The sequence below is a fragment of the Lepidochelys kempii genome, chromosome 13 (assembly GCF_965140265.1).
Source record: "Lepidochelys kempii isolate rLepKem1 chromosome 13, rLepKem1.hap2, whole genome shotgun sequence".
NCBI classification, from domain to species: Eukaryota; Metazoa; Chordata; order Testudines; family Cheloniidae; genus Lepidochelys; species Lepidochelys kempii.
Genome location: NC_133268.1, coordinates 28,008,611 through 28,151,299, shown reverse-complemented (window position 1 = coordinate 28,151,299; position 142,689 = coordinate 28,008,611). Strand labels below are relative to the sequence as shown.

At 50.3% G+C, this 142,689-nt stretch overlaps 3 protein-coding genes and 1 non-coding gene across 6 annotated transcripts in view; 2 read left to right on the top strand and 2 right to left on the bottom strand.

Annotated features, from left to right (window-relative positions):
* Nucleotides 1-5,082, bottom strand: part of LOC140897363 (interleukin-17D-like) — a 7,146-nt gene extending 2,064 nt beyond the window's left edge. Inside the window, exons 1-2 of the mRNA XM_073309907.1 lie at nucleotides 4,817-5,082; nucleotides 1-210 (exon numbers count right to left, since the gene is read on the bottom strand). The exon at nucleotides 1-210 is cut by the window's left edge and continues 38 nt beyond it. Coding sequence (XP_073166008.1) covers nucleotides 1-210; nucleotides 4,817-4,828 — 222 coding nt within the window. The 5' untranslated portion in view covers nucleotides 4,829-5,082. The remainder of the gene's footprint in view (nucleotides 211-4,816) is intronic.
* A 26,697-nt stretch (nucleotides 5,083-31,779) lies between these two features.
* On the bottom strand, nucleotides 31,780-137,252 carry NECAB3 (N-terminal EF-hand calcium binding protein 3). Of its 3 annotated transcripts, none has more exons than XM_073309904.1 (13): nucleotides 136,863-137,251; nucleotides 114,191-114,215; nucleotides 108,786-108,894; nucleotides 83,252-83,277; nucleotides 82,633-82,730; nucleotides 50,360-50,496; nucleotides 48,414-48,535; nucleotides 47,381-47,460; nucleotides 46,598-46,651; nucleotides 45,448-45,563; nucleotides 42,233-42,310; nucleotides 41,635-41,726; nucleotides 31,780-38,463 (listed from the first exon to the last, which is right to left on the bottom strand). In XM_073309904.1, exons 1-13 carry the CDS (start codon nucleotides 136,971-136,973, stop codon nucleotides 38,345-38,347), a joined length of 1,167 nt encoding a protein of 388 aa, XP_073166005.1. In that variant the 5' UTR covers nucleotides 136,974-137,251; the 3' UTR covers nucleotides 31,780-38,344. The 3 variants fall into 3 exon arrangements, with proteins under 3 accessions (XP_073166005.1, XP_073166006.1, XP_073166007.1); XM_073309906.1 differs by having other exon boundaries at nucleotides 38,375-38,639; XM_073309905.1 differs by lacking the exon at nucleotides 42,233-42,310 and having other exon boundaries at nucleotides 136,863-137,252.
* ACTL10 (actin like 10) lies at nucleotides 61,531-62,649 on the top strand. The gene has a single exon (XM_073309355.1). It carries the CDS (start codon nucleotides 61,531-61,533, stop codon nucleotides 62,647-62,649), a length of 1,119 nt encoding a protein of 372 aa, XP_073165456.1.
* Nucleotides 92,168-92,261, top strand: TRNAI-UAU (transfer RNA isoleucine (anticodon UAU)). The gene is made up of 2 exons: nucleotides 92,168-92,205; nucleotides 92,226-92,261. It is a non-coding gene; the product is annotated as a tRNA-Ile (tRNA).
* Nucleotides 137,253-142,689: the final 5,437 nt, after the last annotated feature.

Genomic DNA, 142,689 nt, shown 5'->3' with positions numbered 1-142,689 from the left:
GGACGAGGTCTGGCTGACATTCACAGGGCACGACTTCAGGTCCTGGTCAGGTAAAACATCCTCCATTTGAGCCAATAAGCTAACTCCAGGAGCAAGAAGGCGGCTGAGCATGGATTCCAGCTCTGCATCGGAGGGCTCCCGGCAGGGAATGTGGGTACCGAACAGCTGACAAAAGGCAAAGCCCAGCAGAATTTGGGCAGCCACTTCCACCTGTGGAACAAACACGGGGAAAGTGACTTTGCTTGGAGAAGCTCCCAGGGATCTGGGGGGCTGAGCAGATAGGAGGTGTCTATTGTACCACCTGAAGGAGCTTTCCATTCCTCGCTGTTTAGGGGTCTTGGAGGAGCTCGGCCATAGAGCTGAGTGAGTTCAGTACCTAAGTAATGGGGGCTATTGCTCCTAAGCCACTTAGGCACTTTTGAAAGTGTTACCCCTACTGAGCTGCAGTGAAGAGGCCTGGAGGGACAGGAAGGAGTGGGTTGCCTTGGCCAGGTCTCTGCTAAGATGGGACATGCTCTTCTGAGCGGGCAGAGAGAGAAGTGGGTGTTCTTTGCCCCCACGCTGCCATCTGCAAATGTGGCCTGTAGTCCTCCTCAGATCATTGTTAAACACATTTAATAGCCCGGGCCCCATGCAGAACCTAGAGGCGCCCGCTCCCAACCTTGGGCCACGCTGACAGCTGGCCGGGTACTCCTGCTCTGGGCTCGGTCCCCATGGCAGACGTGGGGGTGGCTTTACACACGGTAGCTAACTCGTGGTGGCTGGCTGGCTGCCATGATTTTTTTCAGTTTCCCTGACCTTTCCAATGGGCCTCATGGCATTTCATTTGCCTAATGAAACCAGGCAGGTTTCGCCTGGTGGTAGGTTTGTCTCCGGAAGCTCCTCACGGCTCTGGCCGATCTGACCCGACTTGGCAAGTTACAGGCCCGGGCAGTGTCGGCTGGGAGAGAACCCTCGTGGGAAGGGGGGGCGGGTGCTTCTGGTCCCCCAGGGACCTGACCACGTCAAGGTGCTGACCAAAATAAAAAGTAATTGGGGGAGCCGGGGGGAGGGGGGATGAACCCGTTTTACGTAAACCTTAAACAAGTGTCAGGGGGGCGGTTAGGCAAAGATCCCCACGTGGGCCAGGCACTGTGTGTGGTGACTATCAGCCGTAGGAGAGCTTGTGCGACACCACCACCTGGATCAATGCGCCCTTTCCAGTGCGAATGGCACAAGTAGCAATAAAGGGGGGCAGATGAGCTGTGCTCGGGAGTGGGATTTTCCTTAGCTAAATACGAGTGTCTCAGCCTTTTGTTTCAGAGTAGCTGCAGTGAATCTTTAAGGCAGGGTGGGGGACGTGCTGAGTCTCCAGAGAGGCCCCTTTGCCTGAGCACAGAAGGGGGTTTCCTCCTTTAATACAGGCCCAGAGAGCAGATCAGATAGCACTCAGGGGGGAGTTGCTGCAGGGCATTTCCTTATTGCAGTGCCTTGGGCTGCTCTGGCTCTGAATGGAATTTGCATGTCCAAAGTGTATTTCCTGGAGTGGGAACAGGTTGCAGCTGGCTGGGCAGTTGCATCAATTTCTCTAACCCTGCCCTCTGGGTCCAGTCCTGCCCTCTGTTTAAGCCAATGTGAGTTTTGCATTGACGTCTATTGGAGCAGGATTGGGCACTTCAGGTTTTACAGGCAGGGGGTGGGGTGGGGTAGGAGGCAAATGAACGCGCTCGGTTTGGCTAGTGCCCAAGGGATATTGAGAATGTAACTTGTAGTGGTTCAAGGGCTGCAGTAGGGGGATGAAAGGGAGGGAGGGTCCGTGCATCCTCCCCTACCTGGGCTAGTTGCAAGTTGCCCCTCCAATAAGAAGCCGGGTGGTCCAGTAGCGAGGGGACTAGGTCTCAGGAGATGTGGGTTCTAGTCCCGGCTTTGCCAGTGGCCTGCTGGGGAACCTTGGGCAAGTCCCTTCCATGCCACGTGTCTCCGGGGGCTGTTGATCCTGCCCTCCTTTGAGAGCTCCGGGTGCCGGGGCTCTGCAGAGCAAGGTATTATGAAGAGGGTATTAGCCACAGTCCCTGCACTGCTCAGGAAGCTGAGGGAGGAGTGCGTGCCATCTTCCTTCCTCTCGGTGCAGGATCTCCACAGGGCTCTGTTCTCTTCTGGACAAGCTGTCCATTGACAGTAGCAGGAGTCACATGCTTGTGGAGAGGACAAGAGCCCTGTCGGTAATTCCCAGCCTTCTCTGGCTGAGCTGGTCCTTGAGGGCAAGTCGTCAGATTCTGAAGCTGGCACGTGTCCCTGCCGCAGAAAGACGTGGCTGTTTTCTCAGCTGGCCTTTGCAGTGAGATCCATGGCTGCAGAGCTGAGCTGGGCCCGTCAGTGCTTTCTGTGCCCACTTCACTGAGAAAGAAGCGCGCTAGGTCTTCCTTGGATCTGCCTGCCTGCTTAGCCAACTGGGCAGCAGCCCAGCCCTGTGCAGTCTGCTTCCGTTAGCAGGGGAGGTTTCCCACACCACTCCCTGAGCCCAGAGGGTCACGTTGGCTGAATTCACTGAGCTGCTTGAGTTCTGATCTTGCACACTTCATCAGCTGGGCTGCACACGCCTGCTGGTGAATTCCCCTGGGCTTTGCCCACTCGGGCCTCATTTCATTGCTCAAGAAGGCTGCGTAATGGGCTGGATCACCCGCTTCATTTATGAATCAGGTTTGTGCAGCATTTGCTGAGTCATCTGTCTGATTGGCGAAGCGTTGGGCATTACTATACCTGGCTGCCTCACTCTGGGGCCTAGGGAGTGGTGGGCTCGCAGCTTAGGCCAGGATTTTGGCTTGTAACCATCACCACGCCTGCACCAAGCCCTGGGCCATGCTGGGGGAAGGGATGCACTGCTGGCAGTTCCGCCTTTCAGATCAGAGCACAGCACCCTGAAGACTCCCCGCAAAGGGCAGCTGGCTCCAGCAGAGCAGTTAGCTTATTCTACGCATTTCGAACTGCAGGACACAGGAAACAAAGCTGCCACCGGGGCACAGCTCCATCAACCCAGAGAGACAGCCCTGGTGTTTGGTAGCTACTTTAACTGTTTTTTCATAAGCCCCCATCCATAACTACACAAGCAACCAGCAAGCCCCAGCTCCATGCGGTGATTGCTCCTTTGCGGGGTGCGGGGGGGGGGGGTGATTTCCTAAGTCACTAGGCTGCATTGTTTCACCAGCTGATCGCTAATGATCTTATTTTGCAGCTGAGGCAGCCAGGATCCAGCAGCTGTGTGCGAGGGGATCCCTCTGGAGACATAGTTCCTAGGAGCCAACGGTTTAGGCTGAAGTTTCAAAGCAGCCTAAGGGAGTCAGGCACCCAAATCCTGTTGAACGTCAGTGGGAGTTGGGTGACCGAGTCACCTACGGCCCCTCTGAAAACCCCAACTTTAAAGAATGATTGTTTGCTTTTGCTGTGTTGTTCTATGTACACTCTCCTCCCCACATTTCACCCTGTGCTCTGTTTCACACCCTGTGCGCTCTTTCACACCCTGTGCTCTGTTTCACACCCTGTGCGCTCTTTCACACACATACCGATCCTGTGGTAGGCAGGTGAGCAACAGAGAGTGGTGTGTGCTGGTGTAAAAGCTGCAAACAAAACCACACATCTCCACTTCTCATTCCTGTCGTGTTTGAGCTCTGCTAGCATTAGAATTAACAGAGCAATCGTTCGCAACCCAGCCACCCCGGGAACCCAGCAATCTGCTCTCCCTTAGCCCGGGGGGCACAGGGACTGGTCACAGAACTGGGATGAAATTGACACGTGACAGATGTTCAGCACACAAAGATAATATCCGGAATGAATGTGAGATCTTCCATGCTGACAGATCACAAAAGGCACAAAAGATCACAAATCTGTACAGGGCTCCCTTTGCCGCCTCACCTTTGGGGTGAAATGCAGCAGAATCGCTCGTTGCCGTTCATTTCTTGGGCGGGTGGATCAGGGCACTACAGCAATGGCCAAATGATACCATAGTTGAGGATAAAAAGTGCAGAAGAATGAAAAATCCCAGGGGAAAGGCTAAGGCTGTCTTAGGTCAGAACGTAACTATCCCCTTTGCAGGGACAGTTGGCACTAAACACCATAAAAAGGCATAAGTCTCCACCTAGTGCCAGCCTCTGATCCCCTCCCGTACACTGAGTAGCACCCTATCTCAGGACAGTCAGTGGGCTGCTCCGGGGCTAAGTGCTGCTCCTCTTAACTGAGGGGGTCAGACCCTGGCTTTTAGTAACTGCCTGATGGGCCTTCCCCTGCTTACACCTGCTACCTGACACAGATGCTCACTCCATGGGCCCTGACCTCTGCAGATAGTAATTCCCCAAAGAGAAAGCTCTGGCCTGCAAAGTCAAGGGAGTTTCCCTCTTTCCGATCTTCCCTAGGGGCAGCTTCACTCTCCAGTGCACACTTTTAAGGTTGGATGATTAATAGAGCCTCTGGCATGGGGGAGAGAATGGAGGGCCCAGGACTGAGCGGAGGAGAATATGAGAGATAGGGACACACACACAGAGCCCCTGACATAGGGGAGAGAACTGGGGACCCTGGAATGGGTGGAAGAGGAAAGGGGGGGTGAGAGGAAAGGGGGGAATGGGGGCAAAGACAGAGCCCCGATATTGCGGGGAGGGGAGGAACAGGGGATTCTGGACTGGGGGAAGGGGACCACACAGCCTCAGCAGAGGGGAGGGAGAAAAGGTGGAAATGTGGGAAGGGGAGACACTCTTATTCATAAACACTTACCCCATCCCCTTTGGAGCTGAATTTTAGGGGCGTGGGAATGGCAGTATAATTTGCAAAGATCTCTGAAGCTACTCACCTTTAGATGCATGGTTGTTTCCACCTTAGTCGATTTCACACAGGAGTGGGGAAGGTTTCTTCTGTCCCTCTAAGAGAAAAGAGGCTGGTAAACAATAGACCAGGAGCACCAGGCCTGTTTGAAGGTGACGCCACCGGGCCGGCCTGGAATGGGAGGTTCAGAAGGCGACGAAGCTGGGAAGAAAATCTCTCTGCGTCCTTCCCCTCAGGAACCCTGCCCTCAAACAGGTTCTCACTGCACAGGGAAGCATCAGACACGCCTCCCTCTTCCCAGATACGTGGCACTGCAACCTGGAACCAGCCATTCCTCAGTGACTCACTGCTGGGGAATGTGTGCGGATGCCATGGGGCAAAGGGTGAGACCTGGTCTAAGCAGCTGTTGTCCTGGTACAACCATGTAGGTTAGAGGCATGTTTTATTTGTTTGTTTATTTATTTTTTACCAAAGCAATTCTACCACTACAGCCCCCAGGGGGATGCGGTTATACTGGTACGAAGGTGCCTTACACTGGTATAGTTACTCCTAAGGTGGCCAGTCATGAGTTCCTGGCATCTCAGACATTCCAGCCCTTCTGGGAACAGCGTGGGCCTGCCTCCGCCCGTGTGACTCAGCCCCCGACAGCATGATCTCACACGCATGCAGTGTGAGGTCATGCTGGTAAGGGCGGAGCGGAGCACTCTTCCAAAGGGCGCCCCCTGTCGGATACCGGACAAAACCACAGCTGATTTTGTCCCATTACTGGTCTGGGAACAAACCAGCCAAAAAGGGGAATGTCAGGTATAAAACCAGACAAGTGGCCGCCTTAGCAGTTCCCCATCCCATTCGGGATGTACCTAGGAGAACTGAGGGTACGTCTACTTTGCAAATAAAATCCACAGCAGCACCTCTCAGAGCCTGGGTCAGCTGACTCAGGCTCGTGGGTAGGGTTGCTAGGTGTCCAGTTTTTGACCAGAAAGCCCGGTCGAAAAAGGACCCTGGCAGCTCCGGTCAGCCCTGCTGACTGGGCCGTTAAAAGTCTGGTTGGCTGCCCTCAGCAGGGCTGGCAGGCTCCCTACCCTACCTCCGTGCGCTGCCCCCACCCCAAGCGTCGGCTCCACAGCTCCCATTGGCCAATGGGAGCTTCAGGGGCAGTGCCTGGCTTTCCCTATACATAGGAGCTGAGGGACATGTCACGGCTTCCGGAGCCCACCTAGGTAAGCGCCACCCGGATCCCGCTCCCCACAACCCCTCCCACACCGCAATCCCCTGCCCCAGTCCTGAGCCCCCTCCTGTACCCAAACTCCCTCCTGGAGCCTGCACCCCGCACACCTCCACAACCCCAACCCCCTGCCTCAGCTTGGAGCCCCCTCCCACACTCTGAACCCCTCAGCCCCTGCCAGGAACCCCCTCCTACACCCCAGACCCCTCATCCCTGGCCCTACTCCAGAGCCTGCACCCCAACCTCCTGCCCTAGCCCAGAGCCCCCCTCCTGCACCCTGAACTCCTCATTTCTGGCCCCACCCCAGAGCCCGCACCCCCAGCCAGAGAAGGGGTGGGGCAAGGGCAGGCCTTGGGACAGGGGCAGGGCAAGGGTGTTCCGTTTTGTGTGATTAGAAAGTTGGCAACCCTACTCGTGGGGCTCACACTAAAATAGCAGTGTAGATATTCCTGCTCAGCCTGGCGTGCCAGCTCTGAGGCCCTAGGGTGGCCACCTGTCCCGTATTTCAAGGGACGTCCCTTGGCCCTTTGAAACATTACATTGAAGCCGATGATAATTGCGCTGTACACTTGAGGGCAGTAGAAATGTGCACTTAAGAGAAAAATACATGCTATGCACAGGGAAGTGTTTCCCTTAAAGCTAAGTGTCGTCCCTTATTTTTCATTTGGTTTTCCCTCATTTCCATCCCTTACCCACCCTTGCCAGGTCTCAGAGCCTGGGCTCCAGCCCGAGCGGGAGGGTCTACACAGCTATTTTTAGCCCCGTAGCGTGAGCCTGAGTCAGTGGACCCTGGCTCTGAGACTCACTGCTGTGGGGTGTGTTTTGCAATGTGGACTTATCTCTAAGGTGCCACAAGTACTCCTTTTCTTTTTGTAGACTTATCCTGCAACTCACTCGTGGTGCTGGACCTGTATAACGAGACATGCATCACTCTGGTGTGTAGTCAAGGCCTTCCTTTGTAAAATGCAGATAGATCAGGGGCAAGATAGGTCGGGGCACCTTGCCCAGAACCTGAGGGCTGCAGCTTGCTTGTTTGCATTACATGGAGCAGATTGTAACTTCACTGGTCTTCGGCACCGAGGCGTGGACTGCGGAAAGGGCAGATTCCAGCCTGCAATGCTCCTGCTTAGCCGCTCCCGTCAGTTCAGGCTGGGCCCTGCAATCTATACACGCCTGGGCATAATGAAGGCAAGCCCAGCTGCGAGACACACACAGAAAGCCGTGCTTGGCCACCACTGCTATAGCTCGGGAATCCATAGCCTCGAAGGAAGGACTGAAGAGGGAGGAAACATAGTTTTGTCATTCAGGCTTTCGGCTAGGAATCGGGAGATCTTCATTCAAGTCCCAGTTCTAATCAAAACATCCTGTGTGACCGTGGGCAAGTCACTGGCCTTGCTGCATTGTGAAGAGAATAAAGCTTCCTTGTGCCTAGTCTTTGTCTATAGAGACCATAAGATCTTTGGGGCAGGGTCTGTTTCACATTATGGAGCCCTGATCTCACTGGCGGCTCTAGGTCAGTGGTTCTCAGCCCATGGGCTGCTTGCGGCCCAATCAGCACACAGCTGCGGCTCATGTGACATCCTCAGGGCCATACTGGTGGTATATATATTGTGTGGATGCGGTCCACATAACACCCAGAGAGCTGCATATGCGGCCCACAGTGGTAAATAGGTTGAGAACCACTGCCCTAGGTGCTTCTGTAACTCAGATAAGTAATACTATTAACGTTTTACCCCACTCGGCGTTCTTCTGCCTCCAAAAACGAGCGGTCCACTCAGCCAGCCCTGCTCAGACTTTTCCGTCTGGAGGTTTTCCCATAGTGTGAATGTGCCCTCTCAGCACACGCCCCAGGCTGGGTTAGAAATGGTTTGTTCGGGATCCATGAAATGAAAATCAGTCAAGCAGATGAGTTCTCCTCATGGGAAAGCCCAGGGACTCGGCCCGATGCAGATTAGAAACGAAAGGCAATGCAGAAGGAAAAGAGCTCCAAACCTGTCATGAGAGAGATGCTTCCTTTGAGCACCTGTCAAAGCAAAGTGTCAGTGTGATTATTCCTTGGTAAGACTGGGCCAGTGTGATGATTCCTTGGGAGTCACTGGGCCAGATTCTTCTTTGCCTCACACCTTGTGGAGACACTTAACACCTGTGCAGAAGGGGTGTCAATCCTTGTCATTTTGTTTCAGTTGCATTTTACAGGGCACTGGAGCAGCTGTCTCAGAAGAACTTGTATTCCCTCCATGCTTCCTTCCCGCGGAGCAGCAGTGCCGTCCATAGTTAGCACACCTTTGGGGGGGAGGGATAGCTCAGTGGTTTGAGCATTGGCCTGCTAAACCCAGGGTTGTGAGTTCAATCCTTGAGGGGGCCATTTAGGGATCTGGGGCAAAAATTGGGGATTGGTCAAAGCAGGGGGTTGGACTAGATGACCTCCTGAGGTCCCTTCCAACCTTGATATTCTATGATTCTAAGTGCTGTGAATGGAATGGGGAGAGCAAAATCCAGTCCCGAGTCTGAGTCACTGGGCTGCGATGAGTTTTTGAGATGATTGGTGCATTTGTGTGGCAGACCCTGAAATGTATCCACAGTCGGCTCTGCCCATTCCTAGATCCCAAAGCCAGAAGGGACCGTTGTGACCATCAAGTCTGACCTCCTGCATAACACAGGCTAGAGAACAGCCCCACGATAATTCTGAGAGCAGAGCTTTTAGAAAAACATCCAGTCTTGATTTAATAATTGCCAGTGCAGGAAATCCACCACAATCCTTGTTCTGGTGCTTAATTATTCTCACCGTTAAAATGTATGCCTTATTTCCAAGATGTCTCTCCTGAGTGTGCTGCGTTGCGACACCTCCCTACGTCGGGATGAAGTCTAACAAACCCAGTCTGTAAGGCCTCCAGAGCTTGGGATTACAAACCAACAGCCCCTTGTGTATGAAAGGGCTGTAATGTACTGGACTTGGTGCTTAGCAAAACTGCTCGTATACCAGCTACTTAGGATCATGGCGGAAAGGAGAAAACAAAATGTTTAGTGTGCGATGGTGATCGGACGTCAAGGGCAGCAGTGTCCTTGGGATGCTGGAGCAAGGAACCAAGATGTCTTGTTTCCCAAACTTGGTTTTGGTTTCAGGGAACTTTATGCCTAGTGCAGTTTTCAAGCACAAAACCGGACAGAAAATGCAGAAATGGTGAGTGAAGCACCCTTCCAGGGGCCATTTCTGCCTGGCATCCTCCCCACCTCCCACTCCAGTCTGGCTAAAACAAGCACAGATCCTCACACTCATTTCCTCCACACTTCCAAAGGAAATAATGACCAGCTCGTCTGTGAAGCCCCTGGCTTTTCCCCATGAACATTTTCATACTAAAAATATCCAGGTGAGATCTGTCACTCTTTCATGGGAAAATTTTTCCAAATGAAATTTTCATGTTGATTCAATTCAGAATTTTCACTGTGAGCCACTTTTCAAAAAACAACGGTTTTTTATTTCAAAATCTGTGATATTTTTTTCCTTTCTCCCCCTTTTTTCCTCTTTCGCAAATGAATGCCACAGACCGAAGGAATGACATCGTTCGTTTTGTTGCACTCAGTATCCAAAAGGGGGAAAAAAAAGGAGGGGGGGGACAAAAATCCCCCAGTTTCATTTTTTTTCCATTTTCAACAACTGCAACTAAACTGCATATTTTTCTCTCATCACCTTTTGAGCTATCCCATCAAAAAACTACCCCAAAATGACATTTTCCCACAACAATTTCTTGTTGAAATTCCATTTTTCAGAGGGAAAAGTGGTGCTGTTGAAATGTGTCAAGCGTCTCTAAGTATCTACTGCTTCGCCCCTCAAATGCTGGGTGCTCCTTTCCATGGGGGTGATGGGTTGATGGGACAGCACTTGAAGCACAATTCTCCCTGCACCAACTCCTCCCTCCCTTCAAATTCCTGGTGTGCCCTGGTGGCAGCCCTGTCTCCTTCTGTGCGTGGCGTCTAGCACGGACACCAGCCAGCCAGCCCTCTCCTCCCACTCTGTCTCTTCTCCCTCCAGCCTCCTTTCATTGGCTGACTCTGTGGTTTCCCTTGGACAGGCTGGTGGGATAGAGGCAGCCAGTAAACTTCGGCAATCCCTTTGCACTTCCTCATCCCTGCTTTGATTCCCACCTCTGCTTCCCTGATCCTTAACTGCTCGCTCTGCTCTGGCTCCTTCCCGCCATCTTCTAGATGCCCTTGGAGTCTGGTCCAGTTCTACTGGAGTCTGTGGGAGTCATTGTGTGGACGTTAATGGGAATTGGATCACACCCTCGTGTGCTCTGTCTTGGAAACCTTCCATCCATGTCGTGTCTTGACTTTCTCCTTTGCAGTCTGGACATCCGTTCCAGCGATCTCGTTATGTTTCCAGCTGGAGGTGCCCAGCTTTCCACCCCGGGTGGTTTGACTCTTGCCTGCGCACATGGGTGCTGATGCCAGTAAGTTGTAGGAAAGCTCTTAGGCCCAGATCCTCCAATGCATGTATATTCCTAACTCCTATTGAAATCAATGGAAGTTAGAAGCCTAAATACACTGGAGGGTCTGTGGCTTAGTCTGATACAAATCTACGAACATGAGGGCAAATCAGCAGGTTTTCTTCTATCACTTTGGTCTGGGTGTGGCCAAGGGGCGGGGCATGGCTGCCGTGCTGCTGTGCTCTGGAGATTCCTGGTGGGCAGAGTAGCTCGTGGGGTTGTTGTCACGGGGGCTGCTGTGATCTGCACCCCGGCTACCCTGGCACGTGGCCAGCACCACCATCAAGGAGAGCCTAGAGTCACCTTTGCCCCGCCGTCAGATCCTGCATAGCTCTTAGATACAAGCTGAGGATCAATCCCTGTGTCTCCAGGCCCATTTTCCTGTCAGGTGGCAGCTGCTTTGCCCAAGGAATCTTGTATCTTGGCAGGTGAGTCCCTCGCCTTTGCGGTCCCCCACACCTGAGTGCCAAGGAAACTGGGTACAGGGCTGATTCTAAGGGCAGGCGAGCGGGGCAGCAAAACACCTAGGGCTGATCCTGTTTGGATAACAGCATTGGCTTGGACACTGCATGTATCTGGGACACCTGCTGCTCACAGATTTCTCCAAAGTATCGTATTCTTCCATAAGTATTTACATTGGAAGGGGGTTAAGAAGTCAACATGAGCTTGTCACCAAGCAGTTACCCTTGTACTCAGCCCTACTCTTCCCTGCCTCATTAGTACACAGGACACTCTGTATACAATGACTACCTGTTCTCAGCTGTTACAAATGGGACGGAGGCGAGTCTGGACTCTGCTGGGAACCCTTCACCTAACCAGAGCTCCGTGTCAACACACCAGTTCCTAGTGATTTCAGGTGAAGGCCAGCGGTTCTTATACACAAAGCATCCAGGGAAGGGACATTTAGAGACAGAATTTTCAAAAGACCTCAGCCCATCTGGTGCATGTTGGATACTGAGAGCTTTTGAAAATCAGACTCTAGTAGACAATGCTGAGAGGCATTGTGGACGGTGGAGATTCCATTTCACAAAGGGTTTGGAGATTTTGAACTATGGCTTCGTTCCAAATCAGAAAACCAAAAATTTCGAAATTCTCTGTGAAGGGAAATTCGGGAGCGAAGGGAGGGGGAAAGGGAGGGGAAATTGCTTTGGATCACTTAAAATGTTTCATTTTGACAAAATCTAAAAATTTTGTTTCATCGTCATTTTGTCTTTTAAAAAATGTTGCATTATATCACAATATATAATTAGATATAAACGACATGGTTAACAAGACAAAATGAGAAGTCATTTCAAAACAAAACCGTGGAAACATTTTGTGCTGAAAATGTCAAACTGGGACATTTTGATGTTGTCAGAACTTTTAAGAAAATATCCTAATTGAAATTCCAGAAAAATCAACCCAAATTCAAGAAGCTTTCAGATGAATGTGGGTCTGTCAAAGTTTGTCCACCCTGGTTTAGTGTTGATCACCTGGAAATCTAGTTCCGAGTGCTCTCTGGGAAACCTGGCTCTCAGAGACAACATTTTCAAACAATGAATCTGAAGAAGTGGGTTTTATACAGACTAACACAGCTACCCCTCTGATACTTGATTTTCAAACAATGGGGCTTAAGCTATGCCCTTAAATGATACCTGTGAGCAGGTCACCCAATGGACCTGTTCCTATAGTGCCTTGTGGCCAGGCTGGAGATGTGTGTGTGTGTTGAGACTTGGGAAGGAACTCAGAGATAGGCAGAGGTACATGTGTGTGTACCTTGTGTATAAAAAGCACTGCTCTGCCCTCTAGTGGACAGATTCAGAACTGCCCAGATCTGCAAGCTCCGGCCGACAGTGGTTCTCAACCTTTCCAGACTATTGTACTCCTTTCAGGAGTCTGATTTGTCTTGCGTGCCCGCAAGTTTCACCTCACGTAAAAACGACTTGCTTACAAAATAAGACATAAAAATACAGAAGTGTCCCAGCACATTGTTACTGAAAAATTGCTGACTTTTTCATTTTTACCGTGTAATTATAGAATAAATCAATTGGAATATAAATATTGTACTATACTTACATTTCAGTGTATAGGTCATAGAACAGTATAAACAAGTCATTGTATGAATTTTAGTTAGTACTGATTTCACTAGTGCTTTTTATGTAGCCTGTTAAACTAGGCAAATATGTAGATGAGTTGATGTACCCCCTGGAACACCTCTGCATACCCCCCTGGTTGAGGTACATGTCCCCCTGGTTGAGAAGCACTGCTCTAGGGCAGCTAGTGTGCTTGGGGGGCCCCATTTAGCTCCAACAATAGGGCCAGGGCTTTTCCTGCAGGGGGGTCTGAGTGCTGGCCAAAGGGAGCTCGGTGCAGCGTGAGCTAAGTCCCTCTGAACCAATGACTCTGTTCGTATCAGGTTTGTGTTATGTATGCGGTGATTGCCCAGTGCCTAAGTGGACTAATTACACAGCTATGGACAGGTGCATTTTAAATACATCTGCATAAATAAACCCCCAGGGAAGAGGCTACTGATGTAAAAACCAGCTCACTGGGTTCTCTTACACTGTGATGTCACAAATGACTTACATTGTGTCATTATAAAACTCCTTGGGCCGGTAAGAAGCCACCCACCCCAACCGAGTGCTCAGAAACCATGACACTGAACGCAGGGTCAGAACTGATAGGTTAGCGAGGACATGAAGACAAGGAATGTTTCTGTTCTGTGGTCCCAGCTGGGGAGGCTGAGGCTAAGTGTTCATTTTGAGATGCAAGCAAAAACGTGCTGTATTTGAATCAGCCGCTTAGCTTGCAAATCAAGAATCTTTTACTGCTCAGCCACCTCTGCCAACGGCGCCCCGGGCCGTCCTGTCTCGCCACGCAGAGCTGAGTCCGTGTGGAGGGGACGGGAGCGTATTCTCTCCTTTGCGAATTCACCCTGGCGGGTTCGAAATGCAACTACAGCAGCTCATTTTGCAGAGCGCTCCCAGACGAGCGAAGTGCTGTAGTGAGGGTAACATGCCCGTCAGCTCCCAAGGTTACTGCACCTCTGACCTCTTGGCCTCCTCCAGGGCACCCCCTTGGGTCTCAGGCCTCTGGCTGTCACCTTCCTTGGCACGGGGGTCTCATGACTCGTGCTTTAGACTGGGGATTTAGGCCGCAGTTCACTCTGATTCTCTCTGCAGGTCTGACTTTCGTTCGGCACCTGCCATCCTGGTCTCTCAGGGCAGTGACAGGGTTCACCAGGGGCCAGCCACCTTCAGACAGCAGAGCATTGGTTACTCAGAACAAAGGTACTACAGAGAAAACAGATCCTGAAAACACTGCACAGTTCATATGCATGCCCAGCTTCCCCATAGTCACCCATCCTCCACCTTGAGAGCCTGGTAGGTTTCCAAGCACTTCAGGGCCTGTTCCTCAGGTCACAGTCACATGTCAGTCGGTTTTTGTGGGCATGATCTCCTCCCTTCCCCGCCAGGCTGGTCACTTTATACCAGTGGTGGGCAACCTGTGGCCCATGGGCCACATACTGCCCAACACGGTAATCCGCAGGCGGGCTGCCAGACAATTTGTTTACATTTGCACGGCTGCCCGCGGCTCCCAGTGGCCGCGGTTTGCTGTTCCCGGCCAATGGGAGCTGCGGGAAGCGGCGTGGGCCACAGGTTACCCATCACTGCATTATACTGTTTTCACATCTTTGTTTGCCAAGCCTCTGTCACCAGGTCAAACCAGTCTGTGAGATTTCCCCTGGGGGCCAGACTTCTCCAGACTTGTCCTGCCCATGGATTTGCATCAATTACCCTCTCACCCCGCGAGTGATTTCACCACCTGCAGGGAACCTTGTTTCCCCTCCAGAACACAATCCCTAGCCCACGGAGATACAGATAACTCTCTCAAAGCTCAGTCAATATGCTTTGGCTAGTCCACCTGTCTACAGTGTCTCTCACAGTCCAGAGCAGCAGACCTCCAGGGAACATGTGCCTTGTGCTACTTTCCCCACTGGCTTCCGAGGGAACGGTGGCTTTTTTGACCCAGAGATTTGTACTCCTGTGAGATCTCACAAGCAGCCTTTGGACCCTGGGCAGTGCCAGGGGTGGAGGGGCGAACGCCATGCCCAGGAAGGGGTGGGGTGGGAACTGCACATGGCAGGGAGGACAGATATTCTGTGGGGTGGGGGGGAATGCCATGTGGTGGTGGGGAAGGGCAGGGTTCCAGGGGGAGGGGACGCCATGCCTGGGGCAAGAGGATGGCAATTGGAGGCGAAGCCATGTGTCAGGAAAGGGGGAGAGAGAAGCCACACATTAGGGAGGGGCTATGCATGGGAAAGGGGGCAGCACTCTGGGGTGGAGTGGGGCCAAGGGGACAGTGCTCCATGGGTGGGTGCTGTGCACTGAGGACGGGGATGGTACTTGGGCAGGGGGCAGCACTCCAGGGGGGTGAGCCTGGGCCATGAGAAGGGGCAGTGCTCCTGCATTGTCAATGTTCAGCCAAATGAACCTCCAGGTTAACTCACTTCTCCCCAGGTTTCACGGCATTTCCTTCCTTTACCCTCACCTCCCCAACAGGCTGCATTCAACGCACCCCTGCCTGGAGCTCCTACCAGCTCTGTGCCCATCAGCATCACCCACAGCCCAGTGCCGGCTTCCAGTGGGCCCTGAGCAAGGTCTTCGTTGGCAATGGGACAGCTGCCCTGGCTGGTGGGCTCAGCCTCAGTGTCCCAGATCAAGGAGGGGTCAGGTGGCTGCAATGCCCCATGTGACACTGGTCTGCCATACCGCACAGTGAGTGGCAGACGCAGGCACCTCTGTGTGCACGTGATACACCTGCGATGACCTGCCCGAGAACGAGTTACTATCGTGTATTGCAGGGCCGTGGGCCCCAAGCGTTAGCAGAGGGAGCAGGGAGTTGTCTTGCCATCCCGTCCTGCTCCCAGAGAGCTGGGACTGGACTGTGTGTTGCCTTTGCCTGTGGCTGTACTGTCAGACAGCGGGGCTGACTATGGAATCAGTTCCCCCTGCAGAGCCCAGCTGCACGGCTATTCCAAGGCCGTCGTTTGGGTTCCCTGGACTGACGCGTGACTTGGGTGAGAGCTTTTTTGCCTGGCTATAATCTGAGCCCGCCTAGCTGAGCTACTAGCCAGCTGTAGGGCCGTGGTTTAATGTGGCCACTAAGGAAAGCCTGCTGGGGAGAAGGAAGGCTGGAGCAGAGCCAGCCTGCTCGAGGAAGAGAGGCTGCAAACCCTTCAGAGCTACGCGCGGGGAAGGGTGATGAGCCAAGGGCCTGTGTAGGGTGCAGCTATTTCCTCCTTGCTGTGGATGGGTAGCATAGCTGACCCAGCATGTCCCTGTCAATCAGGAACCACCTATGACAGTTAGACAGCAGGGTGCAGGAAGGAATATTACCTGCAGGGGCAAAGTTCTTGTAAACATTCCAAAAATGAATGGTCTGGGGGCCCCGGATGGAAGTGTTTGGTGATGTAACACCCCCCCCCCCCATACAGAAACAACAGCTATGCTATCGTGATAGACGTGTCCCTTAGGTACTTATCCAGGCTGCACGCGGTGGTGTCATGTGGTAGCAAGGTATGCCAATGATAGGTTCTTGGACCCACGTCCGAACAACCTTTGGTGCAAGCAAAAAGACCACAAACATGTACGTAAGTTGTCAAGACAAGTTTAAAAGAACAAATGACCCATAAACAATTTAGTCTAAAAAGACACAAATTGTAGCTGTGCAGAAGGTTTCTTTGACACAAATTACCACTAATTTATTTTAAACGCCAAAACCAAATTCTTCTCATGCAACTGGTTTATTTGACACAAATGATTAAGGCTCATTACTTAAGGAATGCTGACCTTGCATTTTATATTGATAAATGCACACATTATTAATTGACACACCTTTTAAATAATGTATTCATTATACTAGAAGCCAGGTATCCTATTGCACACTTTGGTGCTAGCAAACCACGAATAGCCAATGGGCTCCCTCTCAGCAATGGGCAATACGACAGTATATATGTGTCTAGCCTTTTTCAGTATATTTGCCATGTGCTACAGGTCTAAGTCTGAACCATCTGTAGTCTCAGACTCATCTGGATCCACACTGGTAACTGTATGAGGAGTGTAACAGTCCTCACGCACAGTACACGAGCAAGTCTGTGTGCACGCCATGCTCTGTCATGGACAACAGGGCTGCGCTCGCACTTGGCTTTTGCACGCCCACATGTAATGGGTTCCAGGAGTGCTTTGGGGCAGGTGTCTGTGTCATTAGTGCTGGAGATCTGTGTCCATCCTTGTCGTGGCGCCAGCCATTTCCAAATGGGGAAGGGCTATGAGGCTCCATCGCCGTGGCCTGGTCCCAGGTAAGGGGCTAGTAATTTATGTGTTGGTATGTTGCAGAAGACTATCATAAGCTGGTGGGAAGGGCCTCGCTCCGGGGCTGTTGGTAGAAAAGCTGCTATCACGCACCATTTACATCCACTGTGTCAGCGGCTGGGTCATAGAGAAGGGTTATCAGAAGTCCTACTGATTTCAGCTGTTCAGGAGCCACCACATCCACCATAATGCCAAAATTAGCAAGGCTGTTAAAAGTGTTCGGATGCTTCCTGATAAGCTTCCCGAGCTTTAGTTTGCCAACCCTTGCCAGACTGCTGGCTGAATCACACCCAGGCAATGTGTGTGCTGCTGACAGCATTCTGCATCGTTCTTGGCCAAGGTCAGCTGCTATGGTGCGGCCTGGTGTAAACCTGGCTTTATCTTTCACACCAGTATGAAAACCAAAGTTTCAAACCAAAGTTGTTTCCAACTTGTGAATAAAGTGTGCACAGAGGGCTGCAACGGGAGTGTCCAGAGCCCACACCGCTACCGAGGGTATTCTTGTGAAGCATGTGCCACGTGAAGTAGAAGTCAAGTATCTGTTTCTTTGTGTGATGAGAATAGATCTTGATCTACAACTCCATCTGAAGTGACCATGTGAGCAACTGAGGCCATTCTTGAATCTGTTTCTGATTTAAGCCAAGTAAATTATCTGCCATGCTGCACCATGAATCTGACAAAAAATGTTACCAGATGTGCTTTCTTCTTGGAGTTTCCAATGAACGTACTCCTCTGTGTTGAGACAGGTGCTTTGGGATCATGGATTTTTACTTCATTGCTTTGTGAGGATTGCCTTTGTGCATGTTCAAAAGCTTTAATTGCATCTCTGACATATCGATCAGATATCTACTCTTCCGCAGCTCTCATAACTCTGTAGGGCCTGGCATACTATTCTGAAGCCCAGTTCAGCAAATTCTGCAAAGCTAGTTGCACCTCCTTGCCCGACTATTTGTAAAACAGCCATGCATTCCACGATCCAAGCTGTTGGCATGTTGGATGCTGGCAGCTGATGCATTGACTCTGTTTCTTTTTTTAATTAAGGCAATAGCTCACTCTTTGCAGTTTTATTCAGGATACCATCAGAACATGCTAGAGCATATGGAACTATGGGAAGCTCATGTGTGAAAGCTTCCTTCAGATCAATCTTCCTTGTTCATGCAGCCACTACAAGATGGCTGAACAACTCCCTGTCTGCAGGGACAGTCACTGTCTTATCACTGCTAACTTTTGATTTGATCTTGCTTAGAGATGCAAATGTCTTGAGGTTGCAGTTGGGATCAAAGAATCCAGCGGTGTTTGAATTTAATCTGTCTTTCACAGACTGTTTCATTGCTTGATTCCTGCGTCATATGCAGTAACAGGCTTGGTGGCAATCTCTGCGGGTGCAACAATACCGGTTCAATATTGTTGACTGCTACCAAGTCAGCATTCAAATCAAAGGAGTCAGTGACAGTGAGAGCAACCTTACTTATATCACCTACATCATGCTGCATGCGACGTGGTGCAGCCTCCTTGTGTTTGCCAGGTGAGTTTACCAGATCACACATGCCCTTCATGGAAGTTGTGATAGCTGAGTGCTTCTGAGCAGTGAAGAACCATCGAGCCAAGGTTCCTGGTTTCAAAGTGAAACCCACTATACCCCCTTTTCCTTTACTACGACCGTTCACTGTTTGATCAGGTGCCACATCTGTCCAGACTTGGCTGAATAGTTCTAGACCGAACCACAGGGTGATTTCCTTGCATAAACTGCTCATGAGTAAGGTTAAGATTTTGTCAGGTTATTTTTAGTGAAAGTTGTGGACAGGTCACAGGTAATAAACAAAAATTCACAGAAGCCCTTGTCCTGTCCCTGACTTCTATTAAAATAACTGTGACAAAACGGGGCTGACGGAGAAAGAACGCCCAAGCACTGCTGTGGGATGGGACAGGGGAGGTGCAAGACATCCTATACATTCTAGAAGGCATCACTGAGCTGGGAAAGTGTTATGGTTAGACTTGTGGTACTATTGTTTGTTAACCGAATTTAAACATTCCTGGAGCTTGCCTTGGGTGAGGCCTACATCACAGTCAATCTCTTTGTCTTGTACCCATTTACAAAATGCCTGCCACCACAGTTTGGACAGAGCCTCCGTTACAAGCTTGTGGGCCTTTAAGTTGCTTGCTTGCTGTGTTGTTACCATTTACCTGAGGTTCCATGAGGCTCTCTTTCAGACCACTCTATTCATACTTCTTTCCACTTTCAGACAGAAATGTCTCTGCTATGTGGACACCGTCCACTCTCAAGACAGTTTTCAGAAATTCCTCTGGGCCTCTCTACTGAATCTCATTAGCCTTGCAGTATACAGCCCCATCAAAGGTCCAGACACTGTAACTTTGGTCAAGTGTCTTAGACATCTAGTGAAAACTGCACTCCGTTTAGTCAGTGATGCAGGCAGCACTGGACAGTAACCAACAGGTGTTACTGTTGGTATGGCAGATGAAGTCATCACATTAAAAACCATCCCTCCTGGTACATGCTGAACATTCCCCTTTCTAAACTCAACTTCAATAGCGTGGTTGGGCAGCAGCTTAGAATTATCCATTGCAGATCCAGGTTGGTGGCTTGTTGGCCACCCTTAACATCAGATACCAGTTGTGTTTTACTTTTTCCACAGCAGGATTGGGTGCAGGGAGTCTACCACGAGGATTGTTACTCCAGCATGTCTTGGCACACTGCAGGAGTTTCAAGTGATTGTCTTTGCAGTGCTGTTTTCTTTGTTGGAGTCTGAGCTGCCACTGTGCAAAAGCTGCCTTCTGGAATTGAGGGAGCCTTGCATCGATAGACCACTGTTGTCGTGGTACGGGTTGTGTGCTTTCCATCTAATGCTTCCTCATTTGTATCATTATTGTCTGATATTGTCTCTAGCAGCTGTTTAATGCAGAGCCAATATAATACCTGTGTCCGTTCTCTCCAGGGCTTCACACCTGACACGCATTGCTACTACCCGTGTAGAGCCTGTCCTGTGGCACACAGACATCGCAAGCACAGTGTTTAAGGGTACTCTTTGCACTTCTGGATACTATATGAATGAAATCCTGGTCAGTTAATAATATCTGTCTGTAGAGGGGCTTGTTACTGGCTATTACGAAACGACTGCCTTCTTCCATAGGTTTTCATTTTCATTAGTACATTATTCATCTTGTAAAATTATGTCTAGCTAAAATGAAACCACTTTTGTCCATGTTTCAGACCTGGAAAAGATGATGTTGAAATAAGCTATTTTTTGTAGAAATTACATTGTGTGAGTGGATCATAAATTGCACATATAGACAAAGCAACAAGCAGAGAACATATAAAGTAAATATGCCATAATGAAATCAATGTAGAATTGTACACACGTTAAAGAAGAGTCATTACTGTGACTTTTTCAAGACATTTGTGACGGTCATTTGACATGATTTACGAAAGCATCCACAGTTCTCAAAGTTCCCACTGCACAATGCCACGTCTCCCTGAAAATCACTCCAGGGGGTTAATCCCTTCATAAAAATGTGTTAAACCTTTTCATGAGGGAGGGATGCTACAAATTTCAAATTCATGCAGGTTTTCCATTTGGGCCTCCAGACTACAAGGGAAAGGTGGATGTTTCCAGCAGACTGACCCTGTCTTTCCTGTGGCAGCAGAACCAGCCAACGACAATGAATTTGGCAGGGCTGGTCCCTGAAGTGAGTGAATTTTATTTTTCCATTTTCACTTTGGGAACATTTACATTTTGAACTGTTTGTGTCTCTCTGTGACGGGACCATGCTAAGTCACCTAGCATCTCGTTCAGTCTAGCATGCATGCCTGATGCTCAGGCCCTGTTACTGGGACTTCACTCACAGTCACACTAATTGCACATGCAAACAAGGTGCAGAAATTAATTGGGATTTTTGTACGTACATCTGTGCACATCTGAAAGTCTGGCCCTAACCGTTCAGGTTCTGCTAAATCCTAAAGTCTAAATATTCTTCAGCACTTTCTTGAGTCTGCAAAACTGAGCTCAAAGTCTCCTGGGAACAGCCTTTCAGACAGTATTTAACAAAGTCCAGCTCTTCTCCCAGCTGGAGCACCTGAGCACAGAGGGGTATGGATTGAAAAGCAGTTGAGGGGGTCAGAATTTTCTGAATTTAGTTTTTTTGGATATAAAAAACAGGATAAATTTTTCGCTTTTTTTGGTGCATGCAAAATATAAATAATTTTTCAAGCAGCTATAGAGCTGGTCTGAAATTCAACATTTTAACAAATGAAAGGAACACATTTTTTGCAAAACAATTTGCAAAATATTTCCTATCTTTTTGACTGACTGGAAGAAGCAAAGGGCAAAAATAAGCTACCTGCCACGCTCAGAACCTTAGGAAACAACAGTTTCTGAGTACTGCGCACTGATCAGCCTGCCCTAGATCACAAGGGACTTGCTCCCAAACCAACTTTAGATCCTCACGTATTCACACCTGCCTAACCTCACTGAAACCAGGGATTCAGCCTGTATTGCAGCTAAGTCAAAAGGACAGGCCTTCAGAAGAGGTCAGGCCAGGTACAAATATCTGCAGCACCTACAATTGTGAGGAATATTTTTTGACAGATGAGACTCAAATTGCTAACGCCTTTGCCGCTCAGCAATAACTGCTCTGAAACATCTGAATTTGTAGGACGCCTTAACAAAGGTTAGCTTAGGAGACAGTTTATCATAAGGGGAGTACAGAATACACAGGGGAGCTGAGACAAAATGCACACAAGCACCACCTCTTGGGCACCCCACCCTCCCGCACCTGACCCTGAGCACCCAAGAACCATCCCAGCACTGTGATGCTACTGCCATGGCCTGGCTAATATGGGGGTCGGCACCCATGATCGGGGCCCGATTTTCAGAAGAGCTCAGCTCCTAGCACACTGAGCGTTCCTGTCTATCTGGCCTTAAGGGGGAGGGCATTCCAGAGCTGTAGGAAGAGAAGGCCCTGTCTCCGCCCTCTCAAGGGGGTACCTAGGATGGACAGCAGCCCTGCCAGTCTCAGTTGCCACAGTATGAAATCCATGGTAACAAATCCCTAGCCCGCTGGTGCCTCTCCTCGCAGCTTTCTGAGCTGGTCCACACTCCACAGCCACTGGTGGGATGGATAAGAGGTATGAACTCCACACTGGTTTCTGGGGAAACCTAAAGTGCAGCAAACTCGCTCCGTTGAAGCCTTAGCGCAGAGCCCACCTGTCCCGCACGTAGAGGTGGTACGTGCTGACGTGCAGTGTCGAGATTCCCGCTTGGTGCCGTGTGTGCGAGGGGGGTGTGCTGGAGTGCTCTCCGGGTGCTTTTTAGGAGGGAAGTTGGGGAATTCTTTCCCAGCCCAAACTATTTGCTGCCTGAATCTAAATACTCAGTGATTTCCCCGCCAGGGGTTGTCACCGTCTCTCTCTCTACTTTTCTGGGAGTTGCGCTGTCATCAGCTAAATGTGTCCCAGGGCACATCCACCTGGTTCAGCAGCCTTGGGACCCTTAAGTGGTTCCCCCTAGAGCCCCAGGAGTGTCAATCCCAAATCACTGAACTGCTGCTTCCAGATGGCGAGTGTCAGGTTCAAGCAAGGCCCAAATCTTTGACATGTGTCCAGTGACTTTACCCTTCTCATTTGTCCCACCCCGTGACAGCAGCAGCAGACCTAGAGCCTGCCGCAGGAGAAATAAGAGCCATAGGCCAAGATATCCCTACTCAGGCCAGCCAGTAACTGCAGCCCTGCAACACATTCTGTACCTCAGAGGTGCTAGAACTAGGGGTGCTGGGGCTGCTGCCGCACCCCCTGGCTTGAAGTGGTTTCCTTCCTATCCACGGTTTACAGTTTGGTTCAATGGCCCTCAGTCCCCCCCCCACCCCGGTACAAATTGTTCCAGCCCCACTGTGGTACCAGAGGGCAGGGCACTGCCTGGCTGAGAGCCCAAGGTGGCACAGGGAGGCAGGCATGGCAACACCTGGGGAAGTGCAGCATAGCCTCCAGGCTCCTCGCCTTGCATAGGGCAGACTTGCTGTGAGCTGCCCATTCTAACATTGGACTCTCTGCTGGAGCCAGATCTAGCAGCTGTCCCCTGCGCGGCTCCCGGCACAGTGGTCAGCACGGAGTTACAGGAGCTCCCAAGGGAGCTATGGCCATGCTGCCTCAAGCTTCCGAGTGGTCAGTTTGGACACTTGATTTTAAAAAAATCTTCTTAGTGGCCCTTCTGATAGATAACCGAGGGGGATTATGCCCCTGTAAGTCAAACCCCCGCCCAGGCATTTCTGCTCAGGCTGAACCCCCATGATTGATCTGAAAGTCAGAACTGACATATAATTCTGTTTCTTCTCCTTGCTCTCCAGACATCACTGACAAATCTTTTAATCAAATTTTAATGTACCTGCTCTGAATGCAGCACTCTCTAAAGTGCACAGCTCCCCACAAACAGCCTAATCTGGCTAGTAATATTCTGAGGAATATCATAAATATAAAGTAAAAACAATAACGGCCTCCAAATAGATCCCGTCAGAAACACCAGAAGAAATGTGGAATGAGAGCCAGGATTCAAACCAGCTGTGGCCTGGAGACACCAGCACTGCTGAGCCATGTGACAATGTCATTGGCGGGGTAGCTGGGAGAGATTTTCAGAAGCTTTCAGTGCTGGCCTAATTCTCCCCCTTTGAAGCAGAGAACCCCAGCCCAGGGCTTACACAAATTCAGCAGCACCATGCACTGATGACAAGAAGCCCAGGTAAATGCCTAGCTGAACTGGGAGTCGAAGGGAGAGCAGAACCTGAACCCAGTGACAGTACCAAAGACAGACAAATGCATTTCTCATCCAATCCCAGCCCTGACGTAGAGGCACAGCCCATAAACCTCCCGATAATCCCTTTCATCCAGATGATCCCTCCTCACTCCCCCTGTCCTTGGATACCTGCACATAGCTACCCAATTCCAGTGCCCCCATGAACACGCGCACATGTGTCTGAGACACAAATGCAACCCGTATGCCTGTACAGGAGGGGAGGGGGAGAGAGCTCCCCCCCTGAAACACACGCCACACACATACCTGGACACAAATATACCCAACATGCATGCACACCCCTCCCCCCACAAACCTTCCCACACACACCCTGAAAACCCACTGCCATAGCACATGCTTGTACCTTCGACACACATCCCTCTCCACAAGCACACACAGCGTCCCAAACTCACCCGGTGCCTCAGAACCTGTCATGACATCTCTGTTGTGTTTCTTGTGTGACCATGCAGATGCCGTGAGGGCTAATGCTAGAATGTGCCTTTATTCGCCCCTCCCTGTCACAAGATCCAGTCCACACTGGAGACAGACAGTTTTAACCGCGTACTTTGAGGACTTGGTTGTTTTCAAGTTCCAAGGATGCTGATGCCCTGATCCTGAGAGAAGGAAACATATGGGCATGAAGTCTAGCATAGAGCGAGGGGAAGGTGAGAGGCCAGGGGAAGGAGCTGTTCCCCTTGGCAGCTATCTCTGGGCTGGCAGCGACGGGGGCACTGGCAACGTACACCTGTTTATCTGATGTGGCTGGGTTCTTTTTCTGCAGATGCGATATAGTCCAGGCTTCATCCCCTACCGGCTCCATCGATGTACATGCCAGAATCCACACTGGCTGTGCTGCACTGGGGGGAACTCCTCCGGCCCGTGGTTCTTGGCATGAAACCTGAGCCCTGGCTTTCCGAGTGGGGATGCAGTTCCTGGGCACTTCTCTCCCAAAGTGCATTGTCATTCCGAAATTCCTCTTTGCTCTGAGTCGCATCACTCCGCAGAGGAAGCGTTGCGATTCACTAGCGGTATTGAGTAGGGGCTAGTGCCCCCTATCTGAGATCAGGCCTCCCTCGTGCTGGGTGCTGTACAAACACAGTGGGCGAGACAGCCTGTGCCCCAGAGAGCGCACAAGCGCCATGGAGACACACAAAGCATGGGGAAGGAAACTGGCGCAGAGCAGTGGAGTGACTCAGCCAAGGCAGCAGAACACATCAGTGGCACAAAGGGGTTTAGAACCCAGGAGTCCTGGGCTAATACCCAAGCCACCTGACCTCAGCACCTCCTCTAAAGAGCAGAGCTTTTGATCTCTGTTGACCACACTGGCATTAAACCCACTCAGCTGTGACCCACCAGGAGGCGCTGAAGTCCCAGCTACGTTCAAGGCACCGGGTCTGTAACTTGTTTCCAGAGACGGGGGCTGAGCCACCGTGACCTGTGGATCTGAATTTCACAAAGGCCAGGGATGTTTGGATCCTGGGGCTTTGGCCCCGGCTTCTAGCTGGTGATGGGGACACTCGCTGAATTACACCCCGCTCTGGTCTAGGCCCAGTCCCTCAGCAGCTGGGTCCAGGATATTCTCCTAACTAGACTCCTGCCGGCCAGGAATGGTAAGAGCAGATGGATGCAGGGGGAACGCATGGTATTGTGGCAGGACTGGAGGCTGTGGTAGGTGGAAGTGGGGAGTCCAGCACGAACCCAGCGATACCAGCTGAGCAGGGAGCAGGGTCTAAGGTTTCAGGAGCAGAGAAAACCAAAGTTAATGGTTTATAAAGTGCTGAGAGACCTGGGGCCTAAAGACCCCCCCCTCCTTCTGCGTCGGGTTCTTGGCTAGCTCCTTGCCCCAGCTCTGAGATATGTCTCCTCACAGTGCCTCAGGGAGGTCTGGAAGTGCTGTCCCCATTTCACAGCTAAGGCACCAGGTGGATTAAATGGTTTGTCTGTGGAGCGTGGCTGTGGCAAAGCAGGGCTTGAAGCGGGCAATCTAGAAGCCCCAGCCTTAACCACAAAGCCATCCCGTCTGCCTGGGCTACTCTCTGTCCCCAGCATGGGCAGTGGCCATGCCAGCGTCCCTCACGCTGCCCTGCTGGTGTGCCTTATCCCTCCCTGGGAGGGGTCACTCCCCGGCCTGTGCTCTGCTGAGGCTGCCAACAAGGGGGGCAGCTAGTGCCAGTCAGGGGGGCTGGAACAGTTTGTACAGAGGGGGTGCTGAGAGCCTTTGAACCAAACTGTAAACCGAGGATACGATGGAAAGCACTTCAAGCCAGGGGATGCGGCACCCCTAGTTCCAGCACCTGTGGGAGCGATCTGCTCTTGAAGCAAATGAACTCAGCAAGGCACTGCGCCAGGGCTAATGTAGGCAGCTGAGTCCAAGCGTTTGGCTGCTCCAAAGCACGGGGATGTTGGACCGAGGGGACTGGTCTGGGGCCAGCTCTCTCTCTCCCAGCCCCCTTGTTATGGGGACGGATACCGGGCCTGTGACACCCCCGAGCAACTGAGGGTCACTCCTGGGAGTGAGGGCTGCAGGATGCTGATTGTGTCTCTCTGGTCTAGGGCTGCTCAGTGCTGCCGTCTGTGGATCAAAGTCAGCACTGCCCTTCGCCAGGTACAGCCTTTGGCCCTGGCATGCCGGCCGGCCTGCTCCCTACCTGTGCACCAGCCGGGCAAAACTAGGGGCACCCCTTGCCCTTCCCTGAGACAGCTGGGAGAGGCAGGGGGGACCTGGTGAGTAGATGGCCCTGTGTCTGCCAAAGAGCCCTGCTGCCATTGGAGGGCTGAGGGCTGGTGGCTGCATCGCACCTTCACGAGCCAAGCTCTGAGCTTTGCCTGCTCCTGCTGTTGCTGACCATGGCGTGCCTCATGCCCAGCATCCCATACATGGCACCACCTTGGGGCCGCAGTACAAGAGCCCGGCTCCACTCCTGGGTCACCATTCTCCAGAGCAATCTCTGAATATGGCTGCCTCCATTTTGGGGCCCCATTGCGTCACAGGGGTGATGAACCCGCCCAGGTGTGATCTGTTGTGCTTTTCACTTGGGTGGCTTGGTGATTTCCATGTGACCGACAAAACCTGCAGTCATGCCCCATCCACCGGCCCCACAGAGAGAATGAGCTCCAAGGCAGGTGAGCTCTGAGCCATCAGACTGCATCTCGTGACAGACTGGGCCAAGCCCATCAATCCACTGGTGCAGCTTTTCACCCTCAGAAGAGGCTGGCCTTCAGAGCACTGCATTCTGGGTACTGCCTTTCTTGGTACTTCCTTTCATAAATTGCCCTTGCGTGCACTGTCAGTGGTGAGATCACAGGATGGGTGAGGAGCATCTCGAAAGGGGAGAAGGCCCTCCAGTTGCCTCAGAGGGATGCCACCTTATTTGTGAAGAGCCTTCCCACCATAGGTCCCTTCCCTCCAGCCCACTGGCCCCATCAGGGCAAAGATCCAGAAGCATGTGAAATCTGCTCCTGAGAGCAGCATGTTGCACTGTCCCGAGAGACAGGGTTGCAGCCCCTGTTCCCAGACAGAGGTGGGTTCAAGGCAGAAAACAGGTGGGGATTGCAAACCCGCTGTGTTCAGGGGGGTCTGGATCAGGGAGTTTGAGCTATCCCAGAGATAGGGTCCAGATCCAGACCCAGCTCAGCACAGAGACCAGCCCTTCAGTTTGGGGGTGCTAGGCTGTGGCTTGAGTCCAGGCCCACCTGCGTTCGTACATGGTCACGGCTGGAGCCTGCTTAAGCTCAGGAGGAGCTAGTGTGATTGGCAGCTCCACATCACCGAGGCAAAGGCCTGCTCCTTTGCTCATCAGTCCTTGCCCTCTGCTGAGATAGTCACCAAGGGTGCCATGCTGGAGCTGGGTTTGGATGCACGCACCAGTTCACTAGCAGCTGAACCCTGGTCTCCATTCACAGAGGCCCCCGAGCAGCAATCGGCTCCCACCAGCCCAGCTCAGATGTGTAGCACCGACTATCCCACTGCGAGTCCCCGGAGCCCGCCAGCCCCAGGGAATTTCCTCCCTGATTACACATGCCAAGTACCTTGCACACAGCTTCTGTGCTGGCATATTGCCCTCAGGCTGGCTGTCACTCCCGGCTCTTCCTCTGTTGTTCGGGGGGCACAGCAGCAGGACTCTGACAGCGCGGCAGCACCCGCTCGTGCCAGAGATGCCCTGCAGCCCTGGCTCGTGTGACTTCCCTGACTCTGACACCCTGGCTGCAAGCTGTGACACGCCCGGAGCAGTGACAGGTGCTCGGCAGGACTGTGTTCCCTTGCGGTGCCCGCTCCGCTCGCTGGGGCCAGGAGTAGCTGTGCGGTCAGTCACAAGGACATGCTATTGATAGACCCCTGGCTGAGCTCACGGGCACCCTCGTGTGGGGCACGGGTGGGCCAGAGAGCGGGGAGGCCCTGCCATGGCTGGTTGCGGGGGTGGCCACACCGCAAGCTGGGAGGTATGTAAGTGATTTCTCCATCCTGATACACACACGACTCCACCAGCAAAGGGGAATTACGCTGCCGTGGGTGTTCTAGCAGGAGTCTGCTCCCACTGAAATCAAGGGGCCGTTGGCGTCAGCGGCAGCAGGCTCTCCCACTGAAGCCGACAGAAGCTCAGCACGTCTCAGGATTGGGCCCAAACGCAGGGCATGTCATTAGAATGTGTCAGGGGTTCGGAAACCCAGAGGACAGCCCCGCTGCCAGCAGCTGGGAGTCACACACAGACCCAGCCAGCCAGCGCACTCTCCGTGCGCTCCGAGAGCCTCGTTCCAGCCCCATTCTAAGGGGACTGAGCGCTGCTGGCCGAGCCAGCCGGCCATGCCTGCCTAGAGAGAAGTTGTGCCAACGGGAGCTGTGCCACGGATCTCAGCGGGGCAGGATTTCATTCCGCAGGGCTCAGTCTGCGCTACACACTGCGGGGAACATTTCCCACCCCTGCAGCTGACCCTGGCAGGAGCACTGGTGTAGATCAGCGGCTGGCTGGTTGGAACCGCTGCGTTAGCTAACCCTGCTCAGGCCTAGACAACACAGCGCGGCCAGCAGTGGCCTGTTTCCACTAGCCACTTCCATTTTGGCTGTCACTGACATGGCCACAGCAGCGGCAGCAAGATTCTAAGGAGCTTAGCTAGGCAAGGCCCATGCTGTAGCACCGTTGGTGTCAACTGGAGCAGCCTCAACTTACCCCAGCTGCAGATCGGGCCCATTCCCTTCAGTGGTGTCACACAGGCCTGACTCTCACGTACACAGCTCAGGCGCTGGGCTTAAGTTGGGAGAGCTCGGCACCGAGAGCCATGGAGAGGGACCATAGTGCAAATGAGAACAAGGCATGGTTCTTCAGTAAGGCACCGGCGACTCAGGCCCTGCGCCCGGCTGACTCCTGGCAGTAGAGTTTGAAGGAATGCGCTGTAAGTGAAGCGCTCGGATTTTCCCATTAGCAGAAATGTTGCAAATTCAGAAATTACAGCTGCTCCCTGCCTCCAGGTCACCGGCACTTTGTAAAGCACGACGGGTTTACTGTGGAGCTTTCACACGTGGAAACGTGGCTTTTGAATCGCTCTGCAAAAAGAAACACATGCTGTCTTCTCCTGCAGCGATCTCTGGGTGGAACGCAGCGGCACACAGTACGATTAGACAAGGCCACAGTGTCTATGTGAAACCATACGGCGATTTTAAGGAAGCAGAATATAATTATCCAAATTTAACTCGTGACCAGCACTGCGAGGCTGAGATCACAGGTCTCATGTAAAGTGCCATCTGAGCTTTAGTTATCACAAGCAGTCAGGTTCTGGCCCTCTGGAAAGACGCATCCTCCTGCCCACCAGGTCCATAATGTTGCCTTGGCTTGGTAGTAATAAGCTTTAGGATTTGCACAGCTTCTATACCAAAATGCTTATGATTTGCGGATGTTAGAGCATTCTAACAGTATGATCAAAAAAGGCAGGCAACTGGTTTAACAGAGCCATTGATTTTTCTGTCTGCCAGATAACTGTGATTCAATAGCCATTATTGTCTTCTGAGAACTAATTGGGAACTGGATTCATTGTAAACAAAGGAGCTAACAAGCTGTAAAACAATCAGTAAATGGTAGCTGAAGACATCAGGAAAAGAGATTGCTTGTGAGTCAGTGGGAGAATAATTCTCTTGAGCAACTGGATGTCTGTCCCTGCCAAGGGTTACAGTCTATCGGCGGGTTTGTCTGGAATGCTGAACACCCCCAAAGCTAGAATCAGAACTGCCGGCGCTGATCTAGTTGGCGAGAGCAAACAGGACAAATGCCCAATTTGCCAAAAAAGCCGGGATGGCCGGGACAGGCTTTCAAAAAGGGATTGTCCGGGCCAAAATGGGACATATGGTCACCCTAAGTTCTGAGGATGTTCTCAGAATCATGGCCTGGATTTCAGCATCGATCTTGGGCTTTGTGCCGCTGAGGCAACCCAGGAGAATTCAATGCCACTGATCCACTGCTTGCTGCAAGTGGGGATTTTTCAAGAGTTCTTCATTCGACTGCCCTGCTTTGTGTTATCAAGCCTGGCTGCAGAACGGCTGTGTGAATGGGTAGCAGCGGGGGAGCGCTAGAAGACACTGGCCTAGTTAGAGCAGCTCTTGGAGAACTGGACGTAGGACACAGATGAAATATTGGATACTGGTCCCACAGGCTGTTCTCTGGGAGGAGCTAATGCGTCACCTAGGGCCATTCCTAAGGCCAATGGGATTTAAACCCACGTCCCTAGGGAAACAGAGCCTTGTTTGATTATTTGCCGTCTTAGTTTGCCTTTGGGCCAGGAGGCTGAGGGCTTAGGGGCTGCTGCTGGACCAGTGTTGCCAACGCTCGTGAGTCTTGTGATAATTATTGTTTTCCTTAAAGCCCCAGCTCCTGGAGTCAAGTGGAAATGTGATGATTTCAGCCTTCATTCTTAAAGAAAAAGTAAGTTTCTAGCCCTTGTGGCTGTGGAGAAAACTTTCAAATGTGACCCTAAAGGCTCCCAAAGCAGAAGGCAAATAGAAAGTACATATTCAGTTTACAGGATCTCATGATTTGAAAGCCAATCTCATGAGTTTTGGTGCCCCTGACTCATGATTTTGGAACATTTGAGGTAGGCAATCCTGCAGGGCTCAATCCCTGCTCGGAGCACAGCTCAGCGGGAAGGAGGGCCCTGCACCTTAAGGGTTGCCAGCTTAGAGAGGCGTTTTTAAACCATGGCCCCTCCAGTTCCCAAGTGCCCTTCTGTAAAGGAGGGAGGCCTAACCCCAGCAGCCTGGCTCAGCATGGCTGGGTTTGCCTCCAGCGGCACTGGGTGGCCAGTGTGGCAGTCAGCCCTTTGCAGCGGGAGCCAGGATGCCTGGAGCCAAGACACCTGGAACCAGCACTGCAACAACCAGCCTGCCCTAAAGCACCCATGCCCGCTAGACAGTACATCAGCACTTAGTGTTTAACACGCTGAGTGCTGGCAGCAGCTACAGAAATCAAGGGCTGCGCCATCGTCCCCTTTTCTGTCACGTCACAGCAGATGGTACATTTCCTTGTCACCGGTGGAAGGCGTTCTTGGCGTCAGGCTTGTCTCCAGCTAAGGATTCATTGCTCTGCCTGGGTCAGCGAAGTCAACTCGCTCGCTCCGGAGAGCAGTACACCCAGCACCGCGACTCCCCAGGAACTAGTTCTTTGAGACATTAGTGTTGTAAAGTTGGGAGAAGGGACTGGAAAGCCGTGCTGGCCGGAAAGCAGAATCCAGCAACCTTTTACTGCTCTAGTCATGGGTTGTTTTTTTTTTTTTTTGGCGGGGGGGGAAGGAGGGAGGTGTGTCTCCTAGCCAACGCCATCTCCACTGTACCTAATACCCCTAGAGCATGCCAACTCCTATTCCCAATGCCCAACGCTATAATCAGTCAGTTCCCTAACAATGTCCTGCCCCAGACTTCTGTGTTCATTACCCACACAATGTCCTATACACACATGCCAAGTCCTTGGCTAAAAAGACAATAAAAAGCTTCAAATTTATGCTCAGTAAGAACACATTCCTTTGGCAAAGATACTGGAACAATGAGCAGGACTTCAGAGTACATTGAAAAGGTTCCATTTGGTAAAACACATTCCTTCTGCGGCTGTTATTCTAACAAGGTACTTATAAAAATGATTCATAAGAGGCAGCCAAAAATTGACCCACGCCCAGGAAATGCACCAGCACTAGGCAGCAGCGTGGAACTGTTTATTCACAGACAAGAGACTTGGCATACACAGCTACAGTGCAAGTCTGAATATTTAATACAGTTATAATCTTGTATATACAGAAAGAGAATTGTAATTAACTAAGCAGCCCTGTGTAATAATTGATACGGCTGTTTTTCTGGCTCAGGTGACTTTTGCTTATCTTTTTCTAACTATGCTCTTCCTTTTTGCTTTAATGTTTTAAAGCCCCAGATTCACACTGTAGCATAGCAAAGACACGGACACCACCTCCTAGCTCAGAGACGCCATGCAGGTCCCTGGGAGGACATTTCATTTTGCTTTTAGAGTGCAAGGAATTTTGAAGGCCAAAAACCACCCCTGAAAGAAATGATACAATTTAGTTCAAAGCGTAAATTGGGAATCACCCCATTTCAGTCAGTTGGGTGGGGGGGGGCCCACCAGTGGCATCTGGGGGGCTGCAGTGCTTTCATATGCAGTGGAAGGTGCTGGATGTGCATGGGGGTTTACATTTTACATGCTGTTGAGTTGTATCCTCACCAGTCTGCTGGCAGACTCAGGGCAGGATCATTTGATGGGGGCATGCCACAGGGGGCCTTGTGTCCTCTCAGCTCCCCAGAGGGGCCCATGCTCCTCGGCTCTGATCGTTTGCCTACCCTTGAGAAACTGATCTCCCAGAAACTCCATTCTGATAGTCGGCTTGGCTCCCCCAGGACTAGCTGCTATTCTGCTTCCCTTACAGGCTCCAAACTCCAAGCCTAGCCAGAGGGCAGAGGATGAGAACCAAGATCTGCCTTGTGGAGTCGAGAGCAGAATTTTGCCTTTCGGACTCAATCCTGGTTGTGCTGCACTCCCTCAGGTCCCCTTGACGTCCCAGAGAACCAAGCATGCTCAGGAGGTCACAGGATCAGTACAAGCAGAACCTGGAGAGAGGAAGAGACTCCGGCAGCATTTAGCTCAGAACTGCTCCAGTTGGTGGAGGACTATGCTAACAACCTGGGACTTTGGCTGGACCGGGTACTAGCCAGACACAAAAATCCTGCCAACAGCCCTAGTACCCCTCTGCCATGTTTAACAATATGGGAGCTGATGTGTGTTACTCATTTGCCCCTCATTCATGCTTCCCAGGGCTACTCTAGCTTTCCCACGCCCACTCCATCTGGAACGATTAGGGCTGGTAGCTAAGCAGAGGGCAGGTATAGAAATAACAGCACTTACAATGGTGCTTAGGGAGCTGTCGCGCCAAGGAGTTTGGAGTTTGCCACTTGGAGTTTGCCAAACTCAATGAGCAAAGGCCAAGCTGGCTCTGCAGCCCTGGGGGCTAGCGGGGTCATGCAGGTCAGATTCAGTCTTAATGCAAGGGAACGAGTGCAAGGGAATGAGACGTGCTCCTGCTGTCATGACAGACACTCGGGGCTATTGTTCACACCCATCCGGTTTACAGGAGGCTGCTGCAGGACAGCTGGATTTGCTTTGCAAGGAACCTCACCTAAGTGACACCTTAGGCCACGGGCTTGCCCTGAGCTGCTCAGGATTTGCTTACAGCGTTAACGAATGCTGTGGCAGAGACAAGGGACGGTTTGTGCAGAGCTCAGGACTACTGGCCAAAGCCAGTCCTGCCGTGTCAGGTCTACCTACAGCTGGGAGTTCCTCTGTTCTCAGCCCACCTGGGAGCCTGGCCTGGCCTCCCCTGGCTGCGGGCTGGGAACAGGCCATGCTAAGGCTGCAGGAGCCTGGGCAGGACAGAAGGGGTGTGAATCTCAGTGCTGAACCAGCCAGCAGGCATCTCTGTACCCACTTTGGGAGGAGGGAGACATGCAAGAGGGGGTGGGGAAGAGCAGGGAGGGTGGCAGGATCGCTGCAGTGGGGGAGCGTTTCTTCCTGTATGGAGGAAACTTTGTTAACCCAGTAACATGCCTGAACCACTGCCCACAGCTGGAATCCAAATTGTTATGCTTACACCTGGAAACAGCCGTAAGGCCTTTGTAGCAGCCTTAGTGCTAACGAACCAGGAGGGGAGGGGGAAGGGAGTGACCATGAGGAGTAAACGTGACCCTGTGCCCTCCTGACCTGAGCTTTTTGCCAAAGCATGTGGTTTGCAAGATGGAAAGTCTGGGGATAGTTAACTTTTGCACTGTGAAATGCAGCCAGTTAACTGATGGGCAAGCAAGGCAGGAAAACGCCACACTTAGCGTCTGCTGAGCAGGTTTTGGTGAATGGGCTGTTTCATACTAACAATTTGGGTATAAAAAGAGGAAGAAATCTGGGCTCGGTGGACACTTGAACCACCTCTCGAGTTTCCCCTGCAGACGGAAGGCTGATCACTGGCTGACTAATCCACGCGAGACCTCCTCAAGACCCTGGGTAAATATGAATCTGGGGGTAATTTGGGGTGTTCTGCTAACCTGTTGCAGGCATGTGGAAGTGCTGGAGATGAAATAAAGTAGAAGCTTTGAGTGAAAGCATTTTTGTTTGCCTGCTTGCATCAACTCTCTATCAGCCAGTTGGCCGTGTCTCCATTTATTTCCTGCCACCCCCTTACAGGAAGTAACGTTACCAAGAGCTTTGGGTTCAGCAAAACCCTGGGTAACACTCCCAGGGCCCCACGGATACAAACAGCCTCTGGATGCTACCAGGCTAAACCTCACGGGCCAGAGTCTCTGGGGGCGACACTCCCTGCAAGCAGGCCCCTCTGGCGACAGTGACATTATATGAACTAAGAACTGGGCTCTGCATGGCACAACCCCACGAAGACTGTCCTGCCCCCGTTTATAACACCACCCCAGGTAGTTCACACTTCTGCACAGTGCCTGTCTCTGTGGCAATGCCTTTGGGATCTTTATTCCCTGCTTTTCTCAGTGAGTTGACACTCACCAATGGCATTTGTTTCTCTAATCAGTTTGTTATTAGTTCTCATGATGCACGAGCACATTGCGGGACCCCTGGGCTGCCAGCACTGCTGGGGCCCTTTTAAACCTGAACCTAGGATCATTTGCATTGGACTCTTTGATGACATACTGTGGGTATTATCATTTTATTAGCATTAGATTCTTTCTGTTTTTGGCAGACTCTACATTTTGATGCTCAGCCAGTGTCCCAAAAACACCAGGATGTAAACTCAACCTGGAACCCTCCTATTCCATTAAGCTGCCCCAGGTTGGATTCCTTCGTTCGGTGCAGAAGTTGACCCTTTGAAATGGACACAAAATTTAAACATGTATTGAGAGCAAGGGGAGAATGGCTGTTCGCATCACGCAGAATTCCAGCCTGTGACGTGGATCACTGGGATTTTACCCCAGGAACTTCCATTGTTCAGAAAGGGAGCAGACTTTCTGTGCTCTGCTTCTTCTGGGCTAGAACAGAGTATTTTATGGGGCACTTGCTATAAAATAGGGAATGAGGAAATTCTATCTGTGACCAGATGGCTCCTGTTAGCCCAGCGAGATGGAGGGACTCAGCAGTGCCAGGCCACAAGGCCGCTGGTTTAGGTCTTACCCTGAGTCACTTTTAGGACTGTTGCCCAGAGGGTGTTTGCTGCTGACTGGGAGGTGCAAGAGTGGCTGGCACAGCTCCATGATACAGATACAACAAATGCAATTGTAACCACAAGCTGGTCACGTACCTCAGATCTGGAGTGTCTGACCTTCTGCTGGTAGATTGCTAAGATGATTAAAGCAACAAATAGGGGAGATGACCCAATGCCACCTGTGGCATGTGCTTTCTGAAAGAAACAAAGGGACTGATCCTGCATCCTTCATAGGAATAGTTTTGCCATTGAATGCAATGGGAGCTGGATTGGGCCTTATGAGAACAAGGCAGAACTCCCAGTGAAAACACTAGAGGGCTGCCAGACTCAGGCCTGATAGGATATTATGCACCCCCCTCCCAGGGGTGGCTGCATGGGCTGCAAGAGGGAATTAATGCTGCATTGGAATCAGGGCCGGCTCGAGGCACCAGCAAAACAAGCAGGTGCTTGGGGCGGCACATTTCTAGGGGCGGCGTTCCGGCGCCGGCCACGCCGCCCCTAGAAACGTGGCCCCCGCTGCCCCCACTCCGCCTCCATCTGCTCCCCTGAGTGCGCCGCCGCTCGGCTTCTCCCCCCTCCCTCCCAGGCTTGCCGCGCGCCAAACGCTGCAAGCCTGGGAGGGAAGGAGGCGAAGCGGAGCGGTGGCGTGTTCGGGGGAGGCGGCATTGGTGGAGCGGAGGCGAGCTGGGGCGGGGAGCGGTTCCTCTACCCCCCCCCACCCGTTACTTCCTGCGCTCCCCTCCCCACCCTCACTCACCTCCGCTTTGCCTGCTCCCCTGGACGCGCTGCCTCTCCCTCGCCTGAGAGGGAGGGGGGAGAAGCAGAGCAGAGGCGTGTTCAGGGGAGCAGGAGGAGCGGAGGTGAGCTAGGGTGGGGGTTGTGGGGGGGGGAGCTGCAGGAAGCAATGGGGGGGGGAATGCGGTACACCCGGGGGAGGAGGCAGGGCCGGGGATTTGGGGAAGAGGCGGCGTTGGGGCAGAGCTGGGGGCGGGGGGGGGCACAAAAAAAACCGGGGGAGGCCAAACATTTTTTTGCTTGGGGAGGCAAAAATCCTAGAGCCGGCCCTGACTGGAATAGCAGCTGACCTTCTGTTCACACCTGCCCAGGGTCGTGAGTGCTTTGCCAAAGGCTGGGTCACTCACACGCTGACAGCAGGCGAAGGGGCCCTGGCAGGTTAGATACACCAGGCATTTTTCTTTCACCCAACAGCAGCTGTTCTTTTGGTTGTACTAAATCAGAAACACCCGGCTGGGGCTATTCTTACAGTCGGGCCTCCCGCCTATGACGTGTATGAGCAGCTGGACATGCCACACCTAGGGCTGGAGTCCCCACCGCTTTGTGTGATGGCCACCAGCTGAGAATTTGAACCACGGACCTGCAGGAGCTGGAGCTTAAAGCCAAGTCTCTGTAATTGGAGGCTGTCACAATTCACAATTCACATGGCTACCACTCTGAAACAATTCATAGAGTGTTGCTGGCCTGTGGTATACAGGCAGGCAGACTAGATGACTTGGGGACCCCTTCTGGCCTTAAACTCTATGACTGGGGAGGAACCTGGAACCCACACTCACCTGTGGGCTACGTATTCTCTTTGTGCTGTCACGTGCACCATGGGCCTAGAATGCCACCTCTGGTGGGTGTGAGAGGAGACTGCTGGGTTGGTAGCATTTGGCACCCACGTTCAGCACATGTGGATGACTGCACTGAGGTGTGAAATGCCTCTACCTCCTGGGAGCAGAGTGTTCTGAGCTGGCACCTAGGGAGATTTCCCATTCACACCACACGACCTGCCAGAAGATTAATCAAATAACTCTACTGCTGGTAGGCTTCTCGCCATGGTAATGTCTATTTAAATCGCTCTGACCTGACATCACACAGTGGAGTGAGCGTAGGTGTCTGGGTTTCATCTTCAGACGTTTAAAGGACCATGAGATTGGACGTGCACGAAAATATTTCCTAGCTAGCAGTGGTGATAAGAGATAGATTGCCAGCCTGGGAGGCTGACATCCTCCACCCAGCCCCATGTGTAGTTATAATGTGGCTAGGGCAGTGCAAGCTGCCAAACACATCACCTTGCCCATGGGCTTGGATTTCAACCCAGTGGCATCCCTGCTAGAAGTGAGAGGGAGCTCAGGCGCCAAGGGCCATTCAGTTGTTGGCTGCTCTGCGGGGACAGCCAACGGGGAGGCTGACCAGTGCCCATTATGCTGTGGGGGTACCTACACGCAGGAGTTGTTTTGGGGACATAGACACGTGTCTTGATAGGAACTGCAGTGAGGCCATCCAACTCCACGCGACAGAATTAGGCCAGTGCCGCCGGTTAGTGCAACAGCTCTAAGACTAAGGTGAGTCCACCACCAACCACAGCCTTAAAGAGGCCTGGCTGGGGCCGGGAGGGCTGAAATTAGAGCTCATGGGTGTGGCTGGCAGGCATGGGTGCACACTCTGCCTGCCCTCTGCTCTCCCTGACTACTGTATTGCTGTGCCTAGGCAGGGAGAGTGGAGCACACGGCTTGTCTAGAGGTGTTGTGGGACCTTGGCAGAGATTTGGATCCAGCCGTCCCGCACTGATCCCCAGAGGACCTGTGGATGGCCTGGCTCCACTGATCCCGCTCAGAGCACAGAAGATCCCCCCATTTCCCCACACTGCCATCCCCCAAAGGGCCCGTAGTGCAGTGGCTGGACACAGCTCAATACAGAGTCCCTCAGTGCCTTGCCATGAATTCAACACCAGGTGAGTGCCAGAGAACAATAAACGTCCCTTGTCCTCCATTCCCTGTTCCCCCCAGTCCGGATCAGGCTCAGCACTGCCGTCTCTGCAGCGCTCCCAGCCCCCCGGCCCAGGCCAAGGTGAGTTCTGCCCCCCGCACGTCATCACACGACTCTGGACTTCAGGCCAGCCCGACATCAAGTATCTTGGTAGCCACTTCTTTATCCGCGGGCGTGGGCACGGGTGTGCTCCCCTCCCCATCATTCTTCGAAGATGGTACATTCAGGGGCGGAGCGTCATAGCTGGAAAGGCTGATTGGCTGGCAGCAATGTGACATCATTGTGGAAAGTCACACTGCGCGGGGAGAGGGATAAACGACTCCCGGGAAGGACAGCCTGGTGCAGCCGGGAAATGCCTGCAGGAGGAGGGAGAAGACCGCACTGTACAAGCCACGCGAGAGGGGAGGCTGCAGACGCACTGGGGAGGGAGAGGCAGGGGTCTGGGAGTGAGGATTCCTCGTCCGTCCGCGCGCCGGCTGCTGTTCGGAGCGGGCCGCAGAGGATCAGTTATTGTTCACAATCCACCAGGAGGCTGGGAAAGCAAACGGGGAAAGAGCATGAGCCACGAAGAGCTAAAGGGGGCCCTCATCTATATTGTCGAGTGCACAGGGAAAAGACAGGGAGAGCTGGGTTCTACCCCAGAGACTTCCCCGTGGCCCTGGGCAGGCGGCTGACTCTGTCTGGGCCTCAGTCCCCCTTCTAGAGAATGGGTCTACTATCCAGGGGTTGAAGGGATTGATTCACTAAGTGCTTTGAGAGCCTCAGGCGCTCAGTGCGGGGTAAGTCGGCTGTGGGGCAGGTGGGAGCCCCTCTGCTCACTCACCCCAGGACGAACTGCCCCCAGGCTCGCAGCCATGGGATTCTCATACCCCTCCCTGCCCTGGCACAGCACCAAGGCCACGGTCCGCCCTGAGGTTTCACACTGGCTAAACGGCACAGAAGTCACGGCGAGTTTTGCCTGTGCAAGGATGTGAGCATCAAGCCTAGCAGCATTTCCAACCCCCTGGGTTGTTCCCCCGCCCCACTAAACAAGGCAGAAATACTGGGACTAAATGTACTTAACGCCTTGAGCCGGAATCCAGCCCCAGCTCTGAGCCCTGCCCAGCACAGGGGGCTCTTCAGTTCATTTTGCCTGGCTGTGTCAGCTCGATACACAGGCAGGGCCCCTTTTAGCTCAGCGACAGCCCCTCCCTGCCAAGAACAGGAGATGTGCAAAAGGCAACCTCTCCCTCCAAAGTGGCACTGGGTGCCCCCAGCAGAGCCAGGCAGAGGGCACCTGCTGCCCTCCTCTCCCCTGGGTCAGTTCTGGCGATGGCCCTGCTGGACGTTAGCTTCCTGTTTTGCTGCTGACTCTTGCTAGGACAGCTCCTAATCACTGCTCAGCTGTGCCTTCCCCATAGGTCAGCAGGACGCACTGTGCAATGCAGTCGCAAGGGACACAGCTGGGAGGCAGGGGCTGCACCAGCAGGACTGGAGCAAGGAGGAGGAACATGACAATGGGGTAGAGAATATAATCCAGATTAGCCACATGCTGAGCTCAGATCCCGGTGGGGCTCTGGGGCGATGGTGGACCTGGGCTGGTTTTTGTTTTATCTACCCCTGCTTAAGGCTGGCTGAGGCAGTGGCAGATTTAGAGTTAGTGGGGCCCTGTGCTCAGCTTCATTTTTGCCCCCCTTTGCCCACCCCCCTCCAGGGGGAGCATTCTCTTTTATCCCCCCCCACCACCCTTTTTCATTCTTTTTTTCTCTATTCTCCTCTTGGGACTCAAAGTTGGGGTGCGGGGTCTGGGTGGGAGTTAGGGTGCAGGAGGGGGCTCAGGGTTGGGGTGCAGAGTCTGGGAGGGAGCTACAGTGTGGAAGCAGGCTGCGGGTTGGGGTGCAGGGTCTGGGTGAGAGTAAGGGTGCAGAAGCAGGCTGGGGGTGGGGTCTAGGTGAGAGGGTGTGGGAGGGGGTTCAGGGCTGGGGGTGAGGGGTCTGGGTGGGAGTTAGGGTGCAAGAGGGGCTCAGGGCTGGGGCAGGCAGGGGATTGGGGTGAGAAGTGCTTACCTGGCACAGCTCTGGTTTGGTGCGGGCAGTGCAGGTGGCTCCGCGGGCCCCCTGCAGCTCCCACTGGCCGCGATTCTTGGACCCACTGCCCCCCCACCAGGCAGGGCTGGAATGCGGGGCTTTAGGGGCTGCAGCCCAGGGCCCCGGGCTAAGGGGGCCCTGGGCTGCAACCCCTAAAGCCCACCCCCTTTCTGACTCCAGCTCTGTGAGCACAGGCTGGAGGACTCAGGAGGAGCAGGGGCAGCGGCGCAGCCGGCAGCCAGAGAGAAGCAGCGGTTTCCCCTTCAATGCGCCGCTTCTCTCTGGCTGGCTACGCGGCCGCCCTGTGCTCCTCCTGAGTTCTTTGGCCTGAGCTCGCGGTGCTCCTGCCACCCACACCTCCCGCCTGCTCCCCTGTCCCCTGCAGTCCGGCCCCATGGAGCAGCACCCCCGTGGGGGGCGCGTCGGTGCTGAGCTGCCCAAGTGTCCGGCCCTGGGGCCCCCTGTTGTTGGAGGGCTCTGTGCCAGGGCACCCTGTGTTTAATGGTAAACCCGACCCTGGTCTGAGGTTCTCCCTCAGTGCCCTTGCAATCAGGAAGACCATATTTCCAGAAGGCCTGAGGCCTGGGCTCCCTGCTAAATCTGCATTAAGGTGCCTTACAATGAAATTTAGGCACAAATCTGAGCACTTGCCCCTCTGCCGACCTGCCTTGTGCTCCTCACACAGAGCTGGGGCAGGAAAATGGGACCACAATTTCTGTCCACAAATGGGAATGAGGCCTGAGCTACCCATTCGGGCCACATCTTGGAATATAGGGCAGGGGCAGGGCTGGGAGTTCAATGCAGCAATTTAAGACAAGAGCCAGGTTGCTGGCAGAAGGGTCTCGCACCTGAGTAGAGATCTGTGACCCAGGAAAGGCTGATAGGGCCATCAGAAAGCTGACCAAAAATACACCAGAGATGAAGGCAAACAGCATCACAGCGTGTAGCATGCTTATCGCCTCTTGTAATAGTAACAGCTATTAATAAATCATTTGCATCACTGTGGTAGCTCTTTATACATTCATAGCTCTTTACAAGCCTTAACTAATTCATTAATCCTGCTTGTCTTTCTCTCTCTCTCTTGCCTGCTTCCTAACTGTTTACAGAATAAATTTTGCAAGAGCTGGGGTTTCAGCCTCAATATTCTGGCCAAATTAATATTTGAACAGTTACATTCTGTCTCCCTAAATTCCTTCTGCAGCTAAGTTTACATCCTCACTTCCTGTTCTTAACTGTTGGATAGTGTTGCTCTGTGCTGTTAAACAGTTACTGTGTTCCGCCGCAGAGCTGGCTGCATTGCAGTGGTGGGTGAATGGATTCCTACAGTACTATATGGGTGTATACAGTATATAATGACGTCACTGGGCGTTATTCCTGAGTAAAGGCGGCAGAATGGAATCCATAGTTTGCAATTCCCGTTAGCAGCTCATCTCAATATGTTTGGGCATAAGAGTACCCCACCTGGGAAGAGCATGGTGGTCACAAGCTCTGGAGACTTCAGCACGTCAATGATGGCCCACTGGAACGTCTTGCTGTAGCTGGACTGCAAGTGACTGCAAAGAAATACGGAGAGTTAGGACAATGTCAAAGCCAGTATGATTGTGTCAGAGCCAGCCTGCACATTGATATACAGGGGTGGGGCAGAGCTTTTGTGTGGGTGTGCAAGAGAGGAAGAGTGTACGCAGACACTTGCCACCCTTGTGCGCACGCACGAGAGGACCGGGGCAGGGGGCAGTCCTTGCACTCCCCAGAGCAGAACACCTTCTGTCTCAAATGTGCTGATAATGTACTCATCCACACATGATAGTGGTTAGCACATCATTCAAAATGTCAATGCCCCCTTGTGGTCATTTGATCCTGCTGCCCTGTGCAGATAGGTGTAAATAACTAGACAGGTCAAATCAGGGAGGCGGTAACCACTGGTAGGTGCAGGAAGAAGTGGAAAAGGGTGAGCATCCTGAATAGAAATCCCATCTTGTTTCTTTCACAAGAATTGCACTTGGATGCAGCCTTCCTCAGTCTGGACACCTTCAGCAATGAATTGCAATTAGCCTCAAACCTTCTCCATGAAGTCACGTCCTGCCAGAACTCATAGAGAATGAAGCAGGCCTCGCTCGTCAGCTTGCGGGAAGACACGCTGCAGGGGCAATAATGAATGCTCTCAGTACGTCAGCTTCTTGAAAACCGGGGTGGGGGGAAAAAGCCAGTTTGGGTTCACGCAAATGTTCCAACGGTTTCAAAATGTTTTGTTTCACTTTTGACCTTTTTGTTTTAAAAATGTTTTTTTTTTACTGTAATTAGCTTAAAATTTGAAAGAAAAAGTTGTTTGGAACGGGAAACCGGGAGTTTTTCGTTTGGAAAATGTCAAAAAGGGCCGTTTCAATTCTTTACAAACTTTTTTTTCAAAAATGTTTTCAGTCAAGAGCTGAACACATTGGTGCAGGGAACTGGAACGGAAGGGTTAGCAACACTTAGCATATATATAGCTCTTTACATGGTCAAAGCACTGTATGGACACATTAACTCATTCATGCTCACAGTGATTGGTCCCATTTTACAGAGGAAGAAAGTGAGGCAGAAAGCTGGAGGGAGGTGTTCAAGGTCACACCGTAAGAGAGTAGCAGAGCCAAGATGAGACCCCAGACCCTACTGTTTGCCCACCCCACACTCATACCTCTAACCTACACCAGCTTCCAGAGTGGTAAGTGCCTGACATTTTCACACCATGGGGGGAGGGGGGAAGAGAGACAGCACATACAGATTGTGAAATGCCTGAAGGAGAATTTCCCAGTCAACTCTAATGTAATTCTTTTGACCAGGAAAGGAACATAGACCCAATTGCCCTAACGCACACCCTGCGGAGCAAAGGTAACAATTACTGCAATCAAACGAACAAACCAAACAGCAGAATCCAAGACAATGCAATTAACTTGGAGCTGTGCTGGAGTGCATCACAGCTGTTGTGTTCGCAGAGTTACTGACTCACTGGGCCCTCGGAAGGCACTTTGTGAAAGGCATCAGAGAAACTTTCCTTCTAGGCTAATCTAACTAGAGCGGCTCACCATTTTTCATGTGGCCAGCCTTCCTGCAGAAAAACACGGTTTCATTGAAACCAATCTTTTTCATGTGGAAATGACAATTCTGAGGAGAAATTACAACGTTCCTCCACAGCAAATCCCATATGTTTTATTTAAATAGAAAATCCGAAGTGACATTTTAAATGGACACAAAATGAGAATTTTCTATTCCCAACCCGTTCGACACTTCCTGCAGGAAAACTGACATCTTTCAGCTAAACCGCATTTGGGGACTTGCCACAGACAGCCCAGGGAGCCTGGGGCAGAATCAGACAGCTCCCCCAGCTCTGGGTCATTGCTGCCTTGTTTTTTTGAATTCAGCTCTTTTGGACTGCTGGGGTGAGGGACGTGCCTTTGGCTTAGACAGAGAGAGGCCTTCAGCCTCAGGGGCTCTCAACCAGACACGTTTCACCAGCACTACTGACCCTTTCAAACCAAAGGGGAATGGTGGACACAGTACTGAAATGTGATTGATGTACCCCACCTGACCCTTCCTCCCTTTATCTCTCATCTCATGCTATGCCATTGTAACATGCCACGGTCACTTACAGCACACCCCGCAGCCACGATCCGAGCCAGGACTTTCAGCACCAAAGCCACAGGCCTCCTTAGCGAGGAGTGAGTAGCGAGGCTGTTATAGGTGCTGGGAGCACCCGCTAGAGGGAGACGGGGTGACACAATGCAATCGGAGGTGTGGCTGCACTTTGCGTGGGCATTCCTGTGCCAGCTTTAATCTAGCCAGCACAGCTAAAAATAGCAGTGAAGACAGTGACGTGGACCCCGGCACAGGCTGCACGAGCGTGCACAGAGCCCGGGGGACGCACTCATATTGCTAGCCCACGCTAGGATCTGGCTGCCACTTGTTCTGAGTCACGCAAGGTAGATTAAAGCTAGCACCGGTAGGCGAACCCGAGCGGCAGTCACACCTCTGACTCAGGAGCGGCGGAAGCACCCTGAAAGTGGGGGGCGGGGGGGCCACAGGCACCTGAACTGACGCCCCGCCCCCACGCCATCTCTTCCCCCGAGGCCCCACTCCCCCATCCGCTCCTCTCTGCCCCCACTTTTAAAGTGGGAGGGCCATGGCTCCCTGGCCCCCCCGTTACGGAGCCCCCGCTCTGACTGCCATGTAGACAAACCCTCGGCCAAAATGTTATGACGGTATAACAACACTCCATCCTTCCACAGCCTCTGCCAGCTGAGGCTCTCGAGTGATTATTGTGACTATTTTACAGAAAAGGACACTGAGAGGCAACCAGGTTAACTAACATGCCTATGCAGCAAGCCAGTGACAGCGAAGAATCAGATCCAGGTCTCCCGATTCTCAGCTCCCTGCTGTGACCACCAGGCCATGCTACCCATCATGCCCATAGCTCCCCATTCATACCTCTGTGGTCTGGTCAATGAATTCATCAGCCATATACCACGCTCCATAAAAGACACTTCTTTCAGCTCTAGCACTAAGGGCCAGATTTTCAAAGTTATTGAGGTGCTTAAACGGGATTTTCAAAGGTGCTTAAGCAGTTTCGATGCCTAGGCCCAGGTCTGCAAAGGTATTTAGGTGCCTAACTTCCATTGACTTGAATGGGAATGCAATGCCTCCCTTCCTTAGATGTTTTGTTAATCCCACCGGTGCTGATCAGCATCTTTAGGTACCTAAACCCCTTTGAAAATCTGGCCCCAATTCCCCAACGGGAGCAGCTGTGGGGGGCACCTCCTTTGTTGCTTGGCAAAAGGGAAGAATTTACCCAATTTCTTCTTTCAAGGGAAAAAGAGAATTACGATATTGGGAGGAGGGGACTGGGTATCAAGACTCCTGGGTCTTTTTCAGCTCTGCCACTGACTTGTGGGGTAAGATTTTGGTCAAGTTTCTCCATTTCCAGTCTGTAAGAGGAATAATAATAATTCACAGTAATAACAGTAATACTTCCCTATATGACATAGGGATCTAGTGTTGTAGCATTTCCCTACTTCTCAGCTGTGTTGCAAGGATGGATGAGTTAACGTCTGCCTGGTGTCTCTGCAGTGCTGTACAGGTGCTAACCGTCATTATTTAGAGCACTTCCTTCATGTGTTGTGGGATTCCTGAACGCTTGTACAGTTTGGATGTAAGGTGTGAAGCACCATGATCAGCGACATTACCGACACCCATATTTCCTCCAGCCAAATGTCTGACTCCTCAGCTGCCCAGGAGACTTACTGTAAGCAGCGGCTCTGTCCGGCTGTGAGCTCTGTGTAGGATTGGAGTGCCTGGTGGAATCCCTCTAAGCCGCTCTCTGTCACCGACAGCTGTCTCTGAGCCACCAGGATGTGGGGCTGCAGGGAGAGAGGGCACAGTTAGGACTCCAGGCCAGACCTGCAGGCCCTTGCTAGAGGCAAAGGTGCCGACACATTGAGAGGGTCAGTACTCTTGCTCCAGGAGCTCGCTGGGGCTGCCCTTTGTACTACAGACTCGCTGTCCCCTCTGCTTTCCCCTGCCCATCACACTGCATGGTGGCTCATTAGGCCAGGGCCTCTCGAGTCGTGTAATGAACACGTGGCGGGTGCTGAGAGGCGCCGTCTCCTCTGTTAACTGAGCAGTGATGAACTGCTGCCAAGGTTGCAAGTGCAGAACTGCAACAGGCCACCCTGGGAGCGAGGAGCTGTAACGCATACCCTGCCTGATCCGCAGGGAGCGGGGCCACTACTGCCTCTCCCGGTCTCCGCAAGGCTAGGGGCGTGGTGAATTAGTGCACGCTGCAGCCACCTGGTCACATCCCCTCCAGTCAGCTCCACTGGCCCCCTGTGCCCTCTCCCTGGGGCAAGAGAGGACATAGCTGCTATACCTGGGGGGTCATAGGGACTTTCCACCACAGGGTCCCTTCCATCCGGGTTTAAACTGGCTTGCTCCTGCATGGAGTTGGCCCAGTGTCTCATGGGACTCACATGCAGAACATTCCCTCTGAGCCCACGGGCTTCCTTTGGACTCATTCAGGTGTGGCCCTTTCTTCACATGCAGCCCCGTGGATTGAAACACGCTCTCCTCAGAGGAACCATTTAGCAGATGGAACTTATGCCCTAGTCTGCCCACCATTCTGGTTCCCTTGCCTATCAATCTGGGGTGCGAGACCATGGAACAATGACTCCAGCTTCAGAGCGAAGCCGGGGACTCTCTCTGGTGAGTTCAACCGGGAATGTGCGCGTCTGTCTGCGCTCAGGCAGGCGTGCACATCCGTGCGTCAATGCAGGGATGGGAGGCCTGTACCCGTCTGCACCTGCACGTGAGTGGATGTGTGTGTGAGACAGAGAGAGAGAATCTCTTTGTGTCTCGGTGCTAGCAATCAATGGAAAGCAGCAGGCCTAGAACTTACAGCATTTCTCCCTTTGCAAGCAACTTCTTCTTTTAGAGGCTCCAGCCTTGGGCTCTGCATTTGTAAAAAAGCAAAATCATTGCTAATATGAGAATCTAATTACAGGGGAAAACAAGGGTGGGGTCAGGGCCGGCCTTGGTTCTGGGTGGGCGGCCCAGGGCAGCAGGCCAAAGAGGGCACCATGAGCAGGGTTTGCCTGAGTCTCACCTGACCTGCCGAGAGCTGGCTGGGCTGACGGAGGAGGCAGGCAGGCAGGCAGGCGAGCAGCAGCGTCTGGAGAGGGTGGAGGGATCCACGCTGCAGCGGGGCAGTTGGACAACCAGCCAGGTGACTCCTCCGGAGCAGGGGTGCCCCTCCATGGGGGCTTCAAGAGAGTCCCTACTAGACATTAACCCACTGGCCAAACCAACTTGGGACTTGACAGAGCAGTGATCTGCTCCGGAGAGGCTGGGGACTTGAAGACCAAGGGTGGTGGCACCTCAGCAGAGCTCTGCAGGGAAGGTCCAGCGGGGAGTAGGAGGGGGACTGGTGGGTCAGGACTGAGCTGTCCCAGACCTGAAAGAACAAGGGGTGCTCAGGTCAGGAGTGGGTCCATTAGCAGAGCTGAGAGGGGGCCCAGAACCAGAACAGCAGGGAGTGCTGCAGGTCAGGACTGAGGCGAGTCAGAGGTGATGCTGCACTGGCTGAGATGCAGAGGTCCATGCCCACACTCGCAGGGGGGCTGCGGGGTGGGGTTGAGCTGTATTACCATACGCGGAACAAGTCTTCCCTCTACCCACGCACCTTGCATTCCAGTTTGTCAATGAGCTGCTGTAGCCTGTTAATCTGAGCTGCCCACTGGCTGTCAGCTTCGACACAAACCCCTAGATGGAAAATGGACAGGGAGATGCCATTGTTAGCCAGGTTCACACAGGGATGGCTCAGTTCACCCACACCCTGGCTGTCTGCCCCAGCTCTTTATACAGACTAGGTCCTCTGGCAGTAGGCACAACAGATGAAGAAAGTGGTGAATCTTTATTGCTGCCTTTTAGCATTTACGGGACAGATTTATTTGGCATTGATTGGCTCTGGAAGGCAGACAATATTTTACTCTCTTTCTGCCTAAATAATACACCCTTCCTTGAGACTGCAGGCAATGTCGGCAATGTCTGAATTTCACTGCTAGCGGGATGGGAGCCCTCTGGATTTCTTGTGATTTATGCGACTAGGATGAGCCGATCCTGGTCCCACTGATGTTAATGCCAAAGTACCAGTTGGGATTCAGCTAGGCGTTCAGAGGTGCAGGTGCTGATCTGAACTATTGCCACGGACTGCTGGATCGATGGGGACGGGAGGGGAGCAGGGAGGCTGTGGGGTGGTCTGGATTGCGGGGGCGGGCAGGGCTTAGAATCACATGGATAAACTCCTGAACATTTGGATCTAAACCGGACCCAATCTCTGATCCTTACTCCAAAGGAAACTGAGACGCTCCAACTAAGTACAGATAGGATGGTCCCCGGAACATTAGCACTGGTGTCCTTCCTGGCAGTGGGACTGCGTACAGAACAATAACCTGATCTGACTTCCTGCAGAACGTTGGTTCAGATATTTCCCCATCCACCAAGCTAGGCCAAATCACAGAAAGACACACGAGGCTCCCTTGAACTCGGGCATTATAAATCACATCCGTGAGGGAAAGCGGACTCAGAGCTGGTGTTCACACCCTCCCACGTCTCATTGTAACCCACACCGCCACCCTCCAAAGGCAGCAAGGTCCCAAGAGACAGGCGGCACAATGGTAATGGCTTCTCCCTCATCCACCTGGCCCTGCCAATACCTGTAGTAAGCATCCCGGAATAGGGATCCGTTGGAGACAAGCAGACGGTCTTCTGAGCTCTGCGCCCACATCTCCTGCCAGATCTCAGGCCAATGAAGACTTCAGATTTCTTCAAGTCTTTCCTAAAAACAAAAACGGATGTACTCAGCGCAGACCGCCGGCTACACCCTCCCCTGTGTCTGCCATCCCCGGCTTCCCCGTGGGAGTGGGTTGTGCAGGCACCGCACACAGGTGGGGAAACCAGAGAGACAATCATGTTTTCACTAACTGAGATCTATTGGAGGCCTGACCCGGAATGTTAGATGACACCAGAAGGAAGAAACCAAGACCTTGTGGCCGAGCAGAAAGAGCTCAGGTTCTGCCCATTGGCACGTGTGCTGCCCAAACTCTCAGACCTGGCCGACTGGCACAGTCGCACCCCCTCCTGGGCCTGCACACGAATGCTCAAACGACAACAGAAAACCAGCTACTGTTGTCCAGCTCAGTCATCCAGGAGCATCTCAGACCTGATCCGGAGCAGTGCTGACTGCGCACTCAAGCCCCACTCTCATCTTACTAGGTGCTTCTTCAAACAAACTCCCATTCAAGTCAGCCAGTGGCTGGACTGGAGCAGGCAGACTGAGCAGTACCCCTCGCAGGGACTGGCTGGCCCAGAGCGGGCGGGCTGGGCAGAGCCTGTGCTGGGGACCAGTTGAGCTGAAGCAGTTGGGGCAGGCAGTGCCTGGGTTTTTTTTTCCAGTGGTCTGCACAGCTCTCAGGGTACAGCTACACTGCACGCTCCTTACAGCAGCCTGGAGAGGGCAGACACTGCCCGCCCCCTTAATCCAGGTATAAATAGCAGTGTAGATGGTGGGACACTGCTTAGGTGAGCAGAGTACAGACATGCCAGAACCTTTGGCTATGTACTTTACATGGCTCTCTGCATGCCCAAGCAGTGCCTCTCCCGTCTACACTGGTATCCTGCTGCCTCCCCTCGCCAGAGCCCTTCCCAGACACAGTGAAAGGCTCCAGCCGCAGGGAAAAGCTCCCGCAGTGGGGAAAGGCTCTGGAAGAGGGCAGGAGGCAGTGGGGAAAGGCTCTGGCAGCTCCCTGTGCTGGGCAAAGGCTCCGGCAGTGGGGAAAGGCTCTGGCAGCTCCCTGTGCTGGGCAAAGGCTCCGGCAGTGGGGAAAGGCTCTGGAAGAGGGCAGGAGGCAGTGGGGAAAGGCTCTGGCAGCTCCCTGTGCTGGGCAAAGGCTCCGGCAGTGGGGATAGGCTCTGGCAGCTCCCTGGGGTGGGGAAAGGCTCCGGTAGCAGGGAGAAGGCAATGGGGAAAGCAGCTGGCTGCTGCTGGAAGCTTTTCCCCACGGCCTCCCCCGGCCAGAGCCTTGCCCGGCCACGTGCAGCTGCGCAGCGCAGTGTGGACTCAGCCTGCCCTTCACTGCCGTGCGTAGTTACACATACACTACACGCCACCATCAGTGACGTGCAGTGTAGACATTGCCTCAGAGCAAGACACAAAGGAGCGTGTCAGAAGAACAGGGATGCAATCCGGAGAGTGCAGTAACAGCGTGTCCGGGAGTGCCTCCAGCCTCTGGCCCTCGCTGGAGCGGTGTTTCCTCAGCTCTGTTTGCTGGTAACTAAGGGGGCAAAGCGGGCAGTGGGGCTCAGGAACGAAGCCAAAGAGGAGCATCACGTGGCAACGAGAGTTCCCCTAACTTTGCCAGCACCAATATCTCGGAGGGCGGGTCAGCTGCGTTAATATGCAGTCACTGGGGGGGGGGGGGGGGTTTCGTAGCATTAACACCCTGCTGCAATGTGGGCTCTCTTGGGAGGCCATTAGCCAAAGCCACATTGGGAACCAAGCACAAACGGGTAGGTCCCAAATGCACAGCTCACCATGGGCCACGCTCCCTGCCTCCCATCTGGGCCGATACCAGCTGCCCCACGCCAGCTGCCCCGGCTTTACCTCTCCCAGCCGGCCTGCTCTTCGATCGTGTCCGAGGCGCACTCCAGCGAGGCCTGCAGGGTCTGCAGCTGGGTCCTGGTCTCCCGCAGCAGGAAGCGGGTCACAAACTGCTCCATCTTGGAGGAACTCTCGTACTCCTGTGGGGAAGGAGAGAGAGGGAACGTCGCACCTGATGCCAGATCAGGTACTCCAGGAGACCTCTCTGCTGGGCTGCAGCCTCCTCTCCTGTAATGTCCCAGGCCCATCTCGCTCCCACCCAGCGCCTCACTGGGCCTTGGCAGATGCAGCTGCTGAAGAGCCCGTCCCAGATTTTATACGCAACCCAGAGCCATACGGGGAGATCAGTTCATTCTACACAATAATGGTGCTGCCACTGTGGCACCTTCCCTCCAAAGAGCTCCAGGCACCGGAATAGCATTCAAAGCCCCTCCCAAGCCCCCAGGCAGGGAGGCTAATGCACTCCCACTTATCAGGTGGGGAAACTGAGGCACGAGCGGAGCGTTTTTCATGCTTGGAGCAGGTGAATAAATATATAGAAATGTTGCAGACTTTAATACTGGGTTGGCTTTGCATTTCTGTAAAGACCTTAGAGCCTTGAGATAAGTGCTGGGAACATCAATAAATGCCTTGTCCAAGGACACTGAGAAAGTCAGTGGCAGAGCCTGGGACAAGAATTTAGGAATCTCAGCTTCCGATCCTCTGCCCTAACCACTCGCTTGTACAGCTTCTTGTGCCCAGCAGAGCTGGATATAGGCAAGACAGTTGATAGCTCTTCAGCTCCCTATTGAGCCGTAGTGTATTAAATGCTAGAAATGATCGCGGGATGTGTGGTGGGGGTGGGCAATTTAAAACAGAAATCAGATTAAAGGGAAACCACAGCTGGCCTCCACTTGTCAGGCACAGTCAGCTCCAAACTGCAAGGAAGCTAATGGCATTTTCACAGGTCAAACCTCTTCAGGAGTTCTCATTTGCAGGCTCTCAGAAGCGCTGGATATTGAATGCACTGTTTTGGAAAAGAGAATCATTCGGCAACAATCGGCAGTTCTCTAGTGCAGTGCAAGACTCAGTTACTAGCTGCAGAAGGTATCCCTGGGACAAAAAGCACAGCACAGTGAGCATCAACGGGCCTCCCCATTGGCAGCTTCACAGAGGCCAAGGAGTTGGACTGAATGGGCCAGGCAGACCAAACACGCTCCTCTAGCCCAGAGGCAGGTGGGGTAGCACAGCAGAACGTGCCCCGTTGCTATCCTGGTGTGCTGGTTTTGTGACCAACAAAAAGACAGTTCTCAACCAGGGGTACTCAGAGCTCTTCCAGAGGGTACATCAGCTCATCTAGATATTCGCCCGGTTTTATAACAGGCTACATAAAAAGCACTAGCCAAGTCAGGACAAACGAAAATTCATAGACAATGATTTGTTTAAACTGCTCTGCACACTGTGCATTGAAATGTAAGTACAATATTTGTATTCCAATTGATTGATTTTATAACGATATGGTAAAGATGAGAAAGTCCGCCATGTTTCAGTACTAGTGTGCTGGGACACGTTTGTATTTTTATGTCTGATTTTGTAAGGTTCTAAGTGAGGTGAAACTTGGGGGTACGCAAGACAATTCAGACTCTTGAAAGGGGTACAGAAGTCTGGAAAGGTTGAGAACCACTGGACTAGAGTCCCCAGGGCAGCCCATCCAGTGCCTCTCCCCATCGCCGAATGCACACCCACTGCCCCCAAAGAGAATCATTTGAAATTGTCATTGCATAGGCAGGGACTGGACCAGCAGCTTCTTTCCTCTCAGGTTAAACTCAGTACACAAATGCAACTAGCAAGTAGGTCAAATTTATCCTTGGTTTAACTCCATTGACTTCCAAGGAGAGGCAGCAGGAAAGAATATGGCCCTCTGTGTGCTGGACCACTCAGAATATGAGAACCATTGAGCTCAGCCAGCAGCTGGGAGCCCGGATGTCTCTCTGCCTTCATACATAGCACTTCTGGCTTGAACTAACCTAGGCTGGACTCTCTGTGAACCAAATTCAGACATTCATCAGCCCCATTGGTGACTTGGTGAGAGATCTCTGATCCAGGACAAGGCTTGCCTCATCAGAGCTAAAGTTTCCAGTTGCAGTTCAAAGTGACACAAGCATAAGTTTGAGAATAGGCTTTTTCTACAAAATCCATATAAAAATATCCCACCATTATCATGTTATCAGTGATGGATACTGTCTGTGGAAGGAGGTGAGAGATCTCCAATATCCAGAAGTCTGGGCATCCTGATGGTCAGTGTAGGAGAGAATTCAAGGGATATTTTTTAAACACAGATAAAATCATTTTTACTCCTGAAGCTGGAAACAAAATGTGTCCAATGTTAACAGTGAAAATCAGAAACTGATAAATATCCAATAACTATAACACAACAGAAATTCTCCTGATCAGTGCCCTGATTCAGTGGTCCAGCCCTATTCAGCAGAACACCCCGGCACACGCTTAACTTTAGGCATTTGCTTAAATCCTGTCAAGTCCAAAGGAAGTTGCTCATATTCTTAAGTGCTTTGCTGAACTGTGGCCAAAGACCGAGCATTGCAGAGCAGGAGGGATCATGTTCCTTTGCTAGCCTGTTGTTTTGCAGATTATAAGCAGAGGTGAGCCACAAAGTATACGGGGCATGCAGCTAACACTCCTTGTTGTGGAGAATAAAGCTGACTGGAAAGTCATGGGCATTTTAATAATATTACATGCTTTTCTAGCACGTTTCCCAGAAATCTCAAAGTATTACACCTCACAACAGCCCGTCTCATGGGCAAATATTTACTATGCCCACTTAACAGTGTCATAGTATCACAGTCTATCTTAAACAAGAGACAATTATTAACCAAAACTTCTACAACTACAGTCACAGACCAGTAGGCTTTCACCCAGCTTGAGTTCCAGCTTTCTTTCTCTTGTTTACCACAGACCACATCCTGTCTGGAATACTGTACAGCACACAGAGACATCCAGCAGCTGAACTATATGCTGCAGATAAACATACCATTATAAGCAGATGGAGGATCTGAGATACAGAAAGTGACTTGCTGAAGGTCATACAGCAAATCAGTGGCAAGGCTGGGAAGAAATCCCAGGGATCCTGATGCCCAATCACCAACTCTAGCTGCTAGACACCACTTCTCTGATAGACACTGAGCTAAGGTCACCACCTCCTGCAGGACACTGATATGACTGGGACGAGCTTACATCACCACAGAAAGGTGAAATAAACATAAAATTTTCCCATTAAAGAACCCAGAGAACTGGGTGCAGTGAAGGGGAATATGACTGGAGCACTGAGAAAAATGGAGATAACCAGTCGAATTTAGAAAATGCTCCCTCAGGAAAATCACGTGGCAGTACAAAGGGGAAGAACTGGTACTGCCTTCCTGAGGAGGCAAGAGAATTTCCGGAGGTGGTGCAAGGGGACAGAACTAGAAGTAAAAGGAAGCATTTAAGCCAAACAACATTTAGGCTAAATATCAGGGACATTTGCAACTAGACTGGACTATGTGCTATTAAATATACTGGAGGCAACAATCCTGAGTCAGCCAAGCAGATGAGTTAGGTGTGTCATAGCAAGTCTTCTCTGTCTTCTGGTTGCATGGCTAAAACTGGTCCAGGTTACTCCAAGGTTCTTTTTCATCCTTAGATCCATTTAAAAGAACAGTGTCTAGATGTCTCTCTCCTTTTCAGGTACTTTTTCCTTCTCGGGTTTTTTAGCCACCATTGTTTTCCTTAAAAAGCAGATGATGACTCTGGGAATGTCACAGAAAATGTTATTCGGAAATAGAAGTTTAAAGGCTGGCCTGCCCTTCTGCATCCACCATTTGGGAGTATCCGGTGCCCCAGGGGCAGTTTTGCATCCTCAAGATGTGTGGATTGAGCTGCTGTCATGCAGGGGTCTAACTAACTACCTGGCACATGGCCACAACTGAGGTAGACAGCTACATAACATCAGATTGGTGGGGCTTTGGCATGAACGCAGCATTTCCCACCTGAAGCTATAAGCCTTTTTGCACCATCACATTGTTTTCTCTGCTGAGAGATCAAAACCAAAGATCAGGGCTCAAGTAGGAAGTGACAGGATACCTTTTGCCTGCAGCCAGAGCAGATGGTGCTGTGATCCTAACAACTAAGTAGTACTTGGACATGGCCTATACTTGGACGGGAGACCTGCAAGGGACATTGGGTACTGCAAGTAGTGATGCTGGTAGTTCACTAGGAGTGCTCTGCCTTCTCAGTCCATTATGAGAGTGGCAGCAGCGGGCTCCTAGGGATGCAAAAGGTTTCCCAATCACTGGTAGTTACTAAAGATCCCATGTCAATTTTTGCAAGAGCAGGGATGTTAAACCAGCATCTTGGTCACTTTGTCGTCTTAAAATTCATCCATGTGCTTCACTGGATCTGGGACTTGTCTCTACTTTCTATCCCAAAGTGCTGGGCAGTGTGGCACTTTGTGTTTTGCTGTGTTACAATCAGAGGTGGTGGCTGCATTACACATAGGTGATCCCTGGGTATATGACCCACCTCTAAAATAAAAGGCCAGATCCACTTCACTTATGCCCACTAAACAATACTTTAGTCTGCCGTCTGAACTGTCTTTAATGGGACCACTCAGCAAAATTACACAATATGAGTGACTAGTACTGGGTCAGCTCATTATCAGGCAGGGATGAGGGAAGGAACGAGCTGCATGTGGCCCAAACTGATTTGAGGGTCTCCTTAGCATCATTCAGATCCACCCAGTGGAATCTGCTCCCAGCGCTCCACGCCTTGAGGAGTTCACACAAAGACATACACAGAGCCTGGCCTCTTTCTCTCACTGCCAGGGAAGGGTATCCGGGGATAAGCAGCAGGACAATGGGACCCAATGGGCCAGGCAGCCTCAGAGACACCTCATCCATTGTAAAGTCACATCTATGCCTACGGTTGACATCACAGAAGCTCCTTGACTTCTGACACAACTGGCTCAGTAGGGGCAGTACCAGCTGGCTCGGAAGGAATCACAAGATGGGCAATTACAACTCTAGAAAGAAGGTGAAAAAAGCAAAGCAAGAGAAGAAGGAGAAGTGCCCAGATCTGGAGAAGGAAAAGGAGAAAGGGCGACTGGTTATCTATCTGAAAAAGAACAAGTCCACTGTAAGTGCCAGCCGGTGACTCGCCCCAGCTACAGGGGCATCCGCACTCATGCTCTCCAACAGCTTCACACCCCACCTGGCCACGCCCCTCATCCCACACAACATGCACAGTTGCTCTCCACACGTGGCTCCCTGCACAACTGCCACAGACAGACACATGCCAGGCTCCACCCCCCTAACACTATCCCCGCGTTCCATCTCTCCTGTAGAGCGACCAGACAGAGGCTGAGGTCTGGGCGACATGGACCAGCCACTGCCGTGTGGACTTGTGTCAGAACTAGGTTTCAAAACTAAAATAACCGGCCCTGGGCTAAGGCCCTTCTCTAGCCTTAGGTTTTTGCTGGCCCAGGGTGGGGGTACATTACGCTGGTGGGTCGAGTAGAGGTGTGTACATTTTTATACTGTTTGCATTATACAGTGCGAAGGAATGCTGGTGACAAGAACCATCATGAGTTCCTAATTGACAATGTATTTGTCTTAATCCTTCTTGAGTAATTGGAATTCGAGCCCCTAGGCCAGCCATTGTCTCTTGCTCTTAGGGAAACAAGAAACCAAAACCCTGGGCAGGGGGACTGGGGATCGGTCCCCTAAAACACATCAATAACCCAGGAAAGTCCCCAAAGACCAATACCTACTTTGCCTAATAAGAAGCCGTGGAATTTCCCGTCAGCCAACTGGCAAACACCCTGCCGGGTGACTGGGAAGAGACCGGTGGCCGAGGGAAGGCACTTTCCGGGAAGTAGCTTCACTCTGCGGCACCGTCAGCCGTGTCACTGGCCACGTCTGCTCTCCAGGAGCGCCTGGCTGAGGCTGGAGAGCTGAAAGGGGAGGTCCTGAGTGGCAGGGGAGCAGCCCAGGCCAATGGGACCGAAAGCTTTGTTTGTTTCATTTATTCTACAGATCAAAGCAGTGCTGCTGCCTCCTCTTGGGAAGCTGTCCCACTGCCCAAAGACCCCCTCTCTGATCACCCTCCCTCCTGGAAGCACAGTTAAAATCTTTGGCAGATCGGAGCTGGGCAGCAGGAGGGGAGAGGTTCCCCGGCCACCACAGCCGTTCCCCTCATCAGCACGGCTGGGAGCCGGAGATGGGGACATCCAGAAGATGAGGAGGATCCTGACCCTGTTCTTTTTGGTGGAGTCTGACAAGGCCGAGGGAGGGGATTCCCTGGGCTCCAAGAACCAGGTGAGGTTCTGGTACACCATACACCCAGGCGCTGGGAGTGGATGGCCCAGGCGGTGAGCAGCCCAAGGAGCGTCGCTGTCTCCAACAACACTACAGTGCGTGCGGGAACCAAGGAACCCATGGAAGGGGGAAAATAAACCAACTCGAGCATCTCAGATGACTGGCTGTGTTTAGTATGTGTTCGGGGGCGCGGGAGGAAGACAGGAAGACAAGAAATATTAGAGCCTTACACTAAGGGTCTGGCACGAGCGACCCCACGCTGCAGTCCTTGGCTGGAGAGAGGGCCTCCAGGAGACAGTGCAGGAGGTGGGGGATGGGGCGGGAGGAGAGAAAGAAATTGGCTTTGCAAAGTGAGTGCTTCCAAGCTAGCCCTGGAGACAGAGCTCCTTTCACAGCCTTTCAGGGGTTCCCGAGAGGTGAATCGACCAATGAGAAGGATGGCGGGTGAAAAGGCAAATTGCCTGGGAAGAAATTCCCATTGTATAAAGAGGGGGCAGGAGCCTCCACTCTATCAGCTGAGAACTAAGAAGGTGTGGGGGGTTCCTGGCTTTCCTGGTGGAGTGGGAAGTGCAGGGCCAACTGTTTCCACGAGCAAACCTCTGGCATACTGACATACAGGGATGTCCATGCTGCATCGAGAGATGCCATGGAGCATTGTTAACCAGAGAAACTGGGGCTAAGAAAATGCTGGCACCTGGTCAACACAGCAGACTGGAAATCAGCCAGCGGTCAGGAGTTACAGTCGTGTATATAGCAAGACGGGAGGCTTAGTGTTCCTCTAACGTCCCTCTGTTGTGACTCACGGAAAGCAACAAAAGCGTTGCTGAACCATTTAACATTGGCTTTTATTAGAAACTCAGGCTAGAAAGTGCTTTCCTGTCTGCTAACCAACTACCCTGTGTTCTCTCTCCTTGTCAATCTGTGCTGCTAGTCACACTCTGGAGTGGAGTTATATAACTGTGTAGTCACACTGCGTGAACCAGGAGCCAGCTCCAACAGAAAAAAGAGCTTTTTGCAGAGAGTAAAAGAAATTTGGCTGTTTCCACCCTCTTTCTCCCTAGGCTCTGGATCAAAGATCTTTAACATCAGGAAGGAGAGGCCCACAAAACAGGTTTTTGGTGAATAAGAAAGCCACATCCCAGAAGCTGGTAGAATCACAGAATAATAGAAACATAGGGCTGGAAGGGGCCTAAAGAAGTCATCAAGTTCAGCCCCCTGTGCTGAGGCAGGACCAAGTAAATCTAGACTATCTCTGTCAGGTGTTTGTCCAACATGCTCTTCAAAACCTCCAGTGATGGGGATTCCACAACCTCCCTCGGAAGCCTGTTCCAGAGCTTAACTGCCCTTAAACTTAGAAAGTTTTCCCTAATATCTCACCTAAATCTCCATTGCTGCAGATTAAGCCCATCACTTCTTGTCCTACCTTGTGTGAACATGGAGAACAATTGATCACAGTCCTCTTTATAACATATTCACATATTTGAAAATTGTTATCAGTCTAGTCTAGATGCGATAAATCGACTGCTGAGCGTTCTCCTGTCGACTCCGGTACTCCACCAGGGTGCGAGGCGCAGGCCCCAGATCCTTGTCACTAGTACTACCACCTAGCCAGTTATTCCCCAGTATAGTATTCTAAATTGATACCATCAATACCGTTCAGCTCATGGCTTTATCCTACTGGGACTGAGCTGCGTGTGATGCTTAGCAAGAAATCTAGAACATGGCAAAATAGAAACAAGCCAGGGAGGCAAGAGTAGGGGTGTGAAACAGTTTGTTGGGCAAATCTTGCTTCCTTCCAATTCCCCTTGTAGTTTCATGTCTGTCCTCAACTGTTGTGTAGTTGCTATACATTGTTAAACAGTTCCTACATTCCACTTCAGAGGTGGCTGCATTTCAGTGTGTGCGCATGAAATGCTTCCTGTCAATAAATAATGTAAATCCCAAAGGATCTTACAGAGTCTTACAAGCTGTCAGTGTAGGAATCACTTCACCCCTTCCTTTGGATGTTTAGCAGCACATAGCAAGATGACAGAATTAAGACAGTGGGCTGGGACCTTGCCAGGGTCTCAGCCGTGTCATCCCGACCTGTGGAAAGTGTGGCACGGGTCTGATGCCCAGGGCTTTGGTATTACAATGCATTCTCCTGGCATCGGCAGTTCCAGCACACACACATACACACACGTGTACACACAGGTCTGTGAGGTCATGGGAGCTAACAATCCCTTTCTAGGAACAGAAGCCACATGGGGTAGGGGAAGATTCCAGAACTTCCAGGACAGCGTCCCCCCACTGGAACCCTTCCTTCCTCACCAGCAGTTCCAGGCCGCACCCGGGAGCCCTAATGTCTGTCCTAGGCCAGCTCCAAGAGGATCCAGGGGTCAGAGGGGAGGGGAGATGGACATCATCAGGTGAGGGCATTGTACCATACATGACTCCATCTCAGCAGGGAGGGTATCAGAATCTGGGTTTGTGTGGGGCTGCAATCAGGGAGCACTTCCAACACATCTCCCCCAGAGAAATGATGCTCTTTTAGGGACGGGGGCCCTAAATGCAACATAAAGGCCCATTCAGAGCCCTAGAACACACCCAATGGCCACCCTCGCCCTGTGACAAAATTGAGCTGCAAGGTTTTATAGCTGGGGAATCTGAACTCCAGGAAGATCCTAGGGCCAGTCAACATGGCTGAGCACATTTGGGTTGGAATTTAACAACCCATGAACATTTCTTTGCCAAGTGTCAAGCTGCCCAGGGGAGCGCTCAGCAATGCCACGCTGAGGTCACTGTTGCTATCAACCCATTCAGCTGGGGGCAGTGAAGGGTGGGGAAAGAGAACAGGAGAAACAAGTGAGAAGGGGACGGCATGGAGGAGACTGAAGAACATTGGGTTTAACTATATGATCGTGTTAGATAAGGTAACCCCAAACAGTGCACCCGGTGCTGCCCAGGACCCTGGATCCCTGACACCAAGGTAGTCTGTCTGCATGGCTGTTCCAGAGCCATGGACCCTGGAAGCCTATGGCTTCCAGGCTTTGGACCCCCGCCACCTGCCTGGTGGGCTGCTGAGAAGCTGGGCGGGTGAGCTGACAGGACAGTAGGCAAGTTTCTGATGGATCCTGCCAGGTTTCCGGAGGAATTTCATCAAAATCGAACTGTTTCCTCAAAATGCTTTGATCTTACCAATCTGCAAAATCTGACAAAAAACATGTCATTGCAATTTTTCCAACCAGCTCTACTCCCTTCATCGCCAGAATGGCCTTTGCTGTGCCTTTGCTGTGCCTTTGCTGTGCTATCCTGGGTAGTCCTGCACTATTTAACATGGCCCAATGTGGGGGGACAGACATTTTTAGGAGAGTTGCCCAACAACAGCAAGTGACCTCAGCTCAGTGTGTGCCATGGACAGCCCTAGGACAGGGAGGGTGTTATACTTTCATTTCTCAGAGGGTTGCACCGTAAGGTGGAGAACATCATTCCATTCCAAACCCCAATTTTCAGCTGCTCACAATTTTCCTTATACATTTCCTTTGGGAGCGAAATTTCACACCATAGCCCAAAGCTGGGGGCTTTGTTTTTTAATTTGAATAAAATCCATTTGGTCCTTTCTGAGGTGCGTGTAAGGGGGGTAAGGGGTGGGAAGGCTTTGTGACCATTTGATAGGCTAAGACAAGTGATAAAGGCCTGAACACTGCTTCCACTAACGGATCCACAGCCTCCACTGAGGAACGTGCGTGTTTGCCAGGTTTGCACAGTTTTGATTTGGAAAGAACAGTTGAAAATGCCACACCGAGCACACACAGGATGTCATTTTTAGCACCTATTAAAGATCGCCCTTACCAATATGCATGCAGGTATCAGTTGATGAGGGGGGAAATGCAGGTTTCAGGGAGAATCAGCACAAGGTCTAAGCACTGTTTAAGTCTTTAGGGTGAAGTGATACATAGCATCACTCAAACCCTCTGTTCATAGCACAGACCCTCTGAGTTGTGATGTATTCTTAGGCAAATACATTGGCAATAACTTTCAAAGGGCTGTAGCACCTGATTATCTAGCCCTGGGCAAGCATCAGTGCATCTCTGGCCTCGTGCTCACTCTGTGTACTCATGGCTGCACGCGTGGTGCACATTCTGCTTGGTACCCGCACAAGGCAAGATGGTTATCAAGCCACATTGGCACAAACACTGGGAGCTGCCACGTACATGCGGCCCTGCTAAGACAGAAATGCCCTACGACCCGTCTGGGGTAGGAAAACCAGGCCCAGGCCGTAGATAGTGCACTAGAGTCAAGATTTAAAGTTAATGTGGTAGGGCATCCAAATCCCCTAGGCAGTTTTGAAAAATCACAGCCTAGGAGCACCAAAGCAGCAGTCTGGATTGCCATTCTTCCGGATCATTCCTTTGGGCTCTTGGAGCACTGTCCTGTTGTGACGGGAGCCTGTTTCAATGCAATGTGTTGCTGAGCAGACGTACCAGCATGATTGTGTTTACGTGACAAGGCATGATGAGATGGCCAAAAGTGTCCAAGCAGACCAACTCCAGAAGGGGGCAACTCCACGGCACATCCAAGTCACTGCTGCTGAGGAACCCCCGGCTTGTGGGCATGTCCTGACTCTTGATCATTGCGTTTCTCAGCTGTAATCCCGCATTCACAATGGGTTTGTATTTAACTGGTAACGTGACTAGACACTGCATTATAGATCATCCGTTTGCTCTGTTGCAGGATGAGGCAAGCTTTCCAATTCCCTTCTTCCCTCTAATCCCTGACTGTGCGTCTTCCCCATCCTGACGTCAGAAGTGGATAAAGCTCAGACAGTTTGGTGGTGCAGATAACACTATGGGAAAGGTTGCGGTTGTCATCGACAATGGTAGTTGCTTCACTCGAGCCGGCTTTGCTGGAGAGGACAAGCCAAAGTCTGTGCTGAAAACCACGTCCATGCCTCCCACCTGCCCAGCTGTGATGCGGGAGATCCCATGCCATCTCGCTGCTACTGGCTGTGGGACAGGGGGTGCCAGGGCACCCAAAACCCACCCGCTCAGGCATGGCATCATCACTGACTGGGAAGCCATGGAAAATCTGTGGAGCCACCTTTTCTTCTGCGGGCTGAGACTGTCCCCTGAGGAGCACCCACTGCTCATGACCGACTCTCCCTCCTGCCCCACAACCAATCGGGAGAAGGTGGCCGAGGTGTTCTTTGAGGCCTTCGCTGTTCCAGCCTTGCACGTGGCTAACACAGGCCTCCTCTCCCTCTGCTCCTGTGGCAGGGTCACTGGCCTGGCTGTGGAGGCTGGGGCTGGGGTGTCCCATGTCACTTCCATCTGCGCTGGGCAGATCTGGAGGGAAGCCACGTATCGCCTGGACGTGGCTGGGTTTTTCCTTTCCAAGCACATGCATACCCTGCTGCTGAAGAGCTCCAATGACCCACAGCTGCTATATGCCTTGCAGAAGACGACGGTGACCCAGCTGAAGAAGCAGTGCTGCTATGTGTCCATGGACTATGAAGGAGACCTCCAAGACAAAGCTCACCAGTTCCCAGTGTGTTTTAAGACCCCTGATGGGCACTGGATAACTCTGGATAAGGAGCGGTTCTGCTGCCCAGAGCCACTCTTCCAGCCAAAACTGCTAGACCAAAATTCTCCAGGCATTCACCTTTTAGCTTTCCAAAGCCTCCAGAAGGTGCCAGACGAGTGCAAGGGGGACATTATCGGTAACACTGTGTTATCAGGGGGCTCATCAATGTTTCCTGGTTTCCCTGAGAGGATGTGCTCAGAGCTGGATGCCTTGTTATATGGCAAAGGCTACCGGATTAAAATTCTGGCTGCCCCAAAGAGGAGTATGGCAGTCTGGGCTGGAGGCTCCATGGCAGCCTCGCTTAAGTCCTTCCGGCATATGTGGATGAGAAAGGGCGAGTACCAGGAGTGCGGGGCAGCATATGTGCACAAGAAGTTCAATTAGTTTCTAATAAATAACCACTGTTCTGGCTATCTGTCTGCCCAAAATGGTATAATTCTGCCTATACAATTAAAGCCAAGGCAGGAATGCAAAGGTCTCTGTAACAAAGAAAGCAATGCATCTGGCATCCCAGTTTCCTGTTGTCTCTCCAGGGGCAGAGTTAAGGTTGTCATGATATGAGTGCATATGAGTGCATTGTCTGAGAAATACCACCTTACTCCTGGATTTCCTGAGTTTCTATTTCTGGGGCTATCTACACACAAACTGGAATCAAAGTAATTAAACTGCTTTTAATTCACACCTATGAATGTTTCAATGGAAGTCTGTGTGTGGCCACTCTTAATCTGAAACACACGTCGCCACGTATAAGCTTACACCAAAATAACTGATGCTGGCATGAATGAAAACTGATTTAATTATTTTGGTTCCAGTTTGTGTATAGACAACACTAAGGCTCTGAGACTGTGCCTTGCAGGGATACAAAGCACCCAACACGGATGTGTTGCTGCAACTTTAACTTCACCTTAAAGTTTTGTTGGAGAATTTCCTTATTTTTTTTTAAAGTCCCTGAATTTCACTAGAAAGGATCTTTGTCCTGCAGATTGTAGAAGGAATCCCCAATCGAGCTGTTCATGTGAATGTCAGGAAGAGAAACACCCCATTTGTCGACTGGACCTTCTCCAGCAGAACTCAGGAGAGCCACATAGAGCAGGGTTGGGAGGAGAGTAGAGGTGCAGATGATAGCATATATAGAAAGCATTCTTTCCCCATGTTGCATTAGCAAGATTCCTAATACAAAGTTAATAATTCTGGTTTTGACATTAAATCAGATAACCTATGGTGGTGGACATCGGCTCTCAGCTCAGGGAGGCTAGTTAGCTAAGTTTCTCTCTCTCTCTCTTTCTCTCTCATTTTGTTATAAAGTGACAAAAATTAAGAGACCTTTTCCGTTCTGAATACTGCTATTTTTAGGACACCATAACTCAGGAACTCCTTGTACATTTCACTTCAAATCAAGCAGAAAAATTCTATCTTAGACCCAGACCCAACCTGTCAGTTTTGAGGCTCGGGCAAGTTTTGGTCTTGGATTTTAGGGACTTGGTGCATAATTGGCCCAATTCTGGAAACTCAAGACCCAGTTCTCTGCAAGCATTGCTCCTCTGAAGTTAATGGAGTTATGCCAGCATTCTTGGCTGCCCCTCAGTTGGCCACTTTAGCTCTAGAGAGGCTGCTGCCTAGCAATACTCTGAGAAAGGGAAATATTATCACTGAATACACAAGCAGAGTTTTCTTTGCTGATACTTCTTGCTGCGGGGACAGTGCAATGGGGTTGTGTATCTCAGAAGTGGTTTAGGGATGGCCTCAAACTTAATTCAAATCTGCAGAATGAAATTTATTCCCAGTACAAGTATCCCCTCTACAGACTTTAAGGCCCCTTCAGCTCTTCATATCCAGGGACCAAGTCTCAGAGTCACACTCAGGGGCAAGTCTTGAAGTCACTGATTACTCACTGCAAAACTACATCTTGGTGACCTCACAATAGCAGTTTGGTGGCTTTTACAACTGGCCTATTAGTCAGAGGCATATCTCCCAAGAGGTGGGAGGCAGCAGAATTACCCGGACCTCCCTCCCAAGGAAGAGTGGCTGTTACCGTGAGGAAGCCCCAGCATGAGAAATTATATCTCGAGAAAGACAATCAGAATGCCAATGCAAGGGTAGGAGGAAAGATCTGGAGAAGGAGGTAGTGTGATTCAAACACTGTTTTAGAAGAAGAAATTTGTAAGTATCCACTGAGGACATACCCAAGTTACTGGGGTGTCATCATTAGGTTATTCACTGTTATTACGTTTCATTAGTTGCCAGTTTGCAAGGTGCTTTAGGGATAAAAAACCAGACAAGTCCCCGTGCCAAGGAGCTTACAACCATTAGCAAGAGGGATCAGTGGGCTAACCAAACACAAAAAGGAAGAGAGGAAAACACACATAACAGTCACTTACCATAGACACAACTCATACCCTGCAAACACAACATGCATACACTACATCAGAGGTGGGCAAACTACGGCCCGTGGGCCACACCTGGCCCGCGGGACCATCCTGCCCGGCGCTGAGCTCCTGACGGGGAGGCTCGCCCCCAGCCCCTCCCCTGCTGTCCCCCCCCCGCCCAGCCACGCCAGGGCAGTGCTCTGGGCGGTGGGGCTGCGCACTCCTGCAGGGCAGCGCGGTGGGCGGGCTGGCTCTGGCCAGGCAGTGCGGCAGCCACACATGCTGCTCTAAGCGGCATGGTAAGGGGGCTGGGCCGGGGGGGGTGTTGGATAAGGGGCAGGGAGTCCTGGGGGGCAGTTGGATGGGGTGGAGGTTCGTGGCGGGGGGTCAGGGGACAGGGAGGGGTTGGATAGGCGTGGGAGTCCCGGGGGGCCTGTCAGGGGGTAGAGGTGTGGATAGGCGTCGGGGCAGTCAGGGGACCGGGGGGTTGGGGTCCTGGGAGGGGCGTTTAGGGTTGGGGGGGTCTTGGGAGAGGCTGTCAGGCGACAAGGAGCGGGGCGGGGGTTGGATGGGTTGGGGGTTCTGAGGGGGCAGTCAGGGGGCGGGAAGTGGGAGGGGTGGATAGGGGGCGGGGGCCAGTCTGTCTGGGGAGACACAGCCTTCCCTACCTGGCCCTCCATACAGCTTTGCAACCCCAATGTGGCCCTTGGGCCAAAAAGTTTGCCCACCCCTGCATTACATACTCTGCTGGCACAGCAGGGGAAAACAGAACGCAACGTTTGGATTTATCTACTAAGGTCCTTGGGGACTTTCCATTGGCCTCTGAGGGATACACTGACCCTGGCTATTCACCTGCTTAGCCCTCACACCAGTAAGGGAGAAGTAATGGGAAAATTTGTTACTTTCCAGACCAGCTCTGTGCATCCCAGCTCAAATAACCACCTCCCATCCCCCACTGGACTGTGCCACCCCCCCAGTGACGGCCATACACCAGGGATGGGAAATCCTCGGGTGGCAGACAATCCAGGCTTGCCACCAGCACCAGCCTCAGCCCTCTGGAGTGAAAGGAAAGGAGACAAGGAGAAGGCGAAGCAGAGGCGTCACAACATAAGGAAGACCATGGGCTCAGTCTTGCTTCTGGTGGTCATGGTTTTTGAACTGGATGAGGGGTGTTGCCTGGACCCCCTAATGGAGGGGGTCCCTTTCTGGTACAGGCTGCACTCCCTGCTCCTTGGTGAGGAGCTCTCTGGCTACAGTCCACTGTAGAAGCGTTGTCACCATTGATGGGGCTCAGGAGGAAGGAAAATGAGCATTTCAAATGACTGACTGTGGCTAAAACAGAATCTATTATTTACTGACTTACTCCTAGGAGGTAGAATTGACTCTCTTTCTGTAGAAGAGATGTCCAGTGCCCAAGCATTCTATTGCTGTCTACACAATAAACTCAGATAATACCGAGCGGTCTTTCCCTTTGCAATTCTTTCATGAACAGTAATATGATCCGGGAGACAAAACAAGGGCCAAGATCAGAAAGGCAATATTTCAAATGGTGTCACACACTTCTCATGCCCCTTCCCACGCCTCCAAACATTTGCAATGGAACACAGTGAATGAGTAAACAGATATGCGATGGCTTGTCAAAGTTATTTAACACTAAATGCCGTTTGTGTGTGCGAAGACGGGTTTGCAGGGGTGTTCCCGGTGTCCCTGGACATGATTATCTGGGCTAGAATACTGCCTGTTGACCCCATTATCCCCCATTATCCCCATTATACCACCATCTCCCAGAACTCTGCAGAAGGTCTTAAACTCCAAACCACACATTGCGGGCCTGATTTTGAAACAATTTAGGGATGCAGTTTTATACACAAAAAACACAGACCCAGTTGTGTGCCTAATTTGCATGCAAAATGACTGCAATTCCACAAGCAATTCAAGTAAGGGCATCCTCCTGTGGCTAATCAGAAGTATTTGCATGTGTGATTAGCCACGTTCTGCATCTGATCTCCTGTAAATCAATATTCTGGGCTGGCACACACCTGAACACGATCAGGCCAGTCACCTCTCTGCTCCTCACTGTGATGCCAAGAAAAGCAGACAGAGCTGCGGTTTCAGGAAGCAGTTCAAATAACATTTTCACAATGCATTGAAGGTTTTCTTCAGACCAAGTTATTTATCTGTGCAATCCTTTTTCTACAATATCCCTTTAGAGGAGCTGAACGATTCTCCCCCATGGCTGCCTTCACCAGCCTGCTCCTTGACAGGGGTCTCTGCACCATCATCAATGTAATTCTTTCATTTGAAAGAACCTTTGAATCCCTCCCCATAGGGTTACTCTCTCACTGGCCCCATTTGTTGTCCTTCTCCTCCCTTCGTGGTTCACCCCTCTCCCCACAGCTCCTCCATTTCCTTTGTTGCCTCTATGGTTCCTCTGCCCATTCCCCATCACCCCCCTCTTCACCAATCCCCGGATGCAGGAAGTGGTCTCCCCTCAGCCTCCACACTCCAGGTAGCAGTTTTGTATCGCAGCAGACTGTCCCACACAACCTCTATCAGCTGCAAGGCCAGTTCTGTAACGCTCATATTGGGAAGCACTTACTTTGATGGGGCTGCTTATGACAGGCTAGGACTACACTTAAAACGTATACCGGCATAGCAACATTGGACATGGACGTGTATAAACCACACCCCAACAGACACAGCTATGCCGACAAACCCCGCGGTGTAGACACAACTGTGTCGATGGAGCAGTGCTTCTGTCAGCGTAGACAATGTCTTTCTGGGAGCTGGTGTTCCTACACCCTCCAAAAAGCTCCTTCTATCAGTGTGCACTGTGTGTACATGGAGCCCATGGTCTTCCTTATGTTATGTATGCTTAAGCCCCTTCGCTTTCAGTTTAAACTGATTTTTACCAACAAAGTCCTGGGTTTTAAAAAAGTATTATTCATTTCATCCTACTTTAGTATCATTGAAATTAGGGCTGTCAAGCGATTAAAAAAATTAATTGTGCTTAATTGTGCAATTAATTGTGCTGTTAAACAATAACAGAATCCCATTTATTTATTTTTGGATGTTAACTACATTTTCAAATATATTGATTTCAATTACAACACAGAATACAAAGTGTACAGTGCTCACTTTACAATTATTTTTATTACAAATATTTGCACTGTAAAAAAAGAAATAGTATTTTTCAATTCACCCAGTACAAGTACTGTAGTGCAATCTCTTTCTCATGGAAGTTGAACTTACAAATCTAGAATTGCAGTATGTACAAAAAATAACTGCATTCAAAAATAAAACCATGTAAAACTTTAGAACCTACAAATCCAGTCAGTCCTATTTCTTGTTCAGCCAATCACTCAGACAAACAAGTTTGTTTACATTTGCAGGAGATAATGCTGCCTGCTTCTTGTTTACAATGCCACCTGAAAGTGAGAACAGGCATTCGCATGGCACTGTAGTAGTCAGCGTTGCAAGATATTTACATGCCAGATGCGCTAAAGATTCATATGTACCTTTGTGCTTCAGCCACCATTCCAGAGGACATGCGTCCATGCTGATGATGGGTTCTGCTGGATAATGATCCAAAGCAGTGCAGAATGATGCATGTTGATTTTCTTCATCTGAGTCAGATGCCACTAGCAGAAGGTTGATTTTCTTTTTTGGTGGTTCAGGTTCTGTAGTTTCTGCATTGGAGTGTTGCTTTTTTAAGACTTCTGAAAGCATGCACCACACCTCATCCCTCTCAGATTTTGGAAGGCACTTCAGATTCTTAAGCCTTGGGTCAAGTGCTATATCTACCTTTAGAAATCTCACATTGGTACCTTCTTTGCGTTTTGTCAAATCTGCTGTGAAAGTGTTCTTAAAACGAACAACATGTGCTGGGTCATCATCTGAAATGGCTATAACATGAAATATATGGCAGAATGCGGGGCAAACAGAGCAGGAGACATACAATTTTCCCCCAAGGAGTTCAGTCACAAATTTAAAAAACATTTTTTTTTAATGAGCATCATCAGCATGGAAGCATGTCCTCTGGAATGGCGGCCAAAGCACGAAGGAGCATATGAATGTTTAGCATATCTGGTATGTAAATACCTTGCAATGCTGGCAAAAGTGCCATGTGAACATCTGAACATTTCTGGTAACATTGTAAATAAGAAGCAGGCAGCATTATCTCCGTAAATGTAATCAAACTTGTTTGTCTTAGTGACTGGCTGAACAAGAAGTAGGACTTAGTGGACTTGTAGGCTCTAAAGTTTTACATTGTTTTGTTTTTGAGTGAAGTTATGTAACAAAAAAATCTATATTTGTAAGTTGCACTTTCATGATAAAGAGATTGCACTACAGTACTTGTCTGAGGTGAATTGAAAAATACTATTTCTTTTGTTTATCATTTTTACAGTGCAAATATTTATAATAAAAATAATAATATAAAGAGAGTAGTGTACACTTTATATTTTGTGTTGTAATTGAAATCAATATATTTGAAAATGTAGAAAAACATCCAAAAATATTTAATATATTACAATTGGTATTCTGTTCCTTAACAGTGCCATTAATTGCAATTACATTTTTTGCGTTAATTGCTTGAGTTAACTGCAATTAATCGACAGGCCTAATTCAAAAATATAAAAAATAACTTGTTTTATTAGGAAAATACAATATTTTGCATGATCTATATCTATTATGACAATACATTAATCTGTGTGTATATGCAAAGCTCCCTGGTGAAGTAAGGCTATGTATTAGTCTAGAAGATACACACAATAAACTAACAGGCACACATGCAAGCTCTGAAGTGCAGGCGCATCTCATTCCCACCACATACACATTTCAAGTGGTTAGCACTCAGTGTGAACTCTGGGTCACTCAAACGGGAGGAGAAATGAATCACCAAAAATATCAGAAGCCTATCAGACTTTTCTCCTTGCTGGGTGTTGTGAATTTGCTCTCCACAGTGCGTGTCCCCAAAACAGATTCCCACAATATTGTCAAGGTTGAATGTATCCCATTCCTATTGCGTCTCACTCTGACCCATGGAGAAGTTGAGGGCTCCATAATTTTGTAAGCCCTGAAAGAAAGCACTTGAATTTAACCCTGTCAATGCTGGCATTTCCAAGAGTCTGTGCAGGAGGAAGGGGGCGAGTGTTGTATATAATGAGGATCCAGGCTCACTCAAGCCTAACGCTTGAGGGCTTGTTCAGTCCTGCTCATTGGGGCCGTAGATTTGGGAGAACCCACACCTAGGCTTTTGTACACATTCACATGTTTGTGAACAGTTCACATGTCAGACAAGCCTGCGCAGGAATGTTGCAACAGACCAATGGTCTCTCGAGTCCAGGAGCCAGGACTAGGAGGCAGTGCGGACCAATGGATAGAGTTCTAACCTCAGCCCTGCCACTGACTTGTTGCAAGACCTTGGGCAAGTTACTTCCCCTTTCCTGTACCTCAGTTTCCCCAAATTAAAATGAGTGAATGTCCACAATGTGAATAAAGGTTGCAAAATCAATGATGTTTCATTTTGCTATATCTGGATTCCACTGGGCTAACAGCCACCTTCCAGCTGGCACACAATTCTTCTTTCCAAAGGGTCTGGCTCTTCCATCCCCTCCTCTGCTCTGGCAGATGAGAAGCTGCGGTTACCTCACAGTAGGGAGGTTTAGAGATGATTACCTAGTCCCCTGCCATTGCTTCAGCTGCTCCTCACTGGGAATGAACAGATGGCCTTCCTGAGCCCCCGTAGTTACCAGTGCTCCCTGGAAGTGCCTGCCATCTCTTGCTGAGGTGAAAAGGAAGGGATTTTTGGCCAGATAAACTCTTAGTGAAACTCCATATACAGGGTGAACAGCACAAGGCTCACCCACCATTTTAGAGCACCTTGAGCCCCAAGGTGGCTCTCACTTGTACTGGGGGCTGAAATGGCCTCCATCATCCCCTAGGACTGGGGGATGGCAAGGATGGCATAAAGCCAGCTGTGCCCCCCTCACTGGGGTCCTAAGCTTAGCTCCTCTGATTGTTCCCAAGAGCTTTGGAGAGGAAGGAAGGCCCAGTTGTTAGGGTGTCGGCTTAGAACTGAGAAGACCCAGATTCAATTTCCTGCTTTGCCACAGATTTCCTGTCTGACTTGGGCAAGACACTCAGTCTCGCTGTACAGAAGGGGAACTGAGGCACAATGGAATTAACAGCACTGCCCTGGCCCTGTGGGAATGTCTACACCGCACCTGGGAGTGAGGCTCCCAGCCTGGGTCTATAGACTTGTGTAGGTGGGACTCATCCTAGCGTGCTAAAGAGAGCTGTGTAGTGGCTGGAGCTCAGGCTCTCAGGCATCTCCCTCAGGCTCAAGAGCCCAAGCCATGTCTATACAGCCGTTTGTAACGTGCCTTGTGTACCCGGGCTGGGAGGCTCACTCCCAGAGACAGTGCAGGTGCGCCCACAGGGGTGTTGTGAGGATAAATACATGACAGCCTGCGAAGTGCTATGAGATCTACCGATGAGAAATGCTATAGAAGAAGTAGGGATTATTAACTAACATGTAGCTAATTGTACTATTACAAGGGTGGATTCTGAAAAGCTCGACATGCCCCACCTTAGCGTCTTTGCTTCAAGACCCAGCCCCCACCTTACAATAGCGCCAAGATACAACAGCACTCACGCATGGGGCTGCAACGCCGCCCACACCAATTTGGCCTGGCTGCTCCTCTGTCATGAGCATCATCCAGCTGAGAACCCCATACCACTGAATTACTCTTATGACAGGAAGATCCCCTACTTTTGGGTGCCATACGACTGTCACAAAGCCTAGGTCTGCAGCAATAATCAGTAACATTCATTTCTAGGTTTTAGAGTAACAGCCGTGTTAGTCTGTATTCGCAAAAAGAAAAGGAGTACTTGTGGCACCTTAGAGACTAACCAATTTATTTGAGCATGAGCTTTCGTGAGCTACAGCTCACTTCATCGGATGGCAACGGGCTTTGTTGCAAGGATAAGTTCCTGGGTTAGTGGTTCTGTTGTGTGGTATGTGGTTGTTGGTGAGTATTTGCTTCAGGTTGCGGGGCTGTCTGTAGGCAAGGACTGGCCTGTCTCTCACAAATCTTGAACCACTAACCCAGGAACTTATCCTTGCAACAAAGCCTGTTGCCAACTGTGTCCACATATCTATTCAGGGGACACCATCACAGGGCCTAATAACATCAGCCACACTATCAGAGGCTCGTTCACCTGCACATCCACCAATGTGATATATGCCATCATGTGCCAGCAATGCCCCTCTGCCATGTACATTGGTCAAACTGGACAGTCTCTACGTAAAAGAATAAATGGACACAAATCAGATGTCAAGAATTATAACATTCATAAACCAGTCGGAGAACACTTCAATCTCTCTGGTCACGCAATCACAGACATGAAGGTCGCTATCTTAAAACAAAAAAACTTCAAATCCAGACTCCAGCGAGAAACTGCTGAATTGGAATTCATTTGCAAATTGGATACTATTAGTTTAGGCTTAAATAGAGACTGGGAGTGGCTAAGTCATTATGCAAGGTAGCCTGTTTCCTCTTGTTTTTTCCTACCCCCCCCCCCAGATGTTCTGGTTTAACTTGGATTTAAACTTGGAGAGTGGTCAGTTTGGATGAGCTATTACCAGCAGGAGAGTGAGTTTGTGTGTGTATGGGGGTGGGGGGGATGTGAGAAAACCTGGATTTGTGCAGGAAATAGCCCAACTTGATTGTCATGCACATTGTGTAAAGAGTTGTCACTTTGGATGGGCTATCACCAGCAGGAGAGTGAATTTGTGTGGGGGGGTGGAGGGTGAGAAAACCTGGATTTGTGCTGGAAATGGCCCACCTGATGATCACTTTAGATAAGCTATTACCAGCAGGACAGTGGGGTGGGAGGAGGTATTGTTTCATATTCTCTGTGTATATATAAAGCCTGCTGCAGTTTCCACGGCATGCATCCGATGAAGTGAGCTGTAGCTCACGAAAGCTCATGCTCAAATAAATTGGTTATTCATTTCTAGAGGAGATAGCAGATGCAACTCCTGTTGCAAAGCTTGAACACAGTGTCTCAAGGAAGAGAAGAGGGGTTTATGATTTAACTGCGTCATTGGGAATGCTCGCCCAAATCCGCTGAGTAACCTGGATTACATGGAGTGGGAAACGTTTCTGTCAGGAGACAAAAAACCCCAGAGGACACGACCATTAATTGAGCCAGTGTCCCCATGGCTTCAAATGTGCAGAAGTGTCAGCCAGAGCCAGCTCTCCTCTCCAGCCTGAGAGGGAGGGGACAGCAGCTGTTAATATAGCTTCTCACCTCAGCCACTGGGAGAGCACTTGGCAGAGGCAACGTTATTGCAGGTGTACTTTCTTCTGTGTTTTAAACGAATCTCCTCATTTACCTGCCAGGCCATGAATAAGCACCTTCTAGAGAAGCAACTAAACGGGCCCCGGCCTTGGCTGCCTGGACGGGTCTCCACTGTAGGTCAGCTCACCACAGCGCCGTTCAGGTGGTAACGGGAGCTCAGTGTGGGCTAGCCAGGAACTTCCCACGTGGCTGGAGGTGGGCCAGAAGCAGGAAGGCTGGAGTCCAGTTCAGACTGAGCTCCCCCAGCATGTGAGGTGTTATTTGGAGTACCGGGTCAGGGTTTCGCAACTGCACACCCAGGTACACACCCAGCCACCAGGCAGCTGAGCATCAGGCAGAGTGTCTCAACCCAGGCTGGCTAAACCAAGAGCAAGACAGCACAGCGACAGATACAAACCACTTATCCTCATGCAAAGGGGTTGCTCTACATGGAGGCTGAGGTTGCATGCGCCTCTTGAACCATCGGGATGTCCACAGCCCGGTCAAATGAATCCAACCCCCAAGGTCTCTGGCATGGTTTTATGAGCCCAGGGGGGTGAGGGGTGGGGGGGTCAGGGATGGCAGCAAGTGGGAGGGAACAGCTTTCCTTCCTCTGAGGAAACCAAAGCTACGCAGTGTTCCCCACCAACTCCCCCACCTCATCTCCTTGGCTGGTGTGGTGAGAGCTCCCCCTGCTGTTTCAATCTCCTGCCCCAGCTGTAAGGAAATCCAAATAAAGAGACTATTACAAAGGGATCAGGGCGTTGGTTTTGGGGGGGACCTGAATGTGGGCTGGGGATTCCTGAATAGACTCCAGCTGTGCACAGTCTCATTCTCTCTAGCTAAAGCTTTGGGCACTGAAATCACTGCCAACATCATTCTTTTGTATTTGCGTGATTTGCACAAACTCAGACGCTCTCTTCTGTTTACTGCAAAAGCCGTCTGGAACTAATTACCCATGGACCCTCCCTAGGATCCGCTGAGGAGGAAAGGTACAGAATGCAAATTTGTTGGCTTCCAATGTAGCCTTTCCAAGGGGCCCATTATTCATCCGCTACAGTGATTCGCTACAAGCAAGCATAGGAGAAACAGGTGTTCATAAATTATTTGAAAACAGGGCAATGGAAAGCAGTAAATAAAACAAAAGATGTCTAGGTTTTAATCTGGCGGTCTCAAAGCACTTTACGAAGAGGACCAGCATCTTTATCCCCAGTTTACAAATGGGGAAACTGAGGCACAGAGGCACAAAGGGACTTGCCCGGAAAGCCAGTGGCAGGAGGAGGAATAGCTGAGCTTTCCAGAGTCCCAGTCCAGAGGCTCTAGATAATAAGACTTCACTTTCTTAGCCTGCTTTTCAGCTGGTGAACAGGTCTGATCGCCAGTTCTGCGTTGCCATGGCAGGTAGACAGGAGGGGGGCCGGAAAACAAGATTTATATTTAGGGGGAAATGTCAAGGTTTCAACATTTGTTTCTATTCCAATGCAGAACAAAACTGAGACCTTCCAGATTTCTCAGTAAAAACCAGGGAGTGCCCATCCCAGAGCAGCCAGTAGCTCAGTGGCCAGGGCACTCATCTGGCATGTGCGAGACCCAGATTTAAGTCACCACCTTGCCTCATTTGGAGCAGGGACCTGAGCCTTGGTCCCCACATCCCAGGTGAGTGCGCTGACCACCAGCTCTGCTGCTGGAGCTGTTCCACTTGGGATAAATAATTAAGGGATGGACTCCACAGCCCAGTGGTTAGGACACGCACTGTGTGGGAGAGCCTGGTTCAAGTCACTGCTCCAGAGCAGGGATATGATCCTGAGTCTGCCACAACCCAGTGGAGTGCATCAGTCACTGGGCTATTCTGGGGCATGGCTCCCCCTCTCTTGTCCCCCTGCCTGTCAGAGCTGGTGAATCAGTATTGTCCTACACACAATGGTCCATGGTGGAGTTCCCCACCAAGCCTACTAGGGAGCCCTACGCTCTCTGGGTGAAATTCACCTCTCTCTGCAAACAGACCTTTGTGCAGGGAGTTAAGTGAGAATTGGGGTGTCTGAATTCACCACCCCCCTCAACCTGCAGGCAGGCCCAGCCCTCTCATGCCCTGGAGATGCTGGGGGTTCCCAGCAGAAGTACAGATCTGATGGCCCCTTACTTGACCTACCCCCGTGGCTCTCTCCAAACCAGCCTGCTCTGAGCCAATGCATGGTGTGCAGTCGCAGCCAAGGTGACCCTTGCCAGACAGGCTCTCTGCCAGAGGCCACCCTGAGATGGATCAGGACAAAAAGTAAAGACAAATCTCTGGGATTTGTAAACAAAACTGAAAATGGCCCCTGCTTTGGGCTTTATCCTGGTTTGTCCAGAACACTCAGCCAGTCTCTGCAGTGTCACAGACACTTGGCAGAGGCAGCAGCTTCAAAATTTGTACAAAGAAACAATTGCAAGAGTCAACCAAAGAACAGAGAATGTGTGTGCCCAGAACTCTGGAGAGTCCCAGAGGCCCAGCCTGATTCCTTCTAGATCTGGCCCTGGAAAGGTGTTCACAAATTATTTGAAAACAGGGAAACATAAAGCAGTAAATAAAACAAAAGATGTCTAGGTTTTAATCTGGCGGTCTCAAAACACTTTAAAAGGGGACCAGCATCTTTATCCCCAGGGGCTTTTTACACAGTCCTTTTCTTTCCCACCATGCTTGTCCCTTGTCATGGCTGCTATGGGGAACTACATTTTCCAGCCTTCTTTTACCTCCAGGTTCTGAGAGTCAGTGTCCCCCACCTTCCTGGAGGCAAAGGGAGGTCCAGCCTGCCCTGCCAATGAAACTCCAGCCTGGGCCCTAGCAGGGGTGGCAGGTTTGTAGAAATTTTGTTGGTGCCCAGAACCCACCCCCACCCAAACTCCACCCCCCACCTGCCCAAGGCTCTGGGAGGGAGTTTGGGTGGGGGAGGAGGTCTGGAGTGCAGGCCTTAGGCTGGGGCAGGGGACTGGGGTGCAGGGTGCAGGTTCTGGGAGGGAGTTTGGGGACGGGAGGGGGTGCAGGGCTATGGGTTGAGGGCTGTGGGGTGAGGCTGCAGATGAGGGGTTTGGAGTATTGGAGGGGCTCAGGACAAGAGTAGGGTTGTAGGGGGTGAGAGCTCTGTCTGGTGCTGGGAATGAGGGGTTTGGGTGTGGGAGGGACTCAGGGTGAGAATAGGAGTGTGGGGGGTGAGGGCTCTGTCTGGGACTGGGGGGGGGGGCTTGGGGGGTTAGAGAGGCTCAGGGCTGGGGCAGAGGGTTGGAGTGCAGGGGGATGAGGGCTCTGCTGGGGCTGGAGATGAGGGGTTTGTGGTGTTGGAGAGGCCCAGGGCTGGGGCAGATGGTTAGGGTGCAGGGGGATGAGGGCTCTGGCTGGGCCTGGAGATGAGGGCTTTGTGGTGTTAGAGAGGCCCAGGGCTGGGGCAGATGGTTGAGGGTGCGGTGGGGGGTGAAAGCTCTGGCTGGGGGGTGGGCTCTGGGGTGGGGCAGGGCTGGGGATGAGTTTGGGGTGCAGGCAGGCTGCTACGGGACAGGGGCCAGAGAGGAGGATTCCCCCCATAGTGCAAGGAATTGTGAAAGTCACTGGAAGACAGGAGGAGAGAATTCTGCATTTATTGGCTCCAAGCACCTTCCTGTAGGCGAAGAGCATCATGGTGGGGAATGTGGGAACAGGAAGAGAACTTCTGTTTCTCTGAAATAGTTAGAAAGTGGCCCTTCAGGAGATTAAGCTGTGTATTGCTCAGATAAGTTAGCTCTGCACACAAGTGTAATGCAGCCTTCTTTAGGTGCGCCACTAAATTGCTTAGCAAAGAAATCTACTGCCCATACTCTGTATGGTGATTTTCAATCACAGGTAACTAGCAAATCAACCCCAATTCCCTCCAGAACAAAGCCTTGCACTGCTCCTGCAGGATGGCTATATCCCTGCCAAATTGGAACTTAAAATCCCCAGCTGTTTGGACTTTAGGGCTGTTCAAAAAAAGGCGGGGGGGGGGGGCTGAATGAACACACATTTTTTTAATATCATGAAAACTATTTTCTTCTTTATCCTTAATTCCAAGACATTTGGGCTGTTTTTGCTTAACTTCCACCAGCATCCCCCAAAATTCCCTTGGGACAGAGACCAAGTCTGGAAAACTTCAGCCCAGAAATCGAAAAATTCAAAAGTTATGGATGAGTGAAAACAGGAGGTTTGGATGGAAACAATTCTGGGGCCTTAAATCTGATGGACTTTGGCCAGCGCTCTGTGATAAGTAATAATCCCAGTTACTTTCCCTGAGAGCTGGACCCCTTGGATAATGCCAGCCTGAGTGAAGAGGGACTGTGATTAAGACACAGGTGGGAAAGAGGCAACAGGAAAAATTTTCAAAAGTGTCTAAGTGACTTAGGAGCCTAAGTCTCACTGAAAATCACTGGTACTTAGGCTCCTGAGTCACCTACCTGCTTTTGAAAATCCCTGATGTTTTTAGAGCTGGTTATTTATGTGTTGACTAATTTATTCTAATGGCTTAGCCTATGGGCACATCACATTAATAAGAAACCAGACTTCATCCCCTGCTGTCTACTTTTGCTATGGATAGTAAACCCTAACCTGACCCTCCTTACTCACATATATAGCCCCATTCGAGTCAATGTGACAATTACCATGAGTAAAACAAGCAGGAGTTAGCTCTGAGCTACTCCCTGATCCAACTCCCTAGGGGGAAAAAAACCTCTCCAACATTGTCTCCTATTGTACGTCTAGCATTGATCCTGGAACTGCATTACATTTCCATCTAGCATTTCAGCCAGGCCTTCTTGCTTCTGTTATCCACAGAAATGTCAGTGGATTGCATAGAGTGCTGGGAGAGAATTTGCTCAAGCAATGAAAGAGCTGAGTAAGAGGCGATAAAGAAAAGTAACAAGTCCATTTAAGAAAACGAGTGGCTCAAGGTGCCTGCTGACCAGGCCCATACAGCCATCTTTAACATCCCTGTGAGCGTTATCATAATTCAACCCTTTTCCACGGAATGCATCCGATGCAGTGAGCTGTAGCTCACGAAATATGCTCAAATAAATGGGTATGCTCAAATAAATGGGTTAGTCTCCAAGGTGCCACAAGTCCTTCTGTTCTTTTTGCATAATTAAACCAGTGACTGTTAAATGAATGAATAGATCATGTGGGGGCCACACTGGGAAGCAGGCGGTAATTGCACTGTTCTTTGTAGAGACACCTGAATACTCAAAGGATTAACTCATTACAAAAAACACCGTCTGGAGATACTTTCATCTTGCCCTGTACCTGTGTCTAATGAACCTTGACGCACAGACCATGCTGAGAACAGAATCTAGCCTGGAAAAAACCCAACCTGTATAGGATGGGACCTATTTCTGCCTTTTGCTGCCTTTTTAATGAGGATATTGACTGGAGGTGATGGTGACATCTGAAATATGCCAATTTTATTTACTGTGTGGGAGACCTAAATAACCAGAGACTTATGGGAATTGGAACCCCTATTTTCCTATTTACCTGATAAACAACTAATTCATTTCCCCCAGAACTTGTTCTTGGGATCTGCCCAACCATTTTTGCTGAAACTTTCCAAAAGAATTCAGCCTGAGGCAGACACCCAACACGGAAAACGTAGCTTGAATGGTTAAAGTCTGGCCAAGTTATAGGCAACTGAAAAGGGGGTTTTATCATGGGAAGCATTAGGCATCATTTACTCTAGGCATTGCTGCATCATGTGCCACCTATAATTGATGGGTCTGCAGTCACAGCACCAAGGATAAAAATTACAAGGACCCCGTGTCCTCATGGCACAAGCTGATCGCCTGCTGGGAGCAGGAAGGAATGTGCCCAGTCCCTTTATGGTGTAGTACTTTTTCACCATAGGAGGGCAACAGGAACAAGTGGGTCTCAGTCCTCCTCCTTCACTTTCATCAGCCTCTTCTCCTTTTCCATGACTTGCTATGTCTCTCTGTCCCAGCTAGTGCAGAAGGGGAGCGTGTGGTGCTGCTACCCATTGAGCCATCCTCCCTTCCACCCCAACGGAAACAAACTCAGGACTGTCTGACTGACACCTATTGTGAATGATTCTCTCTCCCCCTAGAGCTGAAGCAAATGGCTGTGGTGACAGCCCCATGGTGTAATTGCCCGCTGTTCACATGTTCTTCTGATTCTGATTGCCTTGTTTATGCCAGTGAGTGGGTAGCAGGTGTCAGAATCTTTTCGTGCGCAGCCGTATCCTGTATGCAGGGCTTCTATGAATGCAGGGATTTGCATATTTCTGCCTCTTGCTTCCTTTTTAATAAGGATATTGAAGGGAGCAATAGATGGCAGATGGAACTGAGGTCTGGAATTCTGTGCAGCTATGCCATGTGCTGCCTTGAATATCTGAGCAATCACTTTTATTTCTGAGCAATCACTTTAAAGTTAACCATTTGCTTAATGGCAGGGAGAGTTGTCTGGTGGTTAAAGCATACGACTGGGAGCCAGGACTCCTGGGTTCTGTTCCTGGCATTGTCAGTGTGTGATAGTGGGCAAGTCACTTAAGGCCTGATTTTCCAAAATGTGCCCTAAATCTGGATGACTCCATTTTGGGCATTAAACTCAATGTCTCTGGAGCCCGATTTTCGAGGGGGACGAACACCGGCAACACCAACCCTCCTTGGCTGGTGGAGCTGGCCAGTGGCCCTGCTCCCCTAGCTCCTACACTTTTGTACAATGGAAGAAACCTTATATGAAGCATAACGACTTGGAAACACACATGTACATCTTCTCCATCTCTCACTCACTCACACACTTCTCCTCTCTGCCTCTCTCTCTCTCACACACACGCACTAATCTGCTGCATGCTGAGTCTGAACCGCTTCATGTGAAATGGAAAGAAAAACCCCTGGGAATTCCATCTCACCCTGCAGCTGTGAATGGAATAAGCCCCTGAGCACAGACTCAAGCCAATTTACACACTTAAGATACAAAACGGGGCTGCTGATTCCCAGGGAGTGTTCCCATCCATTAGTCACAGAGGCTTTCTCACCGCTGTATTTAGCATGGAATGCTCTCTGCTGCAGACACTCTGCCATACAACACACAAGCAGGCAGGGCCTGGCCTGCGTGGCCTAGTTACGAGTCACAGATTTGCCTTCCAACCATGCAAAGGGAGCTTATAAGATACAGCAAGAGGGGAAGCACATGCAACTGGACTAAAGCAAATGACTCGTAGCCAGGAATTCATCCAATGAATTTAGCCTGTTCTTCTGTTTGTGGATTGTCCTTAGCAGTTTGTAATTTTCTCAAAGCAGAGTCACTATCTCTGGATAGGTTTCAGAGTAACAGCCGTGTTAGTCTGTATTCGCAAAAAGAAAAGGAGTACTTGTGGCACCTTAGAGACTAACCAATTTATTTGAGCATAAGCTTTCGTGAGCTACAGCTCACTTCATCGGATGCATACTGTGTGCATCCGATGAAGTGAGCTGTAGCTCACAAAAGCTTATGCTCAAATAAATTGGTTAGTCTCTAAGATGCCACAAGTACTCATTTTCTATCTCTGGATACTTTCTGGGAATCAGGGTTGGATCTGCCCCTCATTCCATTCGATATTCAATACTCAAGCTGTGTTGGTTAGTTTTGAATGGACTCAGACCTCAGGTCACATGGTGTTGTCCCTACCCTAAGTGGACAAGGTAACTCTCAGAGTCAGATTTCAAGTGTGGAGATTTACGTTTACAACTTTGAAATTCTTTCTGCATTTTTTCCTCCTATTCACTCAAAATTCCTTGCTTCTCTAAACGTTCCTGCCAGCAAACTGGCTGCTTAGGGAAGCCTGTTAAAGATATTTTGGTGCCTAAAGATGCAGAAAGGCACTTAGGTGAGATTCTCCAAAGCACCTATGCTCCATTAGGTATCTGTAGGCACCTAAATACCTTTAACAATCAGCCCCTGGTCTCTTTGTAGAAAGCGAACATATAAGGATCATGCACTCGGACGAAGCATATTAATTTTAAAACTGGAACAAATACCTGTGACCATTCCTGGGTGGTATTCCTCCCTAGGATAATACCTTGACTAGACGTATCCTTTCCACATGCAGTGAGACAGCCACAGGCATGCCTATGGTGCAGTTCCCTCTCTGTCAAGCCAGCCTTGTTCCTACTGGAGTGAGAGCAGAGCAGCAGCACCATGAGGTTATTACTCACATTGGTTGAATATGGGGGTCGTATTTTGGCTGCAATGCTTAGAGAATCTACAGGATTCCATTACTCCACAGTGATATCCCACCAGCCGGAGAGCCAGGCAATACACACAGCCATCTAGATAGCTCGCGAGCGCAACTCAGGCCACTGCAAGCTACAGACATGGAGACTATTCTGCCTCGTAATGACTAGCAAGGAGCTGCTTTGCCGGAGGAAACTCAAACAAAGAGCACTTGTGATGGTAACTGTCCGGAAAGAGCCAGGGAACGCGGTGGGGCTCGGCAGGCTATTGGCACTGAGAATGGAGGGAAAACAGTAACAAGGAAAGCATGTGAACATATAACGGGATCAAGAAAGGCAATGAAGGGATGATTCCTTGTCATGTACTGAGGGGCAGAGCTGGGCTAGAGGGAAAGGTTGGAGTCCTAACTAGGGTCAGTAGTTAGGTCAGATCAGCGTGCTGGATTATTTTTAGTTTCTGTCCTGTCTCTTGTGGATAATATTAGACAGTGAGCTTCTGCCCTCCCACATAGATACCTGCAGGAAGGGTACAAACCTAGCTCAAGAATTACTGCCCATTGTCCTGGGCCACCCCAAGGCTAGTTAGTGGGAAGGCACAGCTGCTCTTAGGAGATGCAGTGGGCTGGAAATGCTTAGTGTCTAGTGTGTGCTCACTAGCAGGCACACACATGCCCTGGTTTCATAAAAAGGGACACTTACCAGCGCAAAAGATACACGAGTCTGCACGCACGCACACACAGACAACTGAGGCCACGTTACCGCCTGTCCCTGCTGCAGGAGCACTCAAGAATAAAAATCCAAACAAGTCTCCTCAGCAGCCACAAGCCAGAGACTCCATTAGCTAAACGCACGCAAGGGCCAGCCCTGTCTACTCTCCGGCACCTCTGTGCTTTCCAGACCCATGCAGGTACTAGGGCACGTTGCTGTGACTTTTACAAGCCGCTGGTTTTTCTTACCAGGGTACCATGCAGCCCACAGGCTTTGCTGCATCCATCCAGCCCGTGCGCTACGGTCAGTTCAGCCCAGCAATAGCCTGTTTTTCACATTGTGACAAGGCTGCAGCCACCTCCGACTTCCTGCTTGTTCCTGTGTTGTACTCACCCCACCGCCTCTCAGAATTCCACGGGGACAGCAGGGACAGAACTAGGAGCTCTCTGCTCCAAACACACAGCTCCTGCCTCTCGGGCTCAGTTAGAATCCGCATGGGCTACTAGCAGTATAGGGCCTATGACATACAGCTGAAGAGTTTCAGTTCCATCCACTAGCGGGCAGTGGTGCACATACACACTAGCCAGTTAATTACATTATCATTAACACACTCATGTGAGGGCTGACATTCCCAGCAAGGATCTGAGGGCACAAAAGCACTCATTACAAAGACCCAGGTTTCACTGCGGCAATGTGTTCTCTCCTCCCCACACTGTGGGTCCTAGATTTTGTAAGGCCCCATTCTTACCAGTTTGGTTTTGTCCATGGCAGCTAGGACAGCAGTGTTCAGGACTTCCAGAGCAGAAAGCACATGTCTGTATTCTCCCAGGTGTTCCGAGAAATAATCTGGAGTGGGACAGACAATCAAGATTAGATTTCAAAGCAATTCCGTCAAGGCCTGTCTCCATCCTGCTATTTCCTAGGAAACCTGCTGCCGGGATGTTATTTTGTCCTGTGCCCTCACCTGGAATGGCAGCTGAGGATCATTTTCTACACAGCAGGCATTTGCAGTGCCAGACATAATGAAACAAGATCAAAACTGCTGTCTGCTAACTCATGTTAATCGCATTGAAATCAGCGCAATGACTCCAGATTGACACCCATGGAATAAAGCAAAACACCCTTTCCTTCCCAGGGATCAAAATGTCCCACCCAGGGGCAAACTCCATGCTTTCCAACTTGCAGAGTTCCTGCAACATCATCCTGTCACAACTGGATGAGATGCACAAATAGGAACGGCCAGACTGGCTCAGACCCGAGTGTCCTGTCTCTGCCAGTGATCCTGCAAAGCAAGAAACCTGGGCAATTCCGAAACAATCTTCCCGGACTAATTCATTTAGAAGTACCGAACTGGCGGCCCTACTTACCACACAACTTCTCTGTCTCTAAGTTGCTGCAAGAAACAGAAAAACAAACTCTGGTTAGAGGATGGGTCAGGTCTCAAGAGAAACAGCTGCTGCAACGGGCCAACTGAGAACTGCGGACGCGAGGCCCTAATGAACTCTCTAGTTCACATGCTGTTCATCAGCATGTTTTTAAAAGCTCTACTTAAAAAACAGATGAGTTATACAAGGGTTCAGCAGGGGCCTGATTCTGAGAGTGGTTCGACCCCTGCTGCTCCCAGCCACCTCCAAGGCAGCAGCAGGAGCTCAGGAGCCATGGATCAGGTTGCAATGTGTTAACTTTGTCCTGGTTTTCTATGCAAGCCAATCGCTCTGGTTCTCAGGGTGAAATTTCGAATGGTAACCAGGAGGTGGCGGGTTCAAAGGGCCAGGTTCTAACGTCTCCCACGGCAATTCCCCCACTCACGTACTAGCTCTCTTACTAGTAGTTACGCTGACAGACTCTAGCCCGCAGCCAGAATCAAACCTGGGACCTCTGGAGCTTAATGCGTCATGAGCTAAAAGACACACCTCGCTTAGCCAGGGCTGGAGCAGGCTCATCATGCGTTAGGTGGCCTAGCTGCCACTAGCGGGGGACAGCACCCCACACCGAAGAGGCAGAGGTTACAGGGCTGAGCTGTGCTGAGTACAAACCTGCTTGAATCACGCCCCAGCATGTAATGTACACATCGCTTGTCCGAGCCTCACCTCCAGCAGCGCTGCTGGCCCCTCCCGGCCCCTTCCTGCCGAGGGTAGCATCTCTCAGGTTTTAGTACCCTCTTTCACCCTGTCTTCAGCCTGGGAGGCATACACTTCACCAGCCTAGCTGGAGACAGGCAGGAGGTATTCCCCAATTAACAGCTTCCCCACTGGTTCCCCAAGAGCCCTTGGCATGCGTCTTCTCTTTGCCATTCCCTGCTGGTGTCCCAATTACCACCCCCTTTGATTTCACCCTGTGCAGCAGGCAGGGTGATACCACACAGCGCATGGAGGTGCACACAGCATTTATGACAAAATCTTACCGCTATTTAACTCTTTGCCTATGGGGAGACAGGAGCTCATGGCCAGCCTGGGTCCCCCCATTCTGGCCCCTTCATCTCCCAGGCAGATAATGCCTCCTCCCTCCCATCTCTTCCCCTCCTCTCCTCTCCTCTCCTCTGTCCTCCGCAGAGGAAACATGCTGGCGGGGCGCTAGCAGGGAAGCACTGAGAGCAGAGAGGTGACAGTCAACCCACTGCCTACCCTCAGTGCCAGTGATACAGGGAGGAGTCACTGCAGAGGAAAATCCTGCTCAGTCCTGCATGCATGAAAGAGTCAGTAGTTGGAGCTGGAATAGGGGAATGTGGCAGGGAATCCAAGGCAACCACTGATATTTTCTTATTTTCAATATTGCCAATAAATAAAACTAAGGCAAGAGCTTCTGTCCCCAGCCAGGCACTGTCCAGACCACTGCGGGGGTGGGAGGGCAGACCCCATAGTTTGTGAGAAACCACTGCAAAGAGGATCTAGAACCTGGGGGAAAGGTTCTAAAGTGGTACTGTGCACCCGTGTGTTGGCACATGCGTGTGTGTCTGTGTCTGAGTTGCAGGGAAAGAAAGGCACCTCCTTTTTCTGCTGTCCATAAATAAGTGTCTTCTTTGTCCTATTTTGAATCTAGAGTAAATTTATGCTAAGAGGCTTCTCCAGACCAAACCAACGGAAATGCAAAGCTGAGTGAAATGCTCCATTAAAAAAATTAGATTAGTGGAAATAATGAGACAAACACAGACTGGTTGGTTATATTTTCTGAGAATTAATTTCATGTCAGAATTCCTCTGCTGATTGCTGACTTACGTGGTTTGTTTAAAGAGAGAGACAGTCAGGCGGTAATATTGCCATCAGATTGCTTTTAGCAGCTACTGTTGTGAGGCTAAACAAATAAAACAATAACACTTTACTTTCTTCATCTCGTGGTGTAGGACGTTTTCCAAAGGATCCCAAAATACTTTGCAAACTATTATACACAGGGCTGGTAGCACCACTTGTTATTAAGATTGCCCAACACTACCCATTATAAGGCCCAGTTTTCAGCTGCATGTAATTTTGCCAAATTTTAACCATTTGGGCTGAACTATGTTGGGAAATTTCAGCTAAAATGATTCAGCCGTTTCTGAGAACAAGGCTAGGGAAAAACGCAGCTATGCTGGGGGTTGGGCAAAGCCTCGTTGAAGCTAATGGATGTAACGGTTGCCCTTCATTAAGGGCAAATATGAAAAGCAACTGAGCGCCTTTATGGAATAAATGGCTGAAACAGTAGCATCTATTTCCAAAATACAGGCCACATGCAAGGCTGGAGTAGGAGCTGAATCATGCAATCTGAGGAGGTTTTCCCTGGGTTCTGAATGCAAATGCAGGGGCTGGGTATAGAAACACTACAGAAAGATACAGAGAAGGTAGAAAAAAGATGAGGACAATCAAAGACAGACTTGTAGCATGACCCTGAGGAAAAGCTAAGAAAGAAATCTTTTGGGCAGAGTGCTGGCTGGAGAGAGGCTTGGAACTGTGAGTAAAGAAACTGTCTCCTGGGAATCCTTGATTCCCACTGTGTTCAGGGAAATAGGACTTTATGTACATTCTTTGTAATTAAACACAAAGAAACACTTGATTCCATAAATTTCTCCTCTGAATGGAAACAACCTGCAAGATCCTGAATTTTGGTTAACAAACTCCAGTCAAAAGGGGAAACAATACGCTGTTTTGCACATGTTAAAAAGTTCTGGTGACATTTTCTTTGAGGAGATGTAATGCCCCCATGCTTTGGAGCAGCGACTTGAAATTTGACAGGGGCATGGCCTTTGTATTAGAGATATTTCTTTTGCCATCCCTGTCCGTAAAAATTCCCAAATATGACCAAAGTATATGCCTTAAAAAAATTGCAGTTCACACATGCCTAGAGATTTCATTGCTTTTAGCAGCTAAATCCCCATATTGGGCAAGCTGAATAGGACTTTCCCTGCAACTACAGTTCTAGGGTCCGGTGGGCCATGCTGGGTCCAGGCCCAGGCTCAGAGCAGGAAGCCTGTCTCGCCTGTGCCCTCAATGAGACACACTGAGAGGTCCAGGCTCTATGGGGGAGGAAACCACCTGATTTAGATGCAGAGGGGACAGATGCTGGATTTGTGGGGGGAGGGAGCATACTGTGACATGGAGCCAGTCAGATGAGGTGGAAACTGTTAGTGAAGATTGACAGGGGAGAGGAAAATTGAGATTAGGAACTGCCTGGGCAGGGAGACTGGGAGTGGGAGCTGGGGAATGAAACGTCGAGACCAGGAGCCAGTAGGTAGGGGGAGACTGAGAACCAGTGATAAACTAGGGGCTGATTGGGCCTGGAGAAAGATCTGATGGGGAGCTGGGGTGTGGAGTGTGAACTGAAACAGGCTGAGCAAGGACACGGCAGCAAGAAGCCAGGTGAGGGGGATGGATACTGAGGTTGGATAAGGAGGCTGGGACGCAGATTAGGGCTGGGAGCCACTGGGTATGGGTATGAGGGTGGGGGGGATGGAGGCTGGGATGGGGGAGAGAGACAGATCAGATGAGGATCCAGGACAGGGGGAACTGGGATTCACTGAGCAAGGAGGTTGAGCACAAGGAAATGGAGGTTTGGTGAGGGGAACTGGGAATGGCTGGGCAAGGAGACTGGGATGAGAAGACTGAAGTTGTGGAGACTGGAACTAGCTAGGTGAGGAGAATGGGAGTGAGACAAAGAGCCAGGGGTGGGGAAGAGACAGGACTGGGACAGGCTGGAGGGGACAGGCAGATGGGGTCACGCTTGGTGGGAATGAGCAGAAGAGACTGTGTGCAGTACAGCACACTCCCCTCCAGAGGCTGGAATGGAGCACCTGATTCCCGAGTCTCACCATTCCTTGGCTGTCCGCTCATATCTGTGAAACCCACTGGCTAAGTGTGTCTCACATGCCTCCTGAGCTGGCCCACACACAGGATGACAACCTACTTCTGCTATCGGTTACTCCATTAGCTCAACTGGCAGGTCTGTGCGGTGGTCAAAAGGTTCCAACCTGGCTAATGACCCACGTGGGATTCAATGTAATGCTATATGAGGGAATTTCTGGGCTTTGGGGAGTTTGTTTTTTTAAAAACTTAGGAAATTACACCCAAAACGCTATGTTAAAAGAACACTGTCAAGGTTGTAAACCCAAGCACTCAAAAGGTAGGAAATGCCAGAATTAAGGTTTCCTTTGCAACATTAATCGAGCCCCATTATGCACATGCACTATGATACAGTCTTCAATCACATGGTCACATAATCAGTGTTGTGTAGTAAAGAAAGCTGTTGTCTGTAACATCCCTGTCTCATTTGTTACAGAAGTTACAGAAGTTAGACGATCTGGGATTTTTTTAAATCAAAGTTGCAGAAGCTATCGGAAGCCTGCATCCCAAGAATGGGGAAAAAAGTCATAGGCAGGAGTTGTAGACCAAGCTGGATGAGCAAGCATCTCAGAGAGGTGATTAAGAAAAAGCAGAAAGCATACAGGGAGTGGAAGAAGGGAGGGATCAGCAAGGAAAGCTACTTTATTGAGGTCAGAACATGTAGGGATAAAGTGAGACAGGCTAAAAGTCAAGTAGAGTTGGACCTTGCAAAGGGAATTAAAACCAATAGTAAAAGGTTCTGTAGTTATATAAATAAGAAGAAAACAAAGAAAGAAGAAGTGGGACCGCTAAACACTGAGGATGGAGTGGAGGTCAAGGATAATCTAGGCATGGCCCAATATCTAAACAAATACTTTGCCTCAGTCTTTAATAAGACTAAAGAGGATCTTAGGGATAATGGTAGCATGACAAATGGGAATGAGGATATGGAGGTAGACATTACCATATTTGAGGTAGAAGCGAAACTCAAACAGCTTAATGGGACTAAATCGGGGGGCCCAGATAATCTTCATCCAAGAATATTAAAGGAATTGGCACAAGAAATTGCAAGCCCATTAGCAAGAATTTTTAATGAATCTGTAAATTCAGGGGTTGTACCATATGATTGGAGAATTGCTAACATAGTTCCTATATTTAAGAAAGGGGAAAAAAAGTGATCCGGGTAATTATAGGCCCATTAGTTTGACATCTGTAGTATGCAAGGTCTTGGAAAAATTTTTGAAGGAGAAGGTAGTAAGGATATTGAAGTCAATGGTAAATGGGACAAAATACAACATGGTTTTACAAAAGGTAGATCGTGCCAAACCAACCTGATCTCCTTCTTTGAGAAAGTAACAAATTTTTAAAGGAAACGCAGTGGATCTAATTTACCTAGATTTTAGTAAGGCATTTGATACCGTGCCACATGGGGAATTATTAGTTAAATTGGATAAGATGGGGATCAATAGGCAAATTGAAAGGTGAATAAGGAATTGGTTAAAGGGGAGACTACAACGGGTCCTACTGAAAGGTGAACTGTCAGGCTGGAGGGAGGTTACCAGTGGAGTTCCTCAAGGATCGGTTTTGGGACCAATCTTATTTAATCTTTTTATTACTGACCTTGGCACAAAAAGTGGGAGTGTGCTAATAAAGTTTGTGGATGATACAAAGCTGGGAGGTATTGCCAATTTAGAGAAGGACAGGGATATCCTACAAGACGATCTGGATGACCTTGTAAACTAGAGTAATAGTAATAGGATGAAATTTAATAGTGAGAAGTGTAAGGTCATGCATTTAGGGATTAATAACAAGAATTTTAGTTATAAGCTAGGGACGCATCAATTAGAAGTAATGGAGGAGGAAAAGGACCTTGGAGTATTGGTTGATCATAGGATGACTATGAACCGCCAATGTGATATGGCCGTGAAAAAAGCTAATGCGGTCTTGGGATGCATCAGGAGAGGTATTTCCAGTAGGGATAAGGAGGTTTTAGTACCGTTATACAAGGCACTGGTGAGACCTCACCTGGAATACTGTGTGCAGTTCTGGTCTCCCATGTTTAAGAAGGATGAATTCAAACTGGAACAGGTACAGAGAAGGGCTACCAGGACGATCCGAGGAATGGAAAACTTGTCTTATGAAAGGAGACTCAAGGAGCTTGGCTTGTTTAGACTAACTAAAAGAAGGTTGAGGGGAGATATGATTGCTCTATAAATATATCAGAGGGATAAATACCAGAGAGGGAGAGGAATTATTTAAGCTCAGTACCAATGTGGACACAAGAACAAATGGATATAAACTGGCCACCAGGAAATTTAAACTAGAAATTAGACGAAGGTTTCTAACCATCAGAGGAGTGAAGTTTTGGAATAGCCTTCCAAGGGAAGCAGTGGGGGCAAAAGATCTATCTGGCTTTAAGATTAAACTCGATAAGTTTATGGAGGAGATGGTATGATGGGATAACATGGTTTTGGTAATTAAATATTCATGGTAAATAGGCCCAATGGCCTGTGATGGGATATTAGATGGGGTGGGATCCGAGTTACCCAGGAAAGAATTTTCTGTAGTATCTGGCTGATGAATCTTGCCCATATGCTCAGGGTTTAGCTAATTGCCATATTTGGGGTCGGGAAGGAATTTTCCTCCAGGGCAGATTGGAAGAGGCCCTGGAGGTTTTTCGCCTTCCTCTGTAGCATGGGGCAGGGGTCACTTGCTGGAGGATTCTCTGCTCCTTGAAGTCTTTAAACTACAGTTTGAGCACTTCAATAGCACAGATATAGGTGTGAGGTTTTTTGCAGGAGTCGTGGGTGAAATTCTGCAGCCTGCGTTGTGCAGGAGGTCAGACTAGATGATCATAATGGTCCCTTCTGACCTAAATATCTATGAATCTATGTATGTGCATGAGGCAGGGGATGACAGGAAGAGAAAGGAAGCTCTCATGGTCAAAGCAGATGAATGCTGCCCTGGAGAACTAGATTCTATCCCTGCCTCTGCCACCGAGTTCCTGTGCGGTGCTATTCATACCACTTAAACCCAAGTTTTCACAAGCAGTCACTAACTGTGTTTTCCTCATTCTCTGGGTGCTGAACCTGAGTCCCTGCGGTCTGATTGGCAGAAGTCCTGAGCACTTACAGCCGCAGCTGACGCCAATGGGAGCTGTGCTTTGAATGGATGACATGCTCTATAACGCAAAGGACTCTGAAAAACCAGATCCTACCCATACCAAATCAGGAACCCAACATTAGTGAACATTTTTGACCTTCATCTCTGTGCCTCAAATCCCCACCTGTAAAATGGGGAGACCATCCCCGCACCTCACAGGGGTGGTGTGAAAATAAACGTATTCATGTTTGTGAAGCACTCCGATACGGTCATGATGAGCACCACAGAAAAGCCGCTGAGGAAATTAATACTTCTGTCCTCAGAGCAAGATTTGCACAGTATGCAGGAAATAAGGGACGAGGCCTCACATTGAACAATGAAGAAACAAAATCCTGAGCAGCGGCTCATTCGGTGAACGCTGTCCATTCTGTGCACTGAATGATGCAGGGGCCCTGTGGGGAAAATAGCACGTGGCCATGTCACTGAAGGCTGTATCATTAATGCACACACACAGGGGACCGAACTAAGATTGCACAGGCAGCCTGAAGTCTGGCATTTCCTAAGTTTTGAGTGCTTGTCTTTGCAACCTTAGTAATGTTCTTTAAACATAATATTTTTGCGTTTATCTCTGTATCTATGATTGTGATCTACCAGTCTGTCTTTTAATAATTTCACCCATCATTGAACTACAACCACTTCAAGGGGGAAAAGTTAGAATAGTGCATGGCACAACCATGCAATAGGTGTCCAATCACCGGAGTCTGCAGTGTGCACAGGGCATACTGTCAGAACTAGGATGTGGGCAGTCTCACCTAGTGGTCAGAACAGGGATGGTCATGCCTAGTGGTCAGAGCCAGAATCCAAGCCAGGAGTCAGAGTCACAATCAGGAACTAAGCTGGGAGTCAGAGCTAGAATCAGGGGCCAAGGATCAAGCAAAAGTGGGTCCAGTGCAGAATCCAGTCAGGAAGTCTCTCAGCTTGCTAAGACAACTTTCTGTGCCTCCTTCTGGCTTAAATAGTATGGTTGGTCCCATTAATGGAGCTGGTCATTGACCCCAATCAGAATCCTCATGGGCAGTGGTTCTGGGTGGGTATTGATCATCATAGCAGATATGTCTAAATGTTTTGCATCTGTTGTTATGGCAAGATCTGGTGCCACTTTTAGTTGGTGTATCCCGGTCTACAAGGAGCTTGCTTCTGATGATGAGCTTGTCAAGTCTGGGGGTTGTTTGAAGGCCAGAAGATGGGGTACAGGAAAGATTTATTTCAAGATGTGGTCCCCATCGAGTATGGGTGGTAACTGTTTAGTGATACTCCATATGGGTTTCAGTGTGGGGTGGTAGGTGACAAGAAGGGTTATGCCATCAGAGGGTTTTCTTTCCATCTTGAAGCAGGTTCTCTCAGACTATTTGGGTGGCCCATTCCATGATGAGATCTACTTTTCTGGTGGAATGTCCTTGTTTGGTGAAAGCAGTTTTAAGGAAATATATTAAGGTATATATCCCAAACTTTCTCCTCAGAGCATATTCTGTGGTATCTGAGTGTCTGGCTATAGATAACAGATTTTTTGGTGTGTTTGGGGTAGTAACTGGATCTGTGAAGGTTAATATGGTGATCTGTGGGTTTATAGTTGTCTGTAGGGTTCCCCTGTTGAAGCTCATTGTGGTGTCCAGGAAGTTGATGCTGGTGTGGGAGAGTTCTAGCAAGAGTGTGATGGGTGGTGACTGAAGTTGTGGTGGAAATCCATGAGGGAGTTTAGACTATGAAAATATCATCAAGATATATCACTGGTTTTATGGGAAATTCTTCCTCAAGGTGGCCCATGAACCGTTTGGCGTAGTGTGGAGCCATCCTAGAACCCATGGCTGTTCCCAAGGTTAAACTAACCTAGATGCTCCAGTAGCACAACTGGTTAGTGCACAGTACTTATAAAGCAGTATGGTGTGGAGTGATGCTGGGGTTGTGAGTTCAAGTCTCACCTGGAGCATTAGCCTCTTTTTCAGCCTAGGGAGGTTGTGGAAGCGCCTTCACTGCAGGCTCTCAAAAGGAGTCTGGAGAGCATCTGTCTTGGATGGTTTAGACACAACAAATCCTGCATCTTGGCAGGGGGTTAGACTAGATGACCCTTGCGATCTCTTCTAATTCTACGAATATAAAATAGTCACGGGTGAGGATGAAATGGGCGAGTTCGGTAATGCATTTGGGATGAATATCTGAGTGTTATCCATTGTCTTGTAGATATTTGAGGCAGATAGCGCTGCCATCATTGGGATAGATGGTGGTGTACAGGGAGGTGACATCCATGGTGGCAAGGATGGTGTTCTGAGGCAGGCTGTTAATGTTGCAGAGTTTCTGGAGGACGTTGGTTGTGTCCTGGAGGAAGCTGGCTCTTTGTGTGGTGAGTGGTTTGAGGATGGTTTCTATGAGTCCCAATATTCCTTCAGTAAGAGTGCCAGGGCCAGATATGATGGGTCTGCCTGGGTTCCCTTGTTCGTGTATCTGGGAAGCATGTACAAGGTCCCTGGTGTGGATTCGTGGGGGGAGGAGGTTATAGAGTTTCTCTTGAAGTTTTCTGGGGAAGGATTTGATGAGATCCTTAAATTCCTGGGTGAATTGTGGTGTTGGGTCTTCTTTGAGTTTTTTATATTAGGTAGTGTCAGAGAGTTGTTGGTTGGCCCCATTAATTTAGTCATCCTGGCTGAGGACTGCGATGGTACCCCTTTTCTCTGCTGGTTTGATCACTGTCTGGTGGTTGGATTTCAGGGGCTGTATGGCTGTCCTCTCAACGGCAGGGAGATTGTGGTGGAGGTAATGTTTGTTAAGGATTTCACTCTAATTTTTTTTCTGAAGCAACCACTGTAACAGTGAATTGTGTGGTTTTGTCTGCTGCGGGGTGTCCAGTCAGATGATTTTTTTATGACTGTAGGTGGGGATGTGCTAGCTGTGGGTGGGGTTGACTTTGTTGTGAAATAATTCTTTGGGGCAGAGTCAGCAAACAAATTCTTCTAGTCCCCCGCACATTAGCATGGTATCAGGACTTGTGGTGGGGCAGAAATTCAGTCCCTTGGAGAGTACAGATAATTCAGCTCTGGTTAGGGGTAGTTTTGATTAATTGATGATGTTGGGGTGTCATGTAGTGTCCCAGACCTGAAGAAGACCTCTGTGTAAGCTCAAAAGCTTGTCTCTGTCACCAACAGGAGCTGGCCCAATAAAAGATATTACCTCACCCAACTTGACTCTCTAATATCCTGGGACTAACATGGCTGCAACTATGCTGCAAACAAAACTGAGACCTTTCCAAATTTCTTGTGAAAAACCAGGGAGCACCAATAGCCCAGTGGCCAGGGCACTCACCTGGCATGTGTGATACCAACACTGAAGTCCCCACCTTGCCTGATTTGGAGCAGGGACCTGAGCCTTGGTCCCCACATCCCAGGTGAGTGCCCTGACCACCAGCTCTGCTGCTGGAGCTGTTCCACTTGGGATAAACAATTAAGAGATGGACTCCACAGCCCAGTGGTTAGGACACGCACTGTGTGGGAGAGCCTGGTTCAAGTCACTGCTCCAGAGCAGGGATATGATCCTGAGTCTGCCACAACCCAGTGGAGTGCATCAGTCACTGGGCTATTCTGGGGCATGGCTCCCCCTCTCTTGTCCCCCTGCCTGTCAGAGCTGGTGAATCAGTATTGTCCTACACACAGTGGTCTATGGTGGAGTTCCGCACCAGGCCTACTAGGGATCCTTACACTCTCTGGGTGAAATTCACCTCTCCCTGCAAACAGACCTTTGTGCAGGGAGCTAAGTGGGGGGTGGGATGTCTGAATTCACAACCCCCCAACCCACAGGCAGGCCCAGCCCTCTCACTCCCTGGGGAGAGAGTTCCAAGCACAAGCACAGATCCAATGGCACCTTGCTTGGCTTGCCCCCAGGGCTCTCTCCAAACCAGCCTGTTCTGGGCCACTGTGTGGTGAGCAGTAGCTGCCCTTTCCAGACAGCCTATTTGCAAGAAGCCACCCCGAGACAGGTCAGGACAAAGGCAATTCATAGAAATGTAGGACTGGAACGGCCTCGATAGGTCATCTAGTTCAGTCCCCTGTACTAAGGACTAAGTATTATATAGACCATCGCTGACAGGTGTTTGTCTAACCTGTTCTTAAAAACTTCCAATACCAGATATTCCACAACCTCCCTAGGATATTTGTTCCAGTGTTTAATTACCGTTACAGTTAGGAAGTGTTTCCTACTGTCTAACCTAAATCTTCTTTGCTGCAATTTAAGCCCATTATTTTTTGTCTTCTCCTTAATGGATAAAGAGAAAAATGTATCACCCTCCTCTTTATGACAACCTTTTATGTACTTGAAGATGGTTATCATGTCCCTCCTCAGATTTCTCTTCTCTCGACTAAACAACCCCAGTTTTTTCACTTTTTCCTCAGAGATCACATTTTCTAGAACTTTAATCATTTTTGTTGCTCTTCTCTGGACTGTCTCCAGTTTGTCCACAACCACCCCGAGGTGTGGTGCCCAGAATTGGATGCCATGCTCCAGTTGTGGCCTTATCAGTGCTGAGTAAAGTAGAAGACTTACCTCTCATATCCTGCTTATAAACACACCAGCTAATACATCCCAGAATGATGTTTGGGTTTTTTTGCAAAGGTATTACACTGTTGATTCATATTTAGCTTGTGATCCACTATAACCCCCAGATCACTTTCCGCAGTACTCCTTCCTAGGCCGTCAGTTCCCATTTTGTATTTGTGCAATTGATTGTTCCTTCCTAAATCAAAGCCTGGTCAAGGATTTACCACATTGAATGGTTTTAGTCCTGCAACCTCTCCTACAAAGAAAAGGTCGCTGCCATCTAATGCTGTTTCAGGATGCCCATGAAATGAACTGGTGGGTTTGAGTCCAGTGTCTAGTGGACGGGAGTTCCCATCACAAACAACCACTGTCACCACCACAGGTGCTGGAACGAGGGGTGCTGGGGGTGCTGCTTGAAGTGGTTTCCATCATACACAGGGTTTACAGTTGTGTTCAAGGGCTCTCAGCATCCCCACTACAAAAATTGCTCCAATGCCACCTGTCACCACTGATATTTATTAGCGCCCCTTTCTGGCTTCTCAGCAGAGGCCCAGGATTATTAATAATGCTGGCATCTTCCAAATACTTAACAAACATTAATTAATAATTGAAACACTGAATAATTTAACACTTAGCCAAACCCGGAGAAGAGTCATGCTGCTAAATCACGGCTCATCACTTTTGAGAATTTCAAAATGGAAAGCGTATTTCCATTCCAGTGTGCTCCTTCTATCTGGCATTCCTGGATTTCCATGCCTGTCCCTCTTTCCTTAGGAACCACAAGCCAAAGTTCCTTGTGCACGTACCTGCCTTTTCAGTGTTGCCACTTCTGCTGTGTAAATAGGCTTAGTTAATCTGTGCTCTCTGGTTCGGGAGCAGCACCATTCCAATATAATCACAAAAGCCGGGTTCCAGGGAGGGTTAGAATGGCAGAGTTATAGATTGTATGGAATGAATTAAATACATCTCAGCAAGTGGGATGGATTATATTGTGACAAGTTCCTGAGAAGAGAAGGCTGAGGGAGAGGGATCTGATAATATGCAAAAAGTTGTTAGAAAGGGGATGACGATCAATTGTTCTCCATGTCCACACTAGGTAGGATAAGAAGCAATGGGATTAATCTGAAGCAAGGGAAATTGAGGTTAGATATTAGGAAAAACATTCAAGGGGAGCTAAGCTCTGGAATAGGTTACCAAGAGAGGCTGTGATATCCCTATCATTGGAGATTTTTGAGAGTAGGTTGGACAAACACCTGTCAGCACGATGGTCTAGATTTACTTGGTCCTGCCTCAGTGTGAGGGGCTGGACTAGATGACCTCCTGGGGTCCCTTCCAGACATACATTACTATGATTCTACATGGTACTTGGAAAATACTTCTGCAGCACAAATCAGAAGGCAATAATTTAAAGGCATCATATGTCCAATGTTGGAGCTTTCAAAAGGGTGCTGCAAACACAGCTTTCTTTGCCTACCAGCACATGTCCTAACCACTGAACCCCGTCCATGTTCATTGTTCTTCCAGAAGACCACCTGGGATATTGACACCTAGACCTTGGGCTTCGGGATTCTCCTCTTTCACTCCCATCCCCTTGCCTGACTCAGAAAACAGATCCATGCCCCACATCTAGGGGCCTTACCTAGGGCTCTTTAGCAAGTGTCTCTACACTTCTACAGGGCTGTACTTTGACCATGAATGACTAATTAACCCTAATTATCCTACAGCTGTCATTATCACACCATTGGGATTTTGTCAGAAAACTCCTGGAAATTATCCAGGGCAAGAAAATGTCAATCAGCCACAGCAAAGCAGATGGGAAGTTTTTCATAATTGCATCAAACTTTAAAGTTGGAGACCTTTGCCTGAGATTAGAGACCCATAATCTCTTATGAAAAATCTTCTAGGACTTCACTGCTTTCTCGAGTCGTGAATGTAAGAGAGAGAGATAAAATGTCCTATATTGTCTCTCTCTGTATAACCAAGAAATCAAGCTGATTTCTGACCTCATTTCTCCAAAAGGTGCAAGAGCCAGGTTTCCTCCAGAAGTCCCAGTCTCTCCTCCCTAATCTCCCTCAATATTTTCTGTCTCACAAGATGAAAAAGAAGCCAACTCTTGGCAGTACATTCGACTTCTGTCCTGTCACAGTAACTTGCCAGCTATCTCTTGCAGAAGGGAGAATTTGATGCATCTTAATTTTTAAAAAATCCCTGCCTGGCCCAGTTCAGAAAGATATGTGGCCTTTATTGAACCAGCCTGGATGGATAGCATTACTCATACCAAACTAATAATAACAAGGCAATTTACCAACGTGCTGTCCAAAGGGGTTGGCGAAATGAATGCCAGGAAGCTAAACCCATAATCTCATTCAAAACACACTGAGGCTGTGGAAAAATCTCTGGAGCATTAACAGCCAGCGTGGGAAAACCTCCAAGGATCCAGAAGCTCAGTTCCACAGATCAACCAGCCTGTTAGATCAACCAGCCCGCAACCTACCCCCGAGGGCCCATGCAGGACAGTGCCCCACTGCATGCTTAGTAGAGTTTTATCAAGCACTTGATAGAAGTCAGGCGGATTCGTCCTTTAGTACCTTCCCCTTTATTCACATGACCCCGCCCCTATTTAATTAGCTGATCACAAAGAGCTTGGTGGCTACTGAGAGTTGCCCGAATTTCACCGAGGAGCCAGCTGGGAAGGTGGGCTTGGGAGCCAATACCTTCAATGGAACAATATGGAAAAGTCCTAATCTCCAGCCCACATGGAGCCCTGCTGTCTGCTGAGAATGCAGCCACCAGCTGTCTTCAGCCCCTGTCCCACCTGCATCTTCAAAGCACGAGGTCACACTGCTGCCTGGTGACCTGAAATTGTGCAACTATCATGTATGAACAGAATCAAATGAATGTCAGCCTGGAAGGGCCCTCGAGGGGTCTTCTAATCCAGCCCCCTGCGGTAAGGCAGAATAAAGTCTACCTAGCCCATCCCTGACAGGTGTTTAATGCAGTGTCACCACAGGGTGGAAACGAATGTACATCTACACTGCAATGAAAGATCCATGGCACGACCGCAGCTGGCCCAGGGTGTCTGACTCGGGCTCATAGGGCTCAGGCTGGGAGGCTAAAAACTGCAGCATAGATGTTTGAGCTCAAACCCAGGATCGAAAACCCCATGAGCGGGGAGGGAGTCAGAGCCTGAGCTCCAGCTTGAGCCCCAATGTCTACACTGCAAATTTCTAGCCCCACGAGCCTGAGCAAGTTGACCCAGGCTCTGAGACTCGGTGCTGCAGTGTAGACGTACCCACAAAGCCATCCCTCCAGAGCACCATGTTCTGATCTTGTGCTGCCCTAAATGATTTCTGGAGACTTGCATTGTTCTGTAAGCAGCTGTGAGTGAACTCAGTGAAAATCAGGACTACTTCATCCTTTCGAGCCTGGGCACGTCAGCTTAACTGAGAAACTTTTTCAATAGATCTAGTCAGAACTTTCCTGTGGAAAGTTTCCCCACCAAAACACAGACTTTTCCTGAAATCAAGTCTCTTTTTTTAGTGAGAAAATGTCCATTCTGGTCAAAAAATATATATGATTTTCTTGCAGGAAATTTCCAAATACAAATTTTTGTCTGGAATCAACATTTTGAAATGAAACAATTCTTTTTCCCCATTTTGTTTCAATTTAAAATTACATTTTGAGTTTTTGGTTTAAACAAACCTAAACAAAATGATATTTTAAGTAAACATTGATTTGAAACAAATTTTCATTCAGTTTCAGCTTAAAATGATATTTTGCTTCAGTTCTATTAAAAAACATTTTTAGTGAAAATTAAACATTTTCATTTTGAATTCATTTGAAAGGCCTCTGGGAAAACAGAAATTTTCCAACCAAAAAATTTGAAAGATTTTTCATTTGAAATTTCCCATAGGAAATATTTTGATTTTCCAACCTGCTCTCTATTTATCAGAGCCAGAGTGAAGTCTCCAGAAAAAGACAAGTTGGAACATGCTATGAGTTTTATTCCTTCAGATCTAATCTTTCTACCCTAGCTAGCTAAATTCTTATGTTGCTCTCATCACCAGAAGCACCAGTTACAAAGGAGGGAGAAAGGAGGGAGAGAAAGACAAAGGGGAGAGAGAGTACAATGGGAGCGGCACAGAAGAAGAGCAAAATAATGGATGAGGAATCTAAAATATTCATCTTCCCAGATGTCAGTCCTGTTACCTAAGGGAGTAGAAGAGATCTGGCAGTGAGACAGGTGTGTATGGCAGAAGATGTGCAGGGATCATTCCATTACCCAGCCAATTTTCGTGTTGTGTATGAAAATCTCCATCATCATCTCTCCTTGAAATCAAGCTGCCAATGAAAATGTAACCTGCATGCGTTGGACCAAAGCCAGAGGGAGGAGAAGCTGTCTTCCTATTCCCACTGCCACATACTAGTGATACTTTCCATTCTGGAGTGATGGTGAGGGCTTCTGGGATTGGAGGCCTCCCGAACCATTGTGCTGACAAGTGACATGATATAAAGGAAGATTGAAAAACATTTATAGCTGAACCTTTTTATGCTGGACTTAAAGTGGAACACTATTGATAGTGAGGCCAAGTGGATTAAAGACCCAAATGGCTTCAATTACGGACAGATGTGAAGTCCACACTTGGGAAGTTTGTGATTTGGGAAAACTTTTGATCCAGTTTTTAGGTTCATGAACTAGTTTTATTTGAGGAATCATAGAAATGGGCTGAAAGAGACCTTGAGAGGTCATCAAGCCCAGCCTTTTGCACTGAGGCAGGACCAAGTAAACCTTGACCATCCCTTACAGATGTTCATCTCATCTGTTTTTAATCTTTCCCCCCTCTAATTTAGACTCTTAGGGCCAACTTCTATCCTCACCTCTGGGTCTCTGCCAGTGCCCATCACCAGAGGGTCAGAGTGCCTGTAACACATATGAAACCCTGCTGTGCTGCCCCAGTGTAATAGGGTTAGACTTTGGCCTGCAGTTCCACCCAAAAGGATGAGTCTGTTTACAAATCAACATTTTTTTTCTTGCTGTAGGTCAGCCTGTTTCTCCAAGCCTGATCCAAAAAAGCCCAGTGAGGTCACTGGAGAGATCCCCACAGCTTTCAAGGAGTTTGGGATCAGTCCCTATATGATAGAAACTCAGCCAGCACAAGCATGATCCTATACACACCATATCAACTGCATTTCTTCTTCTCATTTGAATAGTCTCTGTGCCCCTCGCTGCTTCTTTGTCTCCCAGTCTCTCTGGATTTGTTTTCATGCTCCCCTGTCTCTCTGCCCCAGTTCCCATCTGGTTGCTTCGTTAGGTATTTTCTCTCTGCTCCCTTTCTGCACAGTCTTTCCCAGTGGGGTGGGAACCCAATGCTGATCAAGTCAAACTTACAAAACCAAAATGTCCAAGTGGGTTCAAATTCAGGCAAATCAAAGCTGGCCCCAACCGGGCAGCAATGTAAAAAGTGAGTCTCCGAGCACAGACGGAGGGTGGGGAAAGACATTTTCATGCAGATCAAAGTCCTTTGACTCAGCCTTTGCATCATTGCCCAGCATTTGGCCCCATCTTATTTATACCATTCTCTTGGCTAATGAGATGGTGTAATATCCACATCCTCTCCATGTGTAAGAGCAGGAGCTGAGAAGAATGCAGGGCAGCAATAATCTAGATATGATCACACTTTGGAAAGACAGTCTGCCACAGATCATTAGAAGTGTCTCCTCATTCTGCTCTGACTGCTTTGCAGGTGAAAATGCATTCCCAAGGTGCATGCTTATTAAAATCAGAACTCACATCATCACCTGCCGTCTGAGGAGCAAAACATGCTTTGCAAACATGAATTGATTAGAGTTTTGGGCAGAACCTGAAGCGACCTATGAGCCATTCTCACCACCTGGAGTGCAGGTGATGGGTCTTAAGAGCGTGCCCTTAGTGGGAACTCAGGGGGTATCCCCATCACAGCATATCCCATCAGCCTGCTGTGGATCTGAGCCGACTGCTGGAGAGACCTGGCCTGCTTTAGGCAATGGGAAGTCAAAAGGGAAGCAGAAGGGGTGATTGGTGCCAGTGAAAATGTTTCCCATGATTGAGCTGTCTCACTGAATGCAAATAATCCAGTCGCTCCCCACTCCTGCTGGCTATTTCCCATGCAGTGCTGATTAGAGAGAGGGAGTGCGGCTGGGCATGTGATGCTTTGGAAGTCAAATCAGCAGAGGATGTTCTCTGGAATTCATTTAACCTCTGTACGTGCCCTGTGAATGAAAAGGGTGAGAGAGAGTCCTGGGCATACAGCCGTACCCAGGCGCATCTATGGCCTGTGCACCAGGGTGTCGCACCCTATCTGACCAGCCCTGCTTCTTCCTAAGTAATATGACTGATCAGTCTTGTGAGTTTCAGTTCAGAATAGCTGTCTTCAAAGAAACAGGTTTCTTGTCTCACAGTCATCCTTGGAAAAGCTATCCAAGGGCAATCACGTCCTCTGGCTTTTCCTGGGAAATCAGCTGTCTGCCTGCTCTCAGTCCACTCAGTGGGATACGCTTCCTTGCACAGGTACAATCCCTCTACCTCCTTTTCCCTGGAAGGCTTTTATTCCATTTGGCAAGCCTCAGAAGCCAGCAAGCCAGCATGTGACACCTCCAGCATGTGTTTGTCTCTGTACTCCATCTCCCAAGGCAATGGCTTGTTAAGCCAGTTGCAGGAACCCTGCCCCCTCGGCATCAAGCAGATACACAAATACATTACAATTTAACAAAACTCTCCCATGTCCTTGTGCTTCTTCAAAGATTTTTCAAATGCTCAATGGCCCTGTCAGTGATTCATGGGGATGAATGTGCTTCATACCTCACCCCTCCCTCTGAAATTAGTGAGTCGCTCCCTCCTCGCTCTCATCCCCCTTGATTCATAGCATGTCACTTTCACTCCAACTTCTCTTTCCCACATTACTCCCCCAACCCCTCTCACTTTCCATTTTCTGAGGCTTTCCCATTGCAGTTCAGTCTTCCATTTCAAATAATCAAAGCCCATATTTCTTTCCAGGTCTGGAGTAGTTTATGCTGAGCAGTGGAGTGAGAGCACTTGGGAGTGAGAACGCTGCTCACCCAGAAACATGAGAAAATAATAAAATCAGAGTAAAATAAACAGATCTTCATCCCAATTCTAAGTGCAATTCACAGCTCACAGGACACCACTTCTAGATACACGCAGGTGCACTGGACCAGTGGTTCTCAACCAGGGGTACACGTACTGATGCGAGTACATAGAGGTCTTCCGGGGGTACATCAACTCATCTAGATATTTGCCTAATTTTACAATAGGCTACATTAAAAGCACTAGCCAAGTCGGTACAAACTAAAATTTCATACAATGATTTGTTTATACTGCTCGATATACTGTACACTGAAATGTAAGTACAATATTTATATATTCCAACTGATTTATTTTATAGTTATATGGTAAAAATGAGAAAGTCAGCCATTTTTTCAGTAACAGTGCACTGGGACACTTTTGTATTTTTAGGTCTGATTTTGTAAGCAAGTTGTTTCTAAGTGAGGTGAAACTTGGGGGTACGCAAGACAAATCAGAGTCCAGAAGGGGGTACAGTGGTCTGGAAAGGTTAAGAGTCACTGCCGTGGACTGTAGAGCCATACCCCATCCAGGAAAGGGTTCCAAAGTAGCAGCAGCAAGAGGACTATACTGCACAAGTTGCACAGACAATGCGTTTCTCCCACAGTTCATAAGCACATGTGCACATTCCAGCAGGGTGCTCAGAACAGCAGCAGCACCAGCAGGGAGATGGCTCCACCAAACGGCTAGTCAACACTTCTGTGGTAGTGGGATCAGGCTTTTAAGAAACACATGCACATCCCAGGGCAAGTTACAGCACCCCCTGAAAAACCAGTTGACCTAGAGTCGCCACAAGTGCCGAGTCAAGGGAAAGTCTAATCTGTTTGGCGAACACCAGAACCAACCCTGCCCAAAGCTCGACGGGCTGTCAGCAGGATATTTTTGTGAACTGATAAATAATTCAGCCTCATAAAATCTTGCACAGCCTAGAGTCAGTAAATTGCTTTGGTACGTGAGTAAAATATCTTTAATTTTTTCACTATTTTCACTCACTGAAAAGCAGGCGAGGGGGTTTTGTGCCTGAGCCGGTACCTGTTCAAGAGAATTTTGCTTGTCTGGTAAAAATTAATGTAACCACATAGTGAAACTTCTGTTCGGGACCGCCCCCCTCCACCTGTTTATGAATGGCCCACCTACCTGAAAGTCCCCCTGAGCATTTTACATGGATAAATTATTGGTACAAAGTGACCATCTCTCCAGCGGGACCAGAGGTTGCCCAGAATTGATCCTAGATGCAGCAGCACACTATCCTGCCCCATGCTGGACCTCCAGTGCCAATCTGAGATCAGTAAAGGACACAGACTATTCCATCATCAGGTCGCCAGTCCAAATCCAGCCCAGGAGCAGTGAGTGAAAGTTGTTGCCATCTGACGATTGTTCTGTGCCCACTGTGAAATGAGCTGGTGCCAGACCCTAAAAGGCATGTGTACAACAGCCCAGAAACCTGCATCAGAAGAGGCCGTCTCAGGAGCGTGACTGCATGCTGACTGAACTACTCTTATCCCTGGGGATGGGCCTGTCTCTAAGCTACTCATCACCATGGAGAAGTTCCTCCCCCTCATGGGACCCCAGAGCCCCGGCTCCAGCCTGAACCTGAACATCTACACTGCAATTGAACAGCCCCTTAGCCTGAGCCCTGCAAACCAAGTCAGCGGACGTGGGCCAACTGCATGTGTTCAGCTGCAGTGTAGACGTGCCCATAGTCACTTCTCGCTCCACTTAACTATAGTTCTTTATTACAACAAGGATTTTCCTACCCCCTCACTCTCCACCCTCCCCTGCTCCTCTCTCACTCACTTTCCCCAAATCCTCTCAGTCTAGCCACTCTCTCCTTGTATCTCTATTGCCTTCCAAGCAGCGGCTGCTGCATCCCCTGCTGCTCCCTGCCACACCAAGCACTCCTGCTTTCCCTTTCCCCCTAGACACACCTTCCCCTGCCACCAGCCCCACTGCCAAGTGCCCTCACCTTCCCCATCGAGGCAGCGCAGAAGGGGGCACATCATATAAAACACGTACAGTGAAACATGTCCGGAGACCCCCACATCATGCATCACTTCAGCAGACCACCAGGATGGTTTAGCACCAGCCTCCCATACACAGACCATGCCCAAGTCACAGAGCACAAGTCCACAGCTTTCTGATGGCCCAAGGTGTGGTGCCAGTGTGGTGCGGGCACAGAACACTGCAGTGTATAGGGTTGGGGAGTGTGTTTAAACTGAAGTGTCTGGGTAACTATTTAAGATAATAAGATGGCATGTTAGTCCCTTAAAGGAATAATGGATTTAATATATTTGTATTGTCCAGGAGAGGGCTGGGCAGTGCAGGACATACATGTCTGGGGGAAGATCTGGGCTGGGGATGTGTTGGGGTCACCCTGCAGTATAACCCAGGCTGGTGAGAGCCAAGGTGTAACTGGCAGGCTGCAGTTACACACAGGGTGTGACCTGCATGCTGTTTGTGAGTGGCCCAGGTGGAAGCTACTACAGCAAGGCATTGTGAGGCACTCAAGGTTGCAGGGCAGGGGTGATACAGCCCCCTGCTGGTCTGGATTGTGCACTGGTATGTCACACTATATTCTCCTTTGCTGCAGATTGAGCCCCAGTGGACCTAGTGAACAATTGATCACTGTCCTCTTTATAACAGCCCTTAACATATTTAAAGACTGTTATCAGATCCCTCCTCAGCAGTCTTTTCTCAGGACTAAAAATGCCGTTTTCTTAATCTTTCCTCATCGGTCAGGTTTTCTAAATCTTTTATCATTTTTGTTGCTCTCCTTTGAACTCTCTGCAGTTTGTCCATATCTTTCCTAAAGTGTGGCACCCATTATTGGATGCAGTACTCCAGCAAAGTTCTCAACAGTGCCAAGGAGAACAGGACAATTGCCCCCTGTATCTTACATACAACACTCCTGTTAATACACCTCAGAATGATATTAGCCTTTTTTGCAGCTGAATCACATTGTTGACTTATACTCAATTTGTGATCCACTATAGCTCCCAGATCCTTTTCAGCTCTACTGCCATTCCTAGCTAGTTATTCCACTCTCTGTGGCTGTGCCTTTTCCTTTCTAAGTGCAGTGCTTTGCATTTCTCTTTAGTGAATTTCATTTTCTTGATTTCAGACCAATTCTCCAATTTGTCAAGCTTGTTTTGAATTCTAATCCTGTCTTCCAAAATTCTTGCTACCCCTTTCATCTTTCATATTTTTCACTCCATTATCCAAATCATTAATGAAAATATTGAATAGTACGGGACCCAAGACAGATCCTAGCAGGACCCCACTACATACACCCTCCCAGTTTGACAGCAAACCATTCATAACTACTCTGAATACGGTTTTTCAACCAATTATGCACCCATCTTACAGTAATTTCATGTAGCCCACATGTTCCTAGTCTGCTTATGAGAATGTCACATAGGACTGTGTCAAAAGCTTTATTAAAATCAAGATACAGTGAAAGCTGTATTATCCAGCACTTTACCAATCAGAAAGCTCTATAAACCGGCATTTCTGATCTTCAGTAGGGTCTGGTTGGTGTGCTGCCGGCAGGCTCCCTACCTGGCTCCGCATGGCTCCCCGGAAGCGGCAGTATGTCCCTGCTGCTCCTAGATGGTGGAACGACCATGGGGGCTCGTCGCTGCCACACGCCACCCCACCCCACTCTGCCGTGAGCACTAGCTCTGCAGCTCCCATTGGCCAGGAACTGCCTGCGGGCGGAGGCAGTGCGCAGAGCTGCCTGGCTGCACCTCTGCCTAGGAGTAGCAAGGACATGTCGTCGCTTCTGGGGATCCGTCCAAAGTGAGCACCACCCAGATCTGCCCCCCCAAAACTCCTCCCATGCCCCAACCCCCTTCCCTGAGCCTTCTCCTACACCCAAACTCCCTCACAGAGTCTGTGCCCCGCACCCCCTCCTGTGCCCCAACCCCCAGCCCTGAGGGCCCCTGCCACCCAATCTCCCTCCCTCTTAGTTAACCGGAATTTTTGATTTACCGCCACCCTCCATTCCCCCAACATGCCAGATAACAAAGCTTTTACTGTATATCATGTCAACTGCCTCCCCCCATCCACTAGGCCAGTCGCCCTGTCAAAGAAGTTAATTGGGTTGGGTTGGCATGATTTGTCCTTGACAAATCCATGCTGGCTATTCCTCATAACCCAATTATCCTTTAGGTGCCTACAAACTGATTGTTTAATTATTTGTTCCAGTATCTTTCCAGGCATCAAAGTTAGGCTGACTGGTCTATAATTCCTCTTTCTTCCCCGTTTGAAAGACAGGTCCTATGTTTGCCCTTCTCCAGGCCTCTGGGACCTCACCCGTCCTCCACATAGAAGATAATCACTAATAGGCTGACGCTCTGCTCTGCCATTGGCTTCCCGTGTGACGTTGGGCACATCAGTCAGTCTCTCTGCACTTGAGTTCTCCATCTGCACCAAGGAGATAACAGCCACGCACGGCCTCACGGGGGGGGGGTGAGGACAACATTAGAGATTGTGAGGTGCTCAGCTACTATGGCTGGGGGCAGGGAGCATATAACGAACATAGAAAGATATTCTTCTTCTGATCTTTTATTCCTTACCAATAAAATCAGTGTTCATTTAAACTCCTGTGGCAAACTTCATTATGGTCAGCCATTTTAAACGCTCTTCATCCACTAGTCTGGCTCTGCAGCACCTCACACCTGTGCTAAGTGGGTTTCAAACACCACCCAATCAGACTGCAAGCTGCACAGCATGCCGAGGGCACTGTCTTTGCAGCCTGTCAATTGTGTAAGATGGCATAAGCAGGTGCAACCCCCCTTACTGTTTGCTTTGGTAGACGTCGGTAAATAAGTGGGATCCATCCTTTCGCCTGAAGATCTCACTGACAACTTGCTGATTCCACACCTGGGGAGTGTCAGAGAGACTGATTCAAATGCCAGAGCCCCACAGGGTGCTAACCTGCCAGATAAGCTCAGACCCCATTTCGATCTCTGTAGTTATTTCTACTCTCTGAGCTCTGACTGTTCAACACATTCCAGATCCAAGCATCCACACCAGAACAGGAACCATTTCACAAGTCATCCTGCCTGAGTGGTTCAGCCATGTTGCATCTGAGCAAGGATGCAGCTTGCATGCTGGTTGCTCACTTTAAGGTTCACAGTCTCACCTCCAAGACAAACTGGTCTAATGCAAAAGCTGTCGTTTCCACCTGAAACCTGGCTAAGGGGAGAAAAGTCTGCTGGAGATGACAGAGCAGAGAATCAGCAATCAGGCTCCTGACAACAGACTCCCCCTTGGAGCTCATAAGTCCGTGCAGCTGCTAGGCGAAGATTTGAACAGACTCTAATCCCTGGTAACACAAACATGGTGGTGACAGCTGTCACCGCTCATGCTAAACCCTGTAGTCCATATGCTGAAGACCCTGCAGAATGGTGGAAATGGAAAGACAGCAGGTGCCCTGATCTTGCTACTACTATAACCCAGGGGGTAGAGGTGGAGGGGTAGGTTGTCTTCCTCTGCAGCCCGGGGCACAATCAGTTGCAGGTTTAAACTAGTGTAAACGGTAGTTTCTCAGTAACTTGAAATCTTTAGACCATGGTTTGAGGACTTCAGTAACTCAGCCAGAGGCTAGGGGTCTATTACAGAACTGGGCGAGTGAGGTTCTGTGGCCTGCGTTGTGCAGGAGGTCAGACTAGATGATCAGCATCGTCCCTTTCTGACCTTAGAGTCTATAATGCAGTTAAGGCAAAAGAGACCTAGGTTTAGTTCCTGGCTTTGCAACAGACTTGGAGTTAGGTGCCTACATACCTTTGAGGATCTGGCCTTCATCTTTCTGTGCCTCAGTTCCCTGTCTTACTGCAGGGAAAACTGCGTTAACTCAATAGGGCAGGGGAAAGTAATTAATGTTTGTGAGGTATTGAGATACCACGACTTTGAAAGCGTTGGAAAGAGATGACAGATTTTCTGGTCTCTCTGACCAGCAGTCTGAGACTCTGCTTGCTCGTGCTAAGGATCTACTCAGATCAGAGAGTCCATCTGCTCCCAGATGGTGTAGAAAGCCTAGGGCCAAATTCCTCCCTGGTGCAACTCCATTCATTTAAATGGATATATGCCAAAGATAAAATTGGCCTCCATCATTTTAAAAAATGAAATTTGCCCTCACTCTGGTTCAAATATTAAATACAACATTTCCATGCCATCTGGCTGTACGTTGTGTAGAACAATACACTAGGGCAGGCTTTGATCTCCGTAACAGTGGAATTCTGGAGTAACTCTACTGTTCCTCTAGGATATCTCCAACCTATAGAAATCAGAATTCGTCTCACTATTTTCATCGAAAGTAGCCTCAATTCTCAGTCACTCTAAGTCCCATCTGAAGGCCCCTTTATGCTGACAGGGTGGGGTAAAGCAGCCTTCGTGTAAATGAGAATTAAGGTCCTATGTGTCACTCACGCCACAGAATTGTCATTGTTTTGATCTCACTGCATGTTTCTATCTCAGCTCTAATGTGGTTTTACAGTGGTGCGTATTTCTGAAACAGATTTTTAAACTGCAAACCGCTGTAGCATGATTTTTAAATGAATGTTGCTCGGAATGAATTCACATAAATCTAACAGTGATTGTCCCCAAATGTCTGACTCTGCAGCCACATTCATATCTGGTATTCAATTAATATTAATATCTGACAATTCCAAGGTGTGGATTTATCTCATGCCTAATATTTATTGCAGAGGTTTATTTGCACCAATCTCCAAATGTCACCCTATCCACAGACAATGGAGTTTTAAATCCTGCTTCATGTCCTTGTACCTAGGACAGTATAGTACTTACTCTGAATGATGCCTGTCAATTCCACTGAATAGCTCCCACAGCTCCTCTGAGCTTAAAATCCCATCCGCAAAATAGTTCTTAAACTCTTCAAATGACAGCTTGCCATCATCTGCGTGTAAATAAAAGGAGAGGAAGAATTATACAGCTACAAAGAGAAGTGAATCCAGCCATGTAAAGTCTATACAAGAAGCGTGGGCTGACTGGGAGTGTTCTGTATGGTCATAGACATTTCAGTGGAACCACATTCCATCAAAAGACACAGTGCTGTCAAAACAAATACTTGATGAAATCAAGTCGATTTCCCCAGTATTTTTTGGAAGAGAAGCAAGGAAAAAGGGCCCCGACACTGTCAAAACATCGCAGCGACATTTAGGGAAGGAAACATTTTGATTTTGCATTTTGAAAGAACTTTTAATTTCCTGTTTGTTTACGTAATAATACAAACACATTTTTAAAGTTGAATTGTGTCACAACAAAACTTCTGAAGTGAACTGAAACAAAAATTGTGTGTGGGGGGGGAACTTTTCCTTCGGAGTGTTTCAAAATGTTCAGTTATCACCATACACTAAACCCCCCAACCCAAATGAGACCAAAGTATTCAGCCCCCAGTTCTCTCTCCAATTCAGAATGAAGTCAGATTTTGCAATCTCCGAATCCTTCACCAAGCAGAACTTCTGTTCTTTGCATAGCTCTAATAATAAATAATAAATAATAAATAATAATAATAATAACAACACTTAGTCCTTCTATAGCGTGTTCCAGGCGAGGCGCTCAAAGCACACTGCAAGCACACATTAATTAAGCCTCACAAAATGCCTGCAGTTCAGTATTATAACCCCATTTTAAGAAAGGAAAATCTAAGGATCAAATCCCTGACACTGAGATCTGCTGGGCTACTGACAGTCTCCCAAAGGAAGCTGCTGAAGCCCCATCACTGGGGGCATTTCAAACTAAGCTTGACAGCAAACTAGTGAAGATTTTCAAAAGGGCCTGGTGATTACGCATGTCTGTCTTTAGCAGTCCAATGCAAGGTGCCTTAAAGGGGCCTGCTTTTCAGAGGACAAGGGCTCAGCATATCCGTTTTCTCACAGTGGGTTCCTAAGAACTGAGATTCCCCAAATCACTTGCCACAGCTGAAAATCTGGGGCTAACCAAACCAAAGGGAATAACCCAGCTCAGAAAGAGAAACTGGGAGGAGTTATCAGGCCTTTGGCCTCTGAATTCTATGCCTTGATTCCCCTCTCACTCATACCTCAGTGCCAAAGCAGGCAGCGGGGTTATACCTATGTAACGCTGGTGTAAGCGAGTGGCAATTCAGATGAAGAAATAGAGATATGGAAGTTACCATGAGTCAGTGGAAGTGCTAGGAACAGAACCCCAGGTGTCCTGATCCCCAGACCCTTGCTCTACCTACAAGTGGTCACATCTTGAGGGAGCCAGCATATTATTAACCAAACTGGCGTTTAAGAAGGATGCCAGGGCTAACGCCCAACTCTTGCAAAAAGTGCCATGGGACGCATCAGGCACACAAGTTACTGTTATCCTCTGCCTTGCTGGATAACAGTGGAAAAGAGTAAAATACGGTTCTCCCCCTTCTATGCCAGCAAACGCAGCAATCAGATGCTGCTTGGCAAGTGATCAGAGAAAGGAAACAGCCAGGAATCCAGTTGCGGATGCAGGGGATCGGAGCCCACAGCGCTCCTTTGAATGTGGCTCTGACCCCTTTGGCTGCTGTTGCTACAAAACATTTGTAATGCATTTGTAAGGCAAGCTCTCCTTTTCCTGCCTTGTCAGGGCCACTCGGCAGAGTGATTCCCGGGAGGACCCTTGACACTACATGGTTCATCTCTTAAATACAGACATATTCTCATCAGAGTCCAGCTGGCACAGCCAGCAGCTTCCAGCTGTTGGGGGTGGAGTGGGTGTCATGCTGCACCCCATATTTGTCATAGTAATATTATTATAATATCTAATTATGACATAATTATGATGCATTTTGTACAAGATAAGTCATGTGAGGTGTCACTGGAAAAGTTATGAATTGCTAAATATGATTATCCTATTTGTATGCATGTATAATTTTTGTATCTAAAGTCATAAATACTGACTACGTATCTGTATTTCAGATGTAGTTACACCTGGGTAACGCCCACTAGACAAGATGCTTTCAGTCGAGATAGCTGGTTGGAAAGGGCCTAATCAGGGCAATGAGCCATTAGGGAAAACAATAGGCCTTAGGAGAAGCTTATCTCCCATGTGGTGAGCCTTCCTGTGAACTCTCCAGACAGCCTGTAAGTAATGGCTGCTATGACTCTACAAGGACATGTGACCAGGCCACATGATTCTGAACTCCATCTTGGGATGTCAGTATTTTTCCACAAACCAGTCTGGGAACCAAGTTTTGAAACAAAGGGCTCCCGCCTTATGCTAAAGCTTTTTTAGGCAGGGAGTGACATCATCTGTTGTTCTTCACTCCCCACACAAGAAGACTCCTAGAAACACCCGAGGGAAAAAAAACTGAACTGGGGGAAGTGCTGGACCCAGGCTAAAGGGATTTCTAGCCTGTCTATGAAGACCTGAAAAACCCAACCTGTAAAGCTAATGCAGCTTCTGCTTTAAGAATCTACAAGTCTGCCTGTACCATCCATTAGGGTGAGAATCTGCTATTCATATCCAATGTATCTAGTATATTAAGCTTTGTGTTTTTGTTTATTTGCTAGATAATTTGCTTTGATCTGTTTGCTATCACTTATAACCATTTAAAATCTATCATTTATAGTTAATAAATTTATTTTATGTTTTAATCTAAACCAGTGAGTTTGGAGTGAAGTGTGTGGGAATCTTAGCTCAGAGAGGCTGTTGCATATTCCTTCCACATTGCGAGGGCATGAACTGCATAATAAATTCATACTGTTTGGGGCTTGGCCCAAGGCAGGATGGTACCACTCTGGAGTTCTAGGCTGGAAAACTGGGGTTTATTTTGGCTGTAGCCTCTTTATTTTTGGTTCACACGCAGTGGCTGGTCAGAGAGCCTGCATTTAACTGCAGTTGGGTGTGTCCCTGCCTGTGTGAATGCTGGTGGAAGTATAAGACCGGGGGCGTGTCTGCAAATTGTCACAGCAGCAAAGTGTGAAAGGGAGCCCAGGCTGGTGGGTCAGAGGGCTCCATGGTAGCCCAGTTCCAGGTGGTGCCCCGGGAGGAACCAGTCGCAGTGGGTTCTCCTTGCTGAATGGCTGCTTGCTGCTCTCTGGCTCTGGGGCAAATCTTCTGCATTGTAGAGCTGGCAGAACAGTAATACATTGGGCTATGTGGCTTGTCATGTTCTATTTTCCCCCAGGGCAGATGAGCAATGATCTGAGGGGGGGAGGGGTCACCTTCCCTGCAGCAGGTCACTTGCCAGGATTGTCTGGGTAGATCTCACTTAATCATCTCCCTGCCACTGCAGGGGCCTCGGGCACTGGGGCACCTCCGCCCCTCCTGTTCTCTGCCTGGGGCACAGAACAGTCCAGTCTCCTGTGGGTATCATTTACTTTGGTCTCATTTTGGTTGTTGGGTTTAGTGCGTAGGTGCTGCGTACTGTTGGTGATCCATGATATACAGGAGGTCAGACTGGATGGTCTAGTGGTTCCTTCTGGCCTTAAACTCAATGACTATTAGCCAGTACAGGAGGGCTTGCTAGAAGAGTGGATTACTCCTCTCAAACTGTGTTTTCATCCATGGGTCTAGCACAATATTTCAAGGCCAATTTTTTTCTGTCAGGCACATTTACTGCAGGGTCTAGAACTAGGGAAAACGAGGGATGGGCACAGCTCTCAACCCTGGGCCCTGTGGGACTGACAAGGACTTCACTGGAAAGGGACCTGTTGGTCCAAAAGGCTAACCAGGTAGCTGTGTGGCTGTGGTCTGAATGTAGGAGTTCTTCCAGCGGCAAAGAGTCCTGTGGCACCTTATAGACTAACAGACGTACTGGAGCATAAGCTTTCGTGGGTGAATACCCACTTCTTGCATCTGAAGAAGTGGGTATTCACCCACGAAAGCTTATGCTCCAGTACGTCTGTTAGTCTATAAGGTGCCCCAGGACTCTTTGCCGCTTTCACAGATCCAGACTAACACGGCCACCCCTCTGATCCTGGAGTTCTTCCAGTAGCAGCTGAGTCATACGGTGGACCCAGTCCCACTGAAGTCCCATAACAGCCAAAGTCAATGCACTGCTGGATGCAGAACTCTTCTTTCTCCCCTGTTGTCTGCCGTCAGTCTTACAGGTGCTGGCGGGTGTAGGGAGGAACTAGATCTGGCACAAGTGAGCTGAGGATGAGGCCCATAATGTGCATGTGTTAAAGTGTGCTCTGATTTCATTTTCTAGCCCTGGCCAATTGGAGGCCAGACACCAGCTCTGGGCTACATGGGGGTCTGTTTTTGCTTTGCTTTCCGCATGGGCCAGGGAGGATGCAACAATAGCCAAATTCAAATGAAACCAGAAACAGCATCATCAAATGAACGTCAGGTTATAGGGAAAGAGCAAAGGCCTGGCCTGGTATAGAGGTCAGCATGGATAATGGAAACAGCACAGGTACGGGTGCTGCAGAGGGGTTAGCACTGATTGTCAGGTTACAGACAGGGATTAGCCATCTCTCTTATTCCTCTGTTGCAACAAACCCAGACGCCTAGGGCTCTAGGTATAGTACTGGGCTCACGAGCTGGGACAGTTTTAATGAGAGATTGCACAAAGTTCTGTGCGCGATTGGAAGGGCCTGAATTACAAAACATCAGGAGAGCCAGGGTGCCCTGAAAATGTGATCACATTCGTGTGCACCTGGAATATGAAGGGCATTATAGACAGCCGAATTCTGCTCGGGTGGGCTCTCAGCCCAAGAGCACCTTATTTCATTTTAAATCTGCAGAAGGGAAGCTGTTTTTGGTGGCAGTTGATTATTTGCTGGGTTCACACAATTAGTAAATTGCGGTTGCCCTGGAGAAGTTCTATAAATACATCGCTACCCACACAAAAGGCAGTCAGACAGAGACCCTCATACAGCTGGGGCACAAACCAACCACGGATAAGAGAGCTAGGAAGAAACTTCCCCTAGGAGCAAGTTATTCTGTTGTCCAGGAGGAGGGGCTATTGCATGGGCAGCTGTCAAAGACATCTATGGAGCAGGTGGGCCACTGGTCTAATCTGGACAGGCAATTCTTGTGCTCCATTTCTTTATCTCCCTAAAGGCTTTCCCAGAGGCAGCAGGGGAAGGAGGATGAGAAGGTTCAGAGCTCTTTTCCTCACAGCCGGTGAGCTGTTTTTCCTTTCTTTGTCATTTTATTGGCAGACACCTCCATAGGGAAAGAATTAAATCTACTTTCCTACAGGCAGCTTGGGAACAAGAATAGGATACCGTGTCCTGAGTACTCACCGTTCTTGTCGGCTCGTCGAAAAACCTGAAAAGAAAAACATAGAACGTGTTGTAACAACATTGGGGATAGAGGATATCGTCTTTTCATTCCTGAGTGAGATAGAAAAGCACCAATCCCTGCTGCAGAGCAAATCAGGACACTCAATTTGCAGACCCCTAATGAGGTGCTAATCTACCCAAATTACTAGGGCTACGGCTACACAGCAGTGGCAAGGGCTGTGGCTCAGGCTAGCCACCTGAGTATGTGCCAGGGGCTGGCCAGGATTGTGGTGGCTAGCTCAAGCCACAGGCCATGCCACTGCAGCCACACTGCTATTTTTAGAACACCAGCTGCAGCAGGGCTAGCATGTGTCTGCCTGCCCACATGGGGAAGCAGCTTCCCTGCTGCTGTGTAGACACATCCTTGGAGTGTTAATTACCACTGTGGGATGGGTTTGCTCAGAGGAGATTTTCCTTTGCAAACTATTCAAGCTGTTTCTCTCCTCCAATCTACAGAGCCCTGAGGATGCCTGTCTATGATTTAGCAAACTCCAGCATGTGCACAGAGCATTTTTTTGTTCCTAGAGAAGCGAGCATGGAGGGATCCAGACTAGAAAGGACCAGATTGCAGCATGTGGCCTGCAACCTGCAACAAGCATGTGACCATGGTTGTTACTTAAAGTCTTCAATGTTTCAGCTCCTTTAAACAAAATAATTACCATGACACCTAGCTCGTATAGAGGGTTTTTCCCCCAGTTGATCTGCAAGTGTTTTACAGAGGAAGTCAGTATCATTGTGCCCATTTTACAGAGAGGGAAACTGGGGCACAGAGCAGTGATTCATCCATGGTAACTCAGCCAGCGGTGGAGCCAGGAATAGAACCCAGGTCTATTGAGGCCCATTCTGGTCCAGTGCACTCTCCACCAGGCCACACTTCCTTAAAAAGACAACAGCATTCAGCACTTAGTGCAGCACCTCCCGCATTTCACCCATCAGAAAAATCCCTGAGTAACAGCACTAAGGAAATGGAACTTCCCTTCCCTAGATGATCTTCCTTACCAGCAGCCCGTCCAGCAGCAAAACTCCTCCCCCTCTAGTGAGGGCAGAGCAGTAGCTGATTCTGTGCCCACTACAACATGCATGTAAGAGTCATCCTGGGTATGATGAAGGAGCTGGCTACAGAAAGTCAGTTTTCTGGCTAAAGTAATTCTGGATAATGGGGTAATCTGTTCCTTTGTTTCACATCTGATACAATTTGTACTGATTTCTTTGGAGGCTGATGAAAGAAAATGGATAATACTAGGCAGGAGGTGGAGAAGAAATTATCACTTGCTTTGACCTGCCACCCACACACCTCAAAAGCAGATGAGCTGAGCTACTGTTAAGGGGATCTCCCGCCCCGCTTCATTCCTCTGGTATTGGTTGGTAATCAGTACACACTTGGCTGACTTCAGATGAATTGAGGAGTATCCTGTTCATTTGTAAGTCACGCCAAAGATGCTGCAGCAGTGTTATAATGTGCCGGGCTGTGAGGGCCCAGAGCTGTATTGTGTTCGAGAGGTTATATCTGATCAAAGCTTGTGTGACTTTTAGTCACATTATAATGAAAATGTAAAAAAGGGAAATAACCTTACATTGAGAGGCAGTCACTTCAGAGGCTGTGCGCCTTGGTAACAAAATAGTGTTAGAAGTCCTGCCCAAACGGAACAGACCTATGATCCATTCCATGTGATAGCCCACCTTGGGCCATACACAACAGATCAATGGCCCATTCTGTCAGCTAGCCCACTGTGGGCTATACAGAACAGATCAATGGCCCATTCTATCTGCTGGCCAGCCTTGGGCTACACCAGAGCAGACCAAGAACCCATTCCGTTGGCTATCCCACGTTGGGCCATACCAGAGCAGACCAAGAACCCATCCCGTTGGCTAGCCCACCTTGGGACATACACAACAGATCAATGACTCATTCCGTCAGCTAGCCCACCTTGAGCCACACCAGACCAGACCAAGGACCCATTCTGTCGGCTATCCCGCCTTGTGCCACACCAGACCAGACCAAGAACCCATTCTGTCAGCTATCCCACCTTGGGCCACACCAAGGCAGACCAATGATCTATCGAATCCACTACTCTGTGTCCATCGGTGGTCAGTTCCTGGTGCTCCAGAGGAAGATGTAAAGCCCACATAGCTCCCTCAGGTGGGCAATACCAGCCACGGGGGGAATTGTTTACCACGTGCGATCTAACTAATCATCCCCACCACCACTTCCTGCAGCACAATCCCTGGGTGTCTCCTAGCCCTGCCCTCCTCATCTGATGGAACCCCATTACAAGGGGGCTGCTAGTCTGGAGCTAGTCAAAGACAACTGAAAGTCAAAGGTGGGGAGACTAAAATCTGTAGATTTGTCCTGGAGGTTACTGAAGCCTCACAAAATACTCTCAAGCAAAACAGAGAGCAGGGAGGCAAGGTATAAAAACAGCATGGTAAACTGGTGAAAGGGATTATTCAAACCGAACAGCGATCAGTCTGAAAATGGAAATCCAGCTTCAGTGCAGCCAGTAGAAAGAAGCATAAACTAGACTGTAAGTTCCTTGTGGCAGGGAACATCTTTTTATTCAGTGTGTGCACAGACCTAGCACAATGGGGTCCTGGTCGAGGCTGGGCCTGCGAGGTGCTACCACAGTCCAAATAACTAGCGATGGACTGGGGACTTCCGTGGCTTTATGGTAAGTGTGAGTTGGGGGTGTGTGCCCGCAACTGTGTGTGTTGTGCTGGGAGGATTGTGTTGATTTGTGCACAGTCTTGTGTTGTGCTATGAGATTCGTGCTGATTTGTGCAGGTGCAAATCAGGGGTGTGTGACATGAGGGACGATGTGTTTGGGTATTGTGTGCTGGTTGTGTTGTATGGGTGGTTTTGGGGAACTGTGGCAGCTCGCCCATCTGTGCAGTCTCCCAGACAAAGCTGTGGTGTAAGAGCGGTGATGGACTTACCTCTGATAGAACTGTGAGTAACAATTCATTCCTATTTTAAATCAGATGCACTGGGCAGGTGAAGTGAGCTCTCACTCCAAACCAAACTGAAAGCTACAAACTGATCAGCATCAGCCTGAAAACGAGTTTCATTTAAGACCAAATACAACAGAAAAACCCTCTGAACGTCCGCAGTGCCGGCTTGTACAGCCCCCCAAACCTTCCAGTTAGTCTCCAGCCACAGACACAAGCACTCGGCTGTATGTGATGGAACCAGGCCTACTAAAGTGTCACCTCCAGAGTCTGCACTGGCTTCCAGCTCAACTGCTGTGGGCCGAGGGATCGTTCCGCTTGTTCCCTCCAGGTCTCTGGGCCCGTGGGGATGCACCTGCTGTTGGTTGTGTTCTGCAGTGCCCTCTGCAGTGAGGGCAGATGAGGTACAGCCTCTTTCACTGTACAGGCTGGTGAGAGTTGAATTACCTGGAAGCAATGTTGTCTAGTGGCTAGAGCACCAGCCTTGCACTCAGGATAGCTGGGTTCTCCTCCCAGCTCTGCTGCTGGGTCACCTTGAGCAAATCACATCCCTTTGTAATGCCTCAGTTTCCCAATCTATAAAATGGCAATGATGGCATTACGCTCCTTTGCAGAGCACTTTGAGATCGTCTGAAGGAAAGTGCTACTATTCTGAGCAGTAAGAATAGTACTGTTTTAATGAATCTTCCAATTATTATTTATTAGTAATAGTCAATATGTACCTTGTGATAGAGCCCAAAATACCCAGGTGGGATCAGGGCCCCATTGTGCTGGGTGCTGCACACCCAGAGGACTAAGTCAGTTCCTACCCCGGAGGGCCCAGGATCTAGAGGATGTGAGAGTCTGGGGGCAGCATGCAGGACATTCTCATCGCGGGGGGGGTCGCTGAGGTCAGAAATTCAGACCAGCTGGTCGAGCAATGGCTAAATCTGCCGCTCTCGGCCCTTTCCTCGCCATCCCCCAGCTCAGAGCTATTTTGCAGCCATGCCGATGTCTGTGATTAAGGAATGAGCAAAAAGCTTTGGCACATCTCCCGGAGTTCACTGTGCTCATTCCTGTGTGCTAGGAAAGCCAGAACTACAGGAGACTTTCCCTGCACGACTTGCGTTACTGAAGCTGAGCTGCGTGAGAGTCAATAAAAGGGAGGTTTTTAATGCTGGGAGTCATGGATTGAAGGGGGACCAAGAGGACGGCACAAATGCAGCGAACAAACTTCACAGCCACGTTTGATCTTTTCAAAGCGTCTCCTCTTTTCGGGCTAACACCTCTGATCCATCTGCTCTGGGGAGCTCTCGGTTTGGCCTCAGCCGCTCTGAGGTGCATAGCCGGGGGGTGGAACGTTGGCCACTGTGGATCCTGTCCACATGCAGCGATTAAAGAGGGGTGCGGGGACTTGTGGCCAACAACCCATTTCCCTCCCTGAGTAAATGTTTGGGCTTTATTTATGGCGGTCACAAAGGACACAACAGAAGCCTGTTCTCTGGAGTCAAAGCAAACTCTCCCCTGGATGCCAAAGCCGCAGAGTGGGAGCTGTCTGCACCCAGCCACTGCTGTATCTTGCATTTGCAGCTTCCATTCTGCTGAGCTCAGCACATGGAGTTATTACACACACACACACACACACACACATACACACACACACACACACGTTTAATTACACATGCATTTCAGGAGCAAGGATCTGTGCCTTCCCACGCCAGCTATCTTAACCCATTTGTGCTAATCAACGAGCATTACCAGGCATCTCTCTGAGCATTAGCTCCTCACTCACTCCCTTTCTTGGTTGAGATGCCAGCGGTTTGCCACTGCTGGTACAGCACTGAGCAGAATGGGGAAATTTACCCCTGTGCAGGGGCACAGTAGAACATGGACCATGCCCCATTTAACCCTCCTGCACTCCCAGCCCCCTCCCATTCCCACCTTCTCCCTGAGCTCCCCACCCAGCCCCAAACATCCCCAGCCTCTCCCTGAGCTCCCTGCCCAGCCCCCCACATTCCCAGGCTCTTCCTGAGCTCCTCTCCCAGCCCCCCAGATTCCCATCCTCTCCCTGAGCTCCCCACCCAGCCCCCCACATTGACAGCCTCTTCCAAAGCTCCCCATCCAGCCCCCCACATTCCCAGCCTCTCCCAGAGCTCCCGACCCAGCCCCCCATATTCCCAGCCTCTCGCAGAGCTCCCCACCCAGCCCCCAAATCCTGGCCTCCCCCAGAGTGCATCCTGCAATCCAGGCTGCTCTGCATGCTCCCTGCCTACCCCACCCCAAATCCCATCCTCTCCCAGACCGCCCCTGGAATCCCAGCATCATGTGGAAGAAGCTGTGAGGGAGGCTCGTCTGCTGTGGGCCAAGGGATCGTTCTGCTTGTTCCCTCCAGGTCCCAATGGGGATGCACCCCTGGGCCAGGCGTTCAGACTGCTCTAACCACCGTCAGTACCGGATCCAGCTTTACACCCGTCCACTGCCTCTCCCACGCCACCTCCAGCTTGTGCTCTCCTCAACCCTCTTCCTCCGCACAAAGGGGAACAAAGTGGCTCTTTAAAAGCCCTGTTCCCCCACCTGCCCCTTGCCTCCCCCCACTGCTCTCCACCCCTACAGGGAGAGCTCCCACAAGACTCCAGGGGAGCCCTCCACGCCCCCCAGGGAAGCGCTCAGCTCTCCCTTTGTGGTGGTCCAGTGGTTTACCTCACCTGTTGTCCAGTGCACACCTCACAGGGGAGTTAACCCGTGAGCTCTGGGCACAGGTTGCTTTCCTGGGGGGTGGGAAACTCCGGCTCAAACCCCTGCTCTGGCACGGACCCGCAATGGATTCTTTCAATTCACTGAACATGCAAAACAAATTTCAGAACTGGATTCGCCCCAAACCAAATTTGGTTTTTACAAAACTGCCGCCAATCCCAAAAATCAGTGATTGGCCCAGTGCTCGTGATGCTGCTCGGCAAGTGCGGGCCTTCACTGCCACAGGACAGCTTCTGGCTATCATTACCTGGGAAAGGCCCTTCCTGCCATGAGAACCTGGCAGCATCTGCCCCACATCAACTGGTTTTTCCCCCTCTCATTTCTCTCTTGCTGATTTTTTTTAATGCTGAACTCCCTCCTCCGCCTCTTTCCCATGGGTGCACCTGAGTAACTGCCAAGACAACTGTACCCAGTCTGGTGGCATCACCTAGCAAACTGCTGGCATCACCATACCAGTTGCTCTTTGTCCTTTGTATTCACAGCCTGCTGCCCTCTTATTAAACAGACATTGGCTTGGCAACTGCCTTCTCTTCTGGTTTGCATCCCTTCAGGGAGTGAGACTAGGCTAGGAGCCTGACTGTGTGCAAAGAGCCAGGGCTCGCAGAGATGCATCCTGATCACACTGCAGACTGTTCTGTGTCTACAGCCCTTTGATATGAGAAGGATCCTCACGGGAAAAAAGCCTTAGAATGGAACAGGCATCAAATAGAGAAGCCTTTCTATAGACATTTCTCTAGAAGCCTGTGAAATGGCCCTAAAACCCTACAGAACTCAGTAGAGAATGAAATCCTCTCCATGGGTCTCTATTAACCACCCCATAGAATTCCAGAGCAGGGGTAGATGTCTCTCCTCAATTCTGTAAGGTGATGCAGAATAGCTATAGAAAATTGAAACCTTTCTCCAGGTGGTTTGATTCGTCCTCCAGAAGGGGAATGGGGCCTACTGGTTACATGAGAGGACTGGGTGCTAGGACTCCTGGGCTCTGCAACTGACTCACTGTGAGATCCGGACCAAGTCACCTCATCTTTCTGTGGTTCCGTTTCTCTGTCTGTCAAGCACAACTGGTAAACCCTATGTACAGCACCTCCCAGGGTGCTACAGTGAGGTTTGCAGGGTGCCTGGAGACACTCCCAGTGTACAAGAGCTGTATGTGCAAAGTCTTATTAACTAGAGCTAGATCTGAGCCCTAACAAGCTCTAAGCAGGAAGGCTGGTCTTGTGGTTAGGATACCAGTCTACAACTTAGTTCAATTCCCGGTTGTGCTACTGACCCTCTCTGTGTTCTTGGGCTCGTCACTTAATCGCTCTGTGCCTCAGTTTCCCCATTCTGTAAAGTAAGGATGTACTTCCCTATCACAGGAGTGCCGTGATGATAAACTCATTCATGTTTGTGGGGCGCTCGGACCCTGTGGCGAGGGAGATACAAGGGTCCCCAGACAGATAACTGCACCTGAACTTAGGGGAAGGTCAAGTCCAGATCCAAATGCTCTGTCTACAACGAGTCAAACCTCCCCCAGGGATCCAAGCACCGCAAGACTTGATCTGTCTGGTTCAGGCCCATCTCTTTTATTAACCCTGTTCTCAGCACCTATTTTATTATATGTATATGTATCAGTTCTCTTTCACCTTTCAGCCACTAACCAGACCAGTTTCCCATCACCACCACCACGGACCCTGGAACTCACCCCAGTGCCTCCTGTGCCTAGGAAGCCTTGAAATGCGATCTAAGTGATGCATGTTCGTTGTGCAGACCCTGAACATTGGGGTAAAAGTCACTTTGGAAGCAGGGAGGCTCTCCCATAGTCTTGCTGTTGTATTTACAATGATCCTGCCCTGCTCAGAACAGCTGCCAGGAGTTAGGGGAGGAAGGAAGGAGTTTGCCTTTGGTGGAGCTACAGGTCTCCTCCTTTGTACAGCAGATTTTGAATTCACATCACGCCAGAAACCATCTATGAGTTTAGGGCTAATCTGTGAGTAACTGAGTCCCTAGAGAGCCCTGAGCAGGATTCAGAGCTCAGAGGCAAGTGCCTATTTCCAATCTCCATATACTCCATGGGTATAAAATGGCACAGCTCCATTAAAGTCAATGGAGCAATGCCAATCTACACCAGCTGCGAATACAGCCCCTCCCTTTAAATCCATCCATCGGTGCTAACCTGGGGAATGATACAACAACAGGCAGACGAACCTCTTTTGCCTGTTTCCCCTTCTTTACCACTTCCCAAAAAGAAAAATCAAGCAACAGCTTAAGAACCTCCGGAGACAGCCATCCCGAGGCCTCTCGGGATGTTACATGGGGCCTGTGCTTGCTAGGCATTCAACCCATGTATTGGTCAATAAAAACAATCAAATGCTGTCTCTCCTCGTTATCTGTCTGACAGCTGATAATTCTGTTAGAGTGTGAGAAACAAACCCAGCCCCCCATGTGAAGCATGAGGCCTTCCTTGCTGTGAGCCACTGCAGGGATGAAATCCGACAGGTGAAATGATAACCTGCCATCCTATCGCAGCTAGATTCCTTGAGAACAAAGCACACTAATAATAGGAACCCTAATTAGTGCTGTCTTGATGTCTTCAAATGGCCTAGAGAATGGCAATCGCAATCCTCTACACGCAGCCCAAATTAGCCCCTGGCTAGGCAGTTAGCAAGTGCGTTTTTTCCATTTTGTAAGATTCTATTTTAAGTGCTGTGGGCGGGACGGGGGTTGTTAAAGGAAGTTACTTTTTTAAATTAAATTCCTGAAGCTGGTGTATTTTTCCCCTTTAAAAATAATTGTTTGGTTTGAATACTCAGCCTTTTTCACCAGTAGGGGCCTAATCCTGCTGCCTTTCCTCATGCAAGGTGGTGCCCTCACTTCAGGTATGGGTGAGAGAGGCTCACCTGAGTAAGACTTGCAGGACTGGGCCCTAGCTGAGACCGAGTGAAAGACCTGGTGCTATGGGAGCGGCACTTCGTTTGCAGGGCTGGTAATGACCTCAGCTCCTGGACTCTGAGTAATGTCACATATGACACACAACACGGTGGGAAGCACGACTTGGCTGCTGTTTGCCCGACTGTAGAATGGGTATAAGAGGTCATGTGACATGTCAAAGGTCACACAGCACGTCAGGGGAAGAGCCCCAACACCCTGACCTATCGCATGGCTGTACTAACCCGATGGCTCACCATAGTGGCTCTGGATCAATGTTTCCCATCATCAGTCTGTTATGTCCCAGCCAGAGGCAGATTAAGGGTTCGTGAGGCCCTGGGCCAGAGCAAGTGGGGACCCCCTCCCAACTCCTTCCACCTGCAGTTCTGCCCCCGTTCCGCCCCTTCTGCCTGTGGCCCCACCCACAACCCCACCCCATTCTTCCCATTCCCCCGTGGCCCCACCTGTTCCATCCACGGTCCGCCCCATTGCACCCCCCCTCCCCCACTGTAGCCCCCACAACCTGTTTGCTCCTTTCTCTCCCACACCCCTGCGGCCCTAAGACTGGAGAAGCTCTGTGCCCCGACCATGGCCCTGGGCCCACAGCGGGGAGTGAGAGCTCCCCGAGGCCATGACAGGGAGCCAGAACTCATCCAGTCCCCTGCACCTGGGATCCGTGTGCTGGGGTTTGCCCCGCCTACCCGTGATTGAAAATTACAATCCCCAAAGCAGCTCCCCATTTTGAGACCTCCCTGTGTGCTTCATTGACTCTCTCCCCAGACACTTTAATTCTCCTGTGTTTAACCCACAGCACACAATCATCCACAACGTGACCCCTATTCATTTGGGGGAGAGCCCCAGCCTGCTCTTCCTCCTTCCCTCTTTGTACGGCCCAGGTGCTTTCCCTTAAGCCTAAGTGAGCAGCAGGTAATCAGTCACAGGTGCACTGGACCCCTGCCCCCTCTTAAAGGGGCCCATCATCCTGTAATAGGACCATGTATTTTGAGAGATAGTCTCCCTTAGATGCTTTTGCTGCTGCCTTCCCTCAAAGCAGGTAATGCCGAGTCTCCCTCCAGAGCCGCTTTCTGGTACTTTTCACCGCCAGCCACAGCCCCGGTCCCTGCGTTGAGAAGCTGTCAATTGAATAGACTAAAGATGCTGAAGGGGAGAGAGCAAGTGCTGAAGCAACAGCCATTTCTTTGTTAAGCTCCCTATGAATTTATTCAGTGCCTTGGGAGCTCCTCCGCTGCCACAGGGCAAGATAACATCCTCAGCTCCTGGACTCTCAGACGGGATCCCTCCAGGGAATTAAAAGAGGAACTCACATTTCTGCAAGGCAACATCCCAGAGTCTGACAAAGAGCCAGAGAGCGAGACTGAGAAGCACAGAAAGGAAAATCTCTGACTTAATCATAACAACAGAGAGGTCAGGGACGATTCTGGCGGAGTGGGTGGAAGATAAGCCAGCCTTAACAATCCAGGTTTAGATCCGATGGACAATAAACAGAGGGGCAGGGAGAGAACAAGGAAAGGATTTCAAGGAAAGCAGCAGCCTTGGCATAACTTTGGTACAGTGGCTGAGGAGCGCAGCTCTACCCACCCCATGGGGCCTGGGCTCATTAGTTTGTCTTCTGGTTGTAAAGTAGGCCTGGGAGAGCACCAGGTAGGCACTACAATGATTTTCTCTGAAGGGTCAGGAAAGTGTCTAAACTGGCACCATCTTGCTCAAGTGACCTGATGAATTAGGGAGGAAAGGAGGTTTTTAGTGCCATCTGTTTCCTTCTTGCCCTGGGACAGCGAGCTGGATTCTATTCACGCTCTCACATTTTCAGCAGAATTGCGCTGAATGCAGAACCTTTATCATTAACAACAATGCATGAACTCGGCTGGATTCTCAGATCCCAGGGCTGGCAGTCACAACAGGGTAAGATTTCACACAGAGTCCCTAGTGCTGAAGCACTGGAGTGCAGAAAAGTCTCCCAGGCACTGGAGATGTTCAGAAGTGGAAATATACTGGAATATAAACACTGTACTTCAAACTCAATCAGTTCCTTTATCCAAAGATCAGAAAGTACTTTCCAAAAATAAATAAAATGATCCTTGAAACCTCTCTGTACGTCATAGGCTTCAGTGCTGTCCATACTTGGGTGGAGGGACGGGGGGGAAGAGAAGTTCCCAACTCCCCACACTTGAAGAAAAGGAGAGAACAGAGTTGCGAGCACACAGATCCTCTCCCCTCCCCCTATGGGGAGTTCATAGGTGTAAAACTTCTGGCAAGGATTCACATGAGGCTAGGACACGATCTTTACGTTGTGTGCAATCTTCCAAAGTGCCCTAGGAAAGTCACTTCTAGGGGCTACTAAGGAGCTGTGGAAAATCCCACCCATTGTGCAGAACACTGGGCATTCAAGAAACCAGAATTCAAAAGCAGTGAGGAAAACAGGCTGCTGCCTTAATGAATCTCCCTGTTGATAAACGGGCAGAACATGCTGAGGGAAAGGTCATCTGGGAAAATTACAGAAAAGGAGGAACAGGGAAAAGATTAGAAAAAAACCTCCCTGGCCGTCCCGTATGGACATCCCATCTGCTATTGCTGTGCACGATTTGAGTGGGGCGTCTCTGCCACCACACCAGCTGGAAGGTTCTGCTGTCTCAGCATAAACATGCCAAACACTTCAAAGCCTATGGCTGTGAGAGAAAGGCTTTCTTCTGTCTTTCGGAGGCTATTAGCAAAAGCTGAGCCTCCAGCACAGTGCCACCTTTCACCTCTTTCCTGAGAAGACTTGGATTTCTCTGATCTACAAAGGGAATCCCAGGACTGTCTGAAGACTGACCTCAGGGTGCAGCGATGATCAAGAACAGTGATTCTGTAAACATGGCTCGTTCCTGCACGGCTCTGCTCCCCTGCGGCATGTGAGGCTGATCTGTTCAGGCTATTGACAAAGAGCCGTCAACCATGTGCAGCCACACATCTGGGCCAGGGATCCTCCCTGTACAGAAGAGCTCAGCTCGTACAGAGGATCCCAAATTAGTGCCCTGATTTTCCAAAAAGTGGAGCAGTGGCGGGCTGAACTCCTTTGGAAATCTGGCTCCAACTCTGAGTGCAGAGCTCCTGCAAGTCTGGTCGGGGGTCTTGTGAAAACCTAGCCCATGGTTTGTAAAGGTTGTTGAGTGTCTTGGAAACCTCAGGGATCTGTGAAAGCCACGTCTATCCAGGTCAGTGTCACAGGGTGGGATGGCTCTTTAAGGGCGGTGGGCTCGACACCACCTGTGACTGATCAGCTGCCTCCCAAGTGATGGGTGGTGCGTGGGATAGTCTGCAGGCCTCCTGGGTCCAGATCCTCAAAGATATTTAGGTGCCTGAATCAGACAGAACAGGGACTTGATCCTGAGTCTCCCACAGCCCAGCTGGGTACCCTAATCACTGGGCTACTGGCTATTCTACAGTGAGGGGCTCTCTGTTTGCAAAAAATGTCACAAGGTCTCGGTTTCATCCTGATGTGGAATAAAACCATTCTGAATAAAACTCACTCTGTTCCATGAACTGGAAATCTTGGTTTCCAGCCAGCCCGTGAGGGGAGTGCCCAGCCTGGACTGCTTGCACTGGGGCAGCTCAGCAGGGTTCAGAAGAGGATTAGATGTTCCTGGGGACAATGAGACCATTCCAAGTGACATCTGATAGGATGCAAGGAACTCCCCTTCCCTCAATCCCCAGTGTAGGGTGTGGCCAGTCCCACTGGGGAGAGCAGTCCCTGCTCCTGCCTAGTCATCCTAGAGCTGTCTAAGGGTATGTCTGTGCTCACCTGGGAGCATGGTTCCCAGCTCAGGTAGACACGGGCCATCTCTGCTCAAGCTAGTGCACTAATAATAGTGTAGCTGGGGGTAGCTGCCTGCGTACAAGCCCGCCTGGACCTCCTGGCTACATGCCATCTACCCATGCTGGGAATCATGCTCCTATCTGCAGAGCAGACATATCCTAAAGGGGGCATGGTGAGGCTAGGATAAAGGACTTGCCTCTGCCTCTCTCTGCACCAGAGGGCAGAGGCTGGTCTAGAGGAGGAACCTCTCTGCAATGGTGGCAGGGGGCTTGCTTGGCTGGCTCAGTCAGATCCTCTGGAGGGCTCCGGCCGCTGCACAGCCCCTCGTCCACCCTTCCCAGGGTACGGGCCAGAATCCAGCCCTTAGGAGGGGGTTGTGAGGACGTATTTATGTGAGACACGCTGCTGGGGCCAGGGGACAGAATGGAAACCTAGCCACGCAGACTTGGGAATAAGAAAAGGAGGACTTGTGGCACCTTAGAGACTAACCAATTTATTTGAGCATGAGCTTTAAATAATAAATAAATTGGTTAGTCTCTAAGGTGCCACAAGTACTCCTTTTCTTTTTGCGAATACAGACTAACACGGCTGTTACTCTGAGACTTGGGAATGACTCCAGCCTTTCTGCCATGGGTGCACTCTGCCTGCACAATGCCTCTGGGTTATGGGCTGGCGCAGGACCCCAGAGTACATCAGCCTTAGCAGCCCAGAGAGAGGCCTGCCAGGGTCAGGTTAAACGGGCCTGCTGCCTGTTGGCATGCGTTCCTCACCTCGAGCTCAGCATGCCGCACTGGAATGAGCTCCAACAACCCACCCACAAACATGGACATTTAGATCCAATTTAAACAGTAAACCCCCTCTTTATTTCCCTGTCCCTTGGCAGCCCTGCACCTTCTCCAGCCTCCCTTGCTATTGCATGGCACCACCTACTGCCAGCTCCCCCTACCAGCATGCAGCTGGCATCCTCTCCGGTGCCAAGAGTGGCCTGCTTTCTTCTCCCACGCCCATCCCAGAATTGCTGGCCTTTAAACTCCCGGCTGGACGCACGGATGACCTGGGCTTCCTGGGGGCGTGAAGCCACCACGCTGCCAGCTCCGAGCCAGCATGTCCTCAGCTGAGCTCATGGACGGTTTGTCGTTGCCTTTTGTGTTGGCCACAACTGGCTCATTTTTAAAATCCCTTCAGTTAGGTGCAGGGGGCAGGGGAGGGAGCAAACAGGGACGCCTGGATTCATGTCACTCCCCGAGACGCCTGTGGCATCAAGCAGCTTCCTCCAGCAGCTTTCTGACTGGAATAAACCAAGCAAACGGGAGAGGATTTCTTACACTGCAAGCCCCTCAGGGCAGAAGCTATAGCTACCTACACGTCTGTTCAACTGCCTGGCGGGAGGACACCCCGCTCCCCAGTGGGACCTCTGGGCACCCCCGGAATGTGCTATTAAAGAACAGCAGTGGGGTCGCACTAACTATGAGCTCTGGCTGTTACTGAGCTGGCTGGATAAATCCTGCTGTCAGTCTGACCCTCTGCACTGCTGGCAGCTCTCCCAGGATGACTGCTTCCTCCTGGCCATGCCAGGCCTCTGGACCCAGGAGCACACAGCCTGCAGAGCAGCCAGTCTGACCCTTGTTATTTATGTCACTAAGAATCTAAGCTGGGTGCAGTGGGGTGAGCTGTCAAGGGGTGAGCCAGAGGAGGTGGGTGAGCCAGCGGGGGATGGGGGGAGACAGCAGGGGGTAGGGTGAGCCAGCTGGGGATGGGGGGGAGACAGCAGGGGGTAGGGGGAGACAGCAGGGGATAGCGGGGAGACAGCAGGGGGTAGGGGGAGACAGCGGGGAATGGGGGGGAGACAGCAGGGGGTAGGGAGAGACAGCGGGGGATAGCGGGGAGACAGCAGGGGGTAGGGTGAGCCAGTGGGGGATGGGGAGGAGACAGTAGGTGGTAGGGGGAGCCAGCGGGGGATAGCGGGGAGACAGCAGGGGGTAGGGGGAGCCAGCGGGGGATAGCGGGGAGACAGCAGGGGGTAGGGGGAGCCAGCGGGGAATGGGGGGGAGACAGCAGGGGGTAGGGGGAGCCAGCGGGGGATAGCGGGGAGACAGCAGGGGGTAGGGGGAGCCAGCGGGGGATAGCGGGGAGACAGCAGGGGGTAGGGGGAGCCAGCGGGGAATGGGGGGGAGACAGCAGGGGGTAGGGGGAGCCAGTGGGGGATAGCGGGGAGACAGCAGGGGGTAGGGGGAGCCAGCGGGGAATGGGGGGGAGACAGCAGGGGGTAGGGGGAGCCAGCGGGGGATAGCGGGGAGCCAGCAGGGGGTAGGGGGAGCCAGCGGGGAATGGGGAGGAGACAGCAGGGGGTAGGGGGAGCCAGCGGGGGATAGCGGGGAGCCAGCAGGGGGTAGGGGGAGCCAGCGGGGGATAGCGGGGAGACAGCAGGGGGTAGGGGGAGACAGCGGGGAATGGGGGGGAGACAGCAGGGGGTAGGGGGAGCCAGCGGGCAGTGGGTGGCAAGCTGGCAGCGGGAAGCTGTCAGGAGGCTCTGGTGCCTAGCATTCTGCACGTCTGCCAAGGCCATTCAATGGATGAACGTCAGCGGCGAAGGCTACTTTGGTGCTTTGGGCGGCCTGCATGTCTCAGGTGATGGATAACGACTGGTGTGGTAGGGGGTGTCTCATCTCTAAATACTCTCTCCATCCCTTGCCTTCCTTCCTCTTCCACTCCCTGTTTTTGACCCCTCTTTTCAAGTCTGCTCTCTCTTCTCCTCGCTCCTTTCTCCTCTCGCCCTTGCCCTCTAGTACCTTTACAGGGGAAAGCACAGAGGAGCCAGCCTAGCGCGCTGTACAAGCCCTGTGCTCTCTCTCTCTCTGTCTAAGGAATCCAATATCCTGGTGTGGCTTTCAGGCCTCTGATGCTTCAGCAGACTCTACATCCACCGTCCCTCCATCCACTGTCTGCCCCCCCTCGTCTGCCCACCCCTCTGTCCTGGGGTCTCACTTCTCTAACGGGCACCATCAGGCTCACAACAAAGGAGCCTGCCAGATACACTGCAGGCTGCAGTCGCTTGCTGAAGTGGCAAACAGTTCCTCGCAGGGCCCCACTGTGCTAGAGCCATGAACACAGCCCTGGCCAAGGCTCCGGGCAGGCCGAAGCAGCCGGAGCCTTCTGTCGCCTGCCTTTCCGAAATCCTCTCTGCTTTCTCTGACCTCCACCTCCATCCTTCCCCAGCACGGCCTACAGGAAGGAACATCAGGTGTATCTATCTTCAGCGGCACCTGGGCTAAGCCTGCCCTCCAGGCCTCAATGCGCCTGGCCCAGGGAAACGATAAGAATTTTCACCCACGCAGGATGGAGCTCAGGGTGTCACTTCAAGGACGGATGGAGGGTGACGCCCTTTCAGTCCCAGAGATAATAAGGGGGGGCTCTTTATTTTCAATCTTCTGTAATCTCGGAGACCGATATGTCCAGTGGCTAAGAGCAAGTGAGTGGGAGGCAGACTCCTCATTTTGTGTGTGTGTGTGTGAGAACTATATTGATTTCAAAGGTGCTGGGAAGCCTTAGAGACTAATGGCCTCTGTTTAAACCTGGTATAGTCCACAGTGGATCAGGTTTCCACAGGCTGCCTTTCCGTGGGCCTCAGTCCTGACCTGGAGGAACTAATCTATGGCTGATAGGACAGTTCCTTCTCTATGGACCCGTTCAGTCCTTGGCGCCTCTGTTGAGACTGCATGCAAACAGGGTGTTAATTAGCACCAGCTGGAGTGGTGAGGGTTGTAACACAGAGAGAAGGAGACTACGATTTCTGGGTCCAACTCCAGGGACAGCTAATGACTCCTGGCTGTCTTGGGCCAAATCAGGGTGTCCTTGGGCAAGTCATTTAAGGATCCATGTTCAAAGGCCATTCTCCACATGCACGTGCATGCAGCCACACCTGGCAGGTGCAGACACCTCCTGTGTGCATTGCCAGTCACTAGTCTAAGACCTCTGAGGGCACAGGTGTGTGGATCTGCACTACAGGGATCAGCCAACTGAAAGCATGTGCACGCAGGTTAGAATTTTTAAAGCACGCATCTGCTTGCATGCAGACATGTGGGAACAAACAAGCAGAGACCCTTTATAAACACACCCCTTAAAATCCCTGTGCATTGCTTTCCCCATCTGTAAAACAGGGATAATTACAGTTACACTTAGCTACCCAGCACCGTCGTGTGTCTCAATCTACCCCAGGGGTAGGTCGTGATACTCATTTAACTGATGTTTGTAAAGTGTTGGAGACACACCGTGAGAGGTGGCTCTAGACTAGCAGTGTATTAACACGTACCTCTCATGTGTAACACGCTCTTGCTTATCATTCCAGATGCAGACATGTATTGATCTGTGAGGCTGGCAGTGGAGGAGACATGGAAGGAAGCAGGCTCTTGCTCACAGCCAAGCTCAGCGAAGCTGTTTGGAAGCTGTCCAGTTACTCAGTGCTGAAAGTGGAAGTGTTAAAATCCTCCCACCTGACTCTGGGACTAACCTATGAGCAGAGAAACCAAACAGAAGGTCCAAGGGAAGCTATGAGAACAAGGGCAGCCATTGGATGCTTCTAGGATTGGTGGTAACAAGATTCGTGCCTCGGGGGTTAATTGTGCTAATGGTGCTCTGATGAACTGGTTTGGTAATAAAGCAGCTGCCCAGAGGATTTTTACTGGCATGCAGCATTCACCAGCCACACCATTCTTTTCAAGTGGGGCTCTGCCTGCTCCATCCAGCTGAACATTTCATGCAGTCATTGACGCTGGCTCGACAGTCCTACGGACTGAAATCCTATGACAGGCCATAGGCCTGTCACAGGTCCACAGGCCTCACACCCCACAACCGTGAGCTGAAAGGGCTAGGGGCAGAGAGGTCTTTCTTTTGCACAATGCATCCTTAGCCTCCCCAATGAAACTGCCAATTAGCATCAGTTTGGGCATCTTTGCTGTTTCAATGTCCAGGTCTGCTGAGAACTGGACTGTCTTGCAAACTCATGGCACCTAAGCTCTTAAGGAGGCATGAAAAGCGAGTTACTATGCTCACCCCAGTTGAATAGGAGCTGGATTTAGAGACAAGAAGTTCCTTGTCACATTATCACTTCCCTTAGTTCAGTTCCCCCTTTATTCCTTGGGAAGCTCCTCCAGCCAGAGCCAGGTCAGAGATGTGGCTCCAGCTTAAGTTAAGTGCCTCAGGTTTCCGTACAATCTTCCCTTATAGGAAGCTCAGCTACAAATGCCGCACTGCAAGAACTCCGGATGTCGGATAGGGCAGGGAGGTACGCGAGGTGCAAAGCAATGGGCCAAGCTACTGCCCCAGCACTGGCTGAGATCTCTCGCTCTGATTCTAATCACGCCAGCCTTCTCTGGAACACACAGGTTGTTCTGAAACAAACATACAGGACAGAGCTCTGCCCTGATGCCCAGGCAGGGAAGGAAAGTGCAGGAGTCCAGGGGTGACCCACCCATCTCTCAGCTGCTTTAGAGATGAGGTGAAGGGGAAGGCACAGAGAGGGTTGAAAGCTGCAAAGCAAGGTGACTGGTGCTTGGATCACCTGTGCTGCGGGAGTGCAGCTCCTGCTCCTTAAGAGGACGCTCTGTGCACTCTATCTAGGTAAAGCCCCATTACTGCAGTAGCTGAGTGCCTCACGGTCCCCAATAGTTCTATCCTCACAACACCCCGTGAGGTAAGGCAGAGCTATTATCCCTATTATATGGAGGGGAAACTGAGGCACAGAGACTAAGTGATTTACTCAAGGTCACACAGGCAGTCTGTGGCAGAGCTGGGAATTGAACCTTGGTCGTGGCTAGAGCCCTACGCACTGGAACCTCCTTCCTCTCCAAGTCACTGCAATGGGGGAGGGGACAGCCATGACCCCCTCCTTCTGCCTGTCCTTTCTGGTGTAGTTAACACTTTGCAGTCCTGTGTTTAGGGGAGTGCAAGGGCTGCAATTGCAGCCAGCCCCTGCCTGGGAGAAACAAGGGGGAAGCCATCACCTGCACAGGCACAACCTGGCCAATATTTAGCAAGTGCTAATGCAAACCACAGCAAAATGGATGAAGAACTGAAAAATACACTCCCAGGTGGGCAGCTATTGAGTGCTTGCTGCTGGGGAGCAGTGAGCAGAGAGGAAGGGAACTCCTATGGCTTCCTTCTGCAAACACACCACTGCCTTGGGATGGTCCTGAGTTATGCCTCAGACATTCCCCTCGCCCCTCCCTGTGACTGTCCCCAGGACAGAAACTGCAAACACAGGCTCTCACAGCTGTAAAGTCAGGGGCCACTTACCAGCTGTGCAGCCTCGGCCCTGATTTTCCCATCCCAATCTCAACCCTCTGTAGGGCCCGACTCCACCACCCTTACTCAGGGTGCATAGCCACTCACTTCACAAATAGCCCCACCGACGCTGATGGTTGGCACAGCAAGCTGCCATTCAAAGTCAACCTGCAGTGACGATGGCTTTGAGATGAGCAGCTAGGCGTACTCAGGCTGGGCCTCTCCATCGGCACCCTGTTGCTGGGCAGCAGTCGCTGCTCCCGGCCCCTCTGACTCCTGACGAGCCAAATGGTGTGAAATGATCACATTCGGCAGCGCAGCCCAGGAAGCGGAGCAGCCATGCAAGGATGGGGAGTTCAGTGGGGGTTCTTCTCCCAGGAGCTGGGGGGACAGGAACCAAAGGAGAAGGGCACAGAGAGAGTGGGGCTGCTGCCTGCACAGACCCACTGGCCACAAACCCCCAGTGGGGTTTAAATCCACATCCGGCACCCTGCCTGTGGGTGGAGGGAGGATGACATCCCCCATGCAACCCAAGTTGACTTGTGCTTTGCACAGGAACTGAGGATTTCACCCTAAAAGCTGCCCAGATGCTCTTGGCCTAGCAAAAGGGTACCCAGACTTCAGTCTCAGAGGCACACCTAAATTACTTCCCTCGGAGACTACTCTTCCCAACATGCAATGCTCCACCTTGAGACGAGCACCCTTGCTACTGAGATCAAGATTGAGCACTGCATGCTGGGATCTGCCACGTCCATAAGAGGACTTCTATATTAAAGAGAGCCATGGATGGTATAAGTCACTGGGCCACACCTGGTCTTTGAGGTGTCTGTCAGACACCCGTACCTGAGCAAATAGGATTGATTTCAACTGGTTCATGACATGTTTAGAATAGGGGGTGTAATTCCAGCGGATAAAACAGACAGCATGTCAATATTTTAGCATCTAGATTAGACAAGCACTAGTGGGTGTCACTTTTAAACAGTTGCACTTGACAATTCTCACAATTTTATCATGAGTCTCACACTATTTGGTGCTTTCCTTAAAGCCCCAGCTCCTGGAGTCATGTGACTACATGAGAATCTCAGCTCTTTTTAAAGTGAGTTTCCTGCCCACATGGTTGCAGAGAAAAGCTTGAAAACATGATCCCTAAAGGATCTGAAACCAGAATACAAACTAAAAATGACCCAATATTTATTATCATTATTTATATATGATATTTGGAGGTCTGACTCATGATTATTTTTAAACACTTGGGACTGTCAGGACTGCTGTCTACTGCTCTCTGCCACTTTATTTCTCTCTGAAATAGGGCCAGATTTTCAAAGTTCAGCACGGACAGTTACATGCAGGTATTTACATATGGTAACTCATGTGATTCTATACAGGCTTGTACACTGTGCCCATCTCAAGGGTACCTGAGCACCAACCTCCCACATGTGGTCACCTGACACGAGAAGTTAGATACCTGCAAATATATGTGCGCAGCTGCAAACACCTAACGTTGCAAATCAACTGCAAAGGCTGGAATTTGCAAAGCAGCCTTGGGAATCGGGCACTCAGCTGACCTGGGATTTGGGCACCCAATTCTCTTAGGGTCTATTGCAAATCCCAGCCCAAATGTCTGCTCTACTCTTAGCCAGAAACTTAGCTGCTCCTGTCACAACAGACATACTGACCCTGCTCCCAGTGTAATAACACCTCCTCAGCCCTGTCTATCCTCAGTTTAGAGTTTTCAAAGCAAAATCCTGCAGATTTATTTACTGGTGCAAACAGGAACAGTTTATTTGGTCAGACGTCACTGGTTCTGGCTGAGCCATGCTGATTAACTGTGCTCCAGACCCAGCAGTGCTCCAAAGACCTGCAAGTCATGCTCCTCCTGTTGGACTCTGTCCCTGGTGGTTACCTTGGCTATAAATTGCCTCAGGGAAGGGCCGAAGCTTCGATTTCATTTCCATCTGTCAGCATTAAACCCTCCCCCTAGCTACTGGGCCACCCCACCACCAGCTTGATTTCAGTCCGAGGAAGGGCTCCTCACTTGCTCGGAAAGGGGAGGAGGAGAGAGGTGGCCTCTGCCTGAAACAGGAGTGACCAGCACTTTGACAGCCAGGCAAAGAGCCGGGAGCTGAAATGCTGCTTGTCTGAAAATGAAAAAATCAATCCAAACCCATAACTGGGGCTGGTACTTCAGTTACATCTTCCAGAGCGATGTCTCTTGTTGGTGACTCAGTTGCACAAAGCCCAGCGGGTGACCGTGTAGCCACAGGCAGAGGGCCACAGGAGGCCACATTTCTAAGAGTCAGCTGGGCACATTTGACTCTGGGGGTACCCGTCAGACCCTCTGGAGGAGACAATGCCTTGGGCAGTGGTTTCCACAGCTCCGAGCTACTGTCTAAGTAGGAAGCAGTTCCACAGCATACACAATTCAAGAGAAAGGACTGAGGACTAAGATCCATGAGCCAAAAGGAACAATAGCCAATTGGCTGTTTGTTCCTAAAGTCTTTTGCTCTTGTGAGCAGTGGAGGCTGAACTGGCAAAGCCTGGGTGTGAAGGTATGGAGACCTCTCACAAGGAGCCAGAGAGCTCCAGCATCTGGCTTCATAAACATTTCATACAATTCACTTTTGTACCATTAGCCACAGGGGTTTCCATTAAAGTCTCTCCGGTGCACTCAGGGGAGCAGAGCATCACGCACAATGGGCTCTTTGCTTTGAATGTCAAGATGAAAGATATCAACGGAAAGTTCTCCACTGCAGGTACAGCTGCAGGAAGCCCAAACAGCTGCTCTTAGCCAGCTCCTAGCATCGGAGGGCTGCCTGGAAGCCTTAAGTCAGATCATTACTTCAAAGCTGCTTTTAACTCTTAGTTTCTGAGGGAGAGGCAGGGCACACAATGATCAGACAATACCCACAACTCTGCAGTAAACACAGCACGTTAAAAGCAAAGACACTTTCAAATGTTTCCCAGCTGGCAGTCCTCTTTGGAACTGGACTCGAAAACCCTTCATCACCCACGTTAAGTGTGTAACTGCCAGCTACAATAAACCTTTGTTAACATAGATTTCCCAGCTGAGATTTTAAACCACGCTCTGGTGACTTTTACCTCCGGAGCAGCTGTAGGTTTAGTTACAATTACACAATTCAGTTTGGGGCTCAAGCTTCATGAAAATTGACCAGCCCAAAAAAACAAAATCTGCTTCCCTCCTCCCAGGCTACCGATTGAAAAAGAAACACGTACTATTCTACTTGCATGACAATGAAGGAAAACAACACCCCCCCCCCCGCAAAGCTTGCCCTCAGATGGAGGAGTTAGTAGCATTTTGCAAAGTTGGGGGATGAAATAGGCGTGGGTATTGTTAGGGAACAATGCTAGGAACTGCTCATTGTTCCGTAGGAGAAAGCAAGGATTTCCCCATTCTTTCCCAGTCCAAATGATGGCACTGCACATTATGGACAAATTTTCAACCCCGGGCACCTAGCTCATGGACGCAAAACGTGGGGATGCAAAGACACAATTCTCTGTCCTTTGTACTCACACACCTGTTCTGCCCACCCCACTGCCTGCTTGTGCCCCTGAAGGCAGATTTTGCAGGTGCCCCTTGGTCCCAGGTCGTTGACGGTGCGCATCACGGTGGGTGTGTGCGGGCAGACACACACACACACACACACACACACGGGTCACAGCAACTAAACCAGCATCTTCCCCCGCAGGGTCCTGCCCGGGGGCAGCCCCGGTCAGAAGTCTCCATTGCGGGGCATTCCACCTGCCCTCTGGGACCCCGCCAGCTCCCAGCCCAGCCCAGTGCCCGCAGCCGGCCGCCGGCCCCCAGCCCCCGGCTCCGGCTCGCCTGGGCTTGAGCCCCCCGGACCTGGGGGCCGCGGGGAGGGACCGTGACGCTGCTCGCCCGCTCGCCCCGCTCCGCGCACAGGGGGGACGCGCCCCGCGCCGACTTACATCGAGGAGGAGGGAGAGCCCCTGGCCGCGGGGCTGCGGGGGCCGCCCGGCGCCGGGGGTGGGCTCGGCAGGCAGCCGGCACATAGTCAGCATCTCCGCGCAGGCCAGCATCGCCCCCGGCCGGTCCCGCGAGGGCTGGAGCCTGCGACGGGAGTCTCCGGCGGCCGGCCCCGGGGCTGCTGCGCTGGGGCTGGGGCTGGGGCTCAGCAAGTCCCTGGCGCTCCCAGATGCTCCGGCCGCGGCCAGCCTCCAGCGGGCAACTTTCCCCGCCCGCCTCCACGCCCGCCTGATTGGCCGCGAGCGGGGATCGGGTCACGCCAGCCAGCTGCTCCGCTCCGCGGCGCGCCGCTCTCCGGGAGCCCCCGGCCGCGGGCTGCTGCCAGGCCCCCCCCCCCCCCCCCCCGCGGAACCGCTGCCTTCGGTGGGGAGCCCGCCCTTCCCCGGCGTGCCGCGGGGATGGCCCCAGCCTCAGAGGGGCTAGCCACGGAGCAGGCCCCGGCTAGTCACCGCCTTAGCACGGGCACTGAACGCCGCGCCCCCGGGGGTGCGGGGACAGAAAACAAGGGACAGGGCGGCAGGCCTGGACCCCCGCCCTGCGGTCAAGGAGAGAAGCCGTTTGCACGCTGAACACCGGCACCAGGGCAGCACAAGCAGCTGGGCAAGAGCGGCGCAGTGGCGGCGGGCGGGCGGGCGACGGGGGCGGTGCAGCAGGACCCCAAATCTTGTGTTAAAGGCCTGAAACGTCTACGGCCAAATGCAACCAACTCCTATAGCTTCTGCGCTTTGCTGGAAGGATCCTAAGTTCCTCCTAAGAGGTGGGCACTAGGCCCTTTTGCTAAAGGGGCATGGATTTGGCAGCTTTGCGTGTTGCACTAAATAACCGCTTGGACTTGTTTCCAAGAATCCGTCATGAAACAAAGAAAAAAGCCAGCCCAGCGCAAGGGCTCCCAACCTGCAGCCAGAGAGCCCCCTGCACCAGCCCCCCCCCCCCTTCCGCAGCTAAACCAAGCCTCTAAGTAGAGCTCCCAAAGACAACCAAGTTTGAGAGAAATGTGAGGTGCAAATAAACCAACGCGTTCCAAAGAGCGGTGTTAAAATGCCAAACAATTGGCAAATGGGAAAATTAACAGTTAGTGCAAACCCTCAGGAAACCTGGAAATCCCCCCCAGTCTTAACTTTGCCCCATCATTCCTGCTTCTCCTCCCCCTCACAGAGCAGAGCCCCACAAGTCTCCACCTAGCTTGTGTAAATTATTACACCCCCCCAAAAAGTAACTACTTTAAAAGAACGTTATTAAGGTTGCAAAGTCAAGTACACAAAAGGTAGGAAATTCCAGAATTAAGATTTTCATGTGCCACCTTAAGTAAGTCCCCTTGTGTGTGTGTGTGTATACATGAGGAGCCAGTCTTTAGTTACATGGTCCCAGATTATATTCTTACACACTCAGTCCATGGGGTGAAAAGTGTTCCCTGAATGAGCCGCTACTCACTATTCTGTTCTATCTTCATTGTTCAGTGTGTAACCTGAGGCCTTATTTACTGCACGCTGTTCAAACCCTGCTCTGAAGACAGAGTTATTCATTTCTGCATGGGCTTTTCTATGGCGCTCGTCACTATAGTATCTGAGACCTGGATCTACAAGGCACTCAGGCATTGCGATGCTGAGCATGGCAACACCGACATTTCAGGCCCCTAGAAAATGACAGGAACATCACTGGGAGCCACAGAGCCTGAGTTAGGCACCACGGCTCCCTATACAATGAATGGGGACCGGCACCTTAGAATGCCACCCATGAAAGCCAGAGGGCCACCTCAGCTAGCAAACGGGAGATGCCAATGCCAGGGGTGAGTCGTAAATCCTGCTCCTCTCTTGGAGCTTGGCACCTAAGTCAGGGCTGCAGGGAGGGGCTGATCTCTGCTAGTGATCCACAGCCGGGAGCCCCCCGGAGGCAGACAGCTCAGGTACCTGTCACTTGTTGGGACAATGAGTTTGGCACCTGCCTCACTCCACACAAAACAGCAGCAGTTGCAGGCAGGTCCCAGTGGACAGCACACTCACTGGGGATGTGGGAGACCCAGGCTCTATTCCCCCATAGCCTGAGGGTGAGAAAGGATTTGAAGAGGGATCTTCCACCTCTCAAGGCAATGCTCTAGCCAGGGAGCAGCGGGATAATTCGATGCATGTCTCTCCTGGTCATGCTGTACCACTAGGGATCAAAAAATGAAAGAGTTAGTTGGCCAGGGCAGGAAACCGAGAAAGAATACAGCTGTAGCAGGCTGGTTGGGCAGCTGTCGGGTCCCCCTGCATCCCACCCTGCCTTGTTGCAATCTTTCTGGGACTGGCCCCTTCTTCGGGAGAGATCCTGGGCCTCCATTTTGCTTGTGGAGGAGACCATGACTCTCCTGCTCTAAAACTGAGTCTCCGATAGTCCTGTCTGCACCCCTAGCTCAGACCTCCTATCCCTGGCCCGACCCACATCTGCCATGGGCCTCAGTGGATGTCCAGTACCTTTGTAACAGCTCTTCTCTAACCGGTGTAGAAACTTTGCCCCGACCCCTTGCTCAGGCCTCCAGTGCTCCCCGCTGAGGGTTGCTAGCCAGGAGGAAAGGCCAACGTTTCCTCCTGCACTGGTAACATACCCAGAGTTGCCCAAATTTCCAGTAACCAGTGTCTGTCCTTCCCTCCTCAGGGCACCAAGGGAGCCATTTCACAGCAGGGCTGCAGCTGTGATCGCCCCCTCATGAATTCCCCCTTTGAGTTTTGTGCCCGTTCTTTTTCAAGGTGCTGCTCTCGCTCCCCCTCCTCTCTCTGCTGCTGGAACAGCACTGACTCCTCCTGCTCTCTCTCGCCTGCTCCCAGCACCACGGGCCTTCTCCTCTCTTGATCCCAAAGACTGGCACCTGCTGGTGACAATGCTCTAACCCTAAGGTCTCTCAGAGTCAGGGCTCCTCCGCTGTATGCCCAACTCTGTCACTGACTCACTGGGTCACTCTCCCTCCCCGTGCCCTGGTTACAAATAACTAAAGACAAAAGATACCTCAGATTTTATCTGACCAAACCACAGCCAAATATTTTGTCCACGTTTCAGACCTCAGGAGATAAGCTGTCGTGTGCGGCAGGCAGAGAACAGGAGAGACAGTGGTGCCCGCAGTGCCTGAGACCCCTGCACTGACAGGCAGCTGATTAGATGGGATCTACAGATGGTCCCAGAATGGTGATCCCTGCTCCATGATGCAGAGAAAGGAGAAAAAACCCAAGATCTCTGCCAATCTGACCTGGAGGGAAATTCCTTTCCAACCCCAAATCTGGTGATCAGTTTGGCCCTGAATATGTGAGCAAGACTCACCAGCTAAGCATCTGGGAAGAGAGGATTCACTGTACCACCTCAGAGCTTTGGGTCATCTTCTACAGTGTCCTGCCTTCAGCTGTGGCCAATGCCTGATGCTTCAGAGCAGGGGTGGGCAAAATACGGCCAGTGGGCCTGATCCGGCCCATCTAACATTCCTGTCTGGCCTGCTAGGTTCTTTGGCTGCCCCCTCGTGATCTCCGGGCTGCTAAAAGTCCCGCGGTGCAGGGGGGAGCTCAGGCAGGCTGCCTGCCTGCCATAGCCCCAGTCGCTCCCGGAAGGGGCTGGCCACTGCTGGCATGTCTCTGCGCAGCCCTGGTGGGGGGAGGGGGGAGAGGGAGGTGGCTCCGCGCACTGCCCCCACCCCCAGCACCTTCCTCACAGCTCCCATTGGCCGGAAACTGGCCAATGGGGGCAGTGCTTGTGGGCGTAGGCAGCACATGGAGACCTGCTGTCCCCCTGCCCCGAAGGGGCGCGCAGAAACATGCCAGCAGCAGCAGGCTGCCAGCCGCTTCCGGGAGCAGGGTGGGGCCACGGCATGCAGGCAGCCTGCCTGAGCCCTGCTGCGCTGCTGGCCGGGAGCTGCCTGTGGTAAGCGCCTTCCAGCCACAGCCTGCACCTCACACCCCCTCCCGCACCCCAATCCCCTGCCTCAGTCCAGAGACACCTCCTGCACCAAACTCCCTCTGAGAGCCCACACTCCTCACCCTCTCTTGAACCCCAACACTCTGTACCAGCCCGGAGCTCCCTCCTGCACCCAAACTCCCTCCCAGACCCCACACCTCCTCCATTAATATAGTAGAAATATGAGGCACATGATGACTTACCAAAATTAAAGGAGTGTACCCTCTGCGAAAATTATTGCCCACCCCTGCTTCAGAGAAAGGTGGGGAAAAAAAACATAATACAGCTGGCCAACTATGCATCAGGAAGCAAAAACTTCCTTCCTGACCCCTGCGGGTGACTGGTGGAAGCCTTGAAGCATGAGATTGATTATAGTCTTTGTTTTAATGCAGAGCTGCAAGTGTGATGAGTATGTTGAAGGGAAACACAGCTTCCTGTTCTCTCTGTGGCCTAGAAAGGAGGGAACGTGGCAAGTGGAAGGGAACAGTTTGTGGTCTGTATGACACTAAATCAGGCTGCAGGTCAGGGATGGGGTTAGTGCTGTGAATGTGCTGTGTGCTGACACAACACAACTCCAAAATGACCCCACCCCAAACAGCTCAGAGTGAATAAGGCAAAAGACATGTGCAGGAAAATCCCATTGGAGCGAATCCACATTGTGTAAGAAAAAACCACGCTCACTGCACTGTTCACTGGGGCTCTGTTGGGCTTGGCTCCAACCTCTCTCTCTTTCTTCTCCCACTCTCTGTCTGCATGGACTAAGGATGCTGGGGCACTGTTCCATCTGTGGAAACAAAATACACAATTATAACAAGAGTGTCCAGCTCCTCCAGGCATTGACTGGGTCTCCCCTTCATCACTGGAGAGATAGCAATGGCCAGGTGGTGCCATCCCCAGTGGGCTATCCCAGAGCTGCCATGCCCACCTGCACACCCTGTTAGGACTGCTCCTGCCCAGGGACACTCCTGCACTTCTGCTGAACTCTCTCCTCAAGCCAAAAGGTTGAGCTCATCAGTCCAACAAACTTGATCTGGATTCAGGCCTTGTCTTTCCATTTCCACTCTGTGTCTTCTCTTTCCACAACTGGGAGTTTGCCAAAGTCATGGGGTGGATTGAGGAACTCCCCACTGAATCATCTTATTATTCTTCACAGGAAAAGTTTGGGCTTAGACACCTGAGGTACTGAAAAGGGAAAAATGGCTTCTGAATGGGAGGGTGAGTGGAACAAGCTCCCCTCTACCCCTGGGGCTTTTCTTCATCAACATGTCTAGGTTTAGCTCTCTCTTTTTCTCTCTCTACAAACAGCTGAACCAAAACCTGAGAGCCAAACCCCATCCCGTCCCTTTGGGGTGTGAGAAATCTCAACACAGATCTGAATTCTGCACCTCAGCCCCATCTCCAATAACACCCCCACACAGGGAGTGAACCTAGGAGAGCCGCAGAATGGACAGTCACCTCCATAGCCCCTTATCAGTCTGGTCCAGAGACTCTGCCTGCACTCGCCAGTGGGAGGGTCTGTGCTTTGCCCAGGGTCCCCATTCCCCATCACTGTTTCTGCGTCCTTGCTGTCTGAGCCTCTCCTTGGGGCAGCCTGAAACGCTGAGCCCGAGGGGCAGGGATTGGTCCCAACAGAACCACGGAGACATGAGAGCATCAGCATGGTGACACCCCATTGATCAGCCCACTGCTCTGAACAGCTGACCAATGAGATCACTGCATGTCCACTGACCTCACAATCACAGTCCAAGCCCCACTCCCTGCTCCAGCTGGCCCCGGTCCTGGGGGGCTCAATCTGACATTATTGTTGTTACTATTGAACAGTCATCTTGATGCATCACGTAAAGGCCAGAGGCAGGT

Excerpts from the sequence above, each read along its gene's own strand:
- ACTL10 (XM_073309355.1), top strand. The coding sequence starts at position 61,531 with ATGGGAAAGGTTGCGGTTGTCATCGACAATGGTAGTTGCTTCACTCGA.
- NECAB3 (XM_073309904.1), bottom strand. The coding sequence starts at position 136,973 with ATGCTGGCCTGCGCGGAGATGCTGACTATGTGCCGGCTGCCTGCCGAG. Across the intron at positions 45,564-46,597 it reads CTTGCAAAGGGAGAAATGCT|CCCCACATCCTGGTGGCTCA; the intron begins GTAAGTTCTAGG and ends CTCTCCCTGCAG. Across the intron at positions 42,311-45,447 it reads GGACAGAGCCGCTGCTTACA|CGTGTCTTCCCGCAAGCTGA; the intron begins GTAAGTCTCCTG and ends TTGCCCCTGCAG.